At 38.7% G+C, this 107,694-nt stretch overlaps 1 protein-coding gene and 1 pseudogene across 1 annotated transcript; both read right to left on the reverse strand.

Moving 5' to 3' along the window:
- Positions 1 to 17,304: 17,304 nt before the first annotated feature.
- Positions 17,305 to 67,621, reverse strand: fgf11b (fibroblast growth factor 11b). The gene is made up of 5 exons (XM_028466024.1): positions 67,232 to 67,621; positions 36,584 to 36,694; positions 35,677 to 35,780; positions 21,833 to 22,031; positions 17,305 to 18,216 (listed from the first exon to the last, which is right to left on the reverse strand). Exons 1-5 carry the CDS (start codon positions 67,422 to 67,424, stop codon positions 18,080 to 18,082), a joined length of 744 nt encoding a protein of 247 aa, XP_028321825.1. The 5' UTR covers positions 67,425 to 67,621; the 3' UTR covers positions 17,305 to 18,079.
- LOC114476279 (uncharacterized) lies at positions 29,667 to 29,784 on the reverse strand (annotated as a pseudogene).
- Positions 67,622 to 107,694: the final 40,073 nt, after the last annotated feature.

The following is a 107,694-nucleotide window of genomic DNA, read 5'->3' on the forward strand; positions in this document are numbered from 1 at the left end:
AATGGCTTTTAATCTCCTGCATTTCATTAAAACAAAAGCTGGTATACTCAACGATGCTTACATAGTTATCAACCTAATAACGCAATTGTCTTAGTTACATTTTGGCCAAATTATATTGCTGCAAGACTACTGATTATCACACTCCTCTCCGCTAATAACACAAATTAAATTGAACAGTTGAGTTTTGAGGGGAAATTGTTTTTTGTGATGAACAAATGAAATGGAATGCCCTGTGTGTTTATATATTTTAGGTGAGCTCACTACACAAATGTAATTCAACAATGTAGGAAACGTGTGTAATTTTAGATGATTAATTCATATGAAAATCAGTTCCACATCAGCAACACTTTAGACTTTGAGTATTTAATTTGACAATTATTAATAACATGTTAAACGTATCACCACAGTAATTCATTTGTAGGCTACGCATGAGTAACTCTTTTAAACAGTGGGTTTCGTTTCCATCGGAACTTACATAACAAAGCTGCTCCAAGTCCCAACAAAGTTTCAGAGATAGTATTCAACACAGATACACATAGTTTAGATTGATACTACACTCACTCTCTGAGTCATCACCAAAGTGCATCACCGGGACAGAAAGTGGTTAATATGCTTGTCACATGTGTACTGGTTTGTAAAATGACTCATTTCAACAAAAAACACAAGAGTGTGTTTAAGATATGCCGTCCCGCCCTCTAAATAAGGTGTGTCGCCTTCCTGAGTGTCTGCAGGTAACTGTTAAACATTGTGGACAGGGCTCAGTTTCAGTCTCTGCTGCTTCCACCAGATCTGCTTTCAGGTTTGATCACTCAGGTTCATCTGTGAGCACTGCAGGGCCTCTCAGTGTAAGCGTTGACACATTGTTACCCTCAATGCAATTCATTATAAAAACCATGCTGTAGGTCAGTGGTTCTCAACTTTTTCAGCTCGCGACCCCCAAACTAAAGGTGCCAGAAACCAGGGTTGAACACAGACATGAACATAGAAGAACAGTCATGTAGAGACAGGGCCATCTATAAGGGGGAATAAAGGGAAGAGTTTTTTGGGGCTGATCTATAAAGTCCATTGTTCTATGAATCAGTAATAACCACATTTATTTATTTATCTGAATAATATCCACTGGATTTACCACCATTTTTGCAATAGTCATCTGAAAGATGTAAATCCTTGTTTTAATCAGAAATAAAACGGCTTAAAAGTGACTAAAAATGGTGGAAAATGTGGTGAAATTCGATTTTAAAAACCACAGAAATTGGTTAAAAGTTGCAAATTAGAGTGGCCAAAAAACAGACAGAAAAAGTGGTAAAAAGGGTTCAAAGTGTCAGTATTAGAACAAACGGTAGGAGCAATTAGTTTAATCTGGCAAATAATGGACATGACAAATCGTGAATGCGGTTGAATTGGCAAAAATAAGCAGGCCTGACCTTGTGGTGAAAAGATTTTAAAAGTGACAATAATGTGCAACATTACGTGGGAAATTGGTGGAAAGGGTTTAAAAGTGCAAAAAATGTGCAGAAAGTGAATCAAAATTTGATGGAGAAGTGGCAGAAATGAGAGTAATGTAGTAAAAATGTGTCAAGAAAAAGTGATAAAAATAGGTTAAAAAATGGCATGTTTGGTGTAGTTGCAGAAAAAGTGTAAAAATTGGCTGAAATTGTTCAAAAAAAAAAATATTCCTAGTTTCTTGAGGGTCATCTGGCAACCCCCTCCCAGTATCCCTCAAGGTTAGTTGGTAAACAGGGAGCAATCTTCTCTCATTTTAAATAAGACAAATGTTTGTTGTTGTTGTTTTTATCTCAAGTAGCTATAGTATGACGTCTTATCTCTTTTGTTTGTGACGGCTGAAGCTTCCCTGTTTGACTGGAATGCAGATGTTTCAATACTGACTCAGTGCATTAGCTACTGAGTGAACATGTTGTATCACCATGTTTGATGTGGGGTCAAAGGAGTCATACACCACTCTAAGGCACAATGCTGCCATCTACAGAATATTATAAGAAACACAACGGGCACAAAAGTCCTTTGACTTGTTTTTTTCCCCCCTGCTGCCTCTAATTCTTTGTTAGACCAAAATGTATTAATTTTAATCAAGAAAGCCCATCAGAAAGTTAACATATTTCTGTACAATGTTTCTTTTATATAATTATTGTTGCTTGCTTGCTTTTCACCTGCTGCCACCTTAATGCTGTCATTGGGGTCTTGATAATATTGTCCGTTTTTAACTAGTTTAATCTTGGTACCCTGAAAGGGACCTCTAAATAAAATGTATTATTGTTGTTATTATTATCATAATCTCCACCATTGTATATTTTCAGGAAATATACAAAATAATAATAATTTGGAGGGGATCTGGAGTAATCTACTGAGTCTAGATCAGTTTTTTTTTTTAAATGAATAATTTTTTTACCTTTAACCTTTGTCGTCTAATAGTACCTCATTTATTTACCTGAGTCACTATAAAGAGTTAACACTGGACTAAATTTAGCCAAATGAAATTGTGGCAATTTCCCAACCTTTGAAGCAGTTCTCAAAAATTTGTTGAAAAAAAAAACAGTCATGCACCCATAGTACGTTTTTATTGGGCTCTTTTAACTCCTGACTGTTGTATGTAATGTCCTATTTCAAATATATACACAAATGAAATGAAAACAATGATCATTTAGGGCAAAAGTGCAACAGCAACTTCACAGTAGCTTAAATTTTCTGATTAAGAAATCAGATAACTGCATATTCTATAACATATAACATTACAAATAAAAAAAAAAAATATTAAACTTGTCCCTTAGCATCTCAGCATAGTGCGAATAAAAAATGAAACATGCCTGTGGCACACATATAGCCTACTCAAAGGGTAAACACATGTAAACAAAGAGGGGGCTGGCTCACATCGGAACGTGAAAAAGTCCGAAAAAACTGGTGGAAGAAAAAAAAAATATATATATATAAATATATATATACTGTATATAAATATATATTTAAAAACTCTACGATAATTACTTCAATATCTCATCCATATTCGATATTTTGTTTTTTATTCTGTGAAGCTACTAATAAAAAGCAAAACTCCTATACCAGCTCTACTGTACTTGCAGTTGCATTTTGTCAATGACATGGACAATGATTTTGATACAATTGCTGTCATTTGCATATAGTTGCCTGCAACTTCATCACTCATGTCAGGGTTGCTTTGCATTGATGTAATGCAGTGATTTTATAATGACTGATTGCTTTCAGTGTTTTACGTGTGTTTTGGCTGCACGTGATTTGGCACCGGGTACTTGGAAAAACACAGTATAATTAAGTAAAACACAAGGTTGTGCTTTTCCCATGTCTCTTCAAATTTAGCACACAGATTCCTATAATGGAAACATGCCCATGCTGAGGGTAATTGGTTCCTCCAGCTATCATGAGAACTATATTTGGTTTAATGCTTTAATCCTTATTTGCTGCACTAAGAAATACAAAGCTCTATTTAGTGTGTGTGTGTGTGTGTGTGTGTGCGCAGACTGCTGCACGTTGTATGAGGTTTGCTGAGAATAATCCGTGCACCAATCATGTTTCCGTGAGATTTTGGATTCCTTAATAAAGCACATAGAGAAGATCAGAGGAGGAGAAAAGGACTGTAAGTCTGACTGAGGTCACGTCTCAGAAAGTCAAAAACTTGGTCTGAAAGCCTGTGGCAGTTCAGAGAAGCCAATCATTAGCCTGATAAGATGTTGATTAATGTCAAGCTTGTTGTGGAATATGACTAGTAGCCCAATTAACCAAGCTTGCGGAACATCCATTTACACAGTAATCACTGCAGGATCATGTTGTCTAATTTACTGCTGGGGTGGACTCAGATCCAGTTATTCATCTGATGCTATTAAATTAAAAAACGAGAGATTAGAATTTAAAAAAGATGGTACTTTAGTACAGACATGGACCTCTGGACACACAAAACTACAGGAAATATCACAGGTTGTACACAAAATGACAATTAAACACACAAAATGACACAAAAAAACTGAAAATGATAGAAAAATATACAAAACAGCTACACAAATTTAGATATTAACACATCATAAATTAAAAAGCAACAAAAAATACACAAAATGACTCTGAAAACAGAAAAAATGACTACTGAAATGAACAATTTGACTCCCAAAACCACAAAAAAAGACAGATAATTAGAAAAGTTTTTACAAAATGACTACTCCAACACACAAAATTACAACTACAACACAAAATGACTACAATAGAAGATTACTGTTTACAAGACGACTGCAAAAAAGAAGAGAAAAATATAGAAAATGACAACAAACATTCCAAAAAAAAAAATGACTGACGCACAAAACCACAACAAAAATACACAAAATGACAAAGAAAACAGACAAAATGTCAACAAAAAGGAACAATGTAACTCCAAAAACAACACAAAATCACAACAAAAAGACCAAACAGTTTACAAAATGACAGCAAAAGTACACAAATCACTTAGAAAACACAAAGCAACAAGAAAAACACAATGAAATTGAAAAATAATATTCCAGAAATAACAGGAATATATACACAATGGCAACAAAAATGAAAAGAAATTACACACAATGAAAACATCATTAATATAAATGAATGAATCAGATAATATGGGGTGAATGGGAGTTTAGGGATTATTTTTGCGTTATTGTATATTTTAGTTATTATGGAATCAAATTGTTGTTTGTCCAAAATAAATAAAATAAAAAATAATCACATTTTTGTGGCCTCTACTCCGATTAAAGTTGCCCATCTCTAATGCAGTAGATTTGTATCAGACATTTTCACAGCTCTGTAAATGAATTATTAACTTGTTAATCTAGCGCATGCTTATACCACTCACTGCAAACAAAAGGCTCGTGGATGACCATGCAGTCACGCTCCCTTTACAACGCTAAATGTGGAGTTATCTGACAGAAAAGCCATCAGTGTCAGTAAAGAGATTTTTATTGCTGCTTTGAAAGCTTTACTCTCACTCTTTTGAGTGCTGGGATTGTGAGGTGGAAAGTAATGAAACACAATTGGGGTCATGAACAACTAGTAGTAGATATGAAACTTCTTTATCAAGATCAGAGTCACAACTCAAGACTATATCTTATCCAGACAAGCAAGGAATCGCTGTGTGTCTGCGTGTTTCTCAAATACCTCTGTGCATCAGCTTCTATAATTACCAGTTTAGATAGTTCCTGATGATAATAGTAAGTTAGCATTGATACCGTTAATACATTATTTCATAAATGCTTTACATCTAAAAGGACTGTTGTGGATTAATGACACTAAACGAGTCCGGACCGAGTCCGTTCTGGTCTGAGGAGATCCGGATCTGCGAGGACGACAAACTGGAATCGGAATAGATGGGGTTCAACTCCCTACAGTGTCTTGCTAAAAGCCAAAATATATGAAAAGACAATAATTATCACTCTACACATTTAACAACAAACCTAAATGTCCCTGACGTCCTACCTTCAAACACAACCTCATTTGGCCATCCATGAAAAACCTACTGAACCTCCCACTTTTCTATAGCAATACATACTTCCTATGGGCACTGCACTCGTATACAGTTTTACACACCTAAATATTTCAGATCAAACAAATTTAAACATTAGTCAAAGATAACACAAGTGAACACAAAATGCAGTTTTTAAATGAAAAATTTAAAGTCCAGTGTGAAACAAGTGTTTTCCCCCTAAACCTAATAACTGCTTGGACCACCCTTAGCAGCAACTACTGCAATCAAGCGTTTGCGATAACTTGCAGTGAGTCTTTTACAACGCTGTGGAGGAATTTTGGCCCACTTCTCTTTGCAGAATTGTTGTAATTCAGCCACATTGGAGGGTTTTCGAGCATGAGGTCATGCCACAGCATCTCAATAAGATAGAGGTGGTGTGTTTTGGATGATTTTTCTACTGTTGAACCCAAGTTTGCTTCAGCTTGAGGTCACGAACAGATGGGCGAACATTCTCCTTTAGGATTTGTTTCGGTAGACAGCAGAATTCATGCTTCCATTTATCACAGCAAGTCTTCCAGGTCCTGAAGCAACAAAACAGCCTCAGTCCATCACGCTGCCACCACCAGATTTTACTGTTGGTACGATGTTCTTTTTCTGAAATGCGGTGTTGCTTTTACGCCAGATGTAATTGGACACAGACCTTCAAAAAAGTTCAACTTTTGTCTTGTCAGTCCACAGGATATTTTCCCAAAAGACTTGGAGATCATCAAGATATTTTCTGGCAAAAATGAGACAAGCCCTAATGGTCTTTTTGCTTCGCTGTGGTTTTTGTCTTGGAACTCAACCATGCAGGCCATTTTTGCCCAGTCTCTTTCTTATGGTGGAGTCATAAACACTGACCTTAACTGAGGTAAGTGATGCATGCTGTTCTTTAGATGTTGTTGTGAGGTCTTTCATCACCTCTTGGATGAGTCGTCGCCGCGCTCTTGGGATAAATTTGGTCGGCCGGCCACTCCTGGGAAAGTTCACCACTTTTCCGTGTTTTGGCCATTTGTGGATAATGGCTCTCACTGTGGTTCATTGGAGTCCCAAAGCTTTAGAAATGGATTTATAACCTTTTCCAGACTGATAGATTTATATAACTTTGTTTCTCATTTGTTCCTAAATGTCTTTGGATCTTGGCATGATGTCTATAGCTTTTGAGGTTGTTTTGGTCTACTTCACTTTGTCAGGTAGGTTCTATTTAAGTGATTTCTAGATTGAGAACAGGTGTGCAATAATTTGGCCATGAAAAACAAAAAAAAAAAAAAAAATATATATATATATATATATATATATATATATATATATATATATAGAGAGAGAGAGAGAGAGAGAGAGAGAGAGAGAGAGAGAGAGAGAGACAGAGAGAGAATACCAGAATTTATCCCAAATATAGAGCAGTGTGGACATACAACCTGGACTGGTTCAATTCAACTGTTTGCAGTATGAATGTATGTACTGTATACTACAGTGTATATCCTCACTGTGGTGCAATGGTCGGTGAAGTGCCCTGAGTATGTAGGTTTTTTTCATGTCCTCCATTTTGTTTTCACTCACAGCAATCTCTTGGACCCAGCCTATATTTTATTTTCAGGCATTTATGATGAAAATGATGCTCGCTCATGGGCTGCAAATAGCTTAAAATCAATATAAAAATAGTTTCAATCGATTTTAGAGACCAAGAAGTTGCTGTGGAATTTTATTTGTGGATTAAAAAAAGAAATCATAGTGTCGGGAAAACATTGAGATAGCACTTACCAAGCTAAAAATATATATATAGATACTTTGTACTCTGTTGGCCAGTCAGTAACTTTACTTTAGGCTTGTGTTGAGGATACTATGGAGGTCATATACATTTTCTGTTAAGTTCTCACAGAATATCCACATTCTCTCTTTCTGTTAAATAATTGTGTGTATGTTCCTCTGCCTTTTAAAAGGCGTGTCCTTAAAATAAATAAAGCAAACATAAGCATGTCAATCATTCTTAGTTATCAGTCACCGGTATTACAATTTTAACTAAAACACTGCGTATAGTTGCAATGTGAATTCACACTATATGTATATGATGTAGTTCCCCCTATATGTGGAAAAATATTATATATATATATATATATATACAGTATATATATAATCATATTAACTCATTTGCATTAATGATAACAAGGGGCATTTACAAAGCTAATATTTAGCTTGTATTTGGTAGTACTCGTGCAGTCATAATTGTTTATATTTACAAGAAAGCATTAAAAATACCAAAAAACTCTTGTCAGATATATACTGTAAACTATGGAATGGATGCACCAAAAAATTGTGCAATTGCATAAATTAATATATTATTACTTTAAAGAATAAATCAGTTGAGAAAATATATGAAAATGTGTATTTAGCAGTGACATTCACACAATGCATAACACAATATGAAATACAAAATAAAACATTTAACTTCACCCACTAATGTATACATTAAATAATAATATACAGGCTGACTGGGCTGCTGAAAGATGGACAATTTAAATATGTTCTCTCATAAAAACACAACGCGCATTTAAGTTACTGATGAAGAGCAGCTTCTCTGCTTTATCACCATCAAATCTGTTTCTGATGGTGTCTTTAAACCTAACTTGTATTGTAGCTCAAACTCATTTAGTTCAGGGGCCAAATACGGACACAGATTTTATACAGGAAAACAAATAATTTCAACATTATTATGTCCTAGTTTGCACTTGTACATACACATAAAATCCAAAATATGTAAGAAACCAACAATATTCAAGCAATAAGCGAGAAATATCATTCCCAACAGGGTCTTCACTTTAAATGTCCCAGATTTGGTGATCAATTTCCATTTAATTAAGGAAAATATTATGTAATAATTTGAGGAAAATGTTAGAATTTTCAGATTTTTTTCCACTGTTTAGCATTAAAAATGACTGCAATCATGCGATATAAGCAAAACTGTGAGCTCCTGCAAATATTGTTGAGTTTCATTTACACAGTGATTTCATTTTTACTTTCTCTTGCTGGCCGAATTGGATGCTCCAAAGGGCCGCATTTGGCCCCTGGGCCATGAGTTTAGCACGGGCTCTCGCTCAACACCTGCTTCCCCCTACGCCCAAACTAGCCCTCTACCAAGTTTATGATATTATTACTCAACGCATTTGCAGATAAAACCTTTTACCTTTATGTGTGGTATACCTCTCTAAGTGAAAGACTTGCCATATTACTGTAACCTGGCATGAGGAGGGTCAATGCACAAGGTTACATCATTCCTGAGGACGAAAATGGCCTTGAATAGAAAGTAATACACGCTGCCTGTTTTTTTTTTTTTTTTCTGAGCATGAAAAATGTGGAACAAACAGCACACAGGGGCACTGATTCACCATAAAAGACCAAAATACTTGCTGAAATCAGTTTTTAACTAACTTTCACTGTCATACATAGCTCTATTACTCTTCGCTCTGCAATTTAAATAGATGTAAAAAGAAACAAGGGGGAAAAAAGACAAAACAACCAAGGCCGGTGTTTGCAATCATACAAATATATGTTGTTTTATTGTATAATATTCCAGAGTAAGACGACTCCTTTCCATTTGTGTAGGAGTTATTGTAGAAATGTACACAGGTCTGATGGTTATCAGGGACAGCGTGGATAAAGTCTGTATATACTTAGAGGGAGTCATCCCCAAAGAGCGAAAGAACACTGATGTACACATGCTGAGGAAAAAAAAACCCCAAAAACGAATCCCCCATGTCACTTATTATTGCAGAACCAATGATTGCTGTTTTGTAGCCTTCACTTCCTGGTAGCAGTTGACCTGCTTGGACTCAGCTCCTTGAGTACAGGCTGGTAAATCTGGTTGCATATCGCTGGTCTTTGTGTCTCGCTTTTCTGCTTCCCAGAGCTTTTTTTTTGTTTTTTTTCTTTTTCCCAGCATAGTTGTTGTGTTCTTGCTGTTCCTTCAGGCTCTTATTGAAAGGAGTCTCTACTTGTGTTAATCCTTGGTAACACATTGGATGTGCCTGAGGAGTCTGGGCTGCTCGATGTAACTTAATCGTACCAAAACCCATTTTAATATATGGCTTTTTTTTTCTTTTTTGTTCTTTTATTCATTATAAGTATCAGTTTGTTTGGAAGACAAGCTGAATGGTTTGGGGGGGAAGTCAACAGTGTGTGAAGGAAGAGGAAGCAAATGTGTAGAACTTCCTGGAAGACTAGCATCGACGTGACACCACCAAGGTCAGCACATTGTCCTTGTTCTCCTGCTGGTTCTGCTCGGCCGTGCTGTATCTTTGAAACTCAGTTACACAGTAGGATTACAGTGTGGGTCCATTCCACATTGGACTCAAAATAAATACATTTGAAAAAAAAGAAAGACAAAGGAACCAGATCGGATCACTCAAAGTAAAACATTTACCAGAAGAACAGGAAATCCTTATCGTTCAATGATGAAACACAGATAAATATGGTAAAATGTTGTATTTCAGCAGTAAAAAACACGACTAATGAGGGATGCATGAAGATTTCACAGCTCCTTGCAGTCTAGTCCATGCATGTATTGTGCTGTGATCTGGAGTATTGTTTAAAATCAGGTTTCATTATTGTTTAAACCAATATTTTTGCAAAGAAAAATAAAAGATTTATAGTTTTTATTGCCACTTGCCGTTTCCTGTTGCCAAGCAAAACATTAAATGCTAATTTCCTGATATTTTTCACAGCCTTCGTCGCTTCCGCATCAATAACTGGCTCGAAGCAGTTTGTAATTATTTGTGAGCTGCAACAAAGGGGCCCCTGCTTTTAGGCTTTAGCTCATAAAGCATAAAGAGGCATCATAAACCCATTAGAGAGCTCTGATGAGTGCGTTTATCCTCAGAGCCAAATGATGAATTGCAGGAAACCACATTAAACACACCACACTGCTTTTAACTGAACAGAAACTGCGATCAAAACTAAAGCCAAACACAACTGTCTTGAGGTTCGAGGAGCGGATTCCATCCATAAGGGGGCGCTGGTAATACACAAATTAGTTTCACTACTTTAGCCGCTTGTTTCAACACCACGACTAAGCCGAGTTAACAAATATGAGCTTGATTCTGAATTTATTGTGAATTCAACACCATGAGACAATAGCTGTGTCAGTCACTTTAGCATACTGTCTAGTTTTTCTTTAGCTGTTTTCAAAAGCATCATTGAATTATGTCACTGTATTATCTTTTTGGTTTGTTTTTCTGTAGTTTAAATTGGTTGTGGAATCCATCATGAGGAGACAACGTTTAGACCAGTGTTTCACAACCTTTATTGCCCGATGTACCCCTTTCTTATCGCAAGTACCCCATTGCTCATGCTATACATGATTTATTTGTGTCTGAACTTCATCTTTTGGTATATTTGAAAGAGTTTTGTCACAAATTATTATTGATGAATGAGAAATGAGTTTTGAGAACCACTGGTTTAGACTAATGTTGATCCGATATTAACAATTATTTGATATTTATAATATATATTGTTTTTTATTAGATTTATTGTGGTTTATAAGGTTCTTAATTTCTTTTTCTTTCTTTTTTAGTTCATTCAATTGTAGGAAATAGTAATAAATGTATGAATGATTAGTGCTGATATTGCATCGGAATAATTTAGGTTTCAGCCAATATCCAATTCAGCAATAACTGTATTGTATTGGAAGTGAAAAAAAATGGCATCAGGACACCTCTAGTTTAGACTGACATGTTGGTTTACCTGTGATATTTCACTTTGTACCTTTAATTCAAGCCGTGAATTTACGTCATTAATCTGGTTTCTGAAGAAAAGCGCGGTTGCTGGTTTTAGGGATTTCTGCTCTTTGTACTGTAACCCCCCAATTTCTACTGGATGCGGCTACGCTGCATTACGTCTCCACCACGCCACCGAAGCTGATGCGTGTCTGCTTCCTCCCAGCTCCGACAGTCCGGTGCCCCCCACCAGATATTAAAAATTAAATTAAATTGGGGGCTTTTGCCTTTATTTGTCATTTAATGTATGTTTTCACCGATATGAAATGTGTCCTCTGCATTTAACCCATCCCTGAGGAGCAGGACTTCTATTTCTGGCGGACACCAGAGCACGACGCATCAATCAGCACAGAGCAAATGAAACTAAACGGGAAGTTAAGCACATACTCCGCAATAAAATATCCGGTTACTTTTCAAAATAAAACACTTCAGATTATATTTCAAGTAACTACATCACCTAAACGTCACAATGTGTAAAAACCAAATCACATTCACTATATTGTTTCCTCTAATACTGTAACTGCACCGTAATGATTTAGTTCATGTTTTACTGGTGCAGTTTTATCTCTTCTCTGTTGGCTGTTGCTAAAAAATGTGGCTATGACAAATCCAGAGAGTCCAGCCTTCTTGTTCTCTTTTGTTAGGAACACTGACCTGTTCATCTGTTTATTGTTGCGTTTATAACACATACATTTAACTGCGTTGTCACACGATACTATAAATATAAAGAGAACTCCTCTGTCTCGTGACGTCATAGTCGTCCAACCAGAGTGCACCGTGGTACACTGAAAACACAACCGGTGGGGATTACCAGACGGCGTCCAGCGGAGACGCATCCAGTGGAAGGGGTTAAAACGAATATGTGGAAAAGTTCTACTTTTTGACGCCCTACAGGATTCCTTGTTGTGGTGAGAAACAAAAGCCGTATCCCTCCGTTCATTATGAACTAATGGACTATCCGGCCTTTTTTCAGGCCTTGGGGAAATTCTTGCCACCATCACTGGCAAGCTGTACTCTCATTTGTGTTTCATTGAGACTATTGATCAGTGCTCTAATCTCATGGCCTTTCTGTTTCCACTGTTTTCTTATCTTACTTTACACATCACAATCACCCATGCACACTCAACACAGACACAATGCAAGAAAGGTCTCATGAATACTCAGTAAGTACACGCCTACGCAGGATCGCATTATGCTAAAAAGAAAGTTAATAGGCTGTGGACAGCGTGGTTAAACAGGCCTGTGTAGGACAGGGATTAGGACTTTAAACCTCCTCTGCGTGGGTACACCACCTCTCATCAACGTGTTTATGTTCCATGTTAGCACCTCATTATTCGCCTCTTAAGAACTGACATCTCATAAAAGTGTCCCCGTGTTCCAAACACTGACTTCTGCCAAGTATCGTAACAAAGATCCACTTAACGTCGTCTCCCCTCTATGACTAACATTCTTCACCTGCTTAGTTGTCCCATAACTTTTACATTCAAAGGTTTCACCAATTTCCATACAGCCACATTCAGAGGTCTTTCTGTCAACTTCCTATAACCACTCTTTAAAAAGTACATTCACTGTTTCAATCGTCTTCATCCTTCCATTTCTCAATGGAGACAAACTTTCTTTAGCCAATACACAACTTAACCACTTCTGTTCATGTCTACTTGCTGTAAAGCCATTGAATAACATACCATGACACACTTCAGGCTCCTCAAACAAAGAACTGTTGGTATTTTGAGACAAGGGAGCCTATGGAGGAAGAAACTTCTGTTAAACATGAGAAATGCAAGACATAGACTATAATTATCAGTGTCGTTGCACTTTTTCTGCTTCACACTCATTTGTATTCAGCTATCAAGAAAAAGTGGTCCGCAATGCATTGCCTTACAGAACGTGATGTACTTGGTCACATGACCACTTCTTTCCGTGAAAACATGACGCGGTACATGTAGACAGAAGAGGAAACTGGGACATTTCTTCGCATTATATATAAAAATAATTTCTGCCACATTAGACGTCAAACAACAAAGGAAAACGGAGTGTTCTAAGGAGGTTCTGAGCGTCGGTTTTCCTGCGGCGAAGTCTCACGGGATGAGATTTCACGTGAGTGGCGAGGCCCCTGCCCAAAACAGCTTTCAGTGGAAACACTTTCAAAGCGCAATTACACTTTGCCCCCATTTAGAAATATTGCTTTTATTTTGCGTAAATCTGTAATGGAAACCCAGCTACTGTTTAGTTTTTAGATTGTTGGTAGTTTTTGTTTTTTTTTTTACACGTTTTCACTGTCACATTTGTTGCCTCAGTAAAATGTAGTTGTTTTAGTAAGTTTAGGGAACTCAAATATTTGTACAACCTACTCAGAAATTACTTTAGCAGCAGTTTCTGCTCAGGTTTAAACATATAAATGCTGCCATTTTGTTCCCTTTTTGCTGCTGCATATGTTTTCTGTCATTCACTCACATCTTGGCAACGCGAATGCTTACTTTTCAAAAAGGTGTTTATAGGCAACCTCAGAATACACAGATAAACACTATGCAAACCCCCTGCTGTGCTAAATTTTATGGCGCCGTAGTTAAAAATGCAAAAGTGAAGAAAAAGACCAGTCGCCAAGGAGACTGAGCCTTAACTTTTCTAAATAAAGATTTGTAGGCCAACAATGCAAAATCCACTACAAGGACATACAGTAATATTCTAATTTGAGCTGAGTAACATTCCCCCAGGGAAAGCCCAGAAAATGAAGACTTGGTGACAAAAAGAAAAACTAATTTCCTCCATGGACTCCTGTCATAAATAGCGCCTCATGTCCAAACACAGCCTACAGTTCCTGCTTACTTGACAGCAAATATCTCTTATCGTCTTTCATAAAGAACACACCTGCTAATGCTTCAGACTTTCTAAAATACATCTTTCCTGTAATTTTTTTTTTTTTTACAATATTAAACACATTCCCAAAGCCTCTGTTTCACTTTCTGCAACACATCTGTACATAATGCCTCCATTAAAATCCGACACCCCTGCAAATGTAGCCAACTCCAGCTCCTGGTGACATAACAGGCAGCTCGCTGCTGTCTGTATTTGTTGCTGGTGTTCATGTACCTTCACTCTGAGTGAACATTATGGTGACATTATTTTCTCTCAGCGGCTCAGCAGAGCAGACAGCATCCAACAGCAGACGACACTGAAAGACCCCAACAGCTCTTATCTAGAAGCCTCAGTTGCATCAAGTCAATTTGTATCCATCAGTGTGTACAAATGTATGTTTGTGGTTCACAACAATGAAAATGTTGGATGCTTGCACATTACTGATACTCAACCATAACAAAGATGTGACTCTGAATTTCAAGATCTAAAGTTTACCTGTGTCACCAATAGGTGTGTAACGCTCCATTGATTGTTTAAGCAATCATCCCATCAAATCCATAGAAACCAGGGTTGCAGTCAATTCTAATTGTAATCGTGTAATTGATAATTAATTACAATTACAGCGTAGTTATAATTGTAATTGTGATTTTAAAAGATATGTTGCTGTCGTAAAAAGGGAATGAAACTGTAATTGAGTTTTGATAACGTTTGATGACTTTGTAATTGTAGTTGTCATAATAATTATATAAAAGTTGTCAATTATAATTTAACGCAAAACTGGGGAACCATGTTACAGTTCTACACATGTAATTACCAGTTTCATTTCAAGCATTCCTACATTTTAGCATTAGAAATAAATTTAAACAATACACAGAAAAGGCTCAGATGCCCCCACACCAAAAATCAGTTCTCATAACAGATGCTAACAGAAAGCTAACACAAGAATAAGGTTCACTTTTATTATGTTATTTATTTCAGGCTCAGTAAGTGTGATTAATTGTAATAGAACTTTAGTAGTTGAATAAATAATTGTAATTGACTTTCTGAAGATTAAAAAAAATCATTGTAATTTATTTGTAATTGGAAAAAATGCTGGTAACTTTAATCGTAATTGAATATGAGTTCTTGCAAATGTAATTGTAACTGCAAAATGTAATTGACCCCAACCCTGATGGAAACTCAAACCATCGATTGTTAAGATACAAAAAACAAAAATCCATTTCTGGAAAGTTTCAGCAATAAAATTGTCAAAACATCAACAATGCTTGGTCATTTTTGTGTAGCTTTCGCTTAATTGTAACTGATTAACTGATAATCTAGAACAGCGATTCTCAAATGGTGGGTCGGGACCCAAAAGTGGGTCGCAGACCTGTACTATGTAGATTGCGGACAGCTGGTCAAAAATAAACAAGTACTTAATGGCTCTCATGTTGGACTTGTCTTTTATTTTGAAGAAACCTTTCTATGCATGTTGCACAGGAAAATATATAGATTTATGTGTTTTCAACAGCTATTTTAAAAAAAAAATTGGGATGGTTGAATTCTAAAAAAAAGTGGGTCGCGATTTAATGACCATGTCTAAATGTTGGTCCCAGGGTGAGACCAATTGAGAACCCCTGATCTAGTAAATATCTTACAAAGGCCCCTCAATTCAACCGAATCGTGGCAGAATTTGTGATATCACCGAATATTGTATCATTGTCCAAATAATCGTACACCAGCTATGCTAAATGCAACAGCCTGACATCACTACTGCCGTCTAAGATGAGCAAATTGGTTACCACCGTGTCTCACGCTTTGGCCAGTTTTTCTTCTCCTGGCTGCTCTACAAAGACTTTTACTGAAATTATCTCGACTAAACCTCTTGTATTATATAAATCTTTTGATGGAGCTTGCAGTTAAATTTCACTACAGGTACCATTTATGTGTACTGATTGTGAAATCAGAAGAAAATAATGCATAAAGGTTTAAATCATTGGCAAACACAAGGATACAATGTTGTGCTCTGTTTGAAGGACAGAGTAAAGGTTACCTGTGATTCTCTATATATCCTACGTATAGGAACGGATTATCCACAAAGGGGGTCAAAACACAGTCACACCAAGACATTCACTTAGGCGACCACATTGTTGAAGGCATTTCTTCCGAAGTGATTTGATAAAACCAGCGCAGGGATAAGCTGCAAGACATTTACTGAATAACAAGTGCAGCAGCACAGAGCCTCATCTGGCTTTGATGTTGGGCTTCAAACCTGGCTTTGTGCTGACAGCAGATGCTGAGTGAGGTATATGCTACTTCTCCCTTTTTTCAAGTGGGTGAACTCAAGATCCATCCAGGATTTATTACACAACCAAGTCGTTTGTTTGGGTGCCTTTAATGAGCTAATGCAATATTTAATGATCACCTTTTAGAGATCACAGGATGGATGGGGTGCCTACAGTTCTCCCAATTTTATTTTCATTCAAACTTTTTTTGTACTTTTGTTCTGGCTTGTAACTAAATATATTTGACTGGAAATTAAATTGCACTCTATCTTATGGCATATCATTTATGTTGGACATTTTATTTTTATACATCTTTTTAATCTCATTTTTAGATAGACTTTATAACTTATCTTCTAAAATTAGACATCCATATAGTTTGTTTAAAAATAAAACTATCTCAGATACTTTAATAGAATATTTTTATCAGCACTTTTTAATTTTTTTTAACATTTTTTAAGAATAGATCAGGGGTTCTCAAACTTGGGACACCTGGGGGTTCATAAACCAGTCACATAAAGGGGGTTGTAGGGTTGGGTTAATGTTTTTATCTAGGTTTTGTAGAATCAATTAAAGTGCTCAAAATGAACCAATATGTCAGTAAAATACAAACGACATAATATAGAAATGTTTCCAATACTCCTCAATGAATTTCCTTTTGTCCGATAAAAGACTTAAATATAATAATCAGGCCTATATACTGTAGCATTTACATCTTTAATTTTTATTTGGTAAAGGGAAAGTCCCCTGCAGCTACATATATATATATATGACCATTGTCAGGTAATGTTTAAATTGAAATTGAGGATTTAAATAAAGAAATAAAGGATAACTCTTTATTTACTGAAAAAAAAAAAAAGATAATTCTAAAGTCATTGAATAAGGCTGTAAACATTTAATAATTTGTGTTCGGGTTATAAAGGATTCTTCTGTAAGTGTTCTCCCCTTGATTTAAATAATTGTTTTAAAATGGATTTTGTTTAAATGAGTTATCAGAATATCTGATGTGTATCACAGTGAGATAAGAACAGCTGATAAAAAATAAAAATAAGTGTGATTTTTTGTGTGTATAACGCCTATTTTAATACTTCTATCACCATATGCTTCCTCCATTAACCTGACCCAACCTGACCCACCTCAACCTTCTTGCAGATCTTTCACGTGGCTGTTTCATCTAGCTTTGAGCTTTGGTTGACCTTGGTGATTAGCTCAGCTAGTAGGCAGATGGTGGGGGTGGGGGTGGGGGGGGGGCTCACTGAGCCTCTCTGTCACCAACCTTAGGGATAAAGTGGAGACCCGTGGGTGTAGATTATGATGCCAAGTCAGTGCTGGCATTGCGTTGGTAATGGATATAGAAGACAGTACAGCACATAACATTAGCATGTGGGGGTTGGGGGGCGGGCCGGGGGGGTGATGACAAAGAGGCTCACGTCTGACTGGGAAATGAAGGAGCCTGTGCAGAAGTCATAGCCAGTCAAGTTGAGACTGGACGCTTTCTGTCAGGTGATGGGTGACTCCTCTCAGGCTTTGTTGGTTGCTGATGCTTTCCTTCTGCAGCATCTTGTAGTGCACTTTTGGATTGTGGTGGCCACATAAAGAGGGCATTCCCCATAGCCACCCTCAGTGCATATATAAGCAGCTGGTAACTCAGTCTCTGCTACCTTGTTTCCCACCATTTGTTTCCTTTGTTATGAGGCCTCAGCTTTTGGTGCGTCTTTCCTCCTGTTCTTTAAGGAGGGCGAATCAGAGGTCTTTACCGTCTTATGAGGAGGACTCACTGGTTCAGGGGCAAGCTCGTGTAGCGACGGCTCTTTATACATGGCAACTGTATGGCAAAGAGAAGATGAAACAATAGGTAAAACATGGAATTATACATAAAGTTCAAAATTATTCCAGTATTTCCCACAAGACCAGAGTTTATTTGTTGTGCAAAAACAAAAAAATAAAGAAAAACAAGGCAAGGCAAATGTATTTGTATAGCTCATTTCTTACACACATTTAAAATCATCAGTAAAATAATTTAAAACCATCAAAAGACACATTACATCAACAACATGACCAAAAATCTCCCTCTCAAAATCTCCCTTTAACTTTGCTTTAAAAATGTTCACATGTGATGCTGACATCAGCTCTGCTGGCAGTTTGTGCCACTTCTTTGCAGCATAACAACTGAAAGCAGCATCACCATGTTTACTGTGAGCTCTGGGCTCCACTATCTGACCTGTGTCCATAGATCTGAGAAGCCTGCTGGGTTCATCCAGTGTAAAGACTTTAAAACTGGAGTAATGTGTTCTGACCTCTTTGTTCTGGTTAAGACCTGAGCTGCAGCGTTCTGAATCAGCTGTAGCTGTTTGATGCTCTTTTGGGGGATTCCTGTCAGAAGACCATTACAATAGTCCGGTCTGCTGGAGATAAAAGCATGGACCAGTTTTTCCTGAGTCATTAAACCTTTCACTGTTTGATGTTCTTTAGGTGGTAGAAGCTGTTTTTGTGATAGATTTGATCTGACTGCTGAATGTCAGATCTGAGTCAATCAGAACACCAAGGTTTTTGACTTGGTTTTTAGCTTTTAAAGATGGAGACTCAAGATAATTGCTGACAGCAGTCCTCTTTTCATTGTTACCAAAGACAATCACCTCCATCTTGTCATGATTTAGTTGAAGGAAGTTTTCACTCATCCAGAAGTTTACCTTTTCTAAGCAGTCACACAACACCTCTATGGGACCATAGTCATCTGGGTTCAGTGATAGATATAGTTGTGTGTCATCTGCGTAGCTCTGATAATCAACCTTACAGTTCTGTAAAAGTTGTCCTAAAGCAAGGCTGAACAGAAGGGGTCAAAGAACAGAGCCCTGAGGAACCCCACATTGGTAATCTGTCAGATTCAAAACTTCCAATGCTTACAAAATAACTTTGCTCCTCCAAGTATGACTTAAACCATTGCATTACTTTTCCATTTAGTCCAACCCATGTTTGCAATCTGTGCAACAAAATTGTATGATCTACAGTGTCAAATGCAGCACTTAGACCCAATAAAATGAGAACAGATACTTTTCCTGAATCAGTGTTCAACCTTATGTCATTGATCATTTTGATAAGATTTTGTTGAATGTTAAGAATTGACTCAGTTGGTTGAAGACCATCTTCTCAATGATCTTGGCCATGAATGGAAGGTTGCTGATTGGTCTATAGTTAGCCAGTATAGAGGCATCCAGTGTTCTCTTTTTTAACAGAGGTTTCACAGCAGCTACTTTCAGGGATTTTGGTACGGTGCCTGAATTGTAATGAGCAGTTAATTATCTGACACAAATCAGTGACAATTGACTTTACAACAGTTTTAAAGAAGTTTGAGGGTATTGTGTCAAGGCAACACGTTGATGGATTAAGCTGTTGAACCATTTCCTCTAGTGTTTTTAGGTTCACTGTAATAAACTCTAACATTGTAGTTGACTCATCTCTCAGTGGTGGAAGTTGTTATTTTGCTAGTTTGTTCTAATGTTTGACCTTATTGATTGTATTTTTTCCATTGAAATATACAGTAAATTCATTGCATTTTCCAGTAGACAGTAGGAGTCAGAAATGAAATCAAATTAAAATAAACACAATGAAATGCACTTAAATTAAATTAAAAAAAAAATAAAAATACTTAAATAAAATAATAATGAGGTTAAATAAATGAATTAGATAACCTAACTGCCCAACCAACAGCAGCAGCTAAACACGCATTAAGTGGTTTGCCTATTGGCTAGCACTACAAATTGATTTAATGTTTATGCACATGTTGAGTTTCCAGCGACATTTATATAGACACAGGTTAATATAACATGAGTTTGAGCTGTTTAAACTGGACTTTTTTGCCCACATATTTGTACTGAGAGGTCTTCATGATAACTATGGATACACTGAAATGAAAATTCTTGTCTGAAACCAAAAATGAGAAAAACCAAGGCCAAAACCGAAATACTGAAAGAAAGATTATGCCATTTATGAGTACCGTTGCATTCATGGCTCTGAATGTTACTAGTATCACTAAAGTTAAGGCAGTACAATTACATAAATAATATTAATGCTTCAAAAAATAAATAATAAAATATTTATTTAGCAGTGACATTACAACAATGCACAAGATAATTAAAAAAAATAAATAAATATGTTTAAACTGACTTATTCATGTATACATTAAAAAATAATGTACAGATCTATAACTGACTGAGCTTCTGAAAGAGTCAGATTAAATCTCTATGCAATTTCTTTGTACTGTGCAATGACAATAAAATATTATTTTCTATTCTTCATAATGAAGTGCACAGAATCTCTGTGAAACGTGCGCTAACAGACTAACCCTAGATTTCCACTAGTTGCATATCTGCCCCAAAACTCCTCCGCTGTGTAATTGCAGTGCAGTCTTCAGTCCAGCAATACCCATCGCCTCCTGTTTCGCTCCATCTTGAACACTGAGTGTATTATTTTGAAAATAATCTGGATATTTGATTCTGTGTCTATGCACTACTTCCTGTCCTGCACAGGTTTATTTTTGTTAAATTGCTGCAGCACAGCTCCAGCGTCCGGCAAAAATACAAGGGCTGGGTATTTGCTGCAGAGAACTCCAGCATGCTGCAGCGGTTACGCAGCTGTGCTGGAGCAGATTCGAATGCGGTGGAAATCGACACATGGACTTAAATGGAATCCTATCAGTTGCGTTGTCGAAAGCCGAAAATTGAAAATGTCGTTTTAAGCCTTGCCTGCTGCTTCTCCAACATCTTCTTCTTCTCTGGTAGACCTAGTGCCTTAAAGCTGCTATCCAGAATTTCTGAGAGGACGTCTCGATGTCCCGCCCTCAATAGCTACAGTTCCTCCACCTGCCTTTGCTATTTACCAGAAGCCACGGCTCTATTTTTCTGCACGCGTATCGCGGAACATAACAAGGATGCATCGGGTCGCATTGATATAGGTCTATGGGTCAGGTAGGAGCCAAAATCATATTCACCTGTTTGCTGTTGTGACGCGCTGCCTTGTTTCCGAGCACAATCTCAAAAACACAAAGTCAAAGCCAATTGGCTGGGCGCACTCAGCGATTGTTTCCATTTGTGTAGGAGTCTTTAAGATGAAGGATTGACTTATATACATTAATGTATATGAATAACCACCGGCAGTAGACCATAGTAAAAGACTAGTTAGGTATTTTTGTGAATTTCAAAAGAATCATACATAAACATAGATTTCTCAGAAACTCCGGGTATTAGCTTTAAGAAGCACATGTTTTTCTTTTGTTTTATTTGCGGAGGCGATGCATACCACCACCAAATGTAAAGGAGTTGTAATGACATGCTACATACACAGAGCAAAGACGAACAGCGTCAAAATCTATTTGTGGTGGGTCGCCACAAATAAATGAATGTGTGGGAAACACTGTATTCAGAAATTGAATCTAGCTCACAAACCCTCTATAACTTTAGGCAGGAAGTGCGCAGCTCCTTTGGTCTTCTTTACCCGGTTCCCCTTCATGACCTGGCCATCACGGTTGATACCGATATACCAGGAGCGGCCAGACTGGCTCTGGCGATAGAGCATGGAGGAGTACGTAACGTAGTAGTTCTCAAAGACACTCTCCTTGAACTTACACTCAGGAGTGAAATGCTCCTGAAATGAGATGCAAAAAACAGACACTCACGTTAGTCGAGAAGATAGAAGATAAACAATTTCTTGAGTGTTTGAATAGAAACTTGAGTGCATGACATCACAGATCATGCATCCAGAAAGAAAAATACACAAATATGTAGTAAAGCAGGTTATATTGTTGTAAGCAGGAGGGAGGGAATACTCCCTGGATTGATGTTTCTCCTGGTCCTCTGAAAACAGCATAAAGGCAAAGATGTGAACCATCAAGCGCTAAATTTAACATGATCCCAAAGGAGTAGAGATGAAGAAAATAAGAAGATGAAAGACACTATAACACTGACACCTACGCCACAACAATAACAAATTCAAAGCATACACACGTGTTTCACACGCACACACACACTGACAGACGAGTGAGCGCTGACGCTAACTGCAGGGACTGCATCGGAGGCATCCTAAGTTCAGGCCAAGAAGGGAAAGTACTTCAGAGGAAATGAGCGGTTTATGAATAACTATCCCTGAAAATGTCACTGCTTTTGCACTGATGGTCTGTGTTAAGTTAGAGAATTAGAAAAAAACACTTAAGTCCCAGTATGCATCATGGATACGTTACTAGTCTTTGAGGAAAGTTTTATTTGATCCAAAAACATTTCTGCAGTGAATACGCTATTAAAAGGAATTTCAGAAACATCAAAGATAGCATGGTGAGGCAATGATGGCTGCAACTAATGGTTTGCAGTCTTTCTTTTTAAATGAAGTTTGATCTTTAAAAAAAAAATGTAATCAGCTTCAAACTATTTTTCTGATCATGCATTTCAATTTTTTCCCCCATGACTAATGCAGCATATAAAAAACTTTTAAGAAGCAAATGCAATGAATATGTTGTATTATAAGATTACCGGTACATGTAATCATAAGTTTGAAAAGTAGAGGTTAATTTTGTTAAAAATGGAAAAATACAATACACCAAATGATAGGTTTAAGCATTAAGCATAACGAGAATTCCCTCGCCTTAAATGTCTGTTTTAATAATAATACATTTTATTTAAAAGCGCCTTTCAGGCCACTCAAGGACGCTTTACAATAAACAGAATCATTAAAAAAAAACAAAAAAAAAAAACAGTGCAATACAATATAAAAAAAAAAATAATACAAAAAGGAAAAAGAAAGAAGAATAATGTTGGGGAAATTATGGAATAAGATGAAAGATTGCATTACAGAGAATATGCAGATTGGTAAGAGATGGGTTTTACATTTAATGCCAAAAATTCAGTACAACAAAGGATGGGTGGTTTTAGGAGTGACTTTTTTCTTGTTTGAAATCTGTCAAAAATAAGTCCAAAAATAAGTCAGAAATTTTGGACAAAATTGTCCTTCATGATGCACAAGGGTTAATTTTGACAAAAGCTTCTCCTTAATTTAACCTTACCAATGGTATAGTTGTAAAAACTCATTGCGTATATTTAATAAGAGTGCAATTAAATGTGCAGTACTAATGTAAATATAAAATAAGCACTGACAGTATATTAATTTTGCAAACTGGTGACCTGCATACAGTATATAAAATTACATGAGCTACTTTTTTTAGAGCTAAAAAAAAAAGGGAAGCCTATTCCACTGCATGTCCCCTACATGCCACTATAGACTCCCTCTCTGTCAGTTGTCTATGCCTGGATAAATCTTAATTGACATCACTAAATCAAATTAGCAGAAATTGGATCAAATCCAACAATCCGGCCAGTCTCGGTAAGCGATCGTGTTCCTGTTGCACTTCCCTCTCCCTCTCTGTGCTCAACAAAAGGACCAGTGAACCCTGCATAATGTAGGCTGGTGATATTAACCAACAGCGACGCATATACATCTCTCTTAGTCTCCATCAGGGTCTCGACAGGGTCCTTCCCCTGTCAGACAGCAAAGCCAATCTGCTGGATTGATAAAGTAAGAGCAGCAAGGCAGAAGTGGCTGAGTGGCTACTTTTATTTTTCAGATTTGGGATGACAGCAAAAAGCCCAAAGGATCAGAGTTTAGAGATAGAAGCTTTAAGAAGGAGCCATAAGTAGACTGAGAAGGTATAAGACGCTTCTCCTTCACCTAGCTTCTCCGTTTAGCTGAGTATGCAACTTTAGGACTTTGTACCATCTTCTCTTCCTCCTATCTTGCCCTGGCTTCTCGCCAATACCAGCCTCATCGTTCCACTGCTCTGTATCAAAATTAAAAATAACAATAAAACAACCCCTTCTCTAACTTCACAAACACTCCATCTCCAATCACTGCCACATCTTGGAGCTATTTTAAGATCCACCGACAGATTTGATATCTTCTGCAGTGCTAACACAGAGGATGGGATCGATAGATGATCCGCCTCATTCATTATTAATCAGGCCCGAGAGTACGAAGGGTGGGAAGTGCGGGAGACAGAAGGGGAAAGGTAGGAGAGTCGGGAAAAGAAAAGAGAGGCGCATAATGAACGGAGAGGACAGAAGGGTTGCAGCACGATAAAAGGAGATTAGTTATAGAGGATGACGAAAAGACAAAACACATTTTGGGGTGCTGGCTACTCAAGCTGACCCTTTTGGTCCCAATGGAAAGAGAGGCCAACACTCTAGCAAGATACTCTTCAGCTCAACCTCTGAAGGGACACTGACGATAACCCCTCTCCCAAGTCATCCTATAATTACCCGCCATAATCATTCCCTTGAAATTAGTCTAATGATAGAACCCACATTGTCTGCATTTCATTCAAGGAGTCTCCAAAGGTCTGGAGAAATGAAACAATTTTGCGGGAGAGGAGAAGACAATGACAAAAATGGTTTTATAAGGCAGTGATTTTTCATAATAACCTCCCACGATGGTCAATATCCTTGTCCTTATGTGCTACAAACGCATGGCGGTAATTATCCCCATCTCTCAAGCTCACCTTGAGGTAACCTCTAGACCCCAACAGAACAACAGACTCTCACTGGGGAGTGCTTACATACCACATCACTCAATCCACTGCACAGTTGAATAATAGCTGACAACGTTTAGAGTGTAGCACATTTGTTAAAGTGTGATGAGGGAATATTTCTATCTAAATGGCGGCCGTTTGAAATGCAAATGGAGGAACAATAAAATAAACCTCTTAGATGAAGCGTGACTTATGTGGAGTCGTGAGGCCAGTCGCTCTTCAAGTTTAAAAAAAAAAAAAAAAAAGCAAAGGGAATTTGAATGAAAGCAGATGGGAAAGGTAATATGTACAGTGTTCGTGCTGAGAATCTCTAAGATGGGAAGAACCTTTTTATGATGCAGAGTATGATCCCCGCCCTCCCCGCGCACAGCCCCCCCCACCCCCGCCCACTCCCCCCTTCTCCATCCCGTGTGTCTGATTACATCTGTTCTACCTGCTTCAGGAAGCTTTTCTCCACATTCCACACTGGAAGTGTTTTTACTGACAAACAAGGAAGGTGAAGTGCTCATAGCAAACGCTTTTAAGTCAGTGTTCCCTAAATCTGATGAACATCTCTCATACTATCTAATCAGAATGTAAAAAATGGGAGAGGTTAATAACAATAGTAAATTTGATATTAATGCTTTCCATCTTTAATTTCATTGACAAAAACAGCGCTAAATATCCTCTGGATTTGTGATCTTGAAATATATATCCCCATTAATAATGATACAGTCGGTCTAAATCTATGGGTGCCCCCATTTCCCTCCCCAAAAAAATCGAGTCAAATTGAAAGATTGGTCAATTACGAACCGAGATAGGAAATGTTGTCCTCTATTTCGCACAGTTTGGTCAGACCAAAAATAAATTTAGACATGTTGCCAAACTCCTGCATTTGAATGTTGGTCTTTCCCACTTCCTTCTTCAGTGAAGTGTAACGAGAGCGACAATGAAAAACCCGCTTAATTTGTTGCATTTTTTTTTTTTTTTTTATGTATTTGTTTGTTCTTAAATGACCTTTACTGGGACAGAAAAGAAAAATCTATAACTCATTGATTTATTAAAAAATGAAATAAACAAATAGATAAATAAACACTAGGATTGCAGGCATGAATGCTCCTACTGGCTTGAAGTCCTGTGCGTTTACACAGTTCGCAATGGCTCTGACAAAGAGAATCATTTATGTATTTTAGATCTATTTGTGAGGGACAGATACAATAAACATAGACAGCTGAAAAAAAGCATCCCATGCAAGTATTATAGTGTTTATAGCAAATGCTAGTTTGCAACACCTATAAGAATAAAAGACCAAAGCAGATGATTAAAAAGAAAGTGACAGGGGTAAATTCTGCAGAAAATCAAACATGAGAGCAGCTCTGTTGCTGAAATAACCAGGACATGGTAGCACTCTTAAAAAGTGATGCGTTTCAGATGTTCAGGTAAAGTATTCCAGAATTTCACTCCTTTCATAGAGAGAGCACTCTGAGCAAATTATGTTTTGCAGAACGAGATGACACAGTTTCCATTTAAAGCTGCTCTGGTGAATCTGCTGCAGCTCGGTAGTCTCCTTATATACTGTATGTGCAGAAAAGTGGAGGAGCAAGTCCATTTAAGCATTTAAACACAAACTTTACATTATGGAGGTTAATTAAATTACTGAAGCTTAACATATTGTGAAGAAAACTGATGACATGATGGCAAAAGCTGTAACGAAATCAAATTGTATTTAAAAAAAAAAAAATGGTAAAAAGACATGTTGGTTGATGGATAACATTTGGGACTTGGTGGATCTGCCTCGGTGGGAAATGGGCAGGAGGACAATATCTACATTTAGACTGGACTTGGCAAAATCTTGCTCTCAAGATATGAGAAACGGTGCAGGCAAATATCAATCCTGATACAAAGATAAGATACTGTATGTCCACTGTAATGATTTAATATGAAACTGCATTTGAACACATGTAAGGCAAGCAAAGTAAAGGTGGTTTCCTGAGCTTAAGGTGCATTTTTTGCAGTCATGAACCCCAAGCCACTTACGGTGCTTGTAAATATGAGCAGCTGAGTAGAGATGTAGAATTAACTGACACAACAAAATATCCTCGCGAGTTAAGTCAACCGAAACATTATTAGCTCTAATGACTTGACTTGATTCTACTTCAAATATATCAAATCAAAAAGAATAAAATATGACTCAAAGTTTGCTGTAAGGATTATAGCACAGGGCTATTTTAAATGAAGAAGGTGAAAACACACTCATTTTGATGAGCCCACTCTTTTTCCTTGGCCAGTTAAGATTCAAACATTAGCTTTCAGTCTGTTTTATCAGTATTCAGACTCACACACACATCAGATTGGACAGTTCACCTTCAGTTCAGGTTTTATGCAGTCTTTTTTTTGCTGCAACGTCTAGTATACAGTTTGTATAAACTGGCAGAGGGACAGAGAAAGGACACAGGGAAGGGATAAAGAAATTGAAAGAGCATGAGCGGTATTGACCAAAAGCTATGTCCTTTGTATTCTTTTCATGTGAAGGTTCCATTGAGATGCAGGACAACACCAGCAGCGAGATAGCATCGCTCCATTATCCCAGGACAGAAGAATTGTGAACATTAGAACAAGGAGAGAAGCAAGTAGACAGAATAATTGGTGGAGCAAAAACAAAAACGAAGGCATTTTGGTCACTCTATGTTTTGATCATTGAGTTTTCCTTTCCAAAAAAGATATTAAAGATGGGGTACTTGAATTATTTTCTTTAATTAAAAAAAAAATATTATTAGCATCATATAGTATATCGTAAAAGTAATAATTTCTGAAAAAATGGTAGTCTGTGTGCTGTTTGTGCCTTTATAATTAATTATTTTAATTCCTAAAACCCCGGAAAACTAAATCTTAGCAGTCACCCCCTCCTGCTCCAATCACAGGATTTAGAGAAAGGAGGGGTGAGCAGAGCCCACGAAGGAACCTCCTCATTGGCTGTCGCGATATATGTTGTAAAGCGTGCACGTGCAAACTTGTTTTCAGTCTTGGACTAACTTTGGAGACGCAAGTGGCTGTTTTCCTTCTAGACAGGTAATCTAATGTTAAATTTTCCTATATTTTGTGTGCATCCTTTTGCGTGGCGACGTGTTTTACCAGCAGTGCACGTTCAGCTCTTGTGCGCGATTTTGTGCACTTCGGTGAGAGGAGGAGATTGGGAGGGATTATCAGAGTGGGAGGGGCGGGATTTATGGTTCAAATTCAGCCATGCCCCTCTGTCATGGTTCAAGAATCAGGTAGTGCAGCTTTAAAAAACAAAAAAAGGAGTGGTCATTTTGATTTTCATTTGAGATTCAACATATGGAGTGACAGGAAGTTGACGTTTTCAAAGTAAGAGCGCAGATAAAGACAGTGATGTCTTTCTGGCAAGAATGCCACAATATGACTTCTACCCGTGGTTTTCCTGGCCCCAATGTCTTTGAAAAACAGAAACATGTCTCACACACTGCAGGGCTTCAAAAATATGCATTTATTGCACCAACATGATGTTTCGAGCTACAATACTACATCAGACTAAAGTGCCGAGTGCAAAACGTCTTCAAAATCTCTTTGGAACCTTACTCTTGTTGTGATTTTCTGGCACGGCAGAACAAGGCTTGTCATCTTCAGAAATCTCTGCATGTATATCACACCGAATTGGGGGTGGAAGAGGTTTTACTGCAATATGGTCCTCTTCCCTGAGACACACTGCTTTATTGTTTTGAAAAATGACGTACCGATCCATGCCCATTAACTTCTGTTCACAGCAGCGCCAAAGTTCTTTCTCTTTCCTACACAGCACCATACTTAAATGTGCTGTCTTACTTTGAAAACCGCAACTTCCAGTCTCACAATTTGAAAAAAATAAAAAGCTATCTTTTGTTTCTTTCTTCTACCATTTAATTTTATGCATGAAAACATGAAACATGAAAATCAACCAGTTTTTAAAGTTTTGTCTCTTGATCCTTATGACAAAAAATGCATTGGATTTGAACATTATCTTTTGAATTTTGAAATTAATCAAAAAAATAAATAAAATGGTCCTTTCTGAATAGAAAATCCAATTACCGAAACATACCCTGACCCCTTTTTACTGAACACTTTAATAAAATCACTTTGGTAAGCGTTCCCTCTGCCAGATTCATAATCTACTTCCTGGGTGAAAGTAACGAATTACAAGAACTCACATTTCTGTAATCAAGTGGCTTTTATGGATACTCGTACTTTTTTAAAGTATATTTCTAAATCGGTCATTTTACTTGAACTTAAGTGTGTTTTAAAATAAGTAAAGTAATTTGTTACATTTCTAAACCAAACCAACATTGTGAAACTACAAAAAAATGAAAGGACCAGACAAAAATCAAATGCATCACATCTTAGCCAACCAACCAGATTAAACGTAATGCATGAGTTCATAAATGTAACTATATTAGTGCCTGAGAAGATTTTTTTTTTTTTTTATCTTAAATTAATAATAATAATGCATCATATGCTCTACAGATTATTCTTTCACTCCACACTTAGTGGTGGTAAGCTATTGTTGTAGCCACAGCTGCCCTGGGGCAGACTGACAGAAGCAAGGCAGCCAAAGTGCACCATCGGCCCCTCCGACCACCACCAACACTCGCTCACACACTACATTCATACTATGGCAATGTGGGTGAAGTGCCTTGCCCAAGGACACAATGACAGATACCACTGGGGTGACTGCCACCCCACTGTGGCACCTGGAATTCTCCGTGGTCTCCCATCCATCTACTAACCAGGCCCAGACCTGCGTAGCTTCTGAGATCTAACGAGATCAGGCAATGACAGGCTGGTATGGCCACATTAAGTTAAATTAATTTATTTTAAAAAAGAATTGTACATTTTGACAAACCTTTTATTTTATCCAGATTTCATCTCTTCCTTTTTAAGTTCATACATGAGATGTTTACTGTATGCAAGGGTAAAATAAAATGCAAGAATGATGACCGTGACAGCATGATGGAACCGATCACCTCTATAACTCAGGGTCAATGAAGCATTGTCATCTACAACTAAGCTCTGCATCAATGAAAGCCTTTAAGCTGCCAATCAGCAGCCCCCCACCCCCCACCCCGCTCTTGAACATGATCATCCTCTCTGCCTTTGTCATGCAAGCATCATGCATCCCAAGACCATCATAAAGCATTAGGGACAGACCATACATGTGCAGCGCTAGACGGTATTAACTGTCCGTCTCATCCTCTGTAAACCCCTTTTAATAAGCACGTCTACGCCCTATTGGTTTACGTAACGTATCTTGTCACAGTACATCTACATCTGGCTTGACAGCAACATCAGCAACGTGCTCCTCTGGTAGCACTGCAAACAAACACTCACACGTACAGTAAGCTGTGGATTGTCATCAATGGGCTGTGGAATGAAGATGGTGGGATTACTACAGAAAGACACACATATCTTTCTATAAATCAGTGGCTCTCTTTTGGCTCAAGTACCCTCTTTCTTTCGTTTCTGAATCCAAGTACCCCTTTTGTCCGACTACAATTTTGCTCAGAATACTGTGAAAAAACAACTTTAGAGCATAATGAAGGAACACGAGTGATAACACACATTTTTATGAATCTAATATTGCAAATAAGTGGAATGAAACAATATTTAGTGACTCCTAAATACATGTATTTGTATAGTTTTTTTTTTTTATCATTTCCAGTCATCTCGCACCTGGTGTGGGACCAAGATTGACCCTTGTATTTTCAGTTCATGTTCTAATCAAGATCATTTTCATCATTTTAAATAAAAACAAACATTATAAACCAAAAACAAACATTATAAACCCTCATATTTTATTGCTTTTATTTGTTCATTTTCCACTCTCAAGTACCTTCTCCTATAGTGCCATAGAATACACTTGAGAAACACTGCTATAGATGACCAAACGTGCTGATGAAGAAAATAAACATGGAAACTTGGAAAATAAAGTGAAGGCTACTTTAAGGAAAAGTATTTTCATTATCTCTGCCAAGGACGTAATATTTTATTTGCAGTGGCTATCCGTACGGTTGCCGTATCAATATACCGACATTCTATTAGCGCCCCTAATTGGCCAGTTTAGGTCATGTGATAGGTCAGTCATTGGCAAGTTTAGTTCGCATGACAAAGACTAAACTTTACTCTGCCTAAACCTAACCCTTTGTTGTGATATGGGGTTATAACCTAACCCTGACCCTACACCTAACACTAAACCAAACCCTAACCCTAAGACACTGCATACTTGTACTTCTGTAACCGTACCAATTACACCGGGGGTTGTCAGTACGGCAACCGTACAAATAAGCACTTTCTATTTTAGTCGTCTGTTTGTCTGTAGGCATTGTTACATCCATAGCACTGCACTTAATAGATTTTGACAAAATTTTAACCAAAGATAGACCCTACTTGATACTTCCATAGTGTAAGACCTATCTTTGGTAAAATGTTGGCAAAATTTGTTAAGTACTGTTGACTTATAAACACTACAGACAAACAAACAAATAATAAATGCTGGTCTCCAAAGCGGAGGAACCAAACGTACAACAAGACATCTCATCTAGTCACCAATGAAACCGTAAAGCCTGAGTGTCTTCTGCAGCACACACACATAGAGCACTTGCAGGGTACTGTATTGAAATCTACTTCTCTGACCGTAAGTGTAAGAGAGGAAATTCTCTGTGTGAGGTCAATGTGGGATGCAGTGCAGCTATCGACTGGTGCTGAGGATATCCCCTCTCTCCTCTGTTCATGAAGACACAGCCCCAAAGCCTAATGCATGCTAATCAGGGACTCAAGAGATGATAGAGGGGATGGTATAACCCATGTGCCATAATTCAAGCCTTATCTCAGGTGATAGCCAGCTTCTTTATACACATTAAACCTCATTTGCATTCACAGTTGCATATGTAATGTTAAAACCTGCCCCATGAGCACAGGAGAGAAACACATACACGTGTCTGTAGAAACATTTATTCATGTAAGTTTAATGTAGGAATCCCCTCACCACAATCTTCCTCAATGTTTAGCTGTTTGAAGTGGATAAGACACAAGTGAATAAAAACTTCTTAATGAACACAGTTGCGATTGTCATCGACAATATATAAAGCCTTTGGAGCTTTGTCACAGCACATGCGTGTTATATTTGTGTGACCTATTATTGTGAGCAGAGCTGAACAATAAACAATAGATGTTAGTATGGTTTGCAAAAAGTAGGCACTTGCCAACCCGCCTGGTGAAGAACAAAACAGATACCACTGCATCTGTTTGAATTGACAGGCTGCAGAAAGATGCAACAAGTCATCGTTGCCAGATTGGGGTGTTTTCTGCCAAGAAATTTGAGGGTTTTTGTGTGTGTTTAGATTTTAAAACGTAATATACATCTGGCAACACTGCTGTAACTCTATGTATCATGACGTGTCATACAACAATTGGCTTGAGTGTTACGTCACGTCACGTCTTTACGCCGTCACGTGACAGAGCGCAGCCAATCACGGTAACATAAACACAGCCGTGGCTGGCTGCTGGAAGTAGCTAGAGTGTCACGCTTGGGAAATGTTTGCTGCAGGTACGTTGTATCATTGTTTGCTCAATTTAAAAGTAAACGTCACAAAACTAAATTCAATAAATGTCGAATACCGAGCTGTGTACCAATTAAACAACGGAATTGGTGAGTCGCGCTAATGTGATTCATTTGAATGGGTTAGCTTAGCCTAGCCGCTACCACTACCTGTTGACTGTTTGATGCGGTTAATAGCTTCTTGTATGCCCAGTTTCTCTGAGTATGATCTACTGAATGAAATGTTAGCATTGTAACTTATTTTAATAATTGAATATTATCTTTTTTGATAATGATGAATGCAATTTAAGCACTTTAAAGCCAGTTTCATTCTATTGGTATCCAATGAACTTTAATGTAGCCCAGTTAATCACTGGGCTTCCATGCACTTTATGCTGGTTTTCTTGATACTGTAATGAATGCTTTAAAGCTGATATCCGGAGTTTCTGAGAAATCTATGTTTATTGTATCATTTTTTTGAAATGCGAAAAAAATACCTAACTAGTCTTTTACTATGGTCTACTGCCAGTGGTCATTCATATACATCAATGTATATAAGTCCCGCCTTCATCCTATAGACCCCTATACAAATGTAAATGAGTGCCATGATCACCGAGCTAATAGGCTTCAACTTCCTGTAGCGGACTCTGTCAATCAAAATGAAAGCGGAACTGTGCACGGAAACAAGGCCCAACAGCAAACAGGTAAATATGATTTTGGCTCTTTCCTGACCCATGGACCATAGACCTATATCAATGTGACCCAATACGACCTTGTTATGTTCTGTGATGCGCATGCAGAAAAATAGAGGCGTGGCTTCTGGTAGATTGGCAGAAGCAGAGGCAGGAGGAGGAAGTGAGGCTGTTTAGGGCGGGACCTCAAGACGTTTCTCAGAAACTACGGATATCAGCTTTAATATAACAAATATTATATTAATTACTCGAATCATATTTATGTATTATGAACTGATTATATTGTAAAATATTGGATGACTGAAAATGAAATACTGCAGCTTGTGTTATTGTGCACTGGTATTTCTGAATGGTTCTGATAATGTGTGCACACACCAGATATTTGCCTATTTGCCATGAAGGCATGGAAAAGCACTACACCTCTAGTTTCAGTGAGGCTAAGTGGTGTAACTATTTTGTTTACAGTAACTATGTCTACAAGAAAATCTTACTCTACGTTCTTCCCCAAATTAAAAATACAAGTGCCAGATAAACGTATTTGTTTATGTACCTTCTCTAAACTAGACTTACAGCTGGATGAATGATAATAAGATGGCTTATTAATATTTGTATTCACTGAGGGTGGAGCTGGAGGACACAGTGTGATGTGTGTGTACCAATCCAATCTGGTAAGGAATTTCTTCCTCCTAGGTGGTCCATCCTGCTCCGAGGCTGGTAATAAGCTGGTAAATGAAATTCCACTGGTTGGACAAAGTTCCAAAAAGGACTTTCCCCTTGAACCATTGTAACATCAACATCACCTGGTGATATTTTCTCTTTCCAATTCCATCTGTGGCCCACAAAAATAATCACTACATCCCCAGCACCATCTGTCAAACACTGAGCATGAACTGTAAAGAGCAGTCATCAACAACTGAGGAACTGAACTTTGTGCATGTCAAAACATAAAACTTGCTTTATCATTAAAAACTAAATGAAGACTGGACATTTTCCATGTATGTACATTGTAATATCATTCAAGAGTTAATGTTGGTTAAATATTTCACATCATTGTTCTGAAAACTGGTGTGAATAGGCAGATATCAATTTGCTTCACAAGTTTTGAATATCCAACACTGAAAGTGAGATTCGGGTTTCCCGGAGTTTAAAACATGGCTTTCCGTCTAAAAATTCATTCTCTAATTGAAATACTTTTTCTCCAAGGTATTAAGTCTTCTACAGTGAGATGGAAGTTCACATTTCAGTTCAAAACTAATTGAACTAACAAGAATAATACTAATTAAACTGATCTACTTGAAAGTGTTCCCACACTCTTAAAAGTTTCTGTGCCATACGTTCACAGGTTTGTGGGAGATCAACTAAAGTACATGATAAATGCACTCAATCTATATAGCACTTCTTTGTTTTTTTAATTTTTAACACTGGATTATAGTCTCAAAACTCTTAACAATATCAGCTCTTTTACCCGTTAACACTGTCAATAATTGACAGCAACTCAGGGTTTAGTGTCTGGCCCAAGGACACTTTGACACATAAAAATGTAAAGCCCTAGAATCGAACCCCCAACGTCTCAATCAGCAATTGACGAAGGTTTGATCTATTCACAGGTTTGAATTCTTTGCTTAGCTCGAGTGGTTACAACACTGACGGGATCCGTCTTTTGTGCTCCTGGCAATTGGCTTTTAGAACCAGGCTTGGTGTTTTGTGGTGAATGTATTTCATGGTCTCTGGAGTCAGGACATGTTGTTGCATCCATAACTGAAAAGTGAGACTGAAAACAATTAGTATAGGCATGGGAGTAGATGTCTGAGTGCTCCACCAAAGAAAAAAATGTTTTAATGTAATTTAAGAAACATTTTACATGAGTTTTCTAACAAAACCTCATGTGACTTATGGGTTATTTGAGAGTGATTTTGTTGTTGGTGATGTAATTCCGATGGCAATCCTTATGATGCTACCATGGGTTTTTGTTATATGACAAGTAAGTCACTTTTAATTTATTTAATCTGCCATAATATTTAGGAATACCATTATAAGACTAATTTTTATCACCTCCTTCTCCCCCCCCACCGCACAGTTTCTTTTCAAATAAAACCTGAGCTACGCCAACGCTCACATGAATCCAGCTTTCTTCTTATTTTATGTAGATATCCTCAGTTCCCCCATTGTGCACTACTTACCCACAGCACAGCATGTTCATAAAGCTCTCATGAAGCACTGTAACATGTCTCTGAATTATCAGCAGGGACCGCTTTAGCAGGCAGCTCAACTTGTAAATATGTACATAAAAGAAAAAGGACTGAGAGGTATTGTCACTTCTTCATTAGTTCACCAGCTTCACTTTTGCTTCACTCACAAACACAATGCTTATACAATCCAAAATCTGCACAGAATGCTTTAGTCTGCGTCACGATAGCATTGCTGTTTGATAGATGACGAAGCACGTGTGCACGGCATACTCACAGAGGTATACAGGTATCCTTCACTGTTCATGGCGAGATACAGCCCTGTCTTTGCCCCCTGAATGGCCACGATCCGCAGACCCACTGGGATTAAGTTGAACTGGGCTAAATTGAGGAGTAAATCATAGGAGAGAGATAAAGCATGAAAAAGAGAGTGATCAAATGAAAGGTAAAGTATTATGCTATAAAACCAACACTGGTATCACGTTATGCTATTCTGCTTTTGTTTACAAGCTGCACTGTCACTGTCCACACGCTTCCCTAGTCTTAAACCCAAATGCTGTGTGACCTCTTGGACTTTGTGTTGATTGAAACGCAACAGTCCATCACCCTCACTGTGCTTCACACAGTCGCTGCATCAGGATTAGAATAGAGATGTTCCGCCAACCAACTTAGAGCAAATGCAGTGAAAAGGACGCTTCGATGCAGCATTCTGGTTGATTAAACTGCCTTAACATAAAACACAGTTCTTTAAAATGGTCTAGGTTTCTGAAGGAAATATTGTTTTTTAAAGGAAGAGACTCGTCAGACATGTTTACGTCTATGAGTCACTGGTTCGCGTTGATGTTTCCACAGGTGATGTGTGATCCAAGCAGTTTTGCACACGAGTAAGAGCATATTAAATTCCCAATGACTGACAAGGCTATTAGAGGACAAAAACACAATAACTAATGAGCTTACAAATAGCAATGCTGGACATGCATGCTATCTGTAGCTGCAGGTAAAACCAAGCAGCACAAACTTCTAAAAACAAGCCTGTTTACTGCTCTATGCTTTAGGTGGTGGTGTGCTCCATGCACTTTACTGCGTGAGTTCAGCTCCCCTCTGTGTGCCTTGGAACAACGCTGTGAATAATATCACTAAAATGCTCCTGAAAAAGTATGCAGGCAACAGAGTCACACACTCACAGAATGAGCTGCTTTCATCCCGTGTGCTGTCCATGGTTCCGTCGGGCTGCATCTGTAGGTAGTATCCATGTTGGCTGTATAGGCGTGTAACAATACCTTTGAGCTGTGGCTCTGCAGAAGCAAACAGAAGAAAAACATGGAGTGTTGGCCTGAAGTACTGTCCTGCCATTTCACCTGGGGTTTTGTTGTTTTATGCCATCTTTTACAGAACGAATCATTGTAATCGCAGCAGTTTTTGCCCTGAGAGTGTAACCGCACCCGCTGACACAACAGCACCTTTTAGTTGGTTTGCCTTGTAGACACATCTACAGTCCACCACAATGTTAAATTACTTTCAATTATTTAGTGAATTATTTAGTAATAATGACTGTTACATGTAAGTACCGTCCATCCATCAAGCATAGCTCAGGACCTTTATAGTTTTAATTTGTTAAATTTGGAACAAATTTAGAAGCCGGCTAAAGCATATATATATATATATATATATATATATATATATATATATATATATATATAAACACTTGATGAAGCTCAACGGCGGCCATCTTATCTCAGACAACTGACGTTCTGACATTCTGACGCAGTCTATGGTAGCTGTTGGAAGGTGATTGATCAGCTAAAAAAAAAATACCCTTAACTCGATGAAATATTGACAGATTTACAAAGAGTTTGCCTTATTACAAACCTTTTGACATAGGATGCTTGTACATGTTGAAATTGCCGCTTGCCATTAGAAAATTGGTTGAAAATTGAACAAGTTAGGGTTTTTGAAATCGTACATGCACCATTGATATTGATGTAATGAGCGGGGCCAGCTGTCTGAGGTAAGATGGCCGCCAAGTTGCTACGTCGCTCCCCATTGTCTAACAGCGCGGGTAAGTCATCTGTTGTGGTTCCTCCAGGCTAAGCCCTGCCCAACAAAATACATCACAATGTTTACAATCAATCAAAGGGTCTATAGAACATTCAGAAACAGTCAATGATGATAAGTAATGAAATGGTATTTACTCATTATATTGTATTTATGTATACTGTACATAAATACAAGGGATTGGACTGACTTCAGAATACAATAAACCAGTGGTTCTCAAACTATTTTAGCCTATGTACCCCCTTTCTCTTATTTCTGAATCCAAGTACCCCCATTTTGCTCAGAATACTGAAAACAACAACTGTAGAGCATAATGATGGAATGAAAGAGAGTTAACACACATTTTAAAGAAACTAATTTTTTTAAATAAGTGGAATGAAACAGTATTTAGTGCCTCCTGAACAGATTTATTTCTATAGTTTTTACCATTTGTGTTCATCTCCTGCCACAACCCTTGTATTTTCAGTTGATGTTCTAATCAAGATCATTCCCATCATCATTATTATTGATAATTTTTAACTAAAAATAGATTACAAAGTACCACATTTTTTTGTTTTCATTTATCAATTTTCACTCATACCCCCATTTGAGAAACACTGCAAAAGACAATAATGGGTTTGCAATACCAATGCAATACAATATTTTTGGATGGGTATTCACCCATGCTTTTATTTAACTTTAACTCTGGAGATAAATACGTACTTCCTCTGGGAATTACCTCAAAAGGCATATAAACAATGACATAAAACAAACCATATTAATCTGGTGTGTAGTAGAAAGTGTATTTTTTTTTATGATGAATTTGATGCTTGAATCATTTTTCTGAGTCATAAAAATAACAAATTATTTGGAAATATCCAAACCTGGAGGAAAAACCCATAAATACTTCAAGAGAACATGTAAACTCTGCACACAAAAAAACTAATTTGACCCTTCTAGTATAGAGGCAGTGAATCCACCTTGAAAAAATGAGATTTTATTATCAATAAAAAGTGGCATATCGGATTATTAGCGGAAGAAAAGACCTTCACAGTACAATGTCATAATAAATAAAATAAAAACTCTGGTCTTATTTCATGATTTTCAGTCAGTCTAAGTTGAATTTCTACATGAAAAATAATCTTTCTTCAGGACAACCAATCTGAATTGATTCACCACGTCAAAAAATGAGTTGGGATTTTCAGTATTTAAAATTATATCTTGATTCATTGGTGACTTGCCCAAGGTGAAGTTTCAGGCAGATTTATTTAACATTTGTACACCTAATGGCTTAAAATTTCTGTAGCAGTCAATAGTTCAACTCACTGATGAATAAAGTGAAGGTATATTCATTTAAGTTTAGCAGGCTGTGTTGCTTTGAGTGTTATTTTTAGCAAAGCTTGGGTACTGGAAGGATCAAGTCAAGTGAGAGAATGTGTCTTCTCCCTGCTAAATAAAGGATGTCTAATCATGCAGCCTGGGTGCTGCAGAAGAAGATGGAGGTTAAATAAGAGCGGCTGAATGTTGCGTGAGTGCAGTCCCCGTAGTCCACTTTGTGTCCGCTTAAGAAGCAGGAAGCAGCTGTACTTGTGCATAGTCAGAGGATCCTCCACCAATTGGACGCCTTGATAACACAAGTCACTCTTGAGTCGCGCTTCACCACCTTGTTCCCAGTACTTCCCCAGCCCAGGGAATGACTCAACCGAAAACAAACTCATTGAGTCAGGTCAGGCCCAGTGAACTAACCAAACTCCTTCATTGTAACATTAAGAAGTAGATTGAAACATGGATAAATGAGCCGTTTATGAGCCTCAAGAGAGACGGGAGACCATCTAGGACTTCCCTTTTTGTGAGACTTCTCATGCCCTCATACACACTCCAGAGGGAGCAACTTAGGGCACTGCGCAATCTGCCGGTTTCCTTTGGGGAGGGGAGTGTGTACGTGGCACAGGATGCTGAGAGAAGAATCTGTAGGACTCGTTCCCAGGGGAAGTGTGCCAGGGTTGAAACATCAGTGAGACTGTGACCTACTCCCATTGTTACATGTGTGCATCTGCAGCACTTCCCACACTTTCTTCTCTCTCTCAAGGCTGCTTGTCAAAACATTTCAGTATCCCTTTCCTCTCGATCTTCATCTTCTTTCTCTCCCTTTCTTCAACAGAATTCTGAGTTATGTTCCTTTCATACCACCTAACCACACCGTACATCATCCAATCAGCGTGGGGAAACCGCTCATTGCTCGTTTCGCTGATGAAAAAATGGAGAGATGAGAGGAAGAAAGGGAAATGAGAGGATCAAGGAGGAAAGTAGCAAACTGAGTGACAGCAGGTGGAACAGAGTCAATTTGATGTTACTGTCTTTTCATTAAGTGCGACGGTTGTATGTGCTCAAGGGATAAAAACGCACAATTAGGGAGACTTTAATAGACAGCGAGTGCAATATTGCTGCAATCAAAATCCTGTACTCACAGTTAGAGCCACGAAAACTAATGTCTCACTTAGCAGATCTGGCTAGAGCTTCCAAATTATCCACACCTCAGCATACCGTAAGCTGTTTCATCTCTCGGTAGGGCTGCTGTGGAAAAATATGTCTCTTTCTCTGCTTACTCAAACTTTTAAGAAGACGGTATACATGGTAAAAAAAATAATAGGCAGATTAAAAGTATATAACCTAGGGTGCTTTCACACCGTTTTTTTCCCGGAGGACAGGTGATTATTTAATCTCCTTGGTTTGGCTCGGTTTGCGTTCAGAGCACAACTTCTGATCTGCTCCAAACAGCCTCTGGTACAGTTGCATGAGCTAACCAAATTGACGGTTCCATTACTAGAGTCGAGACTTGTTGAGGAAGAAAAACAGAAACCTGAAGAAAAGGTTAGTTTTACCCTACTGATGATGTGTTGTTGCAATAGAAATTCTGCTGGGTCAAAGCAAGCGGTTAAGAGTTCACAGAAACTTCTCCCTTTTCCATTTGTTTTTTCACAACATTCAAGAATGGAGCAGAAACCAGTTGTTGTGATTTTAGTGGTTTTAAAGCCCTGTTTTGCGCCGTCGCCGGTTGTTCTTGACCACCCACGATGCTGTGTGCTCTACGTCAACGCAGATACTTCCTGTGTTTGACACGTTCCGAGAGTGGTTGTGTTCACGCCGCTCCTAATTGCTCTCGGCTTTGATTGCAAACGCTCTGAGATTGGCAGAAACTATCACTCTAGAATTCACCAATTTGATCCGCCAACGACCTCATTTGCATGTTCACATCGCCCAAACGAGACGGACTATCTGAGCAAAGGATCCTAGAGCATTTTAAATGCTCTAACCATTCGCTGTAAAAACACTTTGGTGTTACCCAAAATCAAATGTTTTACTATTTTCATTAGCAGAAAAAAAACAAAAACAACATTGGGTTGGGTAATCAAAGTTATTTTTTTACCAGTAATTTACTGCTTCAATAAGGCATTCGCTTTTTCTTCTCGTCTGCAAAAGTCGTCATTGGTTAACAGTACATGGAGTGCAATCTTTTTGTGACAAATATCCTTGTTTTATTCTTGAGAAAAACAATATATTTACTAAATTGCATTATTGTGACCATCACCATTACTCTATAAGGAAGGGTAAGCTAGACAATATTAGGGGGAAAGATTAAGAGAGGGCAGCAAGTTACGCCTGAGTGAGGGAGGAAATACAAGGGTAAAAGAGTTAGGGAGCTCAGGACAAAGACGGACAAGTGTGTGTCGTTGGTATAATGTGATGCTACTATTGTTTGCAGTGTAGTGACAAATAGAGAATATGAGGGGGGAAACATCCTAATGCTCAGACGGAGATAAGAGTAAACAGAGAGAGTGAGTGTGTGCATCAAATTGTCACAGCTAATTGTTGGATACAAACATTTCTAAGTTATGTCGTAAGATAAGCCAGGCAAGCGGCAAGCAAGGGGACTCAAGGGGGCCCACTGCAACCTCACAGTACCCCAGACACCCACCTAAGCCCTCATCACTGCCCCAGAGTAGCGGTGGGCGGCACATACGCCCATTCTGAACATCTGTGAACTTCCCCTTCATGAACTGAGTTTGTTATAATGCAATCATAGCCCACCCGTTGGTTTCTGCATTCCCACATGTATAATGCTAAGGTCTGCTCTCCTTTTAGACTTTAGATTGTTTTTGCATCATATGCACACTCACACAAACACGTATACAGGTCTTGCACGATCCCATCATTCCAGCGGAAAACTTCTCCCACCCACGTTGCAATGCTGGCTCCGTTTAAAAAGTTTCAAGTTGAAATAAACACATTGTTTGGGTAATTTTCTACAACAACCCACATAGTCACAGAGGGCAGCGCTGTAGTGGTTCATTCTCTAGAAATGTTTATTTGCACTTCAAACCAACTAGGAAGCAACATACTGTATTAGCAGATATTAGTGAGTCAGCATTGCTGATTTCATTCCTGTCAGAAGTTACACACTCTTTTCCTTCAGTCAACTGATGATTCTTATATTTACTGATCTTATGTCAGTTTTTTTTCCTGAGATTGTCAAAATGTTACTTTACAAACCTAATCAGAGTTGTAATTCAATTTACCTTACTAGATACTAATAGAAACCTCTCATTCTAATTAATTATTCACCCATAGGTGCTAATGCATATCCATCCATCCAGCCAGCTATGCTGTACCTTGGAAGGATACCAATCTCTGTCACTTTAATTGGGGTATTCATCATACAATGGAGGATAAATGATCATACCTCCAACCCCAAGCCAAACATGTTTCAAACCTTAACATGAAGGCTACATTCAATTTATATGATGGATCATTTACATTTCAATCGTTTTCACTGAGGTCACAAGGGGAAACCCCAACTCAAAAAAAAAAAAAGTTATTCAGTCATCCCTCAACAAACCCCAAATACGTATGCTGACCAATAGTAACGCTTTGTAGTAGCTTTTAAACGGCTTGGATTAGAAAAGCCTACAAAGCCTTTTAAGCCTTTGCTTGCATGATGAGGTCGTATTGTGGGAAAATAAACCCCCTCACTGATCTGCAGGGGTAAACAATATCATAACTTTGTGATCCGCTGACTCAAAGGTCATGTGTGACAAATCTGGTATGTGAAGCATGCTCAGAATGGAGATTATTTGTGGCAGAGGTAGATTTGTGGGACCCCAATGTAGACAGATATAATGTTACAAATAATGCATACAGAGAGGTAGGAGTAGCTTTCTTCAAACTGCTCGAACATTTGTGTAAACTGAATTCTTCATTTTATAATATTCAATGCAATTTTAGCAATAAAAGCCAATGACTATTTCTTGGGTTATTGTTTTCATTGCTAAATATCTGATATTGTTTTAACAATAAAACAAAGAACCTATTTTATATTTCTTTGGAAAGAATAAATTAAACACTCTTGCCCTTGATTAAAAATCCCTGGTTTGGATCACATTTGATTATTATACCTTGAACAATTTCCCTGAGATTAGAATGCAAGTTTTATAATATTCTATTTAACATCAGCAATGGCATGTTGAAATGATAAGACTGTGGTATTGCTTTTTATTTCAGATGCATCATCAAATTTCAGGTAGGGACAAAACAAGAAGTGTGTTTGGGGTGCTTTATAATAAGTTTTAAAGTTCTTAACCCTAGAACACCATCGCTAAAATTAGTAAAACCATCACTATTGGCAAGTGACTTTAACACAATATAAAACACCCAAAATAAAAAGTACTTGTCATCAAAATATGATAATACATGAAAAATTGGAGTAGTTTCTGATATAATATACCCAATAAAAAGTACTATATTTTGATTACCAGTACTTTTAATTGGGTATACGTCAAAATCAGTCAGTGGTTGTGACGGTGTTACTAATTTTAGTTATGGATCCCTGGGTAGCTTCACCATTGTCTTTAACGTTTGCTTTCTATCACTATTGAGATTTACTTTTTGGCTAATACCATCTGAGGTCACCACAGCAAATTTTTGGCATTGTTAAATTACGCATGTGTTAGGGTTCAAATCACCCAAACACATGCCTGTAGGAAAAAGTGGGTTTTGGAGTAGGGAAACACGCTAACCTTTAAAAAAGTCAAATACGATGCTGAAGCTATCTGGAAAGAGCCAGATTGATGTGTAGGCCTCCCTCTAACTCGAGTTCTCCACATCAATCTAGGTCTGTGTCTGGAGAATCCTTTCGAAACCAGGGAGGGACATGAACAGAATGATTGAAGCTGATTGGGCGAAGCGCCTGTCCACCATGATTTGTTTTAGCCAATCACACGGAAACAAATGATAATGTCGTCATTGGCATGCGCCACAGACACACTGCTACAACAACAACAAGGCTCCATTGGTGAAAACTTTCTTTTGGGATAGTAACGCTGTGGTCATTATGTCGTTGAGTGACTTTTGCTGTTTTTGCAACACGAGTATGTAAGTTAAGGGCACGTTAACCATCCTTCTGCGTCAACATTTGATTCGGAGCTATGCTAATAGCGGTAGCCCAGCTAGTTCCTCTCCCTGCAACTGCGCATGCGCCAGTTTTGCTTTGGCACTTCTGCCTTCGTCACGCCCGGATATCCCGCCCTAAACCACAACACTGCCTCATGATTGGTTCTAACTGTTTCAGTTCGGCTTCGAAAGGCAAAGGCGGGAACAGCACAAGATGGATTCTGGTGTTTGTGAAAACCAGGAAAATCCATCTTGCAGGCAAGGTTAATGCTGAAGCTACCCAGGGACCAATGACACATGGACAAACATAACATTGTTAAAATGTAAATTAATTCAATTAAAACCATGTAAATATGTTTGCGATAGTCCTCTCGGGTTAATGAGTTTTAAACTAATGTCAAATTGACAGAGTAAATTAAAAATGTTAAAGCAGGCTAACATTATTCATAGTCGGCCACTAACGTACTTATTAACTTCATTAGCAATAGTGTCATAGTAGAGATCAAAATGTAAAACATGATAAAGCCTTGCTTTGTCTTCTGTTTTGTTTGGAAAAACTACCTCTATCACTGATTTGAAGTAGCTTATCATATTGAGATTCTTGTTACAACATTCACTCTAAAAGTATGTTTCCAAGTAAGAAGGTTTAGGAGAAAATTAATTTTTTGATGATCAAATATGTTGTAAAAATGTAAATATCTGTGCAACCTTTATTGGGAAACATGCACATAATGATCTAAAATTATCTAAAATGAGGCCTGGAATGAAATAGCCTTTTTCTCCTGGTAGAAAACAAGTTGTGGCTGGTTAAGTCATGTTTACTATAGGTTTTGTTTCACTGCTGACAATATACAGATAAAACCTTTCTCAGTAGAGGTGAGGGAACTGCTCATGGTTGCTGGTATTCCCACCATATGCTTTCTACTGTATGTGCTGGGTGTCATTCAGGGTGATGCACATCCTTGTTTTGCTGTTAAAAGAACAGCAGGAAGCGCACATTAACTTTCAGGGTGAGCACACTTACATCTGCCTCAAAGAACCTTGACTAAACGTGCCAGAAACACACAATGTGCAGCTTTGCACAATCCTAGTTAATGTTTGACGCAATATGTGTGTATACGACTACATCTATCGCTGAGGGGACTCACGTGGAGCTTAACGGACAGAAAACATGATCCGGGTCAGTGGAGTACGGGTCAGAGAAAGCTCCCTGTCTGTTTATTTACATCAGCACACAGGTGTTGTCAGCAACTCGCACGACATGTTGACTCAGCAGTAGGCCCATTCCCAAGCGACCTCTTTTCACATAAAGGGAAATATGACAAGCAGCAAAACAAGTGTAGTACGATGCAATGCTGTGTATCAGTGTTAATTTTGACAGCATTTTTTGATTTAGTTTTAGTCATAGTCTTTTCAATGAACTGCAACATAGCTTTAGTCAAAATTTGGTCATCATGACTATTTCAGGTATAGTTTAGGTATAGTAAACTAAATGACAATGATATTTGAGTTGACTATATCTGTTACATAGTCGACTAAAATATGTTAAAGGGGACATATCATGGTTTTAAATCCTTCCTTTTTACATATAAATCATACAGTTGTGGTCTATATTAAGCGGAACTGCAATGCTTGGGTCTGAATTCCTCATTATTATAGCTCCACAGGCCCCTTTTCTACCCCTTTTCTGATGTGCTTCTGAGAGCAACTCGTTTTGGTGCGGTCTCTTTAAATGCAAATGAGACACTCCATACCCCGCCCCCTCTTCAGGTGACACTCGGTTCAACTCCACCCTGCTCGGCCATTTTTGTAGTTTGATAGAAGAGATACGGCTATGTAGCGGCGCATAAACTTTTTATTCAGAGGTTATTTACAAAATGTCAACAACGGAAGACTTGTCCATCCAGCCTTACATGTTCGAGCCAGAGTCTGACCCAGCGGAGCGAGATGAAAATGAAGATGATGAACCTGCAGAACCCTAACAAGTGAGCTAACACAAGCACCGAGCTAACGCTAGCGCCAAGCTAACGTCACGAAATGCATTTTAATACAGTCTTTTCAAAGACAAAAACAGCAAAATGAAATGACTAATGAAAACTTTAGACGTAAATTAAATCACGTAGGCCATATCATCAAGGATCTAAAACGAGCACACAGCGCTAACATATGAAGACGGTGCAACTGCTAATGCTAACAAAGCAATGACAGGGAGGTCTTATCATCACACTTTTTAGCGTTATTTACAGCTTACCGAAGTGCTCTGTTCGTCGTCTCCAAAGATAGAAGGAATTGAACCCTCAATCAGACAAAGTCTTTTGGCAAATCCTTCTTTATACTGGCGGAGGTTGCTGAAGCAGTCATCCTTGAAGTGCTTCGCGTACACAAAAATGACCTTACCCACAGATGTGGGTACATTTCCGTGAAAAATAAAACTCAACCAGGCACTTTGAAAAGGTTCTGATGCTGGGAGACGGTGTAATGAGCGTGTGGGTTACTACATCCAACAACCGAACATTTTGACTTATCCTCTCGTAACTTCGGCATCCTTGAGCTTGGACTACAAAATAAAAGCGAGAAATAAAAATGGTGGATTGCTCGAAGTGTTGGACCTGGAGTTGATGTACTAATTTAGCAGTTCTGCTGCAAAAACTGTGATGTAATAGTTCAAAAAACGTAATAGAGAATAGAAAAATAGAAACTGAAAAATATGAGCAAAACAGAATATAAAGATATCTACGGAGCACCTGAAGAGACTAATTTGGTTTTTTCTGTACTTCTAAGCACTCTAAATATACAACAAAATGCATTTAAGGGCTAAAAAAGTGGATTTAGCATGATATGTTCCCTTATGTTAACGCATTATTTTTTTAATAAAGATTCCAACACCATTCATCAACTTAATATAGGATGGAAATAATATTTGTAAATACACAGATCACATGAGATCTGATTGGATTTCGTCCAATGCAATGAAATTATGGTTTCGTTTTTATTAGTTGACGAAAATCAATATTTATGTAGTTTTTAATTGGTCTATAATTATTGTCACTTAAAACATGTCAATGGAAACGATTCCATTTTTTTGTCAACAAAATGAACACTGCAGTGTACACAGTTATTTTCATATTTTTAATAATTGTTTTTTTTAAAGATGCAACGTGTAAAATTCTCTCAGGCTAGAAAAAAAAAATCCTGCATTTTCTTAAATTTCTAAGTGTGCAATTGTTGAGGATATGTTACAAAATGAAATCATTCTTCCCCAAAGAGATAAAGTTCTTTTCAATGTGCCAAATTACATAACAGGATTTCAGATTTGAAGGTTTTGCTTTCTTTTAGTGGATTTGCATTTTAAACCCCAGTGGGGAAATTCTGCTAGTTTTTCACAGGGATCCCCCTCATCAATTTACATCAGCTCTGCTCACTCGGAAAATCACCTGGGGGAGAATAAAGCTGGACCCTATAGTTCAACCATTCACACAGCAATTATGCATGTCTGTGTATAAATGAGGTCAATGCACATACGAACCCAAGGTAATCACATCATGCATCACAACTGCTATCAAGGACACTTAAAGCCATGGCTGCAATGTAATTGCTCTGGAAAAAAAAAAAAAAAAACAAGCAGCGGTTTGAGTTTTATCACTCATCAGTGTAGTGTACGGAACAGTGTGGGTTATCAGTGCACTAATGTATTTATCTGGCTTGATTTGAGCCCAGTATGTTACTTGCTGATCTCCCAATAGCTGGGCTCCTCGTGATAAGGTTGGAGGTAATTACTGAGGGCCTGCATGACTGGGCAGCCAAGGGCATTTCTATTTCTTCTGCAATGACTGAATAGAACAACAGGGGTTTTCCTTGGCTCATAATGTCAGGACTTCCTAACTCTCCTGTTTTATACATTTACTGCAACACCTTTTACTACGCCACTCTTTTTTGAGCATACATAGATAGTCTGTTTGTGTTTACCATGCATTGTACATAAGCAGTGTTGGGAACGTTACTTTAAAAAAGTAATTAGTTATAGTTACTCACTACTTGATCCAAAAAGTAACTGAGTTTGTAATTGATTTACTCTATAATAAAAGTAACTACCAAGCAAGTAAAAAAAAAAGTTTCTAAATGTCAAAGAATTCAGATTTTTTAGATGCGTGTGTCGTGAGGTGCTTTATTAAATTTGAGTTGCTTACAACGGATGTCGACAAAGTCTTCACTCCTGGATATAATGATCACTTCACATGCACGTTCTTGCCTTTGACCACAATTCATTTAAAGTAGTCTTTGTATCGCCACCTTAAAAATGACAACTTTTCATCGGACTGCTCCACGCTCGCCATCTCTGCTGCTTCATCAAATCTGTAGCGGTTGTGTGTGTGTGTGTGTGTGTGTGTGTGTGTGTGTGTGTGTGTGTGTGTGTGTGTGTGTGTGTGTGTGTGCTGGCTCTAATTGGCTACCATGAAACATGACGCCGCCTTAGCCAATCATAATCGCTCACCTTGTTTTTAACCCACCTCCTCACTACAGTTGCATATGAAGCCATACATAACAGTTATTCAATCAATGCATGTAACGCACCTCATTTAACGTTCAGTAACGTTAACGGCGTAAAAAGTAATTAGTAAGATTACCCCATTACTGAAAAAAAAAAAAAAAACACTGTTACCTAACGCCGTTATTTTAAACACCATTATTCCAAACACTGCACATAAGGTATAGGCGTTTGGTTCAATTACATCAATTACCCATGTTCAATTATAATACAATTACAATTACAGTTACAGTTACCTGCATTTATCCCATTACACTGAAATTCCAGTTTTTATCCTCAGAAAATCAATTACAACTACATTCTCAATTACTGAAGTTCAATTACAATTAATCACAATTACTAAATACTGAATAAAAGTTCACCCTCCTCTTGTGTTATTTCAATTCAATTCAACTATATTTGTATAGCGCAAATTACAACAAAGTCATCTCAATGCACTTATCAAAATATGAAATTCATAATAACAAAGAAAAAAACCTAACAATATTCACATGTTAGCTTTCTGTTAGTATCTCTCATGATAACGGGTCTTAAATCAGCTGTACAATACACTAAAAACAAATATCCATCATCTAATGTATTTCCTATCTATTGGTTACCTATTAGTATATTTTTGGTGTGGTCATCTGAGCCTTTTTTGTCAGTATACTCCTAGTAGGGCTGCTCGATTATGGAAAAAATAATAATCACGATTATTTTAGTCATAATTGAAATCATGATTATTCAAACGATTCTTTGTCAACCAAAAAGTTATTCATTTTTTGTACAAAAAAATCAAAATATATTCTTTACACATAAATAAATTCCTTCAAACGCTAAAATCAAGTATGTTCACTTTTGCACAAAACAAAACACTTCTTGCACGTGATGTGTCTTTGCTCTAGGTCTTCATCATCAAACCCAAAGTGTTCCCATAGAAGAGAATTTGACTTGTTTACCAAGCGTTTCTCCTGCCATGTTTCAAGATCATGAGCAACAACTTTCCTTGTGTTGGCCTGCAGGCTCGCTTTGGCTTTCAGGGGCGGGGTGGAGGGGAGGAGCTTGCATGTGCATGGATTAAACAACTCAAAATTAGCATTATTAACATGTGTGTGCCAAGCTTTGTTATCTGTAGATGTCCGAAATAGTGGGTTTGTACATGTAAAAAAAAAAAAAAGTTTTTTTTTATAATCGTTTTTTCTCGATTATGTTATTTTTGTAATCGTTGGGTGTAATAATCAAAATCGTTATCGAATTTCGATTAATTGAGCAGCCCTAACTCCTAGATTTATTTTTTCAAATTGGTAAAGTGTGGGAAAGCTTGATATGAAACATATTTTAATAATTGTTGACTACATATGTGTAGAACTGTGCATAGAACTGGAACATGGTTCCCCAGTTTTGCATTAAATTATAATTGACATTTTTTATAGAATTTTCATGGCAATTACAATTACAAAGTCAGTTATCTGAACTCAATTACAATTTAATTACGATAACAACAGCAACAGATTTTTAAAATTACGATTACAATTATAACTAGAACTGCAAGCAATTATGAAAGGGGGCCAAGCCTTCCTGCGTGACTCGGCCCCCAGGTTTTGCAAAGCCCATGGAAGTACGTCACGAAGGATGACGGGCATTACTCCATAATTGCAATTAATTATCAATTACGCGATTACAATTGCAATTGACCCTAACCCTGGAGAACACTTTCTTCTGTTTTCCCTAACTGGGCCAATATCTTGCAAGACTGCTAGTAATTATTAACCTTGGTGGAAGACAGAGAAAAAAAAAGAAGACACGCAGAAAAAGATGCACGAAACACACAGTTTGGGTTTGACGGTGGAAAGAACGGGTGGCCGAGAAGTGTGCAACAAAGGATGGCAGCAGTATTAGGGCGAGGTTAAGGAAAGAGCAGTTATAAGTGAGGTGCACCACATCACCAGCGACTCCAGCAGTGGCCTCTTCATTTGAACTCCAGGCCTCATAAATCATTTGATGTGACAGGGACAGCGTTTCACATCACTGAGGGCAGGTTATTGCTGCTTATTATCGGCGCCAACGCGAGCATGTCAAACACAAGCAGGAGCAAATAGGACTCATTCAGCTTCCCCGACACCCATTCGATATCCACGTATGTGCTTCATTAGCATTGTGACAGAAACATATCAATGACAGTTAGCAAAATGCCGTGTTCAGCTTCGGCTAGGCATTGGCATCAAGCTACTGCCTCAGGGCTTTCTATGTAGCCTTAAAGCGAGATATTATGGTGATGTAATAATGTTGATGTGCTAGTATTGTGGCTGAAATCTGCTTTCCTGGCCATGCCTCTGCATGGGCTATGTGGAAAGATAGTGGATGCACTGATGGAAGGCTGCAGAGCTTTGCATCACAACTACTGTTTACTCTCAAACTCCTCCAGCAACAACACAAATAGACCTTTCATTATATGCAGAACAAAGACAAACTTACTTGGCATCCCCACAGGGGTCCAAACTGAAGTCACAACAGGTAGTAATCACACCAGTGTATGGAAAACCGTTGGAGCATAGATTTGATATTAGTGATACCAAAAGTGTCACTAGTACTACAAGTAAGCCTTATTAATAAGGTGGCAGGGAAAAAGCTAATTCAGGTTTGCCATTCGATTTTTATAATTATTACAACCAATCAGGGAGCTGGATTTGGTTATAATTCCTCCTACTTCATTTGCATTTGGCCTACTAGTGAATCTTTTGGATTTACTAGTACTACTAGTAGATTAAACACTGTCTTCTAGTACGACTAGTGAGATTTTGAGTGTACTAGTAGTACTAGTAAACAAAAATGTTGTTCTACTAGTCAAGGTTTTTGTAGCACTAGTGCGTAAGTAGACCTCACGAGTAAAGCAAAAATAATCTACTAGTTAGGGCATTTCCATGAAAGTGACAACACAACATGATATAATCACGATATATCACAATGATTACAAATTTCACCTTAAAGCACTGTGCTGATCAGCTGTCTCCAGTGTTCACAGACATTTTTAACACCTCACTGGAGACATGCACCGTACCAGCAATTACAATTACAATATTATGATTATTTTTATTATTATTTTTTTTTATTTACCCTTTATTTATCCAGGAAAATTCCCATTGAGATTAAAAACCTCTTTTTCAAGGGAGTCCTGCAGAAGTTACACTCACAACATAAGACAGCAATTAAAATAATAAAAAAATACAGTTAAAAGCAAATTAAAATTTCAAATAACAGTTACAAGTAGTGAAGGTCATCTCATGTGTTCTCAGCCTGGATTTAAAGGCATTTAAAAAAATCAGTTCAGTTAATTTCAAGTGTTTTTGCAGCATGTTCCATGTGGAAGGTACAGAGTGGGTAAAGGCCCTTTTCCCCAGTTCTCTGCAGGCAAAAGGAGCAGAAAGCAACAAATGATCATTTGAATGCAAACTGTATGAATCAACTCTTCTCCGTGTGATTAGGTTGCAGCTGTAGGAGGGGAGTAGCCCGAGCATGGCCTTTTAAATAAAAGTGCACCAGTGTCCCAGTCTCCAGGTGGACAAAGGAGGACATCCCATTCGAGGACACAGTTCACAATGATGGGTCCGGGCCCCACAGTTAGTAATAAACCTCAGAGAAGCATGATAAAAGCGTAAATCTTACTTAGACACTTAACTGAGGCATTCATATATATCAGGTATCCATAATCTAAAACAGATTAAAAAAAAGTTGCAGTGACAAGACGCTTTTTCACCTCAAAAGAGAAACAAAATATGTTTCGGAAGAAGAAACCTAATTTAAGTTGCAGTCTCTTCACAAGATTGTCATCAAGCAAGACACCAAGGTATTACACATGCACCAACTGTATGACATTTCCCTCAAGAGTGGACACTGAGGGAACAGTTTGAGGTACCTTATTAGTGTTTGAGAACCACATTAGTTTAGTCTTGTCAGCGTTGAGGACTAGTTTTACCTTAGTATGTGCTGGACCACTGCAAAAGTTTTCTGCAGAGATTCAACAGCTTTAGCAGGAGTTGATCCAAAACAGTAAATAATTGTGTCATCGGCATAATGATGTATGTCAGCATCAGACACATTTCTTTCCCTAATCATTAATGTACATATTGAACAGGAGGGGTCCTAGTATTGAACCCTGTGGCACCCCCTTGTGGACACTCACAAATTCACAACACAGACCATCATATTTAATACACTGAGGGGCGGATTCACAAAAGGTTTAGTGGTATTAAAACGTGTGCAAACGCCACTCCACGCGTACAAAGGAGTACAAAGGGCAGGGAATCAGGAGTGCGCATGAGCTGCGCTTCCCAATGCGCCCTCAATTCATTTAGCGCATTTCCCTCTCATGAATATGCATAGTAGGCAGATCTCCCAGGGGGAGCAAAAATGTGGGAGGGGGAAATGCAACTAAAGATATGCAGGGAGAGCAATGCGATTCATAAAATCTGGAACTGTTTGTGGTGATTGTTTTAGCACGGAACAATAGTACAACTGAAAAGGAGGTGCAAACACACACGCAGAGATCATCGCTGCAGTAAATGTGGACAGAAAACACAGCGGAGGTTAACAAAAGCCTCCGTGTGTGTGTGAGAGAGAAAAAGAGATTCGCTGTGCACGGAGATATGACTATGGATTGATATCGCTTTGGGCTCACTGCTCCACTGAGCTCCTTTCTCATTATGTTTAGACCGTCAAAGTCTCGTAATGGTCGTAATGATGCGTCATTTTTGCATCATCACTGATGATACAACGGTGACGTATGAGAGTGTCCATGACACAGTGCTGCTGAGAGCTACGCTGGATGATGGTCAGTTGTTCATCTTCAAATAATGTTACAGGACCGGACGGAGCACCCACATTAAATGAGGGAGAAAAAATATCATTAGGTTTAAAACATCTTTTTTGTATTTGTTTATTTAGTTTTCTACATTATTAAATGTTTGTGCAGCAGACAGAGAAGTCCATCTGCCCCAAATTTAACTTCCTCAAATGTCAGTGTGCTTGTGCACACTGACGTCTCCACATTAAATGAGCAAAACCCTCATTTAAATAGGGGCGGTCTGCATCAGTTCTGCTCGTGCACTAATGATTGCCCTCAGGGGCAGTCCTCAGGTAGTGCAAGCACTCAAATTTATGCTCATAGTTTCCGTACGAGTGAATGCACAACCACCCTAGTGATGCTGGACAATGAAGGAATCTGCATTGATTTACTTGCTGTAGCACCTAAAGCCAAAATAAAAAAAATCATTAATAGATACCCAAAAAAACCCATTGTTGCCGAACGATAGACTAAGATTGGTTTAGAGCAGACGTAGGTAACTGGCGGCCCGAGGGCCATATGCAGCCATCGGTGAAATTTCATGCGGCCCCCAAAGTAGATGTACAAAATGACAGAAAAACAAACAAAACAAAAGCAAGAATGCATTAGAAAATACAAAGAATTACAAAATTGCAGGAAAATACAGTAAAAGACAAGAAAAACACAGAAAATACTCCAAAACTACTACTACTAAAATGAAAATGATGACAAATGTACACAAAAAATCAATTAAAACACAAAAAATGACTCTGCAAACCCACAGAACTAACAAACAAGCAAAATGACTACAGAAATACACATAAATTACTACAAAAAAAATGCAAAATAACAACACAAATATACATAGACTCCAAAAAACATACATTTTACAGGAAAAATGCACAAAATGCCTCATAATGAGCAAGACAACAACAAACATACACAGATGACAAAAAAACAAACACAACTACTATGAAAACTCTGTTCTTTCCTGTGTTAACACTCTGATTGGTCATTATTCTAAATGCTGACCTGAATGTTGATAATGTGGTCCTTCGATCAAACAAAGACATTTTTGTGACGACTGCTGTGATAGAAGTTGTCCAACTCTGGTTTAGAGCATTCTTTACTGATGGAGTTAAAATCAAAAATGTGTGTCCTTGTGCACGTGGCTACTAAATTAGCATGTTATTTAACAATACATGCAATCATTGAATACACTGGCAATAAAGGTTGTTTCTGTTATACCTGTCCTTTGCTCTGTGTTCTCAAAATAAGGCCCACTATGTTTTAGACTTTCCTCAAGGACCTTGATTCCCTGTTGAGTGTTTCCTGTTCATGAGCTGCTTCCTTCCCACACACTCTCCCTCTCATCACCTCCTTATACTTGTCCTCCATCTGCAAAGTCTTTCTCTTGTTAGGGGTAAATTTAATTTAGTCTTGTCAGCTTTAATGAAAGCACCCACAGATTCAATTTAGCAGGTATGTGTGGGAGGTTGGCAGTATCTTCAGGAGGATGGAAACAAAAGAGAAGTCTTTGCAAAATGCGCCCGCCTGACTTTGAATAGAACTTTGGCCATTGTCAATAGGCTTTCAACAGTCAAAGTACTCACACTTATTATCTGTCCTTTCATTACTTTAAAAAATACTGTAAAGTAAATATTTAGGAACATATTTATTTTTAACGGTAGCTGCTGTTTTTACAAAAAAAAAAAAAAAAAAAACTCCTACCAAACAAAATATTGATGGTGTATTTTCCAACCAAGAGGAAAGGATAAGCATTGGAATATGACTGTCCTCAGTCATGACCAGCTGTGCTCCAATCCCAATAAACAACAGATACTAGATCCCTCTGCTGTACCAATGATTGTTGAAAGCCAAGAATACGCAGGATTACGGCAAAAGTAATCAACTACTAATCTTTTATTTTCCCAGTCTAGACTTCTGTCCCCAAATATCCTTGGATTATGTTTTAAACTTAAAATCCCACAAGCAAAAAAAGGATTCCAATCAGGTTGTAGAGGTGGCGGTCACTGCTGTCATCAACTAAATAATGGCAAAAGGGAGATGTAATGTAAAAAAAAAAATGTAAGAAACATTGACAAGATTAAAATGCCATTATTTTTAATTTTAGAAAACAGTGACATACAGATGAGGTGATACAATGTGATTATATACACAGTCTAGAGTAGGATTAATTGTAAGACATGACACAATGGGACAGGGTCATGTTACCTCATTCTTAATAGGTCCAGAGATTACTTATATCCTATTCCAAAGAATACGGATTAGTTTCTTCAAAACATAAGTATTTTAATCTGAAATTTTCAACCCTAGCATTACTTATCAGATCCTTAAAGGTCCCACATCATGCTATTTTTCACCCATCTCCATTCGTTCTAAAAACCCCAAAAACATAGTATTTGAAGTTTATTTTCCCAAACTCGCCTGTTTTCCAGAGTTTTAGCCTCTGTGTAGAGTTGCTCTGAAAGTGACTTTTCAAACAGGCTGATTTGCGGCCTACTTATGCATATTCATGAGTGGGCGTGTCTACAGACGGGACACTGACTTCCTCCTCCCCGCACGGTGATGTAGGGCCAGAGGTCAGCCCACCCTCCTCCCACCCACTCCGTAGCTGAGCTCATGCTGCTTTATAAACACGAGACAGAGCGTGGGGGCGTGGTGTTCGCCGGTACACACATAGACTGTAGAAAATACGTACATAGCACATGTTCGCCTTCGTGAGCGTGTCTGTTTACATGTCAATAACGGCAGAGAGTTTCCTGGAGGCACTGCTTCTCCAGCTCAGTGCCCCCTCAAATTCATCATCAGGCTCACCCTGCAGTAAGAATGGAGCAAATCACCCTCTAACTAACGATTGAGGGAATCAATAAAAAACACTTTGGGCATGTGTATGAAGCCCATATAGCACTTTATGATGTTTAAAGCACAGAAAAGTTGATTTAGCTTAATATGGGTTTTTTAAGTGACATTTTGTAATGGCTTTCCTGCCCCTTTCACCAACAATGCCTTTAAACCCACACACTGTGCAAAACCTGTCCTCAAAGGAGCAAATAAGAAATACAATTGATTTTTGAAAACCCCTCTGATCCAAAAGATCACAAGTGACTAACTTGGAGATTATTTGATCATATTTCTTCTTACATCTGAGAGCTATTTCAAATATTAACACACTATTTCATTGCTGGATACTTCCTGTATCTACAACAGCAGAAGAAAGAAAAAATCCCTAGAAGGAAACGATGCCATAGCTCACACAGACATGCAAGTAGTTCATAGACACTGATCATTATTATGTTTTTCACAAACAAGCTTTATTTTAAGTACCTATTAGTAAACTCTCCTCTGATTTTTGATATGCTGTTTTTTCAAAGCAAAAATAGTTATATTTATTTGCATGAAATTCCATGAACATTCAAAAATAGACAGGCATATTGACATTCGGCCAACCCACAGTTTCTGCAGATGAGAGGGTCTTAAAGCACATACTCAAATTGAAATGTGCATTTGGAGGAATGAGGTAAAGACTTATGAGCATGTTCTTCCCACGTAGGTTGTTTGAAAAATATGGAGGGTGGGTGTGAAAAGCAATGCATTAAATGATGTCTGTTTCCTTAATGCTTCTAATGATCTGTTTAGACAGTTGGTCAGATACAATGTTCAAGAGTTCCTTGGTGGTGGTGTGTTGGGAAGATATGGTCCCATTTAAATAACAAGTAATAATTCTCTGGTTGTTGGTGAAATGTATGGAGACAATTTGAAGTCAGTTGTGTGTGACTTTCAAAATGTTGAGGAATCCTTAAATCCATAAGAACTGTTATCCCAACCAGTGGCATTGGCCATTATCACACCAATACATTGACATTCTTAGATGTATTTTAAAGCTATTATGCTTCAGAGTGTAACAAAAAAAGAAAAAGAGATAAAAAGCAGTTTTCAATCTTTTTTTCAAATCAAGTGGCCTGTCATTCTTTTTCAAGAAAAAGATCTGATATAGCCTTTCTAGGTCAGAGATGGGGAACCTTTATCACATACCGGTAATTTGATTGATTCGAGGGCCACATCGTCAACATTAATTTAAGTATTTAAAACAATGAACAATCTCAGCATTAATACTGGAAAGAACAAAGTGTTTTGTCATTTTTTTAAATTTATTTATTTTTTGTTAGTTTCCTGCTATCTTTTCTCATTTGGTAGAACCAACATTTCTTAAAAAATTAGAAAATGATTTGAAATAAATGAATTAGAAAACTATGTTTCTCTAAATCAGATTAGTAAACAGCGGTTTGTTGTGGAGTGTCTGGGTTCAATATTGATTCTTGTAGTTCTCGTTCCATCATGCTTTACAATAGCTTTCCCTCTGTGCCGTTCTGCCTACCATCTCTTTTATCTATCAGCATCTTTTCACAATTCATATGGAGGGTTTGATTTCCAGTTTATCATCATTCAAGCCCATCATTTCCCTAATCCCTCACGTTTTGAGCAATATGCGAGTTGAAGCTTGTTCCCCCGTAGGGTTTTCTTTAGTCTTTCTTTTCCTCGCGCTCTCTCTCTCGCTCTAACTCCTGTCTCACACGCTAAAGTTCTGACGAGAAGCTACCTAACACTGCATCGTCTGATCAGGTGTTGTTGAGTAAGCGACTTTGCAAGCCTTGATCTCTTGGGGTCAGCTTAATGCTATCCTTTGCTGGATCTCCCCGTGTAACCTAGTCTTCTGTTAGCCAGCCCAAGCCTACAATTGTGCTCCAACTGCCAACTCCAACACCTCCATTCCAAACAAGTACAACCAATGCTTAAGATTTCCAACACAAAACTTAATCTACACTTTATTTTTAGCAATTAAGCTTTTGATTTTGTTTTCTATCATCATTGAAATGTGTTATTTTAGCCTTGTCCTTTATTTATCTCTACTAAAGGTGATGCACAGAGGCAGTCAGCTCGATACCCTTCCCTTCTTTTCATCAAAGTCCACCTTGAAAAATCTAAAAGGGGAGTTATTGATTAATCAGTATACATTAATGAGCAGGATTGATCTGAAAAGAGGGCAGCAGATCTTTGAACAGTGGGAGGGCCCCGTTTGAACGGGTCTATACAGTAAAGTGACAGCATAAATAAGATGATAAAGAGTAAGGAGGCAAGTGAAATTAGATGGATCCTTTAGTTTGTCATGGATCTCATTCCACAGAAATTTGTGCCGTCAACATGTAATATCAGCAGGGTTTATGTTGGGTACTGTAGTTGATGTAGTCGGTTGCTTTATGACGGTAATAAATATGGCTTGTGTGGTTGTGTGACACTAATTTGACAGCTCAAACTCTCCTCCCCTCAAAAACCAAATCCTGTGAAAGCTATGCTGCCATTGGAAAATATATGAACATGTTTTCCAGTATAAAAGTATGAACTCGTGCAACGGACAAGCTAACAATGGATCTGCATTTGCGTTGCATAATGTGAAAGCATTATCGCTAATCTTTAAGCCTTTTCCAAGACTGCTAGTACTTTCAAAATTGTGTATACATTAGACCCTAAATCCTCCTAATTTTAAGTCTTTCACGTGGTCATTTTTAAAGGTCGCCCGACTTCTAGAGTCACAAAACACACACATTTTTAAGCCAACAAAGGGCAAAAAAAGCTAGGTGCACATTGGATACATTACCATTTCATCACATATTATCAATAAATCCAAAGGTCATTCACATAATGACTCTGCTTCGATTGTAGGCTCAGAATCTAATGTAGGATTAGCACAAAGGTAGTATTGTTGCTGTTCATCTCGTTATGACAACGTTGTACTCTACTCATCTTCTAATGGCTACTTATTTAATGTCGGTGACCTAAAATAATCCCAGATGTTCAATGTTATCCAAAGGCCTCTAAAGTCAGCAGATGACCAACAAAACACCTGTAAGATGTGGTGGAACTGAATGTTCACATTATGGATGTGTGATGCATTCATGTTATAGGGACCAACATTTCTCAGGAAGTTCTCCAGCACTTTGTGAAATCAGTTTAATGCAGTTTAATTATGAAGAGTGTATAAAGCAGCATCCTGAATACAATGTCACAATTTAACTTAAATTTAGCTAAAAATAACTTTATGCTTAGTTATGTAACAGGTAGACCCACTTTGTTATAGTTTCTGCGCTGACATATGCAGGGAGAACTGGTGGATAGCTCAATGCTACCACGTGGCGGCTAGCAGGTGTGCTAGCCGGGATGCGGGCTAACGTGCACCGGAGCGTCGAAGGACGTTAAGGACTATGTTGGGCTCGAGACGACAGCTGGTGTGCTGGCATCAGGAAGCTTGAAAACCGTGGTGTGGCATCGAGTGTGGAGACCAGCCGTCCACTGGAGTGTGAACGTCTGTGAGGAGGACCAACGTGCACCGGACCGCCGGAGGCATCAAGGGCAGTGCTGGGCTCGAGACGACAGCTGATGTCCTGGTGTCTGGAAGCTCTGGACCGCGGTGTGGTGTCGAGCGTGGAGCTGGGCAGTCCACTGGAGTGCGAGCGGTCGCGAAGTGGGCCAACATGCGCCGAACCGCCAGGAACGTCGAGAGCAGCTTTGGAGCTGAGCCGTCAGCGTCTGCTGGTCTGCCAGACTGTGGAGTGGTGTCAAATGGGTACAGCCCCAACGAAGTGGAGGCAAAATAGGTGCTGGCTTCTTCTTGACCTGGTCCACAGAGCAAGTGTGTCTGTTCTATCAGCGCCCATTGACGGAGGCTAGAAGATGCAAGCTATGCTTGAGAGTGAGAAGAGGTGTTTGAATGTCCGCCTCGTCCTCTTATAGAAGGTGGGAGTGTCCCTGGCAGACGGACACAATTCACCAGCCAATCAGGATTCGCAGATTGAGAAAAATGCTTCTGAGGGCTGCAGATGAGAGTGTATTCCATAGTGAGACATCTCACAAAATATTATGAAATAGAACACAATCAGTGGTTCAGGTGTTGTCCATACCATGGTCGCAATGATTACCTAGTCTATTCATTTGCAAAGCCCAAGGCCCAAGCACAAAGATATACAAATATCTATTCATTATAAACATTTCACAAATGATTAATACCTCTCAATCACCTATTTAGTCAATTTTTTTTTTTTTTTGACACCGAAAAATATTTATGATTGCAACATACATATTACAACATAGCCCTAAAACATAAAAAGCACTGTGAAATTCAAAAGATTAAACTGTGCAAACAGCACTCTAAAATTTTTATCATGTGTTAGCTTGTTTGAAACAACTGAATCTTTTAGGGACTTAAGAAGATTTATTTGGAATTATTTGAAATGTTCAAATACACATCATGAGGGTTTGTGTCATTTTTTTGTGTTGTGTCTTGGCTTTTAGTTTTTTAGTATTTATAAAAAAAAATTTAAAAAGACGTTTAAAGTGTTATCTAACTAAGAGTGTGTTGAAACATTAATAAGCCATTACATTTGGTCAGGCTGCTTTATAACGGAAGGAGAAACTACAGACAAATGTATTTGGCAAATGTTCAGAGCAAAATTTAATTTAGTCACTTTTTAAGGAAATGGAATTCAGCCTTCTCACTACACTAATATTTTAACTTTCAATTCTCAAAATAGGGCCCGACATCTGTTTGTTGATCACAAAAAGAAGAAGCTATAGAAGCTCATTCAAGAATTTGTCAAATGACTCTGGGTTTATGTCATCAGTACTTTATGTGCAATTAAATACATAATCATTTCATACAGGCAGTAAAAAGTCTGCATTTGATGACACAACTCAGACCCATAAATATCAATACATAGACATAACAACTTAATGTTTTTAGATATTTAGAACATTTAATATCTCAAGATGTTAAATTTTCATCAAGTTATGATGGTAGTGTCTACATCAATCATTCATATCCCCCATATGGATGGTCTCGTGGGTCCTGGGCAGCACGTTGGCTCCTAATAGCGGCTCATGCTTGCACATATGTTGTGAACGCATAGGCATGCCAAGAGCTTTGGGACAGCTTTAGTTGTGACATACTGTAACTTATAAGTGTTCGCTACTTACAAAAAGTTCTGTGACACTTGGTGGCACACATCTACTCCCTCTGTTCACACCTATCTTTTACAGTATCGGAGCATTGGGATGTTTCCCCTAAATACTCCCTCAACATTGACATAGGGGATTTCACTCCACCGATAAAATATCAGCGTTCTTTGCTGTTGAGCAAAGGGCCCCCTGACGTTGTAAATTTGATCCCTGACGGAGTGATATCTGTTGTTTTTTCCTTTTTTAATCAATACTTGTGTAATAATTGTTGCACACTTGAACACAAGAGGGACTTCCAGGCATGCACGGGTTGTTTTAACTTTTTTTTTAATCTGCATAACCGAGAAACACACACATCAGCCGCACCATCTGCTCAGGTGCTACCTGGGGACCCCGAGGACCCCTGCAGCCACTTAGCTGCCCCCGATGCTGCCTGTGTGCATCCTCCGCTTTGTAATCGTAATTAATTTCTAACATAAACAGCGTGTTTCATACAGACATATCATGTAGCGCTGCTAGTCATGTTTATACGTAACTCACAATGGATCATTCTACATGCACGAGCATGGATGTGAATACCGTCGGGTTGAAGCGGGTTCGGGCTTAAAGAGACATCAGCTTCATTCTGGTCGGATCGGTTCGAGCCGCGTTCTCTTGGGTAAGGTCTTTTTTTTCCCGATTAAAGCTCTACTGTGTGCATCCTCCACTTTGTAACCCATAATCACCGTCCAATATAAACAGTGTGCTTCATAATCAGTGTTGGGTGGTTACTTGTAACGCGTTACCGCCCCAACGTTACTTTTGACAGTAACTAGTACTCTAACGCAATATTTTTTAAAGAAATAAACAGTTACCATGACAATATGGTGTGTTTGTCTATTACTTTACTAGCTGCAGTATACTTCCTGTTTACAGTGGTGCTACATATTTTTGTGGAATGAAGAAGAAGCATTGTCGGCTTGTCTCTGTTTACATCATGTGCGGCAATCAAGGCAAGTCAATGTGAGAGCAAGACAAGCCTCTCAGAGTGTAAATACGCTCATTATTTTACCAATCTGTCTCCAAAAGAAACATGCATCGGTGAAGCTCTAAGCTAACACTGCGTTGGTGGACGTGAGGGAAGCCTCTGCACCGAAACAACAGCGTATGGATTTTAACAGATTGTGACTGTTATCCAGGGACAGAGCAGCAAAGCTATTGCATGGTATGTTGTTGTAAATAAGCAACCTGTCGCTGCTGTGGAGTCACTGCTTTCAGCAGCTCGTTAGCCCTGTACGTTTTGCATTGTGTAGCTGATAAAAATGCTGTGAATTTGTTTTTCCATATTTATTTTTAAAGGCATTTCCAACAGCAGAATGTGCACTTGGAAGGTGCACAGCTTACTTTACATTACCGTGCTAAGGCTGAAAAATTGCTGTTTTAATTTAGGAGCAGCTGTATTGTGCTTTATATTCACATCATTTATGGTTGTTTTATAGCAGTTTTTGCAAAGCAGAGGTGCCGAGTTTCAAGTTGCTATTACGTTTTTCTCAGTCAGCTCGCTTTTAGATTGGCTACATTCCATTCCACGTCACAAACCACAGGCTCATGAGTCGGGAGTCGTCGCTTTCCCCACACATAAAGAGTTTTGGTGCAAAATATTGGTCAGGTTTGTTATTTACGATTATCAGAACAATATCCCTGTTAACACACCTCAGACCGCAGGATAATCTTATAAGACATACACTAATCTGACTTTTGCTGTCTTTGCTCGGGAAGGGGAAAAATTGGGACATAAACATCCTAAATATCTTTATGTGTGTAAAGCGCTTTACCATGTTTATTTCCCCCACACTACGGTGTAACACTGCCCTCTCTTTTTATATTTTTCCCCTATTAAAGTTTAGCTTACCATTTCTTTGGGAGGGCTGTGATTTTTGGAATTATTTAATTATTGCAAGAAAAACATGCATTGGTGTCAAGAAAAGGTTGCACGACAAGTGCAAATGCAAACATTGTAAAAAAAAAAAAAAAATAAAACTCATTCATATGAGTCATCAGCCCCCACTGCCACTATACTCTAACCAAACATCTGTGGTATTAAATAAACAACTTCAAGCCTGTTAAATAAATACCAGAGATGGGTGAATATGTTGCACAGGACAGGTGGAAAATACTATTATAAATTATACAATTTTTCTAAGAAAGCTTTGGTATTGCAGTTCCTATTACTGTTATGTCATGTTTGCTAAATAAAAAAAATACAGGGTTGTGTTCGCCAACCATACTGGGTTGTTTCTATGCCACTAAAATGGATGGGTCTGGAAGAAATGGTTTCCCCTTTCAGTGACTGAACCAGATACCCAATACAAATAACCCAAATGACAACCAATCAACTTTAGACCTCAACACCCGGTGGAAAAGGTTATTTAGTGTCATTCTTTCCATTTGTGTTTTGATCTGTGAGGTGAAATGTATAGTATTTCAATTACAATACTGTTTGAAGAACAGTAAATACAAGCATACACATGCAGGATAATATTAAAGTCCTCATGATGTATGAAAGCTTTTTTCATCACTCATCATCCTCCTTTTCAACAGGCTTAGATTCATTTTGGAGCTCTCATGACATCCTTTTGTTGGCGTTTTAAAGGTAGATGCGCACAGTTTTAAATGATAATAGCTTAGAATTTTTGGGAGCTGTAATTTTGGAGCAGAATTACAAAGAGCAGCAAGAAACAATGTTTTATTCTCCCCATTATCATAGCCATGAAGGTATGCTAGATCTATAGCCACAGCTGCTCCGAGGCAGTATGATAGAAACATTGGCAACATTTTGCACCTAAAGCCCTTCTGACCAAAACTAAATTATTTAATTCATTAATTACATTTACTAGTACAGTGCCTGTCAGAAGTATGCATTCATGTGGGAGCTTAAGTACAGTTATCAATTATGGCCAAATGAGTATGTGTTTGGATGTAAAAGAGGTGTACATACTCTGTACTCTGTCGTGTTATAATATATAAACGGGTATATTTGCGGGTGCAAAATGTGGGTGCAATTTTCCTGGTTTAATTCTATGGGACATGTGAATGCATGGTAAATGACTCACTTTTATATTTTTTTGTTTGGTGTGTTTTTCTGCAATGTATGTTTTTTGGAGTTGTGTATTTTGTATTTTTCTGTTGCATTTTTTGTATAATTAGTGGTTTTGTTGCCATTGTAGTGTGATTCTGGAGTCATTTTGTGTACTTTTTGTGTAAATATTTAGTTTTGTGTATTTTGAGCCATTTTCATATTTTTTTGTTGTATTTTTCTCTCATGTATGTTTTTTGGAGTTTCATGTGTATTTTTTTTTTATCTTTCAGTTGTCTTTTTGTGCATTTTTTTTGTATAATTGTTTTTGGTTGCCATTGTAGTGTGATTCTGGAGTCATTTTTTTGTATTTTTTGTATAAATATTGTTTAGTTTTTTGTTTTATTTTACTCATTTAGTATATTTTTTATTATAAATAAATACCCTACGTGTGTGTGTGTGTGTGTGTGTGTGTGTTAACCAAACTCCATAGCATTTATAGCGCCAATCAGAAAAACAACAACTCTGCGCAAAACAAAATGTAAAGCTCCAAACTACATGAGTGAGTAAATACATTAAAGTATAATCTACAATTCACTTATAGGGTTTAACGTGGTTGGTTTTTTTGCCAAAGAACAATAATGAATGTGCATGGAATTTGAACCACCAACCTTCCTGTTGACAGATGTGGACAAAATACTTACTGTAATCACTGAGTGAAAGTACAAATACTCCTTGCAAAAACGACTCCAACTAAAATATTAGCTTTAAACAATTTGTTAAGTGTAAATAGTTATTGAAAATATACAACATACAGTAGTTTTCCTAATTATAAGGAAAACACTGATGCACAATCTGTTCCATGTTTATAGTACTGCAGTACAACTGAATAACACTGTGATGTTTTATTAACTACCATAAAATTGAGGTTTGTGTTGAAAAAAAACCCCACATCAAACCAACCAAATCACCATTATTCACAGAATGAACAAAGAGCTGTTAAATAGGCTAAATTCATCAATACACTTGTTTTATTTGCAAAAAAACCCCAACAAATCTAACCAACACCTGTATTATTAACAAACAAAAAAAAAAAAAAAACATATTTATGTATTGTGGCCATACCAGCCTGTCATTGCCCGATCTCACTGAGAATTCCAGGTGCCACAGTGGGGTGGCAGTCACCCCAGTGGTATCTGTCATTGTATCCTTGGGCAAGGCACTTTACCCACATTGCCTAGTATGAATGCAGTGTGTGAGTGAGTGTTGGTGGTGGTCGGAGGGGCCGATGGGGAACTATGGCAACCTTGCTTCCGTCCGTCTGCCCCAGGGCAGCTGTGGCTACAACAGTAGCTTACCACCACTAAGTGTGGAGTGAAAGAATAATCCCTTAATTCTTTAAAGCGACTTTGAGTGTGCAAAAAAGCGCTATAAAAAATGTATGCATTACTATTAATGTAACTTTTAGTAACATTTGAACGTCGTGGGGTTTATTTAACAAACACTAAAGAACTAATAAAATGCAATGTTTAGTGTGTCTTTTGTATAGATAACCAGACTTTGCATTGCCAACATTAAAAATCTTTCAAAAACTTTCTCAGCATTGACAAGCATGACGTATGAGAATCAACATAAAGTCTTTAGTATCAGAAGTGAAGCAATGAAAAAACCTGAGGTAACATGGGAGAAAATGTACTCAGTGATGACGGCATCCATAGAATTGTCATGGAGTAAAAGGTACAATATTTGTCTACCAATTGTAGTGGAGTGAAAGTAAGTAAAAATAATACTCAAGTAAAGAACAGACACTCAAAAATACTTAAGTACAGTACTTAAGTAAATTTACCTCATTACTGTCCACCACTGCCTGTTGATAAATTAGCTACTGTCATAAACATGAGAATTACTCACCTAACTAAACAGTCAATTTGCACAATGAACTGTGCATTATAAAAAGAAAAACACTTCCCAGCCAGAAAAATAAATAATTTATCAGTTGACTAATCTTCACATCAAAGGAGAAGAAAGTGTGTGAAAATTGAGAAAAATGTTCTGTTGGCCAGAAGGACCAATTTACCATCCCGTGCTTCAGATCTTGAAATGAGGTGCTTAATTTGCATCTTCTTCTTAAGTGTGTGGACAGTGTGAGACCTCAGTTCTTCCACAGTTCTAGTCAATAAATCAGAACCCGTTGCCCTAGACACAATGTATTTAATCATTGTGGTTGGATGGATGCATTGATGATTGAATGGATGAATCTTTATCAATGATTAAGAAAAACCCATTAACTTTTACACTGATGTTTTGTGTCGCTGTGGGCTATTGCACTCCATTAAAGGTTTGTTAGAAAATCATTTTATCAGAGTAAATGACCCTCCTTCAGATTGTACTGTGGCTGTGATACCTTGTTTTATTAGTAATTTCATAGAAATTTAATTAGATTTCTTTACTTCTATCATGTAAATGACAACTTAAAAACAGTTAAAAATTAGTATAACAAACAAAACAGTCACTTGCATCTTTAAATTCTCAAGCACTTTTGTTTCCATGAGCGGAAAAGGAGCAAAAAGAAGTATTAACTTATCTAATCATACAACTTTAAATAACTTAATAGTATTTATTAGTCCAAAATAAGAATAACCTCATGTTTATGTTGATGCTCTATTTGTCTGCAGGTAATGCTATTATTTTCAAAAGTTTTGAAAAAAAAACATTTAAACCCAACAATTTTAACTAAACAGAAAACCATTCAGATCTATTTGATCACTCAATACTAAAGTGCATTTGAACCAACAATAATGTGTTCAATAAAATATCTATCTCCAATACAGCTTTCTGGTTTCATCACCAAAACGTCCCATGACCTGAACAGGAAAACAGTAAAAGTACATCATGTTACATAAACATTTTTACAGACTCACCTGGTCTTTTTTCATTTCTACATTTTTTGCCGCCGCAGAGTCGTACTTTGGAGATCAGAACCAGGATCTGCTTCTGGCACAAGGACTTGTTGCTCTTCGGACAAGGCTTACGCTTGCTGGCTACTGGTCGGTTGGTTGGGTCTTCCTTGACTGCCCGTTTCTGTCTGATGAGAGAGCTGGCGAGAGCTGCCATCTTCCCCCCCTCCTCTCACCTTCTGGGAGGGGGGGTGCCTTCTTTACCAGGGTACTCCTTTAGCTAGTTTGGCTTTAGCTCCTCACAAACACTAAAAAAGTAAAACTAGAGTAGGGCAGATGGTTAAGAGATGCCCCCTAAGGGGAAAATGTGCGCCCAAGTGGGTTAACAAGGAAGAGTTAAGTGTTTCCTTGGAGTGAGAGGAAATGCAAGTGCAGCTTTAGTCCAGTTTAAAATCTAGCCAAAATATTTGACTCTAACTAAACAGGGAGAGAAACCAAATGACTACATTTTTAGTTTTAAACTAAACTCATGGTTGGAAGGACAGCAAACAGTTTCAAAAATCTGACATGTTTCTATCCTTCTTCCCAACTCATCTTCAAGAGCAAAATGTACCCCAACAGCTAACTTCAGTATTGCAAAAACCTAATTCAAACAGACAATACCAGAAGGATTAAGCTTAAATTATATTGCATATAAAAACAATCTTACTGAATGGAAATTGGGTCATCTTAAACGCTAGGAAGCCCCTATAAGCATTAGAGGAATCAAACTGTTTGTCACCATTTGGGCAGTCCATGGAGGTCCAACTTTGCCTCCCATTTAACCGTGTCAGCGAGGAATAATGAGTCCAGAGTCCGAGCCGTAATCCAGCTGACTTAAATCCAGAGGTAGAGCGGTGGCTGGGACATTGGCGGTCTTTGTCAGAGCGAAGCCCGAGACGGAATGGAGACATGGACACAGTCAGAAGGAGATTCCTGCTCTGCCTCGGACGGCACGGTCCTTTCCCACAGTCCTCATTGAACCCCCCTCCCTCCTCCACCTCCTCCTCCCGCTCCTCCTCCTCCTCTTCCTCCTCTTGTTCCCATCCAAAGTCAGTGAGTGGTTGTGAGAGTATGTGTGTGTGTGAATTCCAGCAGACACCATCAGTAGAGGTGACATTCATGAGAGAGAGAGGGAGAGAGGGAGAGAGCAAGAGAGAGAGAGAGAGAGAGAGAGAGCACAAAAAGAGTGATGGAGGGTGGAGGTGGCGGCTGTGATGTTTGAATGAGCTAAAAGAGAGAAAAAGAAGGAGAGGTGGATAACAATCACTTCACAGAGGCTACAGTTTTGTCATTTTAAAGGAACGCCTTCTTCAAAAAAAAACCCACTGCCCCACTGAAACAGAGTCAGTGCTGGGGTTTTGTGGAGAAAGAACGATGGAGGTGGAGAGAGAGTGCTTGAGGTGCACATTTTGACAGGTCTCTGTCTCCTCCAGAGGAATGGCAGCACCATGTGCCACCTTCCTGTCACATGCGCCCACACAAACACACTCGCAGAGCAAATCAGCATATTTTATAGTGGAGTCTTCCCCGCTGTATAATTGTGTGTACCCCCACCACCACCACCATCACAATATCTCCACCCATCCTTCCCATCCTTCACTGGCAGTATTTTTCCTCTCCCTGTGACATCTAACATAGCATGCTCCTCTACAGTCTCGCTCACTCTCTGTGATTTGTTTCCCTGATGTCTACATTTGTACCAAAGGAAAACGAGTGGAGGGAGGAAAAAGTGAAGGAAAGTGACTTTGTTCCCTGGAACTGCCATTTAATGTCTGACATAGCTGAATGCAGGCTTACACTAACCCCGACAGAAACATGAGCTTGGACAGATTGAGTTAGACAGCTAACCCCTGCGTGACACGCGCACACGCACACACACACACACACACTGGTATTTCCTTGCTCCTCTTCAATCCTCCTTAAACCTGTTAAATACACATTAAAAAAAAAAATCAACTAAATACACATGTTTAGACTCTCTCTCTCTGTACTCACAGTCAGAGCTCAAAGATGAGATTTTTACATGACAATTTTGAGCAAATGAAACAATCACATTTTTGAAATCATGCTGGCACACTTTATTTTTGGAAAAAAAACAGCTGTTTGTAAATGATTGTGTCCTGCAGCGAAGCATTTTTTTTTTATCTTGTTGAGTTATAGTGAAAAATGTTTATGAACCACCACCATTTAACATTTATCTCAGTTCATAAGCAAAATAATAAACAAGAAATGATGAGAAAGCAGGCGGATGCTGCTGGATACATTTATTTTCTTGTACACAAGTAGGGATAGGTACCAAATTTGATACTGTGAATACAACCGGCCCGGGTATTAACTCCCCAAAAAATCAAACAGTTCCATGTTTCAAGACTAAAACTTGTCCTTGTGACTGTGAGGGAGTGGAGGAGTAAGCAATTGTCTATGCCAGACATGAACACAGCATTGCACGCACAAGAGCGTAATGACGTCAGTATAGCTGCAGGTTAAATCAACAAACCAAGCATTGCTGATAGAAAGTGGTCGAAACTATGGCTCTGCTTTCTAAAATGCAATGCAGATTACGCTGGCTGCAATATTTGTGAAGCGAAGTGCAAGGCCAGCGGCGGGAATACTTGCATTCTGAGAAAACACCGTGTTAAACACAAGGCTGAAGCCGTTCAAGGCTCTTCAACTCCTTTAGATCGAGTTTCTCCACAGCAGGGGATACAGTCAGTGTAGGGTAGGCTTGGCTCTTGCCCTACAAACTTGACATTTTAGTGTTATTGAAAAAGAACTGCTCAAGGAAGGAAGATAAAGATGTAGTTACTGTATCGGTTCAAATGTACTTAAAGGGTACCTAAACCCCGAGGTTTTGGCTGATGTGCGTCAGGGCTTGAAATTGAAAAAATGCCTTGATTATGGGCGGGGTTTCTGGAGCAGTTAAGATAAGCCAGTTTATACTATAAATACACCAAAGAACAATCTATGCTATGTTACCTACCTACTGATTCGTAAACTATAACTCTCTTTTCGTAAATCTGTCCATCCAACCTACTCACTACTGATTGCAGAGTCCAGGTGCTAGTTTTTATAGTAGGGGTGAAGAGTAAGAAGCCACTATTCTCAGGCAATAGCAAAATACAACTGTAATAGCCGGGTGTCAACCTATAGAGGGCAGTCACTCCTACATTTTTTACAACAAAAAACGCCAAATTAAAATACGTTGACTAAAATTTCCAAACCTTATATCCAAATACAGATGTTTATTAACATCTTTGAGGTACACATTTAACTCATAGCTACCTGTTGTAAGAACAGAGTATTTGTAACCATAATGAGGATGCTGTGAATGTATAGAATTTTAGAAGTAAATCTGTTTACCTGCCATTTATATTAACTCACACGGACATCACATAGTCATCATCTTGACAAAGCTGGGTTATAAAGTGACGGACTCGTCACTGAATATGTCAGTGGTGCAGATCCCTAGACTTGAACTCAATAAATCACCCTCTGAGTGCAGATCCATCTCATGTTATTGTCGATGGCATCTCTTGTCAATGGCTAGAAAAAAAAAGCAGCAGTAAAACCAATGTGTTGCGGGGCAAGGTAAATCCTGATAGTTTCTAACAAACAAGGTCACTGACTATCAGCAGGAGATTTACAAGTGACGGCCTCAAATGCAACATGGACTGATGATGTTGAAGGAAAGAGGTCACATATAAGATAAAGCAGTTTATAACACAAAATCCGAAATCAAATTTCTCTCTTTTGCTGCCACCGCACCCCTTTATTTCTTCAACTGTGCTGTTTTTTTTTTTTTTTATTTGGTAAAGAATCAATCTCCTAATGGACATCATTTTACAAACATTGCCAGAGGTTGTTCTCCTTCTTGTACTTTGCTTTTTCCCACTCACACATACTTGGCAGGTTACACCAAAGGAAAGCTAAGTGAAGCACATTGGGACATCAGACTGTTTCAAGGTTAAGAAAAGTTTCATTATGAATGTTATTTCGTGCCAAATTGTAACAGAGTCTAAAATCCCTTTAATTGCCTCAATAAGCCAGCAATACGACAAGAGCTAAACTAATAACTAAAGTTCCATTAATATAAGCTATCGACATTATAGCACTGTTAGTTCTTGGCAGTTCAATACCATTTAACAAAACTTAATTAGTATATCCATCTATTTCCTGACCGGCTTGCTCCTTTTCAAGATTGTGGGGTTCTTTATTCATATCTTTAAACAAAAACTCTCAGAGACCGCAAACCTCCGCCAAGCACCAAATATCCTCTCTGTCAGATATTGGCAGTCGTTTTTTGAATAATCGTGATGAGGAGCGCAATTCGGCTCCGATCTGGATTGAAGAAGCAACCTGACTGAGTCGAATTTCATACAGATCGGTTGATTACAGCACAAGACATTGTTGAGATGTGTTCTCATTTTCTGTTTGTTTTCAAGGAAGTGACGTCGTGACGTATATGTCAATCATGTGATTGATAAATGGCCTGCGCCTGTGTGAATAAAAAGAAGTGAGTGTGCCACGAGACTGGTGGTGGTCACTAGAGAAAAGTTATGTGTCTTGCTGTGTTTTTGGTCACGATCTCTCTGTCATTTAAACGTTGTCAATGATGAAGAATAGATATTTTTTCTAACTGAGCTAATAATATAACTTGAACACTAGTAACCAATGAACCTAAATGTTTAACAAAAGAATGATGAATCAGTCTTAAAGAAGCACGGACAATCGCCCGTTACGGACGCATCCGTCTCTCACTCTGACAGCTGTCAACTTTGCCATGTTTCAGCACCAAGGACAGCTCAAAATTGCAGCTGGTTTAGCCACAAAGGTCACTAAAACATTCAGAACATAAAAACCCACAAATTAAAAATATTTACAAACGTTTACACCCATAAAGCCATGACTGAATGAATCTGCAGCACAGCACAGCAGAAAATGAAAACAAAATGCATGCTTACCTTTTATTTGTCAAAACAGCCATGGATAACTTTGTATTCCTTGTACCCCCGCAACTTTCGCATTAGCATCTTCGCTACAGGTGCTGCTACTCGCGACGCTATCTGCTGCTGTGCTGCTGCTTTTTTCTGCGATTTCCACAGAAACAATCTTGGACTTCTTTACTTCAGGCTTAGCTTCACGTATTGACTGAAAAAAACTCTTTAAATTCAACTGCTTTTTTTGCCAATTTCTAGCTGTCTAGCTACTTCTTCCAAGCTGACAGAGAAATAATTTTTGCGCAAAATCACACTTTAGACGTAGCGTGGGCGTGGCCTGACTTTCCCCTCTTTTCCTCACGCGCTCAGTTTTTACATTCAATTTTGTGTGTACACAAAATTGTGTGTACAGTGATTTCAACTGAATGAAAGACACAGCTGTCCCAATATAATACTTGAACATTTTATCAAACACCTCTCTTCTGCTTCTTGATGAGCGCTGTCACATTTTTTCTGCTCCCTCTTTCCCACCGTATCTGTCCTTACTGCTGCTTTGTTTTGTCTGGTCCTGTAAATCTAATAGGAGCCTCTCCTTGTATGGAATTGATCAGTTGGTCGCTCAATGCAATCGACCACATTTTTAAGACAAAAACAACAGGCAGTGGTGAACCCGCCTGTCCTAGTGGAACATTTGCGGCTGGACACGCGCTCGACCCTTGAAACAAGTGGCGTGTTGTGTGTCTGTTGATTCTTTCCATGGAAGACGTGGAAGACATCTACATGATTGGAATTATGGTAGTAGGCATGCTGCTGATTGGAGCTGGCAGCTTTCTGACCTATCGCAAAGTCCGTATTACGTTGGCAGCTGTTTTGGGAAAGCTGCCAGTCATTTCTGAAGGATGGAGCAGGGTTCTGACGACTCAGACTCATGAGATGAATGATCTCAAAAACAAGCAGAAGGCTGCTTTGGAACGTTTACATGGAATTGAATCAATCTTGGAGAAGTTGAATGCTACTCAAGGTCGTCACACATCATCTGACTCTATCAGGAAGGAAGTGAAGGGATTTTATTTCAACACCTCCGTTGGCCATCCGTCTGCACTCCCTCCCCGCATGCTATAAGGGAGGCGGATGAGGCGCTCACAGGAGGCTGCATGCGCATACCCCCCAGCGGCTGGCAATCCTTTCCTTTTCTCCACCCTGACTCCCCAGCCCTCACTCCCCTAACCGTGCTATGTTCTCTGGTTTCTGTGTGATTGTGTTTTGTTTTTGGTGTACGCCAAGGAGGTTTTTCCCTAGTTTTATACTGTCCTCCCCAATAGGGAACTCAGTCTAAAACCTGCCTGTTCCCCTCACCACTCCTCTTAATTTTCTCCCACTTTTCATCTAAATGCGGGGCGCTGCCCTTATTGTGACCCACAGTTCTCCCGTTCTTGTCCTCCCATGTTATTTGTGATTGTCCTTTAATGGTTCATTGGACGGGATGAAACTAAAATTAAATTTCGTTGCTCTGTAACGTGCAAAAACATTTTTTTAAATGAGGTGCTGGATCCAATCAAATAAGTGCCGGTCAAAATCTGGGCGGTGCCGGATCTTGTTCTGTCAGGATCTGACCCAAATTAAGCTCTGAAATTTTCCTAAAAACAGACAAATAGAGAAATAAACAACAGTGAAAATATTGCCTATATTGGCAAAGGTAAAAATATATTGTTTGATTTAACTTGATATGCAAAATCTGTCAGATACTGAGTACTGATATTCATTTGTCATATTAAGGATGATTGTTGTTGAATCTATTGTGTGTTTAAGAGTATTACAGTTAAAAAACACATATACAGAACAGAAATCCGACACAAGTTTAATGAAAACTAACACATTTATTCTGTCTTGTGTCAACACATGAATTTGAATCATTAGAATAACACACAGCAGGGGATTAAATGCTTATGTTTTGCTAAAAACAATCCATGCTAAAATCCCTCCATGCATATCATTTAACATGGAAGCCCTGGGTATTAACGGTATATCCCCTTTTGAAGGGCTTTATGCTCAAATGTTTTACCTCGGATAATGACTCCCTGGTTTGAGTGCATTCCACACTATTTACTGTGGATTTTATTATCTTCCCAAGACAAATTAAATGTGATGATTCTAAAAGATAAATCATTCTCCCTTCATAGCAATGGAAAGGTACATTTGGTCCATGGGTTTATTGAGTTTTCTTTCCAGGGCAGACCATACTGACTGTGGCAATCTGTTATCAAAGATCTGAAAACCGCCTAAAGAGATTGTAACTACTATAAATCTCCAGTTTATAAATATTCAGAAAAACAAGTCAGACCCTTATGCAATGCACATTGCCAAATCTCCCGCAACCACTGATAAGTATGATTGGCAGTAAGCCCAACTTGTTTATAGTTGCTGTTGTACTCAGCCAAGGTTTTTCCTTGTTCCCACTTTGTGATTTTCTCTTGTTGCTGAGGACTGGAGGGTACATGTTGACCACTGGTGAGGAGGACGGTCTGTGAGGGTGAAGTGGTTGGTAGGATCTGAAACTTGAAGTATTAAGCCATAATCCTTTGATTTGAAAGGTTGAAAAGGAAGGTTGATATTAAAGGTATAAGATTACATAATACCCCAGGAGAAGAAGTTTAATAGATCTTAGGCTTTTTACTCTGATGGAGGGATTAAGATTGACTCGTGACTTTCACCAGTTGATCTACCTTTCTATCCTCTATCCTCGACACTGAATCTTTGCGAAAAAGATTTGCTTTTATTCACCAGGTAGCAACTCTAAATATTGAAAAGAAGGTTAAAATATCCAAGATAAAATAGTGGTCGCTAATTCTAATAAATAATAATGACTAATATTCTTAGGCGTGGCTCAGTGGTTGAGTGGTTCATCCGATAATCGAAGAGTTGGCGGTTTGAATTCCACTCTATCCCAGTCATTGTTGTTGTATCCTTGGCCATTTTACCCACATTGAATGTTGGTGGTGGTCAGAGGGGCCGTATGCGCAAATGGGCACCCACGCATCAGCTGTGGCTACAGTGTAGCTTATCACCACCAGTATGACTAGTGTGAATGAATAATGGTTCCTGTAAGCACTTTGAATGTTACGAAAAGTGCTATATACTGTAAATTCAAGCCATTATTATTCGTAGTTGTAATAAAGGTCACTGGTGTTTGCTCAGGTATGTAGCGTGTGCTACTAAAGCTATCAAAACAGAATGCTCATTTAGCATTTAAAACACTTTAAACTGACTAACCGAGTATTAAAAGAAATACATTTTTTTAAGTCCTTGAAAGAGTAGGACTAAAAAGTAGTCTTTTGCTAATTATTTTTTTCCACTTAACAAGCCGCTTACTCTTTATTGTCATACACAGTTGGTAATTCCACCCGTAAACTGTCAAAAATCATCCAAAAATGTTGCCTACAGCACCTTTTTCAGCAATGCAGCATCTGTTGACTTTCCTCTCTCTCCGCTCCACTGTTTTCATACTTTTCTCACATTCACGCCTTATTACCCCCGAAAGGGGAATTGGGATGTGTTTATTGTTTTACTAATTTTATTTTTTCAGGCCATTTTTTTCCCTTTTATATAATTAAATGAAATAAAAATGAGCGTCTGGCAAGAGGCTGTGTTGGTAGGCGGACAGGCTTTTAAATTACCGGACGGTTCAGCATTTGTCGGACATAAGGCCACCCTACATGGAGCCGCCAGAGTGCAGTGCCTGAGGTTCATTTGGGTATTAAGGACCTTGCTAATGGACTAATTAACTTCACCTCTGTGTCAAAAATATTCATCAATTTTCAAGTTGAATACCTCAACAATCAAATGTACTCATTAAAACATACCTTTATTAGGAATGCTGTTATGCAATGTGCTCATTTCTTCATTTCATAGTGAGAAAAACACTGTTTCTTAGCATTGGCAGTCACATCTCTAACCCTGGCCGAAATACACTTTCTGTTTCAGTTTGGTCCAGTGTATTTAATCATAAAAGAGTTAAAGCTGAGATCTGACATACAGCTCATCAACATGCTTATACATTTGCCCACACAAACACAAGGGCAGACAGAAAGAGTTAAGCATGTTGAAACAGTTGGCCTAGTTCTGTCTCTTTTTCCCTCCTCACTTCATCACTCTCTCCTCTTCAATCCCTTCTCCGCTCATTTCACTGTCCACAGATGACAGGAAGTATTCTTAGTTAATCCCCCCCTCCATTATGGGACCATGAGGAATCTCAAACTTGCCTCGCGCATATACAAATAATGTCTTCCAGTGTCCATGACCCATGGGTGAGCTGCTCATTAGTTTTGAGCAGCACATTAGACTCGTGGTCTCTTTCCTCATTTAGCATTGTTTAGATCGGTCCAGTGTAATTCCCTGCTAATTATGAAAATTACTGTGTGAAGAATTTAGATGTCTTTCGGACGGGAAAAAACAGTCTCTGATTAGCATTGGCTCTGGTGTTCTGTTTTTTTTGCCCATGCATTTAGTACAGCTAGTTAAATGATTGATTTGCATTATTTTCTTTGATTAAACATAAATGAATGTGATTATTTGTTAGACCTAAAATGCAATTTGCAATTCAAATGTCATCGATTCCTAAATAACTGCATTATTATGCACCGTTTAACAGCTAAAAGCAAAATCAAACATTAAAATACATGAAAATATGTATGAAAATGATATTACAATTATATTACATTCCATCCATTTAGAATCCAAACTTTACCTAAAAGCAGGGTTGGGGTCAAATATAATTGAAATTGCATAATTGATAATTAATTACAATGATGGCGTAATTGTAATTTTAAAAAATCTGTTGCTGGCGTAATCATAAATACATTTTAATTGAGTGTAGATAACTGACTTTGTAATTGAAATTGCCATGAATTATAATTTAACGCAAAACTGGGGAACCATGTTACAGTTCTATGCATATTTCCACACATTTGTAGTTAACATTATTCAAATGTGTTTCATATCAAGCTTTTTTGCATTTTACTTTTTTGTAAAAAAAAACTAATTGAAATCGAAGGGTATACTGACACAAAAAAAGGCTCAGATGTCGGCACCAAAAATTTTAGGTAGTGGCTATCCTTACGGTTCAATATACCAACATTCTATCCGTACGCAACGCCCCTCATTGGCCAGTTTAGGTCTCGTGACTAAGACTAAAAAATACCCTAACCTTAACCCAAAAAATGGTTGCAATATAGTGTTATAATCATCCCTAAACCTAATCCTAACCCTAAGACGCTACATACGTGTACTTCGGTAAACGTACCAATAGCACCGAGGGTTGTCCGTTCGGCAACCGTACGAATAGACACTTTCACTTTCATTAGATTATTTATTTCAGGCTCAGTAAATGTGATTGAAATTTAGTAATTGTAATTGATTTTCTGGGGATAAAAATAATTGCAATTTAGTTGTAACTGGGAAAAAATGCTGGTCACTGTAATCATAATTGAAATGTAATCGAACATGTTATGACACTGTCTTAACACTCCCCAACCCCCCCCCCCCCACGCCGCCTGCCCCACCCCACAACCTTTGCTCTCCCAAGACGGTAGCAACCGATCACTGAAAAATCATAATAAAAACAGTGACACTAAGGGTGCTTTCACACATATAGTCCCATGTGACCATGTGAACAGTATGAGGAAGAGAGACAAGTCAAATAAATGAATGATGTGGGAGTAATACGGAAGGGAGTGTGTGTTGTGTGTGTCTGTGTGCTGACAAAGCAGCTCTGAAAATGAATGGATGGATGGATGAGTGGATATTTGTGTGTGTGCTGCCTGATGGAGAGCTGGGTTGCGAGTGTGTGTGCATGCCTGATGCTGTGACGACAGTGTGTGTGATTGCTGTGTGTTGCTGCTGAGCTGTCACGGCCTTCAGTGCATTTTTTTTGCTGGCTCCGCCATGATATAAGTTTGAGAAAAGGGAATTTGTAGACAACCGTGTGCATAATCTAGCATTAGTTTGTATTGGGCTGCCGTAAAGCAGTACGTCTTACCACCGGGTCGGAGGCAGGAAAGTTGCAAGTGCTGTTTTCTGGCCAGAAACAGCAGGGAGAGATGAAAGACCCCCCAATCACCCCATAAACAGAGAAACTATGAGAAGGATTTATTAAGGTGAAAAAGTTACTTTGTTCTGCTTTAAATCCTTGTGAGCAAAAAGCTACCCTAAGCTTGATAACCTTGATAACAATGTCGATGTCATATATCTAGTAGAAATGTATGGCTAGTGATTCATGCTTTATGTTATCTTTTCAAAAATGCTATTATAAGCTCAGTGTGCTTTCTGTAATCATCTGTTCAGATATACAACATGTGAGTCCAGTCTGTGTAAATGAAAAGCAGCGCTGTATTAAAAATGAATCGGAAGCATTCTTGCATTGTGAGGCGCATCCAGAGAATCAAAGCTTAGCTGGACACGAGATAGATTAATGCCAGCAGAAACAAGGTCACACACGTGTTTATTATGAGATTGATTCTCAATATAAATATTGACTTTGTGTTTCCATAGATATCTGAGGTCTATAATCCATCTTCATGGCATTTCACTATTTGGATGCAGATTCGGAGAATAACCTCTGATACCTCAGGTTCCTTTTTTTTATTTTTAGACACACAAAATCTACCAAAGCACAAACATATGCCGATGATACTTAATGTACTCTTCTTTCTTCACTCTACCAAATACATCTCTATCTATCTATTGTGGGAATGTAATGCAGAAATCTAGAAATCCAGCTTTGATATTGAAAGAAGAAAAGCAGTGGGGGAGTGCGGGTTTGTCCTTGGGGTTTGTCAGATGAGCACCTCCCATTGCAGATGTTCTGTTGAATTAAGATGATAGCACCTTTAGAAGGCTTGATTCCAACTCATGGAAATAAAACCTTGGTTTTTGGATTGGTTCAATGAATACTGCAAATATGTGTTGAAGCACCATGTGAGCATGTTCCCGTGAAGCTTTATCCATTCGTTCTTATGAAGATTATATTGACAATCATTGTGCTTACTAGTTTGATGTTGTTGCTAATCCACCAATATGACTTTCATGAGAACATGCTAACAACTGTGAGGCAGTGAAGGCAGTAAACGCCTTAGCACCTTAGCATGTGGCACACTTATAGCCTACTCAAAGGTTAAACAAAGAAGGGGGTCGGCTCACATCACGCTACGGTAACCCACAAGGACGGAACGTGAAAAAGTCAGAAAAAACTGTGGGGGAAAAAATATATAAATATATATATACTGTAAATACATAAAAAAATAAAAAATAAATTAAAAAAAACCTCAAATTTGCAAAATAAAAATTGTTTTTATCTACAAATTCAATAAATAGATTAAATCGATTATTTTGCCCAGCCCTAATAGAACCTCTCATTTTTCCTTTTCAAAATTTCCCAAATTCCATTTCAGGGTTTACCTATTTCCACGTCACGTCAAAGTCACTTTTCCGTTTCTTTTCCGTTTCATCATATTTCTTTGTTTAGAGTACTTTACTGGAAATTCAACTGAAATTGTACCAAACATGCTTAATAGGGTTAATAGAGTCAGCTACTGCTGTTAATTTTATATTCATATGCTTCAGACGATTTACAAAAACGGGAAGTTTACATGAGATTGCATCTTGTTCGCTATTCTTCCGAGCAACCTTTATGGTGAAAATACCGTGGAAATGCATGATATGGTCCCAAAACATTATTTGTGAAACCTTTAATTGCAGCCAACCCACAAATCACCCTCGTGTTTTGCACAATTGGTCGCGTGATTGGAGATGTGATGCTTCTGCATTTACCTAGTCACATTCAATTTTAGTCACAGAAGAAAATAATCAACAGTAATAATGATAATATATTTTATTTAAAAGTGCTTTTCAAGAAACTCAAAGACACTTTACTGGTTAAAAAAACAACAGCAAATACAGTGATTTAAACAAAGAAAATATAAACCAGAAAAAAGAAAGAACATCAGTGAAGAAAAGGCAGGAAACAGGCCTGAGTGAGTGGGTGGTTAAATCTGAAAAGCTGAGTGACACGAAGTGCAAGATTTTGAACAAGATAATGAGCAAATTTGGACATATTGTCAGTTTGCTACACATGCTAGACTTTCCTGGTGAAAAATGTATATGATATTATCCCAAAACACGCAATGGAGATGTTTCCGTGTCATATTAGGGCCAAAATTTTAAATAATAAGCGCAAGAGACAGGAAACCCCAGTTCAGCCTTTACACATCTTAGCACATCTAATGAAAGAAAAAGTCTCCTAAACTTGCTTGTCATCACTTCTTAAACCAAAGTCCTCATGTTGCTACTGGAGGCTTTGATGGCTTTCAGGATGTGGGTGAACTATCACTTTAGCCCTATTCATACGGGATTAGTTTTACCTAGGGACCACATGTAATAAATAAATAACCCCCCACGTCTGCTTTTTATGTGGTGCATTCGCACGGCGGGGCGGGACATCTGAAAATGTGAAACAGTGTGTGAGTTGATGTTAAAACAACTTTTCAGGCTTTTGACCACAGCTTGATGCTGTGTCACTGCTAGTGAATAGAAGGCTACAAACAGAAAAAAAAAGGTTCTTACCGCACAGTGCAAAGCAGAACGTGATCCACCATTTGCTTCTGATATTGCTCCTCCTCTTTTTGTTGCCGTACGTTACGGGCCGATAAGGTTTTGCTGGCCCGGGACCCAAAAGGTTTTCTAAACACTCCAATGCAGCCTCCATTCTTCGCCAAAAGTAAATAAACATGCGTCACGCGCATGCGAATATATGCTCATAATGCTCAGACAACGGAAACGAAACAATGCGTAATTAATCACGCATCAAATCCCGCCCATTTCTGTCCAAATCACAGAGATGCCTATTTGCATTGGATTAGTATTATCACAGGACCTCGGAGTTCAGCAAAATATAGTTGGTAATTTGCGGTGGAATTTTTACTTTACAAATTACTGGCATGGCCGATTCGCACGGGATTAACATCAAAGACATTTTCCGCAATTATTACAAATTGCATGTGGTCCCTAAGTAAAACTAATAACATGCAAATAGGGCTTTAGTATCTGGTCATTCAATGCACACACGTATAGGGTGTTAATACTGTGGCTTTGGCTGTCAGTGCTGTGCTCGCCACTTTATGTGGACGTTGTGCATTGAGTGCAAAGAACTCTCCTCATTTGGATTATGGATGAACCAGGATATGTATTCTGACTGAGTTATACAGTATCATTCCAGGATATATACTGGTATATATACATAATTGGAAGAAAGAGCCAATAATCAATAGTGTGATACTTCATGCAAGTCCACAAATCTCTGCCGGCCTAAAATATGATATTTAAACAATTACATGATCACAAACCTGAATGGATTTTAACAATCTGCCTTCGATCTATTTTGATCCAGGTGTATCCTGACAACATCAGATAGAACTAACCGAGTACAGCACTTGAGTTTAATGACAGTGAAACCTGCTTCTCTTTCTTTGATGCTCTACTTTCAGTCCTTCCCTCATTTGTGTCATCAATACTGCTTCTGTGCATTTCTAAACGTCACTGTACTGTCCTAAATCCAGCCTCTCACTCATCACATGGATCAGGAAATGACAGAGGCCGTCGAAGAAATCATTTGAAAGCATTTCATACTGACGTATATGTTTTAGTGCCACTTTATATGGAAAGAGTGAGAGAAAAGCAGTGTTAGGTCGTTGACTGAGGGAAGACCGAGGATAAAAACGAACTATTGCTATAATCTGGCACATTTATGTGTTTCATGTAGAATAATATGTTTGGTGATTTTTTTCATAAATGAAGAAATATGTTGAAATGTTGATTTCTTGATTGCTTGGGTTAGCGGAGTGAGTATTTTTTATTCAGATTACAGCTGGAGACAAAATGAGTTCCAGTGCTATAGCACGTGCCGGATTATGGTGAAACCGACAGATAGAAAGCTTAAGAGAACGTGACCCTTTCACATGTGGGGGCTTTCAGCGCAACTCAGGGAAAAAGGGACAAACGGAAAGACTTAAATCAGACAGGGACCGTAAATTATGCCTTCATAATAAAGAATAGATCAATCCATCTTCTGCTTATCATTGCACTTCCAAAAACCAACACAGGGACTAAAGCCAAGATAAGTTGAGCTAAATCAAGATCAATTTGGGATTAAATATACTAAAATAAAATAAACAACAATTGGATTATGTAAATTAAATGCAATTTTCATCTTCCCATTTTTTTCTTTCTGACATTTTGTCTACACCAAATAACTCAAACTTGAAATTTGTATTACTATATTGTTTAGTAAACAGGCCATCACTAACTTTGCACAAGCTTTCATGCCAGTTTAACCTAATAAGCAAATACATGTCCATCTACCTATCACCTAATATTATAGACCAAATTTACTGTTTTGTCACACTTTTAAATATTTATGTATATATTAGCACAAAAAGTCTTCTTCTAATTTATTTGAATATTATTTGTTTTAAAATGCTAATGTTATCCTTTTTTATGCACAATGCACAGCATACAGTGCTTATACGTTTCAAAAGTGGCAAACTGCACAATCCCTTGAGTTATTGTTTCATTAAATCATATTTGAAAACACCCCCTAATATTATTGCGAAGTTACCAAAGAAAGCCTTTAGATAAGAGGAGAACCGGCATATTGGTACGTTCTGGAAATTATGTCATTATTGTAATTTTGTTGAAGACAGTTAGGAATTTTAAACGATTGTCATTTAAAACTGATGTTACCTTTGAATTTCTGCTCAACATCACAAATCTTACAAACATTGATTATGGTCAGGTTAAGACTGTATGCACATTGCACATTCTTTACATGCTTTAACGTTGTTGCAGAAAATTCCTCAATCGATATGCGATCATCAGGGAAAATGGTAATAAACCATTGCAATAATATCATGCTATTTTTCACCCATCTCATTCGTTCTAAAAACCCCAAAAACATAGTATTTGAGGTTTATTTTCCCAAACACGCCTGTTTTCCAGAGTTTTAGCCTCTGAAAAGTCACTTTCTGAGCAACTCTACACAAACAGGCTGATTTGCAGCCAACTTATACATATTCATGAGTGGGCGTGTCTATAGACGGGACACTGACTTCCTCCTCCCCGTATGGTGACGTAGAACCAGAGGACGGCCCGCCCTCCTCCCACCCACTCCTGTAGCTGAGCTCATGCTGCTTTATAAACACGAGACAGAGCGTTGTGGCGGGGCGTTCGCCGGTACATACATAGTACTGCGCGAAGGACGCTGAAATTCACACCTTTGTGGGAGTGTCTGTTTACATGTCAATCACAACAGAGAGCTTCCTGGAGGCGCGGCTTCTCCAGCTCAGTGCCGCGTCAAATTCGTCATCAAAGTGGGAACGCGTCATCGTGTTTGGGCTCACCCTGCAGTAAGAAAAGAGCAAATCACCCTCTAACCAACGATTGAGGGAATCAAAAAAAAAAAAAAACATTTTGGGCATGTGTATGAAGCCCAAATAGCACTTTATGATGTTTAAAGCACAGAAAAGTTGATTTAGCGTAACATGGGTCCTTTAAAAAAGACGTGTTATAAATACTGTTACCAAGGCACACAACAGGTTTCATGATATCTTGTATTGAAAGCATTGTGTATGCTTAGTTGACTACAAATGTAAGTAAATGATCCATAATGGGAAGGATCATCAGATTTATTGTTGGCAGTTTGAAATAAGAAGCTTCTCTTAACGCAAACGGCCATTGTGTCTCTTGAAAAAATAATTTATCTATTTTTTTTTATGTATTTATTTATTTTGGGGCTTTCAGCCTGCTTTTTAAATCATTTAGCAGCTTTTTAGGTCAAACTGCCCATAGGTGCTGCTTTTGGTTGCTCTGAATAATCAGGAAAAGGTAAAGATGTCGATGTAAATCTCTTATGTTTACCAAAAGAGAATAAAATTAGTTGTGACCCAAAAAACTATCTATGGTCGCTGGGGGCGACAGTTCCAACTCTGTGGTTTGGTAGTAGACAATGAAGCAGAGAAGAAGAGCTCTCCTAAGGGAACTTACTCTACCTTAAACAGTGTGCGGCTGACACAGTGGTGGCTGAAGTTAGCAAGTAATCACGGACTGATGAAGATGCACAAACCCTGAGAATAGAAGTCCTTTTGGGTGGGAGTCCTTCAACAGTAGTTCCATTTTTAAAAGTTAATAAAACAAATATGGTGCAATATAATGTTTTGTTAGGCAAATATATTCAAATAAGAAATTTTCAAATATTTAAGGCCACATTTGTAAAAACTGTGGAAATCCTGAGCAAAGATTTATTGTTTCACTTCATGGGACAATCTTTTACTTAATGTGTACGTGCAATTACTTTGAAATGTACTTTGAGTGTGCATCTTCAGTGAATTATTTTTGCAGTGGACATTGTGAAAGGTTATACCTCAACTGAAGCAGAACCCACGACTCCTCATCAGTTTTGATGACGAACTGCCGAGTCGCAATGCACTGATAGTGGGTTCCCTTATAGCCAGCATTGTGCTCTGAGTCAGTAGGAAAAGGCTCCTGCAACCCCAGTGACTTTGAACTGGATTAGCAAGAACACGATGGGAGACACCTTTTACATTTTGCCAAATCATGGGTCATTACAATCAAACGTGCAGTAATTGCATCTCTTGGTGATTTGTAAAGATCCTACTGCAGCTTGGTAGATGGCTGTGATGAGAATTCTACATTTTATTGCTATCCTTCATATAAGAGAACTCTTTGAAGTTACAGAGCTCTGCTGCAAGACAGCCTTTGAACTAGTTGGAAACTGCAGTGGATTAATGGATACTGCATTCAAGCCTCATGCTGGGGGCTTGCTTGTGCTATTGTGTGTGGATCATGCAAATCTTTGTTATTGTTAACTTACCAAAGAAGTCAAAGCCGGTTTATGGTACAGTCAGAAACAAGGCAATTAAACCTCGTGTTTTTTTTTTCTTCAGATGTTTATAAATGGATGTTGCATAATGTATCTATACTGAGAGCATCATTAAATTATAACACATAGCTGTCACCAATGTATGTGCTTCGGTTGGATAACAAACTGCTCCAACACTTTTAGGTTAACACTGTAAAACTCATGGATTATTAATCAATGTTGACAAGATCAATGTCTTCCACCAGTTGGTACGTGCAAAAGCACATGGAAAACATCAGTTCAGAAATACAAACACACTCTATTTACAGGTGCACATGCACACTGTCTCTATGCAAGTTATGTTGTATTGTTTATTGTTAACTCTCTAAATACTGCATCACAAGATCAAATACTAACAAAAAATATGTCCAAGTACGAGTCATTTTTACACATTTTCTATATCAAATATGGGTTAAATATCCTGTAATTGCTGAGCAAACAACAACATGAATTGGTTTAGGTATACTACCACTGTATTCAGTGACATTTATTAAACTTTCAAAACCGTCAGCAGCAGCCTGTATAAAGTAATAAAGTAAAAGTCAGCCAGTTTGTAATAGAAGGAAACAAATGGCTTAAAGTTATTAGATCACAAGTTAGTCTTGTTCAGGAGTGATCGGTGCTTTGAGGGCTGGGTCGGACGGGCTGGGGTGAGAAGCGGAGCTGGGCTCATGCCGCGGCTGGAGGAGCAGCCGCCGCCCTCCTCTCCTCGCCACCGGGAGCCCGCCTTGCCGGGTCGATGGCGCTCTTCCTTTCTCCCTGGCCCCGCCGCCGTTCCTCTTCGCCGGTGGTTGACACGGCGACTGGGGTCGGGGTGGATTGGGGATGGGCAACCCGGTGTGCGTGTGCGAAAGGTGGTGTACAGCTAATGGAGAAGCTTTTTACTTAAGGAGGACAGATAGACGGAGATGGCGCGGAGATACAATCTGTATCAAGGCTGTTCTGATCTCTGCTCCATCTACAGTAAAAGTAGCCTCTTTATAGTCTGGAAAAAAGGCATAAAGCATAAAGTTTCCAAATCACCACGTTTAATTTGTTAAAAGTGGTCGTGTCCGTATTCTGACTCAGAGTCCGAACTCAGCAAGATCTCTCCGCGATAGTTCACGATGAGAAGAACAGGCAAAGCAGTGCATCAGTCTGGTTCCAGTAAAAAGTGACCATGAAAAGCTGTATATTGACTGATATGCACACAATGCAGCCAATAGAGTGTGGCTTATGTTATGTTGCAGCCTTTGTGTGGATTTTTCTTAGAAAAATGTCTAAATTTTTGGAATGCGGCCATTATAACGGTGAGCTTTATAGTCCGGAAATTATGGTATTAAGCGCAGAGAAGTAAGGTTATGTTTTACCCTTCGTTTGTCTGTTCGTCATCAAGATAACTTGAAAAGTTACGGTCCCATTAATTTTCCCATCCACACTGTGGAACATCTTGTTGATGATGTCATAGGTTCTCTCAGCCCAAGGACACTTTGACGCATGAACAGGTACAGACTGGGAACAAACCTCCAACCTCTCGATCAGAAGATGACCCCTCTACCACCTGATCCATGGTATAGCCCCATGTATATATACATACAGTACATATAAACCGTTACATGGGGCGAATGCAAATAGTTTCTTTTGTAAATCTGTCATCTTCTCTGGTTAAATTACTGTCTCAGTTTTGAGATTTAAAGATCTGGTCACACTATACCGCACTACTGTGTTGTACGTTAGTATGCCATTTTGAACACAACCATTGATGCTGCATTCGATTGCACTCGAAACCTGGATAAATCAGACAGAACGAATCGGAAAAGTGCAATAAAACGACCCTTGAGCTCTGGCCCCCGACTCGGGAACTTGGGCATGATCCAAGCATTCTGAATCAGTCTGAATGACGTTTTTTACTTTTATGTGCCGTCTATTTTGGCAGTGTGTTACTAATAGTGCTGAATAACTCTGTAGAGGTATTTACATCCCCTCTCTGTTCATTTTGAATGCCGCTCTACGTATGTAATGATACCCATTGAGTTCAATGCACTCTCAGTCTATGGTTCAATGAAGCATGCAGGATTCCCCCCGCTGGTGCGTTCAAGTCTTAAAACGTATGATGTTTCGCTCTATATCAGTGACGTGCCGTGACCACTCGGGTTGGGTAGGCACTGCCTACCTTGCCTACCCTGACGGCACATCACTGCTCTATATATATTAGCCTCAAGGAGCTAATATATATTTCCCCAGCGGGCATTTTTGCTCCTCGAAAAATCTAAAAACAAACATCAGCTTGCTTTGGCCAGTCACGTTTTCCGAGCTTACTGAATGAAACGCATTTACCTTGGAGGTCAAAATTGACGACCCGGATCATTCCGGGTTCTGAGTGCAAACAAATGCAGCATGAGTAATAATTGACTTACCTCATGTTCCCACTCAGGTGTTTTTCACCTGCTGATTATCTTTTTCATCTGAGTACTGAGTGGGTGTGGCCTCTTCCCAACCAGTCTGTCAGCATTATGTGAGTTTAGTTTGCTTGCACATTTTGCTCCTTTATTTTTATTTTTGCTCTCATCACATTTCTCTCTGATTTGTACATTATGTGGTTTTTGGTTTCATGTAGTTTTCCTATTGAATATGGAAGTTGTAGTTAAAAGACACTCCAGTCTACTTTGCATATGCGACTTCCCCGTCACACAATTCTTCATATTCTTCGGCGTGACATAAACATGTTTTTGGGATCAGTGTCCCCAGTTCAAATTTGATCATATGTGTTAAAGAGACTGTTTGCTTTTGATACTTAAAAAAAAAAATTGCTTGAGTTCCCTCTGTGTCCCTCAGAGGACAAAAGCTTAACCTAGACTGCACTGGGCAGCCTGACACTCCATCCTGAGGCTAAAAAAGATTAACACCTTCACAGTTACATTCTCACCTCAGAGGAACTAGCGTCTTCACACTGAGAAGGCACCAGAGCAAGTGAGGTAAACACTATGATATTCCAAGTGTTTTCAACTGCAGCCTAATTACTAATTGAGTGGTGGCTTACAGATGGCCAACAGTGATTTGTATTTGTAGCTGCTTATTTTTCATGATTCAACAAGCCAGGAATTCTCCTCTAAATATAAATATGTATATTTGTTCAACTTAAACGTGCAATTTTCTAAATAATGTTGTCAGATGTTCATACCCCCAGTCCTTGAATTTGCAGTTATGCCAGTTTAGACTTATTAACTTTCAGCCAAACCTAGGCTTTAATCCACCAACTGCCCTCGCGATGCCTGTAGAGGACAGCCAAAAGCTTGTTTACCCCCAACCCTCATCTGTCATCACATTAAGCCTGTCTCACTACAGAAGCCCCAACACTGTCTGTAATTAAAATATTAATATGATATCTTTTACTTCCCGCATTAGATACCCTGCAATATCCCCACAGATGCTCTTCTTTCTAGTGGGTGAGGAGTGCATTTAAAGTGCAGATGTTCTGCTCTCACACATGTACACACACACACACACACACACACACACACACACACACACACACACACACACATGCTCTCTGATAGGCTGTGTGAAGTAACAGTATGACTGCTTATCAGATTAAATACATGTGGATGATACAAATTGTCTGACTGCCTTTCATTGGCACCCTATTCAAGCCAATATATATATATATATATACATACATAACTACAACAAAGATGATGAAGCAAAAGTCGAATGGCAAACAGTCATCTCTAGGGATGTAGCAATATCTAAATCCCACGGTAGTGTTGTGGTAGTCGAGACCGGTCTTGGTCTCGAGACCAAATTTTAAAGGTCTTGGTCTTGTCTCGGACTCTGAAGCATTTTGACTCGGTCTTGTCTCTGACTCGGGCTGCCCGGACTCGGGATTTTCTCTCAAGACCGTTCGAGACCAGCACTAATTCCTGCTATTTTTAAACTTTTTTATAATGTGATAATAACACGGAGAAGAACCGGATAAAACGATCTTTTATTCATTCTTTAATCCACCCCATATAATGACCGCAACCTTCCTTAATGTCACTGAGTGACTTGTGTGACACATTCATATGTGTGTGTGTGTGTCTGGGAACGGTTTCAGTTTGGACCACGGAGTGCAAGGGAGATATTAACTAATCACCGGTAAAAATCCCAGTAAAACTCCAGATTTTTATCTGTTTATTGTTGTGTTTATAACACATACATTTAACCGCGTTCTTGCACGATTATATAAATATTGTGAGAACTGCTCTGTCTCGTGACGTCACAGTCGTTCAACCGGAGCGCACTCAAAACGCAACCCGTATCGGACGGCGAACAGCGGTGAAATACCGGATCGGTGCCGTGGCGCAGCGGAGACGTATCCAATGGAAACCCCGGGTCAGACTATCTGATGAGGGTGGCACTAAACAGAACGTGACATCATCACAACAGACTGCAAAAATACAATACAGAACCGAAATATACAATAAATCATGTTCATACCTAGACAACATGGAAATATAAATAAAAGGATGGATTTTTGGGGAATTATATATCACTTCTACAAAGCATTTTAACACACCTGTTACATTCACCCCTCTTAAGTTCACCAAAATCCAGGCCGCATATGTGAGTTCACCAGAAAAAGCAGGGACATCCAGAAACCACAGCAACACACTATGAAAACCTGGCAGAAATTTTACAAAGTTCTAAGCTTAACCTTCTATGAGAAACCTGCAACATAGGTTGAGAAATGCAACACGATTGATCAGGCCTTTATCTCTCTTTGGTCATTACAATGCCTTTTACGCTGTACAAACTTTTTGCCACCCCAGACCATATGAACATACTACATACAAAACTATTACAGCAGTATTACTGTCCCATAAACATCACACATGAAACTGCCTGGATATGTAAATGATCTCAAGCAAAGTCAAGAGTGACTGAGACCTTTTGCTGATTGAATTTGCCATATCCCTAAATTTGAAAGGCTTCTGAACCATAGACTCAATAAGTCGATTGACCCTTCTACTGACCCTGCCTTCCCGTGTCCGTGTACTGGGTCCACTTGAAGGGACATAGTCTCTGTGTCACCACCAACATTCACTGAATAGGACTGAGTTTCTGTGTTGATATCACTGTCTCTGTTAGAGTTGTCACTTCCACTGCGAGAACACTGGTCCAGATTATCCGTAGACAGCACCGTGCAGTCCATCTCGGTAAGACCTGACTGTCCTGTTTTCCTCCTCCAAAGAGTCCAGAGAGTCTGTTGCACCCGACCAATCCTCTGACTCAATGTCACACTGCTAATTTTCGGTAAATGACCACCGGCAAGAAACTGATGTCCAGAACCAAGTTGCGGTGCACGACTGCAGTTGCCATTATCAACCTCCAATTTGTTGGTGTGAGTCTGCAGATTTCTGTCTTTGACTGTGTACCCTGTTGCATCCCACTTGTCGGCCAACTTTTTCTTCCCTCTTTCACCTTTGTTTGCAATGAATACCCTATCTCCGATGTCCAGGTAAGTGCCTTTCACTTTCTTGTTGTATCCCCTGGCTTTGTCTTGTTCTTTGATAGCATGTGTTTCGGCTATCCTTGCTGCTTCATGAAGGTGTGACATAAGTGTTTTCACATACATTTTATAATCAACAACTACAGGGTCATGCAGCACCTGTTTGAACATCACATGCACAGGGAGCTGTGGGATTCGGCCAAACATGAGCTGGAAAGGGGCATATCCTGTGGTCACATGTACCGTTGCATTATATGCAAATGTCAGAGTCTGTATTTGTTGAGGCCATTTGGGATTCTCTTTCAAAGGTAAAGCTCTGAGCATACTACTCAGGGTACAATTTAATCTTTCAGTACCGCCGTTTCCCATCAGATGGTACGCTGTAGTGTGTGACTTCTAAACACCTGACAGACTGAGCAGTTCTGCAATAAGCTCACTCTCTAAGTTTTCTCCTTGATCAGAGTGGATTTGTTGGGGAAAGCCATAGATACAATAGACCTGATACCACAGCTTTCTAGCTACTTGTTTGGCAGTCTGATTTATGCAGGAGAATGCATGCACTAGCTTTGCTAAATGGTCTGTCAGTACAAGAACATCCACTGACTGCTTCTTACTGTCTTCAGCACTGCAGAAGCTAAACACACTAACTCCAATGGGAAGGAAGTCCTAATACTCTCGAGCAGGGCTCGGGCCAAGAGTTCAGGTGTTTTTGCCAGGATGCATCTTTGACAGCACTTGACATATTTCTTTACATGAGACTCCATCTTGGGCCAAAAGAACCGTTGTGTCGACAGGTGTTAAGTCCTTGCTTGCTCTTGATGCCCTGCGATGTCATGCATACCATGCAGCGCTTTCTTTTGAAACTGTCAGGCAGAACAAACTGATGTATCTTCTGTTTACTAAGGAGATCTTTTGTGACAAGGTAAAGGACACCATCTTGGATCTTGAGCCTGTCCCACTGCTTTATTAAAATTAAGGCTCCTGAATCAAAACCTGCTCTTTCTCGCCTGTGGGGTCGCCTCTTTCGAAAAACAAACGGCACAATTTTTGAGATGGTTAGATCTAGCTCTTGACTGCGCTGAAGCTACCTCCAAAGTGAATACAGGAAGTGAGTCTTGTCCATGGTATCAGACCCTGAACAGACTGAAGTAACTCCACAGCTCTAGTTTCAGCAGCTGAATCCCACTGGTTATGAACATCCAAGAGAGCCTTAACGGTCACTACGTCACAAAGAGGTTTTATTGGATCAGCTTGAAGTGTCACAAAGCTATGTGGTGGTTCCTTAACTCAATGACACTTGACCTTTAGGCGGAAAGTGTCTTCGATGCCATCATACTTAACATCTTCAGCCTCAACCAGAAGGTGGCGGTACTGCTTCATGATGAGCCTATGACTGATTATTGTTGCAAAGGGATCTCTGCTGAGAGCATCAGCCACTGTGTTTTTAGGGCCAGGTATATGTTTCAGGTCAAATGTGTAAGAGGCAAGCTTAAACACCCATCGCTGCTCGCAAGGGTCAAGCTTGGGCTTCGTCATGATATAGGTGAGAGGGTTGTTTTCTGTCCATACTGTAAACAAATGTCCTCTTAACCAATCGCTAAATTTCTCACACACACTCCATTTCAAGGCCAGAAACTCTAGCCTGTGAGCTGGGTCCCTTGACAAGGGTCCTCTATGTGTCGTCCTAGCCATTTCAAGCCCTCCTCTGCTGCATCAAATGCCTTATTTAGCCGAACCCAGTACTCAAAAGGAGTTTCTCTGGCCATGGGAATCATGCTGTAGAAGTCAGCCATGGGCATACACGAATAGCTCGCGTCACCAAAATGTTGTCTGATGATATTGTAGATTGCTTCTGAATTTTCTTGGGGATTTAGCAAAAGGCTGCTTCTTAGAGTTATTCTAACAATGTCTTTAGCTTTACCCATCAACTTCGACATTATCTCAGAATACTGCTCTTTGAGAGGTGTAGCTCGTTTCTTGATGTAGGTTTTTACCAACTTTTCCCACTCACACATTGTGTACTTTGGGCTCTTTGACGTCAGACTGTAGAACTAACTTAGCATCGGTCAGGTTGAGGTAAGTGGAGTCACTGAGTAACTGGCCTTCACTGCTCTGAGCTAGTTTGTCCTACCTGCTGAGCAATGTGCGTTATCAAGTCATTTAATACTGGGTCAGCCGCAGCTGATATGTCTGAAAGTGGGTTACCTTGCTGGAGACCAGCTGCTGTGCGGTTTAGTATGCGAGTTGAACAGAAAGCTATGGAGAGCCTACAATATTTGCATTTCTAACTGGTGTAACAGGTATTCTAGCTCTTCCGAAACCCAGATTAAAACTGTTAACTGGAACTTTGTCATCATCCATTTTGTCAAGAATGTAATTTTCAAATGACAATATGAAATTTAAATGTGCACAAAAATATAAATATAATATAAATAAAAGGATGGATTTTTTGTGAATTATAGATCACTTCTACAAAGCATTTTAACGCACCTGTTACAAACGAAACACTAGCAGTGTTTGCATATTGCCCACCTTTTTTCCTGGTATCCTGATGCGGGGAAACCAAAATGTGTCCACACCTCTGACTTGTAGCCGCTGCATCATGCACACATGTCAAGTCAAAGTCAATGTCATCTTTATTGTCAATTTTTCATGTGCTGTACATACAGAAAAATCTAAAAAAAACTTTTCTCCCTGAGCCACGGTGTAAACTAACAAATTTTAAAATATATACAAAATATAGAGGATGAAAATAAACTAAGATAACTTTTAGTCCATTTTAAGGCAGATGATTCAAATCCGTAAAAGTTCAATATGTTTCACAAAATATTATGGTCTAAAATATCAAAGGCTGCACTTAGATGTAAAAATGTCATGTGTGATCTGAGTGAGAGTCTTTGTTGTAGAGTGACCCGATTTATATGCATGTTGATTAATTTGATTTTAGTCCATTTTCCAAAAAGTATTCATGTATTTGATCATATGCCACTTTTTCCATGATTTTACTCAACACAGGTTACAAACTAATAGGTCTACTGTTTTTTCCCTGATAAGGATTCCTTGTTGTTTTTAATTAGAAGAGTAATCTTGGCTGTCTTCCATTGTGTAGGAAAAACACATTTTGTTAAACTTAAATTAATTGTATGAGGAAACAAGTAAAGCAATTAAATCAGCTAGCAACTTCAACAATTTTGTCTCAAGAATGTCCCAGCAGGCTTATCTTTGCTGGCCTGCAATAGTACATGGTTTTTAGTTGCAGTCTTAAATTGAACTGTACAGACTGTATCATGCATTATCAATTTTCTTATCAATTCATATGAAATTATTCTTTTTTTTGTCCAGGCTTCATGGCATTTCTCAAATTCTCAATTTAATTTTTAATATATTGGCTCAGACTATTGGTGATTTCATTTGGTTTGATTAAATAAACTCTATTTAATTCCAAAAATGTATGTCATTTTTTTTTTTTTATTTCTTCCTAACATTTCCTTTAAAGTTCCCCATATTTTTTGGATTATCCAATTTAGCATCTTTGGTGTTCCTTTGATAATATGACTGTCTGTTATTGTTATTCATTTTGATCACAACATTCCGTAATCTACGATACTTGTTCCATAGCTCTTTATCTTTAGTTACGCTTGTTTTTGTTTTAGTTTTATCCATTTGCTTCATATGCTCCCTGAGTTCCTGATCCAGCCATGGAGCAGAGACATTTCTTACAGCTCGTTTTCTCAGAGGAGCATGTTTATCTTAGAACATGTGTCATTGCCGTGTTGAAAACCTCCACAGCTCTACATGGATCTTGTTCTTGAGTTACTTTTCCTTATTTTTGCAACAAAATCACTCTCTATTAACTTTTTAAAATACCTTTTAAAAATGAATTTTTGACAAGGTTTTGGTACCTTTGTTTTTTGTATAACTGCAATTAAATTATGGTCGCTACAACCAGCAAACTGATACTGCTTCAGAGCATATTTGTAAAAATTGAATCAATTACAGTTTCCTAGTGCGATCCATTTGCTTTTACATTTACTCTTGTATATTTATCAACCAATTGTGATAAATAAAGGTATTGGCACATCTGAATGATTTACTCTTTAGAGCACAACTTCCAGATTTCCAGTCTATATTTAAATCACCTAGAAAATACATTTCATTTTCAGAATCACATGCTCTATCCAATAATTTACAGATTTGGTCAAGGTACATTATTCCAGAATTTGATGGTCTCAGGTAGTTGTAGCTGTAACCACATTATTTCTACTCCTGTGATTGTAAGATCATGTCTAACTGATGGGGACGTGACTGAACATAACGGGCAACTCCTCCACCATGAATAGTTATGTCTAATCTATAAATATTAAATCCATCCATGCTCAGAGCGGGGTCGTTTATAGTTGAATCTAGGTGTGTTTCTGAAAGTGCCAATATCTGTAAATTATAATCCAGTACTAAATCCTGAATATCATCAACTTTATTTATTACTGCATATATTCAAATGAGCAATTTTAAAACCATTTTTACCCAAAACAATATTATCTTTAACCATACGATGCTTTTTCTTTCAGTTTACATTTAATTTCTCATAGAGCTTCCATAACAAATTAACATTTATAACAAAACACATCCACATACTCGTTCACACTCGAAAAAAAATGTCAGCATTGTAATTCATTCATTCATTCATTTTCAGACTCATTTTATCCTGTTCAGGGTTGTGGGGGTCTGCCGGTGCCAATCTCATTGGGCGCTGGGCGGGGGTACACCCTGGACAGGGCGCCAGTCCATCACAGGGCAGTCAGCATTGTAATGAAAATTAAAAATAAACACGCCATCTGAGCCACCCCAGCTTCTGACAGGTGTTTCCACCTTTAAACATATAATGTGGACTCACTGTATAGTTTCAACCAACCCCTCGATATTTACCTAATATTTCAAATACAACAAATAAGATAACGTGTCCAAATAATATATATGGCCTATGGCCTCGTTCAGTTTATTTTATAGTATTTGTTATAGTTCATTTCTCTTCATCTTGTTTATCCTTTGTTGTCTGTCATGAGTTCAGTCACAGTTTTCCAGTCACAGTTTTGACGTACATGTCAGTAACACTGCTATCTGTGAACTTCTTTGTCTCACCTTTGAATGGTATGATCAGCATGGCTGGATGAATGATCCTGTGTCTAACTCCAGCCTCCCGTAGTTTGGTCCTGACGTCTCGAAAGCTGGTGCATTTCTTGGCCATCTCTGTGGTCAGGTACAGGAAAATTCTCAATTTCATCCCATGAACTTGTAGCAAAATCTGTGACCCGAAAGAAATCTATGACTGCAGGTGGCGACAGTTCTAACCCCGGCGGCTTCTCGGCAGACATTTACTCCCCCTTAAACATGTTTTTAATTCTGCTCCAGTCTGCATTTACTTCACCCACCGGAGCATCATGTTTAAGGGGGAGTAAATAGCTCCTTATTACCAAGAAGTGGTTTATGCACTTGACGTAGCGCTTATCTTCTCTACCGCCAAGAAGCCGCAGCAGTCAGAGATTTTTTTGGGTCAGAGTTTGGCACAACACCGCCAGCCCCTGGAACACGGGACATGCTATCCAAGCTAAGTAAACCCAGGAACACTGTTGCTTCGCCTACCGTGAGTCTACGGTAACTGTTAAGTCCCGAGGCTTCCTCAGAGCCGAGTGTTTAGACTTTGTTTGGGCTGTTTTTACAGTATCTTCGGCTTCTTTCACCGAAACCAAAGGGTGAAGTAACTACAGACTGGAGAAGAATTACAAACATGTTAGTAAATGTCCGCCAAGAAGCCGTAGGGGTTGGAACTGTCACAGATTTTGGCACAACAGCGGTCTTTTCTTTACTAACGGAGCCTACGTCCTGTGATGCTGATGTTTTCCAGATCTGCTTAATACACAGACATGTTGCCACTACAGCTAACGTTAGCATGCATATCAGCCATAGTATCTGCCTACCAGCTGCAGTTTGAGCACAAACCAGGAAGGAGCAACAAACGCTTGATGTTGTGCTGCCTTGCCGCGCAGGGGTACTAGGACCCTTGTTTGCTGTATTGCGCCGCCATCTCGAGATAAAGTCAGGTACTGCGACTAGTCGACATCATGTGGACAGGGTCGTGAGACAACACTAAAGTCAACTAGTCGATTTTAACTAGCAACAAGTTAGCTGTTAGCATAGCTAGTTGCAGCACCTATAGCGAAGATGCTAAGGTGCGCTCTGGAACGGGCGATTGTCCGTGCGTTTTTAAGGCTGATTCATCATTATTTTATTAAACATATAGGTTCATTGGTTGTTTGTGTTAATGTGATATTAATGATTCATTTAGTTAGCATGGCGCTTTAAGAATTTTTATTCAGTGTCATTTTTGTCTCTCTGTTACCGCCGGAACCCAGCCTGTGTTTCGGGACCTGATGATTTACAGATTAAGCACTGATTACAATTGTAAACTAATCACTAATTTATATTTAAAAAAACTACGGTTGTAGATTAGCTCCCTGCTAACAGCTATATATATATATATATATATAGGTTGTTTTCTATAAAATTGAATGAAAATGAAGCAATTGCATAAATTGCATAAATTAGTTTAATGTTGAAATCTCAACATTTCCTACCTTTTTAAGTTATTGCTAGCCTTCTGTGTTATCTTACCCTCTACTTAAAGTGAAACTGTGAAATCTTAGTGTTTAAAAAGTGCTTTTCTAACTGGTAGCCCTTCGGACTATTAAGTACCTATGAAGTAGCTCACAGTTTCAGAAAGGTTGGTGACCCCTGCTTTAGATGTTGTTCCTGATACACATTTACAAGTGCAGTCAAATAATAAATTCCTACAAATGTTATCTGTGTGGGATTTGCCACCACTTTCCTTGAATCTGTTGGAGCCACTCTCCCAGCATGAGTTGGGGGGTCACTGCCCCGAGTGCTCCCTCCACAGGGTACCACGTGGACTTTGACCTCCCACATCTGCTTCAGTTGTTCTCTCCCTTGCTCTGCCTTGTAGTAGGTACACTTGGTTGTGGTCGACTTTATGAAGAGTGACTTTCTTCATGAAGGCATTTCATTAATTATGAAAGCAAATCTTGGCTATCCAACCACCTAAATCACTGAAATGTAGATGGATTTAGACAGATGGTGTCAAAGCAAATTTTTCTGAAATATTTGCAGTCAACTGTCCAATGTTTCTTTGGGATGTCTTCTAAGAATCTCTTCTGCAAGTAAAGAAACGTGTGTGAAAATTAAACTGAGTTTAGTGTAAATGTTCTGAAGACTCTTTCAGTTACACATTTTGCTAAGATTGCAGGTGATTTCAGTCTGTTTAAAAAGAAAAACTAAGTGGGACCAACTTTAGCCTCTGACCTCAGTGTTTGAGCTGTTTGTTCTACCTCAATAAGTGACTACAGTGAGTGTGTCATTACAAGATTTCTCAATGAGGATGATAATTAGACATTTAAATTGATTCAGTTGCATTGGACCAAGGATACGTCAAGTGTAAATGTTCTGATTGTGCGGCCAACAGCACTAACAGAGGTGTGAAGTTGTGTTTCTTGTCTCATTCTCTTTGTCTGGTGTTGAAATCTTTCTCCGTTGTTTGATATTTCACTTTGATCTTTCTTTGTATCCAAAGTTTATCTTCTTTTTTTTTAATGGGGCAGATCCAATTTGGTTTTTGAGGAGTTGGTAATATTTACATCCCAGTAATTGAGGGGATTAATAACCCCCTGATTCAGTCTCGGGGAGTGGACTGTATATGGCTCTGCCAACAAGCATTACAAACTCAGATGGATCTCTAGTCACAAATTGCCGGACAGTGGCGCCATAATGCATTACCCTGAAGTCCTTACAGTTAAGCACTGTGATTAAAGTGTAGTCTCCATTGAAGTTGGCAGGGAATTAGAGCTTTTTTCTAATGTTAAAAATGCATGTGAAGATCAAACTTGTAGTTTCTAATTTGATGATTAATAATCAACAGGGTCGGAGACTGTATAAGTAATTTACTAAACATTCATGATACACACATAACATAAACCAGAGATACAAACTGCCCATGGAATAAATCAATAAATCAATCATTTTGGTCATACTCTAAATGAACTCCAAAAGGTTAAAGCATATTTTTATAGTTTATATCGGTAAATAAAATTAAAAAAAAAAATACACTTTATTCTTGAGGCTGCCCTTTTCTGATTGTGGTATGCAACGTCATGTGAAATCAATTGATAAATTATAAATGAAAAGGGGCTTTGTGTGCAGTAAAGTGGTTGAATGGTCTGCGCTTCCATCTCACGGTAGGCCTTTGGGTGGACTCCCACTCATAAGCACAGTGGTTACATCCCACAAATGTTTCTACAGAGGAGCAGTGACTTCTGGATACTTGATTTGAAAGTATGAGACAGAAATGGACAACTGGGGGCCCACATGCAGCCCTCAGTCTAACCTCGTGTGGCTGCAAAATAACTGCACAAAATAGCCTCAATGACCCTCAATGGCCCGCCTTGATAGAAGTTTGCCAAGTCTGAATTAGGGGATCACTTTCCGACTACTTACATAAAACTATACTAACTGTAAGCATATATATGTTTGTACAGTTGTTAGCTTCTGTTTTAATAAATAATTGTATATTAACGCATCACCATTGCATTCTCTTTTTACCCAATTACATAACTTTCAAGATATAATGTCACTGTACCATAAACTTTTGACATTTCATTAAAAAAGTCCTGAAAGTCAACTGTCACTAACTTTTTATGGCAGTCAAAACGTTTGTCTTTCATAGTCACAATGATTTCATTCTCCAAAAGAATGATTTTATTGCTCATAAAAGAGTACAATGTTGCTTTTATCTGTTCATGTGGGCAATGAGCCGCTATCCTTGTTTTCAGACTAGAGCCCCTTCATTGCGTCACAGCATTAGAAACAATTTTTCCTCCTAATTGAGGGTCAGTTATATATCCTGTGTTTAATATAAATCATTCACTTTGTTTTTGTTTGTTATATACAGGTACAGCTAAAAAAAATTAGAATATGGTGAAAATGTTTTTGTGTAACTCATTTCAGAAAGTCAGACTCATATAGGATAGAGGCTCATGATACATGAAAACCCAGCAAATTAGAATATAATAATAATAATAATAATAATAATAATAATAATAATAATAATAATAATAATAATAATAATAATAATAATTATAATAATGCATTGGATTTTATATAGTGCTTTATCATAGACACTCAAAGCACTTTACAGAATCAAGGCATTATTCTTTCACTCCACACTTTGTGGTGGTAAGCTACTATTGTAGCCACAGCTAACCTGGGGCAGACTGACGGAAGTGAGGGTGCCATAGTGCGCCATCGGCCCCTCCGACAACCACCGACACTCATTTACACAATACATTCATACTAGGCAATGTGGGTGAAGTGTCTTCCCCAAGGACACAATGACAGATACCAACTATCCTCCACTATAGCACCTGGAATTTTCAGTGGTCTCCTATCCAACTACTAACCACACCCAGACCTGCTTAGCTTCCAAGAGCTAACGAGATCGGGCAATGACAGGCTGGTATGGCCATACATAGGATCAAAAAAAGGATATTTTAAACAAAAATGTAAGGTTTCTGATAGATTCTCTATGGGGTTCAGGTCAGACCAGTCTGTTGGCCAATCAATCACCGTAACACCATGGTCATTGAACCAGCTTTTGGTACCTTTGGCAGCGTGTGCAGGTGTCAAGTCCTGCTGGAAAATGAAATCAGCATCTCCATAAAGCTTGTCAGCAGAAAGAAACATGAAGTGTTTTAAAATGTCCTGGTAGATGCAGCGTTGACTGTGGACTTCAGAAAACACAGTGGACCAACACCAGCAGATGACATGGCAGTCCAAAGCATCACAGACTGCGGAAACTTCACACTGAACTTCAAGCAACGTGGATTCTGAGCCTCTCCACTCTTCCTCCAGACTATGGGACCTTGATTTCCAAATGTTATGTAAAATGTACTTTCATCTGAAAAAAGGTCTTTGGACCACTGAGCAACAGTACAGTTCTTTTTCTCCAAAGTCCAGGTAAGACGCTTCTGATGTTGTCTCTTGTTCAGGAGTGCTTCCTTCTGCTGACGAGCTTTATTGAGAACATCAAATGTAAAACCATTCAAAAATGGAGTATTTGTTTCAAAAACTTTGATTGAGAATCAATCTGTGCATAATGTTTGTCATTATACTAATGTATGGGTGTAGCAGCAGTAACCAATCGGTTATGATGATAAATGTAGCATTAATAAAGTAGGACAATGAGAAGGACAATGACACCTATGAATACAAAGTGAGAGAGAGCTCACAATGTAAATCAGCCTTTCACTGACCACTCTAATTTGTTACTACAGCTCAGTCATTTATTCCCTTTCCTGCAACTATTAATACACTCACCATGTTAATGGAGATTAATGTGTACGGGCAACAAACAGACACGGAAGAGTGAAGAGGGGTGGAAGAAACACAGCATGGAGGTGCAGCATCGCTGTGAGCGTGTTAAAACAAGGACGGGCTAAAGATGGATAGATTTCATTTGGTGGAGGAGAAGGAAACACAATCGAGGTGAAAAACACCTTCACACGCTAGATGTCCTCCAAAATAATTACAGGTCTATGGCCCTTCTTGATATTGGAAGGTGATCTTATTTCTGGAGTGAAGCACAACATACACAACATACTTTTTTATTTGATTAGATTTCTTAAGGAACCAAGTCAGATGAATTCATCAATCATATGAAATGCGACACTAAGGAGCATTAATAGCTGGATGAAGACACATCTTGTTAAAACTGCAGGTTCAATGGGACCACGGATGATCTATGATGCAATTTCTGTACCTAAATAGGCCAAACTTCAGCCGTTGACCAATGTTTGGCTGTTTTCCTTTACCTCAATATCTGATTACAGAGAGTGTTTCATCATAAGGTATTTGGCAGAGACATACATTTGATTTAGATGTGTGAGACCAAGGGTACGTCAAAGATATGCAGGACAGCTGCCATCAAGGAATAGAGCCGAGGTGTCACTGAGACTTTGAGGATACAAATCAAGCACATACCAAAATGCACAATCTTTAATCTTAATTTAGAGTTGGTCAGCTGCAATCGTTGAGTTCAGTCGATTGAAAGTTGACCAAACTTGTATATTACTGTAATGGCTAAATCAATTTTAGATTTTAGGCAAAAAATCAGATATTCCAACAATATTGTCCCCTAGTTTGCACTTCCAAGTATCAATGATGTGTAAAATAGATAAAGCACAGATAATATCAAAGCAATAGGACAGATATCAGTCCCAGGATCTTCACTTAATTTTTCTTGAGTTTTTGACCAATTTTTCTTTAATATGTGGAAATCTTATGGAATAATTTAACAAAGATGCTGGATTTTGGGAAAAAACTGAGAGTTTTATCAACGTTTTTCAACTTTAAAAATGACAGCAACCCAGTCTCACTCCAAAGCCTGTAATAACTATGCTTGTCCGCCGTGTGATGGGTGGATATTTTTTCACGCAAACACCTCTCAGAGCAGAAAATAACAACGCTTCATCTGCCCAGTCTTTTCAAAGGGGCATATGCCCCTCACGTGAGTCAGTCTCGTTGAGAAACAGAAACCATGGTGGACATTCCCTATTTTTTTACAGGAAATTGCTATATATTAGGAGAGCTTGTGGCTTCTGCTTCGTTTTGATGACATTTCTAGTGAGAATTGTACCCTTCATTTTCATAGTATCCATTTGGTTTATGTTTTTTGTTTCTAGGGCTGGATTTGGCTCTCGAGCTTTGAGTTTGACACATTTGCATTAGATGTTGATAGACAAGAGTCAAGCAAGCTGTGATCTATTTAGAACTCTATAGATTCTTGTTATAAATTAATGGACTTTTAAACCCAAACTTTTTACATGTTGACTTATACATGTAGACATGCTTTGGCAGTATGAACAAACCCTTAAAGATGCAGTTTGTAACTTTCAGATCCCTCTCTCCCCCTCCCTCCCCGCTGCTCTCTTGCCCTGCCTCCAAACTTTCTCAAGTCCCTCCCTCAGAGTAGCTAACAAGATAACGTTAGTCCGAAAGCAACATCACAGTAATATAACATGCTCTGTTAAAAGCATATTACTGCAGCGCTTCTCTCTCTCTATGTGCACACACCTCAGCAGCAACAACACAGTGTCACTTACAGCAGCCCACACGGAGTCTGCTGTACGCACACAAACAACACATGCACCACAGAGTTCTAGTGTAACAATTACAAATCAAACATAATGTAAATCAAGCAGCAGTAATTACCTTTCAAGCAGAAAAATCACCAATTCCATCTTCTACTCCTCCAGACCATACAATGTAAATAAGACAGCGCTCCAGCTCCGGGAAAGGGGTGGGGACTGTGAGCCTTAGCTGTCAGACAGCCCATCAAACACAATCCTGGCTCTGATTGGTTCTTTTTGCTCGGTCACGGTGCATTCTGGAAATCTGCCAACGGCAGCAGGACCAGCAGGGGGACACAATGAGCCTGTTTTTTTCACACAAACTACTAGTTTCATGTAAAACTGTCCTTACATAGTGACAATATGACAAAAAGTCACTTTTATAAGAGTTGCAGACTACACCTTTAACTGACTTAATTTGATTTATCTTTTTAAGATAATGTAAAATGGTGTTCTAAAATAATAAGAACCAGTTATTCTAAACAGCACAAAGCAGCAGATTGGTTTTGAACAGGCTAAGTTATCCCAGTAGAGACAGACCTTGAATAATAGATTTTGGATGAAACTATAACTGGGCTGTGATTAGGAAAAGGGAGGAACTGATGGTGCCACGCTTGCATAGACCAAGCCCGGAGGAGCTTGAAAGAGACGCTGTGGTGTTTTGCATTTCTGGTTGGGGGAGGAGGTTAGTGACGCCAGTTGTAGGGGTACAAAAGCAAACTGTTTTCATGAAACACAGAGGTGTAATCTTCTTACTCCGAACACATTGGTTCAAAGAGTGAGAGAGTGTATGTGTGTGCCTGATGTATGGATGTTTTTTTATGGGTGGAACTTGTTTACTTTGCTGCCACTCCTGCTCCTGTTTCTTCCTTTTATTATTTGTTTCACGCTGACCTACTCGACCTTTCTAAAGAGATAAGATTAATTTCTTTATAAGCACTCGTCCAAGTGCATGGACTCATCTGCTTTTTATTCTCAAAGTATATTTATTCTTTTTGAAAGATTGTTTTTTTCCCCCCCTTTTCAATCACAAGATGAAAGTGACCCATATTAAAGGCACAAAGACGGAAAGCTCAGTTGCCTGTGGCAAGGGGAGGGAGTGGGGACGGAAACCCAGATTGTGCATATTGTTGGAAATTATACCCTCTAATTTCACCTGCAACTCTGAGGGACAAAGGCCTATAGGGAGAGATTAGGATAAGGAGGAATTTCATAGAGTGATAAGAAGGATACATTGAGGGGGGGGTAAAGCATGGTCAGGGGTGGAACTTTAGAACAAGGTTTGGGTTTGAGGCATCCACCGAGAAGAAAAATGGTTTTGTGAGAGAAACCATGTCCTTAAGGCAGACACACACACACACACACACACACACACACACACACACACACACACACACACACACACACACACACACCTTACTAAAGCACAATCTGCCTTGCTGGATCCCTGTGTATCCTGCCATCTCCCTCTTGGATCCTGGTTTCCCTCTCCTCCTTAATAGTCTCACTCATGGACCGTGACTATCTCCCACTGACAGAGCTGCTATAGGATTATAGATCATGAAGAGAGCCACGCGTGGTCAACCAGCACCGCCTGCTGTTGAAAAATGCGACCAACTCCAAAGTCTGCATCCTTGAAAAACACAGCAAGGGCATTTGCTTGAGTCAGAGGATGGACTGCTGCTGCAGTCTGACTGTTCTGTCCAAAACATGCCACTGATCATGTCCGACTGATGAACTACAGCTTTTCATGCCATGGTCTGTGTGTTTTCATCATGTTTTATGAAGTATTGTTGCCATCACATTTTTTCATAGATCAGATCTATTGTAACTCACATATCATCAGTCCATGACAGATGATCATTTATTCTGCGCTAACATCGGATTCTCTTAACTCAAAGGACAGCCTACAATATGGAAAGGTGTCCAAGGTCAAGGCACTCCTCAATAACCCATGAAACACCAACATTGCATCCATCCATCCATTTTGTGCAGTTTCAACTCCCCATCCATCCCAGCCGGCTCAGCCCTAAAGGCATTGCATACAGCAAACATGGGAAACTAGCAGCCCAGGGGCGACACATGGCTCTCCATCTAATTTTGTGTGTGTCCCAAAATAAATGCACAAGATAATGCCAAAAACACATAAAATGACAAAAAAAATCCACGAAGGATGACATTAACACAGAATTAATCCAAAAATGCACAAACCCTTTGTTCTTTCCTGTGTTTTTGCTTGGTCATTGGTCATTATTCTAAATGCTGATGTTAATGTTGAAAATGTGGCCCTTGTATCAGACAATCAAATGTTTGTGGCCTTTGCTGTGATACATTTTCCAATCTCTGGTATATGGGTCTTTCCAGCCATTGAACTGCCACTCAAACGAACAAGTTTACAGTAGAAATACAGACTAGTGATGCACGATATTATAGGCACATTATCAGGATCATTCAATATTAGCGTTAAAATTAAGTATCAAACATCGGCCTTTCTGCTGATATAATCAAGCTATAAAAACCAGGCTTTGCTTCCTTGTTCAACCCATAAACTTTATAAACGTAGAGTAGACCCCTCATAGCCCATAAGCGCCAACATCTTGTCTATGTGGACCAGACCGCAGGAGTGTTTGTAAATTACTGATATTACATTCTTTTCAGATTAGTCTTATGTCTGCATTTGCCTGCTGGCCAATATGATAAAGAGCCTGCAGAATAATTATGTACTGTATGTTAAAGCAACACCAAGTAACTTTTGGCCACTAGGGGTGCTAGACCTGTAACTTTCACGTCAAGCGCCCCTAGTGGCCACAAGCGCCGCAGCACTGTCGCAAAAATCAACAGTCAGTCGGGCCAGCCTCTCTTGTCTTTGAATTGTGTATGCAGACTAGGGATGTAACGATTCACTCAACTCCCGATACGATTCGATTCACGATGCTGGGTTCACGATACGATTTTCTCACGATTTATTTTACAAAATGGGACTGTTGACAAATGACTGAAAAATATTCCTTTATTTTTTTGGGGAAAATACTATACTATTTTCCTTTTATTTTTCATTGTCAAAAGAATCCTTTGATAAACTATTCAAAATGATGCAATTTAACTAAAAATAAATCTTGAATGAAATAAATAAAGGAATAATACAAATGAAGAAGAAACCTATTAATTTAAATTCTGGTTCTATAGCAAACAACTCAAAACTGCATAATAGTTCTTTTTCTTTTTAAAAGTGCAACTGAAAATGTATTTTGTGCCTTAACAATTGGACTTTAAAAAAACAGTCATTTTACTGTATTTACGTCAGATATTTGTTTAGACCAGCAGAGGGCGCTAGTAACCCAGTGGTCGGTTGGCATGCAGTTATTCCACCAGTGAAGAAGAGAAGCTATGCTAGCAGACAGAGTTAATAGAAAAACCTGACTTTTACAGATATTCACGTAATATTACAGATATTCTTTCGGTGCTAAAGGGGTAATGAATCATTTATTAGCATGTTTAACAGTAAATGGCGGCCAGAAAGAAAATAGTAGCAGATTCCGCCCGTCACGTCCGCTTCTGGAAGGATTAATATATAGCGCCCTCTGCTGTTTAAAAAAAGTACTGCGATTCAATTTTCAGAGCATCGATGTGAACCGTGGTACCTATGAATCGATTTTTAACTGCCTTACGATTAATCGTTACATCCCTAATGCAGACAGTAGTTGACCTGTTGGTTGAAGAGAGATCATCAACTCAAAGAAAAGTAAAGTTTGTTTTATGTAAGTCGGAACGTGTCGCTTGTGCAAAACGCCTGAAGGTGCGTTCACACCGAACACGACTGAAGTGACTAAATTAGATTAGATTACATTCAAATCAATGTAAATGACACGATCTCAAGTTATCCCCCCTCAAGCAACGTGACTTGCGTGACTAGGTCGCGCTTGACAACTCTCCCGTCCTTCACTGTCTGTAGAGCCAAGGCAGAATCCCCTTCCTGCTCCCTCCCGCTACAGTGCAAACGGTTGCAGCGGAGGGCTGTACTACACTTCCTCAATTTACCGGGGCAAAATTAAAGCGGTTAACTTCTTGAATAAGCCTACATTCTGAGTGAACTCATCCTTCAGTAACTCCGTAAATTGATCATTTAAACCGTAAAAGCGGAGGTGTCTATGATTAGTGCTGTAAACATACCGGAAAAGAAGTGATCAAACCTCTCTCTCTCTCTCCTCTGTCACTGCTTCTACACACACACCCACACACACACTGTTCCCTGGACATCGCGTCAGTGGAGCGATAAAGTGATGGAGTGACCAAAAAGCACCACTTAGTGAAAAATAGTAGCAAAAGTCTTAACTCCATGAGTATATCAGAGCCTGTGGTCACGTGACTGCCGTGAAGGCAAGGCAAGGCGAATTTATTTGTATAGCGCATTTCATACACAAGGCAACTCAATGTGCTTTACATGATCAAAAAGTGCAACAGACAACATCTTAAAATCAATAAGAACATTAGAGTCAGCAACAAAACATTTGACGTAAAACGTTCTCCAGGCATTCTCCAGGTCACATGACCTGGCCAACGATGGTCCGTCCTCTCCAAACTTACATAGTCGGTATTTCAAGAGAGAAGCCCCGCTCGGAGCATTGATGCTGTCAAAGCTCTGTATATTGGCCTGAGGAATCATGTATTTTACAGCTGATTTAGGAGCCGTAATCATAAGAGGTGCTAACAGAAAGCTAACACAAGAGGAAGGTTAACTTTTTTAAGGATATTTTATTCAGGTTTAGTAATTGTAATTGAGACGGCGGCTCTTACCCCCACTC

Source organism: Gouania willdenowi, chromosome 14 (assembly GCF_900634775.1).
Source record: "Gouania willdenowi chromosome 14, fGouWil2.1, whole genome shotgun sequence".
Lineage (NCBI taxonomy): Eukaryota > Metazoa > Chordata > Actinopteri > Blenniiformes > Gobiesocidae > Gouania > Gouania willdenowi.

Coding starts and splice junctions, on each gene's coding strand:
- fgf11b (XM_028466024.1), bottom strand. CDS start 67,424: ATGGCAGCTCTCGCCAGCTCTCTCATCAGACAGAAACGGGCAGTCAAG. Junction 36,695..67,231: donor TAGAAATGAAAAAAGACCAG/GTGAGTCTGTAA, acceptor TTGCTTCTGCAG/AGCCACAGCTCAAAGGTATT. Junction 18,217..21,832: donor CCTGCCTAAAGTTATAGAGG/GTTTGTGAGCTA, acceptor TTTGCCATACAG/TTGCCATGTATAAAGAGCCG.